The 135,669-nt window shown below is 45.7% G+C and overlaps 3 protein-coding genes across 8 annotated transcripts; 1 reads left to right on the top strand and 2 right to left on the bottom strand.

Annotated features, from left to right (window-relative positions):
* Positions 1–19,699: 19,699 nt before the first annotated feature.
* FKBP10 (FKBP prolyl isomerase 10) lies at positions 19,700–47,970 on the top strand. 5 transcript variants are annotated; one of them, XM_056547967.1, is made up of 10 exons: positions 19,700–20,056; positions 31,045–31,190; positions 31,289–31,478; positions 32,425–32,570; positions 34,684–34,873; positions 36,665–36,810; positions 37,601–37,790; positions 41,108–41,250; positions 45,534–45,697; positions 47,530–47,970. In XM_056547967.1, the coding sequence occupies exons 1-10, from the start codon at positions 19,863–19,865 to the stop codon at positions 47,713–47,715; spliced, it is 1,695 nt and encodes a 564-aa protein (XP_056403942.1). In that variant the 5' UTR covers positions 19,700–19,862; the 3' UTR covers positions 47,716–47,970. The 5 variants fall into 5 exon arrangements, with proteins under 5 accessions (XP_056403942.1, XP_056403946.1, XP_056403943.1 ...); XM_056547971.1 differs by lacking the exon at positions 19,700–20,056 and adding an exon at positions 26,841–26,997; XM_056547968.1 differs by lacking the exon at positions 19,700–20,056 and adding an exon at positions 27,008–27,232.
* Positions 47,971–49,425: 1,455 nt separating this feature from the next.
* On the bottom strand, positions 49,426–66,808 carry NT5C3B (5'-nucleotidase, cytosolic IIIB). Of its 2 annotated transcripts, XR_008849269.1 has the most exons (10): positions 66,581–66,808; positions 65,415–65,513; positions 61,531–61,600; positions 61,403–61,449; positions 59,449–59,534; positions 57,466–57,555; positions 57,191–57,353; positions 52,313–52,513; positions 50,637–51,165; positions 49,426–50,549 (listed from the first exon to the last, which is right to left on the bottom strand). XR_008849269.1 is itself a non-coding variant. In XM_056548594.1 (9 exons), the coding sequence occupies exons 1-9, from the start codon at positions 66,584–66,586 to the stop codon at positions 51,055–51,057; spliced, it is 873 nt and encodes a 290-aa protein (XP_056404569.1). In that variant the 5' UTR covers positions 66,587–66,808; the 3' UTR covers positions 49,426–51,054. The 2 variants fall into 2 exon arrangements, 1 of the variants encoding a protein (XP_056404569.1); XM_056548594.1 differs by having other exon boundaries at positions 49,426–51,165.
* Positions 66,809–68,773: 1,965 nt separating this feature from the next.
* On the bottom strand, positions 68,774–78,711 carry ANKRD60 (ankyrin repeat domain 60). Its single transcript, XM_056548841.1, has 4 exons — positions 78,404–78,711; positions 77,055–77,185; positions 71,571–71,736; positions 68,774–69,444 (listed from the first exon to the last, which is right to left on the bottom strand). The coding sequence occupies exons 1-4, from the start codon at positions 78,609–78,611 to the stop codon at positions 69,020–69,022; spliced, it is 930 nt and encodes a 309-aa protein (XP_056404816.1). The 5' UTR covers positions 78,612–78,711; the 3' UTR covers positions 68,774–69,019.
* Between the last annotated feature and the right edge of the window lie 56,958 nt (positions 78,712–135,669).

Raw genomic sequence — 135,669 nt, 5'->3', positions numbered from 1 at the left:
ATGTTTTATTTGTGCTTAAAAAAGCTCAAGAGCACATTTTCCCCCATCTCATACACAGAAGCAAAACACAGGAAGTGCAACCTGGAGTGCTGAGGGGAGGGGGGGGGGGGGGTCCAGCCAACAGCATATGGCAGTTAAGCGTGAGAGGAGCTATGATTGGATGAGGCTGGACACCCCCCCCCCCCTCAGCACTCCAGGCTGCACTTTCTGTGTTTGGACTTCGGTCCAAAGTCTGTGTATAAGATGGGGGAAAATGTGCTCTTGAGCTTTTTTAAGCCCAAATAAAACATAGAAAACTTCATTTTTTTTAAACAAAGTATAATAGAAATATGTTTTATTTACCATAAGGAGTGCAATAGCAAAAATTTGTTTTAATGAGAGTTACCCTTTAAAAAGCTCTGTATCATACCTTTCCCCTTGCTCACACTGTGTGAGCTCCCGGCAGGAGAAAGTGGGCGTTCCCCAGGAGGTGTGACGTCACTGGAGCCTGCTAGAGCTGTGCCTCACCATGCCCTACACGCACTTCCTGAGTTTGGACTTCTGCAAGTCCATGAGGAGACCAAACTAACTCTTTGCTTGTGGCAGGGAACAGATCAGAGCCACCTAGTGGCCATTTTTCCAATCACATAAAAAACATATAAAGGTTGAGAATTTTAACAGCAAGTAAACAGCAAAGTGTTTTTATAATAACATAAGGAACAATATATTAAAAGTTTAGTTTTGTGACAAATACTCTTTAAGTGAAAAAACACTGCTCATACAGCTTTTCCTGATATATATATATATATATATATATATATATATATATATATATAGCAAATCACAAAATGTTGCTGTATCTTGTATTCACTGGACTAATACGGCTACTCAAATTTAATATATACCGTATATATACATTTTTTTTTTTAGCAGAGCTTTAGGCAACAAACTGGAGGTTCCCCCTATATCAGCCAATCAGATGGCAGCGTTAGTTTTCCTGGTGCAATATTCTATTGGTCGTTGTAGCTGTGAGTCTGCACTCGCCATCAAACACTGTTTTATTCGGTCATCTGTAAGTGCAGGCGAGTACAGCGGAGGAGGCAGGGGCAAACTGTTCCGGGGTATTCCATGAAAAAACTTTTTTTTTTTACATAGTAATTGGCTCCAGAAAGTTAAACAGATTTGTAAATTACTTCTGTTAAAAAAAAATCTTAATCCTACCAGTACTTATCAGCTGCTGAAGTTGAGATGTTCTTTTCTGTCTGACAACAGTGCTCTCTGCTGACACCTCTGTCTGTCTCAGGAGCTGTCCAGAGTAACAGCAAATCCCCATAGCAAGCTTCTCCTGCTCTGGACAGTTCCTGACATGGACAGAGGTGTCGGCAGAGAGCGCTGTGGCCAGACAGAAAAGAACAATTTAACTTCAGCAGATGATAAGTACTGGTAGGATTAAGATTTTTTTATAGAAGTAATTTACAAATCTGTTGAACTTTCTGGAGCCAGTTGATATGGACATTTTTTTTTCTAAGGAATACCCCTTTAAGCCTTATTGTGGACGTTGCACCTCCGGTACCAACTATATTTCAGGAGACCCCAGTCCTTCCCTCCTATTATATTCTGTATACCCTAGTCTTGCTAGTGCCGGGCCACTGTTTTCTTCACTTCATATTCTATTGGTAGTGATGGCCATCTCATTGAGTTTTTATCATCTCTAGTTTTTAGAAATTAAAAATTCCCCAAATTTCAACAAACTTAATCACCAGTAGATGTATATCACTGAATATCTTTTGCCAAATTGTCCGAAATGCTGTTGAGCTACTCTTTGATGACTTGTTGCCTTGCCCGGGTGCCCCTAATTCTAGAATGGAAAATCTGCCTAGGTTGATCTAGATTTCCCTTTATTCAGCTAGCTGCCCTATTCCTGGGACCATATTTACACATCATGCTACCCTAAGCACTTGGACTGAATACAACCCATTAGGGTGATTCCACATGTGCCGGAATTTTGCAGCAGCAACCAATGCATTATGAGCATTTTTGGCAGATTTATTGTCATTCTTACCCCTAGACACCATGAAATCAATCACAAATCTACAATATATAGAACGGTTGCAGACTTTGCAGCAGTTCTGTCCCATGTGGATTTACTGAAAGGGTAAGGTCACACGTAGCGACTACGCATCATATTTGACGCTGTGAGAAATCTGCCGGGAAGCGGGAAATACACGGTGTATGCGCTACAAGCAGACACACAGGGCTTTCCCAGTCACCAGCTTAACACAGGACCCGCAGCTTGACCTATGGGATTTTGGCTCAGCCTCCCCTTTATAAGGGGGCGGCCATTACAATTCTCTGTCTCTTCCTACTGGGGTACAGTCAAGACCAGATGTCTCAGTGAAAGTGTCCAGCTACCTGGAAGGCCTCAAATCTACCGTCATTTCCAGTAAGTCAAGTCTATCTCTGCTGTTGCTACCTACAGTCCAGTCAAGCCTAAAGTCAATTATCTAAAGCAGGGGCGGACACAGACAGCAGAGGGCCCCTGTGCAAAGAATATGCCTGGGGCCCCCCCCAGGTAATATGTTTGCTAGGTAAGCGGGTAGTACGTTTGCAAGTAGTACATTTGCTAGTTAGGTAGGTAGAACATTTTCTAAGTAGGTAGACAAGTAGTAAATTTGCAAGATATTTAGGCAGTTAGTAAGTTCAGTTGGTAGGAAGGCAGGTAAAATGTTTGGTGCTAGGTAGGTAGGCAGGTATAAGTTTGGTTGGTAGCTGGGTAGCCATGTAACATTTGGTAGGTAGGCCCTTTGTCCAGTGTTTTCCAAACAGGCTTTGACTGCTTGGGCATGCTGGGAGTTGTAGTTTTGCAACAGCTGGAGGAACCCAGGTTGGGAAACAATGGACTAAGGACCTACCTACCAAACCTGAGAGCCTCCAGCTGTTGCAGAACTAAAACTCCCAGCATGCCTGGACAGCTAAAGACTGTCTGGGGGAATGCTAGGAGTTGTAGTTTTGCAACAGCTGGAGGAGCCCAGGTTGGAAAATACTGACTAAGGAGGTGTTTTCAAAACAGTGTCTATCCAGGTGGTCCAAAACTACAACTCCCAGCATTCCCGGACAGTCTAGTGAATAGTGAGTACAGCTCTGGAGTATAATACAGGATATAACTCAGTACATAAGTAATGTAAAGTGACCCTATACAACGTGACATCTTATACAACGGGTGGCACCCATTGTGCAAAATCTAACTATTGCGATAAATGAAGGGTCACGTTACATTACTTATGGTGGAAGCAGCAGGTCACTCACCTCGTCTCCTAAGGAAACTTTTAGATTTGACTGTTGTGAGGCTCCTCAGATTCTGTTATATGAATGGCGGCTCTGGAGTATAATACAGGATATAACTCAGGATCAGTACAGGAAAAGTAATGTAATGTATGTACACAGTGACCTCACCAGCAGAATAGTGAGTACAGCTCTGGAGTATAATACAGGATATAACTCAGGATCAGTACAGGATAAGTAATGTAATGTATGTACACAGTGACCTCACCAGCAGAATAGTGAGTTCAGCTCTGGGGTATAATACAGGATATAACTCAGGATCAGTACAGGATAAGTAATGTAATGTATGTACACAGTGACCTCACCAGCAGAATAGCGAGTACAGTTCTGGAGTATAATACAGGATATAACTCAGGATCAGTACAGGAAAAGTAATGTAATGTATGTACACAGTGACCTCACCAGCAGAATAGTGAGTACAGCTCTGGAGTATAATACAGGATATAACTCAGGATCAGTACAGGATAAGTAATGTAATGTATGTACACAGTGACCTCACCAGCAGAATAGTGAGTACAGCTCTGGGGTATAATACAGGATATAACTCAGGATCAGTACAGGATAAGTAATGTAATGTATGTACACAGTGACCTCACCAGCAGAATAGTGAGTACAGCTCTGGGGTATAATACAGGATATAACTCAGGATCAGTACAGGATAAGTAATGTAATGTATGTACACAGTGACCTCACCAGCAGAATAGCGAGTACAGCTCTGGAGTATAATACAGGATATAACTCAGGATCAGTACAGGATAAGTAATGTAATGTATGTACACAGTGACCTCACCAGCAGAATAGTGAGTACAGCTCTGGAGTATAATACAGGATATAACTCAGGATCAGTACAGGAAAAGTAATGCAATGTATTGTATGTACACAGTGACCTCACCAGCAGAATAGTGAGTACAGCTCTGGAGTATAATACAGGATATAACTCAGGATCAGTACAGGAAAAGTAATGTAATGTATGTACACAGTGACCTCACCAGCAGAATAGTGAGTACAGCTCTGGAGTATAATACAGGATATAACTCAGGATCAGTACAGGATAAGTAATGTAATGTATGTACACAGTGACCTCACCAGCAGAATAGTGAGTACAGTTCTGGAGTATAATACAGGATATAACTCAGGATCAGTACAGGAAAAGTAATGTAATGTATGTACACAGTGACCTCACCAGCAGAATAGTGAGTACAGCTCTGGAGTATAATACAGGATATAACTCAGGATCAGTACAGGATAAGTAATGTAATGTATGTACACAGTGACCTCACCAGCAGAATAGTGAGTACAGCTCTGGAGTATAATACAGGATATAACTCAGGATCAGTACAGGATAAGTAATGTAATGTATATACACAGTGACACCACCAGCAGAATAGTGAGTACAGCTCTGAAGTATAATACAGGATATAACTTAGGATCAGTACAGGATAAGTAATGTAATGTATGTACACAGTGACCTCACCAGCAGAATAGTGAGTACAGCTCTGGAGTATAATACAGGAGCTCAGGATCAGTATAGGATAAGTAATGTAATGTAAGTACACAGTGACCTCACCAGCAGAATAGTGAGTACAGCTCTGGAATATAATACAGGATATATAACTATTATAATTACTAGGTTCACACTGAAAAATCTTCAGACAGCAATGCATTTCTGAGCGGATCTGCAAAAAGATCTGCACGGTCCTAGCGCCGCCCAAAGGGATCGCTTCTGGAGATTCATCAATGTGAACCAAGCCTTATACATGTGAGAAGGGGATTACACATGTGAGAAGGGGATTATTATAATCCTCCACTCACATATATGTAACATCTCCCCCTCACATGTATAATCTAATAATCTCCTCCTCACATTTATAATCGCAAAATCAGATTATACATGTGAGGAGGGGATTATACACATTAGAGGATTATTATAATCCTCCCCTCACATATATTTATCATATCTCCCGCACATGTATAATCTGATAATCCCCTCATCACATTGATAATACCCTCACATATGTAATATCATAATCAGAGTATATGTGAGGGGATTATACAGGTGAGGAGGGGATTATTATAATCCTCCCCTCACATATATGTATTATCTCCCCTCCTCACATTTATAGTCCCCTCACAAGTATAATCTCCTAATAAGATTATATGTGAGGGGGTTATTAGACTATACAGGGGGAGATGATACATACACGTGAGGGGAGGGTTATAATAATCATTATTATCCTGCAATCACATGCATAATTTCTCCCCCCCCCCCCCCACACACACACACAATCGCAACCCTGCACCCCCCCCCCCTCCAATCCTCACCCCACCCCCCTGCCAAACAACCCCTACCCCTCAACTCTCTTGTAATCCGGATGATATACCGCTCCATCTGGCGGTGAGTGACGCTGCAGCCTGGAGGCCGTGTGTGGGGGCTGTAAATCACTGATAGAGAGGAGCGGAGGACTCCTCTCTGTTCCGCTCCTCTCATCTCTATGATGCCCGCGGCCCGCCGTGACGTCGCACGTCACGTCAGCGGGCGTGACTATTTCCCAGGCAGCCACAGCGGTCCTGGGATAGTGGCTGCCTGTGGAACATTGACGGCGGAGGCGGTGGCAATGAATTAGAAAAAGGCCCCCTCCCAAAAAAGGTAGCGGGCGGCGGCGGTTGTGGACCCCCTCCCTCCCTCAGTCTAAAATTTTGACGCCTGGCCCGCCTGTTTCCCAGCCTGGGATGTCATGACCAGGGCCCCGCGTGGGGGGAAAAGGGGCTAGCTGCTTTTGGGCCCCCAGGAATGAGAGGGCCCGAGGCAGCTGCCCCTTTTGCCCCACGTTAAAGACGGGCCTGGCCCCAGTGGTCAGTGAGTGACTGTCACTCACTGACTCGCTAACAGTTTCAGTTGCGGCTGGGCCTCCCTGGGCTCCTGGGCCCCTGTGCAGCTGAACAGGCTGCACATATGGTATGTCCGCCCCTGATCTAAAGACTATTACAAGTATAATTGGTCCCAGCAAGCTGCGAGGTCCTACTGTGTTCCTGGCCACCTCTCTGGGATTCTGGCCGAGCTGTAGAGACTATAACAACTGTCTGACCTCAGTGAAGCCTCCATTAAACCATAACCTGGTCGGGGACTCTCATTTCACTGCCTAGCCATTGGGATAGCGGAGATACCGTTTGTGTGGTTCCCAATACCCAAAAACCACTCTGGCGTCACGAACACTAGAGGTTAATAACTTCTTGCCCCTGGGGTTAATACCATTTGCCCCATCCACCTACAAAGCTACACCCCGTGGTCCCGCCATTCACCGTGGATCACCACACATCAATACGCTGCGTATGCACTGTGTGTGACCCTACCCAGGCCTACCCTTAAAGGGGTACCTCACTGGAATGTTTTTTTTTATTTATTTATTTATTTTTTTAAATCAACTGATGCCAGAAAGTTAAACAGAATTGTAAATTACTTCTATTTAAAAATCTTAATCCTTCCAGTACTTATCAGCTGTTATAAACTACAGGAGGAAGATCTTTTCTTTTTGAATTTCCTTTCTGTCTGACCACAGTGCTCTCTGCTGACACCTCTGTCCATGTCAGGAACTGTCCAGAGCAGGAGCAAATTCCCATAGCAAACCTCTCCTGCTCTGGACAGTTCCTGACATGGACAGAGGTGTCAGCAGAGAGCACTGTGGTCAGACTGAAAGGAAATTCAAAAAGAAAAGAACTGTGGAGCATACAGCAGCTGATAAGTACTGGAAGGATTAAGATTTTTAAATGGAAGTTATGGTGTCCCGGTACAGGACCTGGTCCTGTCCCTGTCTAAAGTCCCCTCAGCCAGAGTCCCTCCATTTCCATAGGGCTCTCCTGCAGAGCTCACCCCTGGTCGCCTCATATAAAACTTATGTTGATATCTTATTTAAATGTATAGGAAATATAAATGTAAGGACCTTTTCCCTGGTCATGTGAAGTACAGTTGTGATGTATAATTGTTTAAAGGACCTTACTGGGTCATGTGATGTACCCAGAGTTCACTGGGTTCAGGACTTACAGGTTTGCTGACCAATGAGCTTAGTCCAGCCCCCTTAATATGTAAAGGGCTGTAGCCACTAAATTCACTCTCTTAGTTCAAGCAAGCACAATCAGCATAACCTCATTCAATTCATCTAGGCCAAAGCCTGAAAGAACCAGCAGCCACTAAAACCGTGAGTTATCAAACTCAACCTATCAAATCCTGTGTGACTACTACCAGCTAAAATCGTATAATTAGTAGCACAGTGGCCTGCTTAAAGCTCATTATTTCAAGTCCCAGCGAAACCTGTGAGGAACCTGTATCCCGGTTCTCTCCGAAAGACTGCATAATTGTAAAGACTGTTGCATACCAGTTAAAGTAAAAAGTTTTCCGGCTACTTCATAAAATCTGCTGTGGACATTCCGTTTATTATCCCTGCCGTTTGTGGGCCGGTTGGCGGATGGAACATTACTATTAAGCCAACCGCACCCTGGCGTCACGACAACTAAGGGTTAATACCACAAGACCCTTCATTCACCATTGCAACACCCCAGACACCACAACTCTTTTGGTGTCTTACGAACAGGATACGGGTGTGTGCCTTTAATAACTTTGCTACCCTGACCACCCGCAACAAAAAACGGGTGTATACCATTATTGCAAGAGCCATAGTCCTCCCCCTATTCAGAACTGTGCAGACAAAACTGTCCTGGATTATTACAAGTTGTGCACGAAATTGCGCCCAGAAGTGTACAGGACTTTATTGCTGAAATTGTGCTTAACCAGGGCGCAAGAAAAAGTAAGGGGGGAGGTGAAGAATTCTGTGTGTTTGCTGTCAGACCTGAAGGGGTTAAAGGGGTATTCTAGGCCAAAACTTTTTTTTATATATATCAACTGGCTCCGGAAAGTTAAACAGATTTGTAAATTACTTCTATTAAAAAAATCTTAATCCTTCCAATAGTTATTATCTTCTGAAGTTGAGTTGTTGTTTTCTGTCTAACTGCTTTCTGATGACTCACGTCCCGGGAGCTGTGCAGTTCCTATGGGGAAATTTTCCCATCATGCACAGCTCCCGGGACGTGACATCATCATAGAGCAGTTAGTCAGAAAACTTCAGAAGCTAATAACTATTTTTTAATAGAAGTAATTTACAAATCTGTTTAACTTTCTGGAGCCAGTTGAGATATATATATATAAAAAAGTTTTTGCCTGGAATACCCCTTTAAAGCTAGTGCCGCTGCAGCTCCTCCCCGCTGATCCTCCGCAGTCACGCCTCCAGGGCGTCCGAAAGGAATGAAAAAGTTCCCCCTGTGTTGCCTAGGGGAAAGATTTCTCGTCCGAACCAAACCGGAAGTCCTCCAGGCGCAGCAAAATTCAAAAGCTCCTCAGGCCGGCGAGCTGCGCAACACCATCTGAAGATGCTGTAAGCCGAACAGAAATTCATCAACTGCCAAGGGGAGATCTGCCGAGTGAGGATTCAAGACATACGGTCTGTGATCCACCAACCACAGACAGAGACGATCATCTGGTGCTGTGCCCGACCAGTGGTGAAGAAACAGAATTATCAGGCCTTACTGGAACCAATACAGCAGGAAGATTACCCATTGGTTCGTGCAGCGAGGAGCCTAGTTACTGTGTCTAATGGAAGGGTCCCGGCCCTAGTAGTCAACTTGTCGGATGTCGCCACCAGACTCCCGAAGTATACTCCTGTCGCTCAGCTATACCATCTTGGGCCCAAGGATGTAAAGACTAAGCTGCAAGTAGCTCGACAACAGACCGCACAGACTACTCATGGAGCCGATAACAGCTATCCAGAACCATGGTGGACCCAGCTGCAGATAGGGGATGAGAATACCCCCAGAGATAAGGTTGGCGGAGTCATCCAAGTGGCCAAACAATATCAGGAGGCCTTCAGCAAGCACCCCACTGATTTTGGCCGGACCACAATGATCCAACATCGGATCCTAACGATAATAGTCCTCCAATCAAGGAACGGCATTGTCCAGTGATCCAGCATCGGATCCTAACGGGTGATAGTCCTCCAATCAAGGAACGGCATCATCAACGACATGGCCCATGGTATGTACCAAACGGTGATAAAAATGTTAACCGAGATGAAGGAGGCTGACGTCATGCGGGAGAGCCAAAGCCCTTGGGCCGCTCCCTTGGTCCTCGTCAAGAAAAAAGTTGGGACCATCTGCTTCTGCGTGGATTACCGGAAGCTGAATGACGTCACCCACAAAGATGCCTACCCTCTACCACGGATTGAAGAATCCCTGACTGCCCTGGGATCAGCTGCCTATTTCTCTACACTATACTTGACCAGTGGATACTGGCAAGTGCCGATGGCAGAAGATCGTGAGAAGACGGCATTCGTGACCGGGCTTTTAGAATTGAAAAGTATGCCCTTTGGGTTATGCAACGCCCCTGCCACCTTTCAATGCTTAATGGAGAGGTGCCTAGGACATCTCATCAAAGTGTGTTACTATACCTGGATGATGTCATTGTCTATTCCAAGACTTATCAAGAGCATCTGGACCACTTGAAGGAGGTGTTTCAAGTCCTGATGCCACATGGACTGAAGATCAAACCCTCCAAGGGTCCTCTACTGAAGCCACGGGTCCATTATCTCGGCCATGTGGTCATCGCAGAAGGCGTTCAGCCTGACCCAGAAAAAGTGAGTGTCGTCAAGAATTGGCCTACTCCATGCACGGTGAAGGATATCAGAAGCTTCCTGGGATTCGTTGGCTACTACCGGCGCTTCATCCCTCACTTCGCCCAAATTGCTGGACCCCGTACAGCTCTTCTCCGGGGTACTGTGAAGGAGAATTATAACAGAAGACTCCCGATCCAGTGGGGTGAAGAACAGGAAACGGCGTTCCGTCTTTGAAGTACCTGCTCACTGAGCCGGCTATCCTGGCGTCATGACAACTAAGGGTTAATACCATCAGACCCTTCATTCACCATTGCAACACCCCAGACACCACAACTCAATTTACAAATCTGTTTAACTCTCTGGTATCAGTTGATAAAAAAAAAAAAAAATAGTAATAATATTAATAATGTTTTCCAGCGGAGTACCCCTTTAAGGTGCTTAGTGTCAAAAATGGTCCTGCCCATCCCCCTGGCACCAATGCTGTATATTTTATATAAAGCCAAACATGTGGCTCCAATAAACCAATGCTAGTATTATAATGTAGTGGGGGACATTTTGACCTTTGGTATAGGCCCCCTCTATGCAGGCCACTAGTATACCATGGCAGCCTGCCCTCTGTAGCTATGCCTCGTACATATATATATATATATATATATATATATATATATATATATATATGCAGCTGTGTGGGGGATGTATCACTGCTTTACTAGGAGGATTTGACGTTCTGGTGTCCCATTGTGTAAAGAGCAAATAGGTGTGTGTTTGTGTGTCTATGCGCAGCTGCCATTTGTTTGTCCTTTTATAACACCTATTCTCCAAATTACGCACAGCGTCCTCTGCGCACATAACATGTGTCTTCATTGACATAGTATAATGGAAGAACTTCAGTTTTGTGGGGAGTATATATATGTGCATTGATTAGAATAACCCAAATGTGCCAAAATAGTCCATATCAGTAGTGCTACACTACACAATAGTGGTCGAGGAGAGACAGCTAACCCTAACCAGTTTTTATGGTCCTCCTTGGATATGCAATCTTTCACATGGTCCTATTTTTCAGATTCATCCAACCTCTATCCAAGTCTTACAGTCTGCACATAGTCTAAGGCTGGGTTCACACCACGTTTTCTGAAATACGGTTCCCGTATACGGTTTGGAGGAGGGGGCGGGGCTTAATCGCGGCGCCCGCACTCAGCCGTATTCGGGAACCGTATTTAATGCAAGTCTATGAGCCGACCGGAGTGAACCGCAGCCTCCGGTCGGCTTCGTTTTCGGCCGTATGCGGTTTCCCGACCGCAGGCAAAAACGTGGTCGACCACGTTTTTGCCTGCGGTCGGGAAACCGCATACGGCCGAAAACGAAGCCAACCGGAGGCTGCGGTTCACTCTGGTAGGCTCATAGACTTGCATTAAATACGGTTCCCGAATACGGCTGAGTGCGGGCAATGTGATTAAGCCCCGCCCCCTCCTCCAAACCGTATACGGGAGCCATATTTAAGAAAACGTGGTGTGAACCCAGCCTTACTCCATATGGACATTCACTACAACAGATTTTATTTTCTGGTTGGGGTCCCTGACAAGTGTTTTATAACATTTAGGGTGCGTTCCCACCTGGCGTATACGCAGCATATTTCACACTGGGCAAAATTTACAGCAGCAGCGGGAAATACGCTGCGTATTCCTTGCTCACTATACACAGGGCTTTCCAGTGGCAGGCCTATGTGTGCAGTGAGTTTTGGAGGCGGAGCCGCGTGTCACAGTCACGCCAGCGCACGGTGCCGCCTCCAAAACTCACTACACACATAGGGATTCCGCCGTGTGTATAGTGAGCAAAGTATACGCAGCGTATTTCCCGCTGCTGCTGTAAATGTTGCCCAGTGTGAAATATGCTGCGTATACGCCAGGTGGGAACGCACCCTTAAAGCGCAACTGTCATGGACTTGGGGCTATATAACCTACACACAGCCTTTGTACTGTGTGCAGATTGTGTCTACAGTGGTGTTTTTACCTTAGTTCTCTCTGCTTTTATCACCCCCAAAAAGTTTTTGATAGCAGCTGCACACAGTCGGATAGGCATGGCGCAAGGTTCGCTATGCCCCGCCGCCGACATGCCTATCCCTTGTACGTCAGCACTGGGAGCGCTGTGTGATTGACACACAGGTCCCAGCGCATGCGCATCTTAGCTTATCCCCCGTGCACGCTGCAGCGTGTTATCCTGGCAAGCGCTCGCTCCTGCCTCCTCAGTGCGCCTGCTTGCTCCTGCCACCTGCCTCTTCAGTGCACCTGCCTTCTCAGTGCGCCTGCTTGCTCCCGCCGCCTGCCTCCTCAGTGTGCCTGCCTCCTCAGTGCGCCTGCTTGCTCCCGCCGCCTGCCTCCTCAGTGTGCCTGCCTCCTCAGTGCGCCTGCTCGCTACCGTCGCCTGCCTCCTCAGTGTGCCTGCCTCCTCAGTGTGCCTGCTCGCTACCGTCGCCTGCCTCCTCAGTGTGCCTGCCTTCTCAGTGCGCCTGCTTGCTCCCGCCGCCTGCCTCCTCAGTGTGCCTGCCTTCTCAGTGTGCCTGCTCGCTCCCGCCGCCTGCCTCCTCAGTGTGCCTGCCTTCTCAGTGCGCCTGCTTGCTCCCGCCGCCTGCCTCCTCAGTGTGCCTGCTCGCTCCCGCCGCCTGCCTCCTCAGTGTGCCTGCCTTCTCAGTGCGCCTGCTTGCTCCCGCCGCCTGCCTCCTCAGTGTGCCTGCCTCCTCAGTGTGCCTGCCTCCTCAGTGTGCCTGCCTTCTCAGTGCGCCTGCTTGCTCCCGCCGCCTGCCTACTCAGTGCGCCTGCTCGCTCCTGCCGCCTGCCTCCTCAGTGTGCCTGTGCAGTGCTAGAGGCAGGGAACCTTTTGCTCTCTAGCTATTGCAATACTACAACTCCCAATATGTCTTGGCTAACTAACGAAGTCAGAGCATGCTGTGAGTTGTACTTTTGAAACAGCTGGAAAGCCACAGGTTGGAGACCAAGTGGTACTCTGTTGAAAAACATTTTTCTTTTTTTTAAATCAACTGGTGCCAGAAAGTTAAACAGATTTGTAAATTATTAAAAAACTTAATCCTTCCAGTACTTATCAGCTGCTGCATGCTCCACAGAATGTTTTTTTCTTTTTGAATTTCCTTTCTGTCTGTCCACAGTGCTCTCTGCTGATACCTCTGTCCATGTCAGGAACTGTCCAGAGCAGGAGAGGTTTGCTATGGGGGCTTGCTCCTACTCTGGACAAATCCTAAAATGGACATCAGAGAGCATTGTGGTCAGAAAAAAAGGAAATTCAAAAAGTAAAGAACTTCCTGTAAAGCATACAGTAGCTGCTAAGTACCGGAAGGATTAAGATTTTTTGATAGAAGTAATTTAAAAATCTGTCCCCTTAACGACGAAGGACGTATATGTACGTCCTCCGCCGGCTCCCGCGATATGCCGCGGGGTCATGCGGTGTCCCCGCGTCATATTGGGTCAGTCCCGGCGGCTATCAACAGCCGGGACCCGCGGATAATACAGGACATCAACGATCACAGTGATGCCCTGTATTAACCCTTCAGACACAGCGATCAAAGCTGACTACCGCGTCTGAAGTGAAAGTAACCCGGCTGCTCAGTGGGGCTGTTTGGGACCGCCGCGGTGAAATCGTGGCATCCCGAACAGCTTACAGGACAGCGGGAGGGCCCTTACCTGCCTCCTCGGTGTCCGATCGACGAATGACTGCTCCGTGCCTGAGATCCAGGCAGGAGCATTCAAGCGCCGATAACACTGATCACAGGCGTGTTAATACACACCAGTGATCAGCATGAGAGATCAGTGTGTGCAGTGTTATAGGTCCCTATGGGATAACAATGATCAGTGTGTGCAGTGTTATAGGTCCCTATGGGATAACAATGATCAGTGTGTGCAGTGTTATAGGTCCCTATGTGATAACAATGATCAGTGTGTGCAGTGTTATAGGTCCCTATGGGATAACAATGATCAGTGTGTGCAGTGTTATAGGTCCCTATGGGATAACAATGATCAGTGTGTGCAGTGTTATAGGTCCCTATGGGACCTATAACACTGCAAAAAAAAGTGAAAAAAAAAGTGTTAATAAAGGTCATTTAACCCCTTTCCTAATAAAAGTTTGAATCACCCCCCTTTTCCCATAAAAAAAAATAAAACAGTGTGAATAAAAATAAATATGTGGTATCGCCGCGTGCGTAAATGTCCGAACTATAAAAATATATCATTAATTAAACCGCATGGTCAATGGCGAACACGTAAAAAAATTCCAAAGTCCAAAAAAGCGTATTTTTGGTCACTATTTATACCATTAAAAAAATGAATAAAAAGTGATCAAAAAATCCGGTCAAAACAAAAATCATACCGATAAAAACATCAGATCACGGCGAAAAAAAATTAGTCCTCATACCGCCCTGTACATGGAAAAATAACAAAGTTATAGGGGTCAGAAGATGACATTTTTAAACGTATAAATTTTCCTGCATATAGTTATGATTTTTTTTCAGAAGTGTGACAAAATCAAACCTATATAAGTAGGGGATCATTTTAAACGTATGGACCTACAGAAAAATAATGGAGTAATTTTTACCGGAATATGCACTGCGTAGAAACGGAAGCCCCAAAAAGTTACAAAATGGCGTTTTTTCTTGGATTTTGTCGCACAATGATTTTTTTTTCTGTTTCGCCGTGAATTTTTGGGTAAAATTACTAATGTCACTGCAAAGTAGAATTGGTGACGCAAAAAATAAGCCATAATATGGATTTTTAGGTGGAAAATTGAAAGGGTTAGGATTTTTAAAAGGTAAGGAGGAAAAAACGAAAGTGCAAAAACTGAAAAACCCTGCGTCCTTAAAGGGAACCAATCATCAGATTTTACCCTATAGAACGCATGGTAAAGCATTATATAGGGTAAAATCTTTATTTTCACCATTCCCGGGGGACGCAGCTGCCGCCGCCGCCGCCGTAAGTAGTCACCTGGGCGGGGAGCTCTTCTCGTCTACTCCCGTTCTTCGGCCAGCAGCAACGCCCCCTCCGCTTGATTGACGGGCCACGTCATCGCTCTGCTCCGTCTGTTTAGTGAGCGGAACGATGACGCGGCCCATCAATCAAGCGGAGGGGGCGTCGCTGCCGGCCGAAGAACGGGACTAGACGAGAAGAGCTCCCCGCCCAGGTGACTACTTACGGCGGCGGCGGTGACTAGTTTATAACTTCATATCTTCACCATCCCTGGAGGCAGCAGCGTCCCCCGGGAATGGCGAAAATAAAGATTTTACCCTATATAACGCTTTGCCAAGCGTTATATAGGGTAAAATCTGATTGGTTCCCTTTAAGGGGTTAAGTTTCTGGCACCAGTTGGTTAAAAATTTTTTTTTTCCAGCAGAGTACCTCTTTAAAGGGGTTGTCCAGCGTAAATGATCTACCCTTATCCACACCACTTGGACCCCCTGTGATCTCCAGAACAGGACTCCGGCTCTAAGAGAGAGTGCGCACTGTATACCGCACGCGCTCCATTCATTTGTATGAAGTTCCGGAGATACTTTCACTCGGACGCAGGAGACAGGTAAGCACTCACCGCTTTGGACGTCTAAATATACGGGACATCGGATTCACGGGGAGTAGAGATGAGCGAACTTACAGTAAATTCGATTCGTCATGAACTTCTCGGCTCGGCAGTTGATGACTTTTCCTGCATAAACTAGTTCAGCTTTCCGGTGCTCCGGTGGGCTGGAAAAGGTGGATACAGTCCTAGGAGACTCTTTTCCAGCCCACCGGAGCACCTGAAAGCTGAACTAATTTATGCAGGAAAAGTCATCAACTGCCGAGCCGAGAAGTTCGTGACGAATCGAATTTACTGTAAATTCGCTCATCTCTAACGGGGAGGCATAGCAAGACGGTGTAAGCACTAGTAAGCACTCACCGCTTTGGACTTCTAAATATACGGGACATCAAATTCACGGGGTGGCATAGCAAGACGGTGTGGAGCGCTCAGAGGCGACTGCCGCGGCAGTCGCCTCTGAGCGCTCCACACCGTCTTGCTATGCCACCCCGTGAATTTGATGTCCCGTATATTTAGAAGTACAAAGCGGTGAGTGCTTACTAGTGATGAGCAACATAGGCCATATTCGAATTTGTGATATTTCGTGAATATTTGGACGAATATTCGTCCTATATTCGCGAATTTTGCATAATCGCTATGTTCGTTCTTTTTTTTTTTTTTTCCAATGCGAAAATTCGTAATGAAATTCGCATAGTACGCATGCGCAATTATATATTTCACCTAAAAGAAGGGAGGGATCAGTGTCCAATCTGGAAGTGCCGATATTCGCATAAATATTCACATAAATTTGCATTAAAAAAAGACGAATATTCGTCATTCCGAATATATATCACTATATTCTAAATATTTGTGAAATCGCAAAGTGCCGCTATTCGCGGTAAAAAAAAAATCGCATTTCCAATATTCACATTCAACACTAGTGCTTACCTGTCTCCTTTACCATTGTGCATTGATATTGGACTTTCTTTTCAGTACAGTTTAGCACCCCGCCAGCGTCATAGTCCCGCCGGAGTGTACTGTGTGAACTGTGGCTGGTGATTAGGACACTTCGGGGGAGATTCATCAAAACCTGTCCAGGGGAAAAGTTGCTGAGTTGCCCATAGCAACCAATCAGATCGCTTCTTTCATTTTTCACAGGTCTTTTCAAAAATGAAAGAAGCGATCTGATTGGTTGCTATGGGCAACTCAGCAACTTTTCCTCAGGACAGGTTTTCGATAAATCTCCTCCTTATTGCTCATCCCCCTTCACTTTGCTTCTCTCCTTATTTGGGTAGCAGGGAGAAGCCACCGGGGAAGCCATGAGAAGCCAACTCGTGGTTCAGGCAGCATGAAATTGATAACACGTTCCCTTTAAGGGTATGTTCACACTGATTAATATGTGTGAGGAATTCTCGCTGAAAAAATCCGCTCAGAAATTACCGTTTTTTTCCCACGTGGAATTGCGCACAGAAATCAGAAATTCCGCAGGAATTCTGCGGGAATTCCACGGAAATTCTGTGCGAACGTGTGGCGGACTGAAAAAAAATTTACATTGAGTTCTATGGGGTTAGGACGCGAATTCCGCATGAAGAAAGAACATGTTCATTCTTCATGCGTAACGGAATTCAGTGACAGAATTCCGCAAGTGGAAATTCCTCAATGTGAACTGAGGAACAGAAATGTAATTACATACTATGGGGTTTTTCACTGCTGAATGAATTGGAGAGGAATAAGCGAGCAGAATAAGGCTAAGTTCAGACTACGGAATCTCCGGGCAGAAAATTTCCGCCCGGAGATTCCGAGTGCGACCAGCGCTGACTGTATCAGCCGGCGCTAGGACCGCGCGGACACTGCAGTCTACAATAGACTGCAATGTGTTCCGCGCGGATTTCCGCCTGAAGAAAGAGCAACCCCTTTCTTCAGGCGGAAATTTCCAAGCGGATTTTCCGTTCACAAATTCCGAAGTGTGAATTTGTGAACGGAAACCCATTCAATACACTATACATTTTAGCAAGTGGAATTTCCCCCTGCAATTTCAAATAGGAATTGCAGTCGGAAATTCCGTAGTCTGAACCTAACCTAAGGCTAGGTTCACACTGTGGAATTTCTGGGCAGAATTTCTGATGGAGATCTAGCCGGCAGCACTAGGACCGTGCGGACTACATTGTCGTTCCCATAGATGGCAATGCATTTCTGAGCAGATCTCCCAAAAGATCCACCCAGAAATCCATTGTAGTCTATGGGGGGGCAACAATGCAGCCTGCTCGGTCCTAGTGCCGCCGGCTCGCTCTCCGGCAGAAATTCTGCCCAGAAAGTCTGCAGTGTGAACCTAGCCTAACTCGCGGAAATTCCTCTCCAAACCTTCAGTGTGAACATACCCTAAGGCAGTGGTCTCCAACCTGTGGTTCTCCAGCTGTGTGTGTGTGTATGTAGTGCTATGACTTTAAATTGCTCATCCAACAGTGTATATATATATATATATATATGTATATATATATATATATATATATATATATATATATAGTGGTCCCTCAAGTTACAATATTAATCAGTTCCAGGACGACCATTGTTTGTTGAAACCAGAACTCTATGGAAACCTGGTAATTGGTTCTGAAGCCCCAAAATGTCATCCAAAAAATAGGAAAAAGTGAGAATTAAAGAAAAATAAGTAGATAACTAATATAGATAAAGCAAAGTCCTTACATATAAAAGTAATAAAGATCTGCTGGGAGCTGTGATCACTGTCTATGTCAGTGTTTCCCAAGCATGGAGCCTCCAGCTGTTGCAAAACTACAACTCCCAGCATGCCCGGACAGCCAGAGGCTGTCCGGGCATGCTGGGAGTTGTAGTTTTGCAACAGCTGGGGGCACCCTGCTTGGGAAACACTGGTCTATGTAGAGGACAGGAGCTTCTTCGGGGTCCTGTACAGTACACGCAATGTCCTAAAAAAGTAACATGTCCAGAGGAGCACAGGTAAAGTGTACAGAACATGTAATACCTCCCTGTACTGTGGGGGGCGCTACCAGACACCAGTCAGTGCATGCACTTCAGTAATACAGGTAAAGAGTACAGAACATGTAATACCTCCCTGTACTGTAGGGGGAGCTACCATACACCAGTCAGTGCATACGCTTCAGTAATACAGGTAAAGAGTACAGAACATGTAATACCTCCCTGTACTGTAAGGGGCGCTACCAGACACCAGTCAGTGCATACGCTTCAGTAATACAGGGGTTTTACCAGTGAATGTCCATTCTGATTGGTCAGTTCTTCCGGCCATTGACACATTTCACAGATCTGGACTGTCCGTAGTATTGTATGTGGAGTCTGGTTTCAACTTACAATGGTCCAGAAAAGACCATTGTATGTTGAAACTATTGTATGTTGAGGCCATTGTAAGTTGAGGGATCACTGTATAAATAAAGAAAATTGTAGGATGGCGCTCCAAGGCAGGGATAGTGAAGACAACAACAAAAAGGTTTTATTCACCCATCCAGTACAAAAGTGATGCAACGTTTCAACTTCACAATTAAATCTTTTTTAAAGCACCTGAAAGTGCTTGAAAATGACTTAATTGTGAAGTTGAAACGTTGCATCACTTTTTTGTACTGGATGGGTGAATAAACTTTTTTTTTTTTGGAGGGCCGTCTTCCAATTTTTCTTTTTGACCTTGGTCTGGTCTTGAGGACTGAGCACCCCTGGACTTTTCAAAGTCTATCACTGTGCACCATTCATCATTGAATTTGTTATATATATATATATATATATATATATATATATATATATACACCAGCGACCTGTACCCTGTCGTGAAACTACATCTTCCAGCATGCAACTACGACTCCCAGCATAGCAACGCTGGGAGTTGTAGTTTCCCTATCCACTGCGGATGAGTGCAGTTATTTGATAGAAGCGGCACTAGGACCGAGAAGCTTCTATACTTCCTCCATCCCAGATTTGGACTCGTTCCACCTTTTCCTTATCCCTTTATTTTTTAGCCTTTATTATCCTCTATTTTCTTACGTGCAATAAAACTTTTTTTTTTTTTTGTTATGTTACGTAATGTAACTTTATTTTACTTAAACTTTTTGCGTTGTAAGTTTTTTTAGAAGGGGGGGGGGGGGGGGGGCACAGAAGAGGAATCTGTTTCCTTTGGGGGAAGCTCAGTCTCCTCCCCCAGCTCAAATATCCCCAGCCAACTAAACATCCAGCCTGAAGCCCCGCTTTCCACGTTAACAAAAATTCCTTTATAACCAGAGACTTGGCAGTCAATGAAGGAACAGTAGAGGGGAAGCAGAGGCAGCAGTGACAGTCTTCAGGGCCAGACGGTTTGCAAAGATGATCTTCAATAGTCTTGTAGTATGGCTGCAGTTCTTAATCTTATGCGTCTCTTCCGAATCCGGACCCTTAGAAGATGTCGTCATCGATCGCTACGACGTCCCCAAGATATGTCCCAGGGAAGTTCAGATGGGGGACTTTGTAAGATACCATTACAACGGGACTCTTAAAGATGGACAGAAGTTTGATGCCAGGTACTCAACCCTCTTATCTAGGTGGTGGTGGGGCACCTGGATGTCAGTGGTGGGGGGCACCTGGATGTCAGTGGGGGTGGGGGGCACCTGGATGTCAGTGGTGTGGGGTTACCTGGTGGGGGGGCATCTGGATCTCTCAACCCTCTTCAGTTTTCATTTGAGGTTTCCCCTGTATCTTCTTCAGGGGTGTTGTCGACCAATGACGAATAAAGCTCTTTCAATACCTCTAATCTAGGCTGATAGTCGCAGGAGGTCAGTGTTGGGGGGGGGGGGGGCACTTAGATCTCTCAACCCTCTTCAGTTTTCATTTGAGGTTTCCTCTGTATCTTCTTCAGGGGTAATGTCGACCAATGAGGCCAGAGGCGTAGCCTGCAGCTTCTGGGCCCCGATGCAAAATCTGCAGGGTCCCATATGCCAATTATATTGGGGCAGATGTGCTTTGGGGACCCTCTTAGGCACCAGGGCCCTGGTGCGACTGCTACCTCTCCCACCTCTATAGCTACGCCCCCTAAATGAGGTGGAATATGTTGGTCGAACTCGATGGACGCGTGTCTTTTTTTTGTATGTAACAATGTTAGGGTAGAAAAAATATACATATATATATATATATATATATATATATATATATATATATATATATACACACCAGCGACCTGTACCCTGCCGTGAAACGACAACTTCCAGCATGCAACTAGCATCTCTTAGAACACGCTGGGAATTGTAGTTTCCATATCCTCTATAGCTACACCCCTGAATGAGGCGGAATATGTTGGTTGAACTCGATGGACGCGTGTCTTTTTGTCAACCGTACTAACTATGTAACAATGTTAGAGTAGACAAAAATATATATATTTTTTTGTACGTTATCATAAATACCTATCGTACGTTTTATATCGGGGGGGGGGGGATTGTTTTTTGGATGGGTGCTGGATGTGTTTTTCTCGATAGCTTTATCAATCTTTAGAATTATTCCTTATCTCGGTGTGGGATTCTACAATGTGAACATTCGGGAACTGTATAGGGTATTGTATTCCGATTTCACCTTGGTAGGACCAACAGGAGCTCAACCAGCCCCTAATTGTAGAAATAAGTAGACTCGTCCAAATGGACAGAACATACTCCGTACAGCCCTATCAGTAGGGAGTATAGAGGGGATATTGTGATATTGGATTGTCCTTATGGTGGGTTGGTTTTGGTCAATGTCCATTGTTTAGATTGCCAGCTCATATGGGTAGACCAGTGTTTCCTAAGCAGTGTGCCTCCAACTGTGGCAAAACTACAACTCCCAACATGCCCGAACAGCCGTTGGCTGTCCGGGCATGTTGGGAGTCGTAGTTTTGCCACAGTTGAAGGCACACTGCTTGGGAAACACTGGGGGGGGTAGACATTTTATTTGCAGCATATAGGTTGGTTAGTTGCAGGGTCTTGAAAGAGCTTTATTATCCTAAACACCGTTGGGGGTCTCCAGTGGGTTGGGAGGTCTCCAGTGAGTTGGGGGGAGGATGGAATACTGGTGTATACATGCTATATTGTCTTTTGTTCCAGATGTTGCACCCTTTAGCCCAGCTCTACCTCACAGTGAAGTGTTAATAGGTGGTTGGGCCTAGCAGGAGTTGCCACTGTGTAAAGGGATGTAAGGGGAGGCGCGCATGTGTGGTGGGTGGGATTCAGGCTTCTATTTGTAGACGTGGCTAAGCCAAATGTTGCCTGCAGCACTGGCTGCCTGTAGCCGTCCCGTTACAAGGGCTCTAGTGATCCGTACCATGCTCCACGTATCTGGTTACCATACCAACCCCCTAAGGCCTCATTCACACAGGCGTATTACAGATTTGCACAAATGGTGCATAGGCGTAATGCAGCATCTACCGAAGTGCATAGGGCTCTTGTGTTCCTCTAGGCCGTAAATTTCATTCAACTGCACTATGTTCATTCAATGCCATACTTTTAAATATTCCGCCTGTGGTTCAAATATATACAGCCCCAAATAGACCCCCATACTAGCAGAACAAAATCTCCCTTGGGGCCCATTCACACTATAGATATTCCGTCTATATAAGTATCAGTCGGCACTAGGACCGCTCAAAGATGCGCCGTCTGCATTGGCGGCCACGCATTTCCAAGCGGAATAATAATATATGTTGATTTTTTTTGGGCGTAGTCCGGAATAAAAATTTCTGCAGCGGGAAACAATGGGAGGCTGCTGCACCAGAATTTCTGCACTGGGAAATTCCATAGTGTAAATGGGCCCTTATTGCAGTGAAATCAAGTATACCTGTCCTTCAGAATGCTAGAAAAGCTGAGTGACCGCTCATTTAGGCCACTCGCATCCATGCAGCTGCTATAGAGCTCCCCTATGGAGAGAGCGCTGTAGTGCCCAAGTAGAGCTCAATGTATTGCTTTGGACAGTAGCATTATCTTGTATTACTATGAAAAGTTGTGGTGTATTCCCAGCCCTATCCTTAAAAAAATAAAATAAAAAAAGGCAGCTTTCTTCCAAAAACAGCGCCACCCTGCCCTCAGGTTGTGTGTGTGATATTACAACTCAATTCATTACCTTCAATGCAACTGAGCTGCAATACCACACACAAACTGAGAAGAAGAGTGGCGCTGTTTCTGGAAGAAAGCAGCTAAGTTTTTTGCAATCCTAGATATCCACTGGGATAGTGGCAAATCCCATCTAAGGGTACGTTCACACGTGCGGATTTTTTAGCGGGTTTTCCGCTGCGTATTTGAAAGTGGGCGGGCTCTTCTCGGCTGTCCGCAGCAGATTTTCCGCGGCGGAATGTACACTGCGGAAAATCCGCCACAAGCCCCATTGAAGTCAGTAGGGACTGTGGCGGATTTTCCGCAGCGTAAATTCCGCCGCGGAAAATCTGCTGCGGACAGCCGAGAAGAGCCCGCCCACTTTCAAATACGCAGCGGAAAACCCGCAAAAAAAATCCGCACGTGTGAACGTACCCTAAGGGTGGGTTCAAACTACATTTTGAAGATACGGTCACCGGATCCAGGTTTGGGACCGGACCTAAAACCGTCGAATGCCGCGGTTTTAGGTCCGGTCACAAATCCGGATACGGTGCAAAAATGACTCCGGACGGCCCATTAAAAAGAAGGAGATCAGGATTGGGTACAGGAGCGCCCGGTTTTCACTCCCCCACCCCCACCAGCAGGATCCGGTGACCGTATCTTCAAAACGTAGTGTGAGCCCACCCTAAGTCAGGTAAATGTAAGTCAATATTTGTGATTTGGCTGTAAAAAAAAATTAATAAAGTGAAATAAAATAAAAATAGTGCCAAATTGCAACAGAAGTCATAAGCACATCGCAACCGCCTGAGGTCATTGGTGAAAAAGTTGCATTTGATCTAAGAACAAAGTTAAACAGATTTGTAAATTACTTCTATAAAAAAAATCTTAATCCTTCCAGTACTTATTGGCTGCTGAATACTACAGAGGAAATTCTTTTCTTTTTGGAACACACTGCTCTCTGCTGACATCTCTGTTTATTTTAGGAACTGTCCAGAGCAGCATATGTTTGCTATGGGGATTTTCTCCTACTCTGGACAGTTCCAGAAATGGACAGAGATGTCAGCAGAGAGCTCTGTGTTCCAAAAAGAAAATAATTTCCTCTGTAGTATTCAGCAGCTAATAAGTACTGGAAGGATTACGATTTTTTAATAGAAGTAATTTACAAATCTGTTTAACTTTCTGGCACCAGTTGATTTAAAAATAAAAAAAGTTTTCCACCGGAGTACCCCTTTAAAGGTACAATATATAATATACATAACCTATTTACGTGGGGGAAACAACTGAAGGGGGGCTCTTTGGACACTGAGGGACACTGCCTGACAGGGCAGGGAAGGTACAGGGAAACCACCATCCTCTACTGGGCCACCACAGTTGCATGTTCCAATGCAAAACTATTCACTAACCTTACATGCGACATTGTGAACCAAAGGCGCAGTGTAGCCCTAGCTTTAGGCTAAGAATCATAAAATAGAGATGGAGGAGGGGTTTCTGATATCCGATACCCCCCATACACATGCATTCCTGATGAAACACGTGTTTTCAATGTAAGAGGTAAAGGGGTGGGGTAAGCCACTGCCAGATATCAGTGAAGGCGTACCTACCTGAGAACAAAAGGATCGAGCACAGGAAATCCAACATGCTTGATCAAACCTCCTTTCCCGCATCGGCCATCAGGGAAGAGTCAGGAGGGCACAGTAGATAGTCGCCTGGTCCTGCCAAGATCAGTGTGCCCCGCCAACACTATCTAATGTGTATTGCCAACTCAAGGGTATGTTCACATGGTGGAATGTCTGTGTGGAACTCTGCCGGAACATTCCAATGCAGCAGAGTCCTATTGATTTCAATGGGATTCTGCTGCACTGTGCACCTATGGTTTCCACCTGGCCGGTATTTTGGCCACTCTGTTGATATTTTTATATTAAAAATACCGGCAATGCTATACCATTGTTTCTCAACCAGTGGTGCCTCCAGCTGTTGCAAAACTACAATTCTTAGCATGTCCAGCCACCATATACTATACCAGTGTTTCTCAACCAGTGGTGCCTCCAGCTGTTGCAAAACTACAATTCTTAGCATGTCCAGCCACCATATACTATACCAGTGTTTCTCAACCAGGGGTGCCTCCAGCTGTGGGAAAACTACAACTCCTAGCATACCCAGCCACCATATACTATACCAGTGTTTCTCAACCAGGGGTGCCTCCAGCTGTTGCAAAACTACAACTCCTAGCATACCCAGCCACCATATACTATACCAGTGTTTCTCAACCAGGGGTGCCTCCAGCTGTGGCAAAACTACAACTCCTAGCATACCCAGCCACCATATACTATACCAGTGTTTCTCAACCAGGGGTGCCTCCAGCTGTGGCAAAACTACAACTCCTAGCATACCCAGCCACCATATACTATACCAGTGTTTCTCAACCAGGGGTGCCTCCAGCTGTGGCAAAACTACAACTCCCAGCATACCCAGCCACCATATACTATACCAGTGTTTCTCAACCAGGGGTGCCTCCAGCTGTTGCAAAACTACAACTCCCAGCATGCCTGGACAGCCAACGGCTGTCCGGGCATGCTGGGAGTTGTAGTTTTGCAACAGCTGGAGGCACCCCTGGTTGGGATACACTGACCTATACTATATACTACTATATAGTCCAACATGCTGGGAGTTGTAGTTTCTGTTTGGGGCAGCTGCTGAGCCACAGGCTGTATCAGGGCATGCTGGGAGTTGTAGTTAGTTACTAACTGCAACTCCCGAATTTAATAAAAAATAAAAAGCTATCAAAAAGCCACATCAAAACAAAAATGGTCCTGTTAAAAACTACAGATTGGGCCACAAAAAATGAGCCCTCATACAGGCTTGTATAAGCTTCCAGTACTTATCAGTTGCTGTATGATCCACAGGAAGTTCTTTTCTTTTTGAATTTCCCTTCTGTCAGACCACAGTGCTCTCTGCTGACACCTTATTGTGTTAAGCCTGTTGCAGGGCCTAAGGGGACGGAGCATGACAGTTCCTATTCTTTGAATGTCTTCGTTATGCTCCGCCCCCTCAGGCCCTGCATTTAAAGGGGTACTCCGGGGGAAAACCGGATCAACTAAGTCAACTGGTGCCAGAAAGTTTAAATAGATTTGTAAATTACTACTTTAAAAAAGATAAATCTTAATCCTTCCAGTACTTATTAGCGGCTGTATACTTCAGAGGAAATTCTTTTCTTTTTAAATTTCTTTTCTGTCTGACCACAGTGCTCTCTGCTGACACCTCTGTCCAGGTCAGGAACTGTTCAGAGCAGGAGAAAATCCCCATAGCAAACCTCTCCTGCCATGGACAGTTCCTGACATGGACAGAGGTGTCCGCAGAGAGCACTGTGGTCAGACAGAAAAGAAATTAAAAAAGAAAAGAATTTCCTCTGAAGTATACAGCCGCTAATAAGTACTGGAAGGATTAAGATTTATCTTTTTTAAAGTAGTAATTTACAAATCTATTTAAACTTTCTGGCACCAGTTGACTTAGTTGATGCGGTTTTCCACCGGAGTACCCCTTTAAATGCAGGGCCTGAGGGGGCGGAGCATAACAAAGATATTCAAAGAATAAGAACTTTCATGCTCCGCCCCATATCGGCTTTGCCTCGAGTGTTCCTTTAAGTTTATAAAGTGGTCCCGACTTGGCCATGTCAGGTGTCAAAAGTTGTTCAGACCACCCCCTGGAAATTATAGACAAATAGGCGGCAAAAGACATGATAAATAAATCTTTGCAAGGATATGTTTAAAGGGGTACTCCGCTGCTCTGTTCCGAACACTGGAGCCGGCGCCGGGAGCCTGTGATGTCACACCCCGCCCCCCCCTCATAATGTCACACCCCGCTCCCTCAATGCATGTCTATGGGAGGGGGCGTGACAGCCGTCACGCCCCCTCCCATAGACTTGCATTGAGGAAGCGGGGTGTGGCGTCACGAGCACCCGGCACCGGCTCCAGCGCTTGGAACTGTTTTTTCCAAACCCTGAGCGGCGGAGTACCCTTTTTTAAATAAAAAGTATATAATGATCCTCATTGGCGTATAGTTTTAGGCCACACCCTCGGCCTACCCCGGAACACTCCTAAGAGAGAACCACACAATGGGGGAGATTTATCAAAACCTGTGCAGAGGAATATCTATCCAGTTGCCCATAGCAACCAATCAGCTCACTACTTTCATTTTGCAGAGGCCTTGTTAAAAATGAAAGCAGCGATCTGATTGGTTGCTATAGGCAACTGGGCAGATTTTCCTCTGCACGGGTTTTGATAAATCTCCTCCAATGTTTCCCAAAAAAAACCCCTACTTCTAACTCAGTCCCCCCAATAGGTCAACCATATTTGCTTTGTGTTGACATTCCACTAGGACCTATGCTTGGAATGAATACCAGAGCGAGGAGTGGTGAACGTGTAAGAACCTGAGGATTTTCTGCACAGTCACATCCTCTGAGCATGTCCAGACTCTGCAGCCTCCACCACATGAGTTCATTTACATTAGAGAACTTCAGCCCGAGGGGGAATACAGCCCGATGACCTTCTCTCTGACCTCCTGCTTCATTTATCCAAAAGAGACAATTATTTACAAACCTGAAACTGTGGTGACTGGGGACATGGTGGGTTCACTGGAAAAGATGGGTATATGCAGGTATCTACAAGAGGGTTCATGCGGTGACTGCTAGAGATGAGCGAACTTACAGTAAATTCGATTCGTCACAAACTTCTCGGCTCGGCAGTTGATGACTTATCCTGCATAAATTAGTTCAGCTTTCCGGTGCTCTGGTGGGCTGGGAAAGGTGGATACAGTCCTAGGAGAGAGTCTCCTAGGACTGTATCCATCTTTTCCAGCCCACCGGAGCACCTGAAAGCTGAACTAATTTATGCAGGATAAGTCATCAACTGCCGAGCCGAGAAGTTCATGACGAATCGAATTTACAGTATGTTTGCTCATCTCTAGTGACTGCCATAGCCTGTATAAGAGGGAATAAAGTTGCTGACTATAGTTAACACAATAAACTGTAACCTGCATGACTGTTGTTCCCCAAGGAACCATAAAGTTGCAAGGCTCTAATAATATATCTGGCCTGGGAGCCATCCCTTAAAGGGGTACTCCGGTGGAAAACTTTTTCTTTAAATGAACTGGTGCCAGAAAGTTAAACACATTTGTAAATGATTTCTATAAAAAAAAAATCTTAATTCTTTTAGTACTTTTTAGCAGCTGTATGCTACAGAGGAAATTCTATACTTTTTGAATTTCTTTTTTGTCTTGTCCACAGTGCTCTCTGCTGACACCTCTGTCCGTGTCAGGAACTGTCCAGAGCAGCATAGGTTTGCTATGGGGATTTTCTTCTGCTCTGGACAGTTCCTGATATGGACATCAGGTGTCAGCAGAGAGCACTGTGGACAAGACAAAAAAGACGTTAAAAAAAAAGATTTTCCTCTGTAGCATACAACTGCTAAAAAGTACTGAAAGGATTACGATTTTTTTTTATAGAAGTCATTTACAAATCTGTTTAAATTTCTGGCACTAGTTCGTTTAAAAAAAAAAAAAAAAGTTTTCCACCGGAGTACCCCTTTTAAAGGTGTATACTATTCCATGGAGAGAATTTTTTGTTCATATCAACTGGCTCCAGAAAGTTCAACAGATTTGTAAATTACTTCTATTAAAAAAAATATTAATCCTACCAGTACTTCTCAGCTGCTGAAGTTGCGATGTTCTTTTCTGTCTGACCACAGTGCTCTCTGCTGACACCTCGGTCTGTCCAGAGTAGCAGCAAATCCCCCATAGCAAACCTCTTCTACTTTGGACAGTTCCTGAGACAGACAGAGGTGTCAGCAAAGAGCACTGTGGTCAGACAGAAGAGAACATCGCAACTTCAGCAGCTGAGAAGTACTGGTAGGATTAATATTTTTTTAATAGAAGTAATTTACAAATCTGTTCAACATTCTGGAGCCAGTTGATGAAAAAACATTTTTTATTTCATGGAAGACCACTTTAAGTTATAAATAGGCCAAACATCCTGTTGAGTTGCAACCACAAATGATGTTTAGGAGACAATACAAATTAGAGCTTCTCTCCACTGGGCTGGTGCAAGGATTTTTGCCACCATAGGTGAAAGCTAATTTTGCTGCCCCTTGACCCTTCCCATTGGCCCCACCCTTTGACAAGCCCCACCTTACTCTTGTAGTGATACACTGTAACAAACCCCCTCCTCATGTAATCTCTTTACTACTGGGGTGACACACTGTAACAAACCTCCTCCTTATGTAATCTCCTTACTACTGGGGTGACACACTGTAACAAACCTCCTTCTCATGTAATTTCCCTACTACTGGGGTGACACACTGTAACAAACCCCCTCCTCATGTAATCTCCTTACTACTGGGGTGACACACTGTAACAAACCTCCTCCTCATGTAATCTCTTTACTACTGGGGTGACACACTGTAACAAACCTCCTTCTCATGTAATTTCCCTACTACTGGGGTGACACACTGTAACAAACCTCCTCCTCATGTAATCTCCTTACTACTGGGGTGACACACTGTAACAAACCTCCTCCTTATGTAATCTCCTTACTACTGGGGTGACACACTGTAACAAACACCCTCCTCACATGACGGTGGTTCTGGCTGAGCGGTTACTTCAGATGCTGGCTGGTTACTAACTTTCTTGCAGAGCGGCGCCCCATCAAGAGGGTGGTCTAGGCGGCTGCCTATTTTGCCTATAGGTAGAACCGGCCTTGTCTCTAGAAGAGACACACCAGGGACACCTTTTTCTCCGTAGGTGGTCCCAGCAAGGCTCTTCCAAAGGTGCATTGATCAAAACCTGGTCCACAGGGATAACTTCTACTTGACTGGATTTCCTGATCTATCTATCTTTCTATTTATAGCTAAGTGTGTAGTCTGGACCGCCCCTCTAATACCTTGTAACAGCTGTAAAGGGGCGGTCCAGACTACACAACCAATGGATTGCTTTCCCAAAGTGTCCTCTCCTGGAAAACTAACTAATGCATATTTTTTACTTACGCCATGGCAACCCATTTACTTAAAGGGGTACACCGGTGGGAAACTTTTTTTTTTTTAATCAACCGGTGCCAGAAAGTTAACCAGATTTGTAAATTACTTCTATCAAAAAATCTTAATCCTTCCAGTACTTATCAGCTGCTTAATACTACAGAGGAAATTCTTTTCTTTTTTGGAACACAGAGCTCTCTGCTAACATCACGAGCCAAGTTATTCATTTGAGATTTTTTCAGGGGCAATGAGGGTAAGCAGTGGTTGGTGTTAAAGGGGCACTCCATTTCTGATGACAGAAAGTTAAACAGATTTGTAAATGACTTCTATTAAAAAATCTTAATCCTTCCAGTACTTATAAGCTTCTGTATACTACAGAGGAAGTTATTTTCTTTGTCTGACCACAGTGCTCTCTGTTGACATCTCTGTCCATTTTAGGAACTGTCCAGATCAGCATATGTTTACTAGGGGGATTTTCTCCTTCACTGGACAGTTCTTAAAATAGACAATGTCAGCAGAGAGCACTGTGGTCGTGATGTCAGCAGAGAGCTCTGTGTTCCAAAAATGAAAATAATTTCCTCTGTAGTATTCAGCAGCTAATAAGTACTGGAAGGATTAAGATTTTTAAATAGAAGTAATTTACAAATCTGGTTAACTTTCTGGCACCAGTTGATTTAAAAAATAAATAAATAAAAGAAAATAAAAATTCCACCAGAGTACCCCTTTAAATGGGTACTTCAGTGGAAAAAATGCCAGAAAGTTAGACAGATTTGTAAATTACTTCTATTAAAAAATCTTAACTCTTCCAGCACTTATCAGCTGCTGTATATTCCAGATAAACTAAAGAGAAATTTGTGAAGTTCTTTCCAGTCTGACCACAGTGCTCTCTGCTGACACCTCTGTCCGTGTCAGGAACTGTCCGGAGCAGGAGAGGTTTTCTATGGGGATTTTGCTTCTACTCAGAAGAGAGCACTGTGATCAGACTGGAAAGAACTACACAACTTCCTCTCGAGCATACAGCAGCTGATAAGTACTGGAAGGATTAAGATTTTTTTTTTTTTAAATAAAAGTAATTTACAAATCTGTGTTTAACCTTTTTGGCACCAGTGGATTTGAAAACCTTTTGTTTCCCACTTTTTCTTTACCGGAGTACCCCTTTAATTATGGCAGCCCATTTTGAAAATTGAACCTGCCCTTTAAAGGAGTACTCCGCTGCTCAGCGTTTTGAACAAACTGTTTCGGCGCCTGCGCTTGTGATGTCATAGCCCCGCCCCCTGAATGCAAGACTTGCATTCAGGGGGCTGGGCGTGATGTCACGAGGGGGCGTGGCTATGTCGTCACGTGCTGCCGGCTCCAGCGTTCTGAACAGTTTGTTCCAAACGCTGAGCAGCGGAGTACCCCTTTAAATGTTAATTCTCCATTGATTCTCTGTTCTCCTTGCAGTTATGACAGAGGGATTCCTGTAGCTGGATTTGTAGGAATAGGACGTCTCATCACTGGCTTGGACAGAGGGATTCTGGGGATGTGCGTGAACGAGAGACGGAAACTCATTGTACCGCCACACCTGGGGTACGGCAGCATAGGCGTCCGTAAGTATCATTCATAGTCCATGTCGTCGTGTTGTGGTGCTGCCCCCTAGCAGATAATTTTTGAGAGTCTCCTAACATATTCTTTGTTCTTTTCTCAGCTGGAATGATCCCTGCAGATGCTACTCTCTACTTTGACATCATCTTGGTGGATTTGTGGAACAAGAAAGATGAGATTCAGATCACAACCCTAGAAAAGCCCAGCCAATGTAACCGAACCGTCGTAGACTCTGACTTTGTGCGGTACCATTATAACGGAACGCTCTTGGATGGGACCTACTTTGACTCCAGGTAACAATCCGCTGTAAAGCATTTATATATGTTCAGCATTAGTCCATCGATGATGGGCTTATTATGACTGCCAAAGAGTTTTTCCCTACATTTTATGGCAGCGGTGTAATGCTTCCATTCTCCTGTGGTGGTGCTGCAGGGAATTTAAAGGGGTACTCAGTTGGAAAACATTTTGTTTTTTTTAAATCAACCGGCGCCAGAAAAGTTAGTTCTATTTAAAGGGTACCTTTCATCAAAAAAAAAGTTTATATATATATATATATATATATATAATTAATGTATATGCTTCTTTCTATTTAATTTTCCACTTTGAGAACAATGAGCACTAGGGGTCTCCCTACCAGTCCTGGCCAAAAGCCCTTTTTTGATAATGTCAGACTCATGCTGGAGTACTAAATCTCAGACTGCAGTCGGGACACAGACAAGCTCAGCACTGCTCCCTGCCTGTGAATCAGACAGGCAGGAGCCAGCACTGTGGGGCATACTCCTGACTCTGCCTTACTGCATGCCCTCATTCATTTTACTATCTGAGATCCGATCTTTCTTCTCTCTGCACATGAAGTTGTAAACAGAGAGGAGAAGATTCAGGGCTGCCAGCTGAGCTTGTCTGTGTCCCGGCTGCAGTCTGAGATTTAGGACTCCAGCATGAGTCTGAAATCTATAAAAAGGGGTTGCGGCCAGGACTGCTAGGGATAGAACTTGGTAGCAAAAAATAGAAAGAATTTCTCCAAAACCAGGCGCTTCTCCCAATAAAAGGTTTTCTTTATTCCATCATGGTAGATATAAATGATTAAAAAGCACTTTCAACGCGTTTCTAGCTCAGACCGAGCTCTTTATCAAGACGTGCATGTCTTGATAAAGAGCTTTTTTCAGTGGAGTACCCCTTTAACCATATGAACAATTGTACCCCTTTAAGCAACTCTTTTTACCCCTAATTTCCCTACAGCTACAGCCGCTCTAGCACATACAATACCTACGTGGGGTCAGGATGGCTAATAAAAGGCATGGATCAAGGTCTAGTGGGCATGTGCGCTGGAGAGTGGAGGAAGATCATTGTGCCACCATTTTTGGCCTATGGAGAAAAGGGATATGGTAAGTCTTGCAAACTCATTTTCTTCAATATACATAAGGTATAGGCTTGTAGTACGGGTGACTCTGCTGACAATGGTACCTACCATTTTCTGATGCATGCCGGAATTCTGATATTCACGTTTTTCTTATTATGCAAATCAAGTGGCTTAGTACACGCAGGGCATTCTTTAGCCCCGAGTGCACCGTAAATGCCCTCCTTATGCACGCTGATCCTCCTTCCTTTCTTCATATTACCTGTCAGTAGGAGTTGTAGTTTTGCAACAGCTGGAGGCACCCCTGATTGGGAAACACTGACCTATACTATATATTACTATATAGTCCAGCATGCTGGGAGTTGTAGTTTTGCAACAGCTGGAGGCACCCCTGGTTGGGAAACACTGACCTATACTATATACTACTATATAATCCAGCATGCTGGGAGTTGTAGTTTTGCAACAGCTGGAGGCACCCCTGATTGGGAAACACTGACCTATACTATATACTACTACATAATCCAACATGCTGGAAGTTGTAGTTTTGCAACAGCTGGAGGCACCCCTGGTTGGGAAACATTGACCTATACTATATAGTCCAACATGCTGGGAGTTGTAGTTTTGCAACAGCTGGAGGCACCCCTGGTTGGGAAACATTGACCTATACTATATACTACTATATAGTCCAACATGTTGGGAGTTGTAGTTTTGTAACAGCTGGAGGCACCCCTGGTTGGGAAACATTGACTCATTTTTTTATTTTTTTTTACACATATCCAGGTTCAAATTACTATGATGAATAATTTCTTAGTATATCATAGGAGTCAAAGCTTTGTTTTTCTGATCCGGTGCTTTAAAGGGGTACTCCGATGGAAATATATATTTTTTTCAATCTACCTGTGCCAGAAAGTTAAACAGATTTGTAAATGACTTCTATTTAAAAATCTTAATCCTTCCAGTACACAGAAACACAGAATGTGTCACCAGATAAGAACCATTTGGCCCATCTAGTCTGCCCAATATAAAAGTACTTATCAGCTGCTGCATGCTCCAGAGGAAGTTCTTTTCTTTTTTTATTTATTTTCCGTCTGACCACAGTGCTCTCTGCTGACACCTCTGTCCATGTCAGGAACTGTCCAGACCAGGAGAAAATCCCCATAGTAAACCTCTCCTGCTCTGGGCAGTTCCTGTCATGGACAGAGGTGTCAGCAGAGAGCACTGTGGTCAGACCGAAAAGAAATTAAAAAAGAAAAGAACTTCCTCTGTATTATGCAGCAGCTGATACATACCACTGGAGTACCCCTTTAAATTCCCTGCATAGCTATAGAAGCTAAATCACTGGCTGCCTTCAGCTACCACTAGAGGGAGCTCAGTTGTTGACTGCATACTGTTTATACATTGAAGTTAATAAGACAGTATGCAGTAGGCTCTGCCTAGAGTTCGCTGCATGCAACCAGAATGCTGTTATATCTATAACTATATCTGGAGCTCTGTATGAAAAAAACTAAGCTCTCCCCGCTGTAAGGCTGAAATGAATCCTCACTCAAATTTTAACCTACAAACAATTCACTTCAAGTTTCCTTCACCTAAATATCCTATTCTAACTACAATAAAAATTACATTTGGTAATAATAGCTGGAAGTGCCTTAAAGGGGTACTCTGGTGTAACAAAAAAAAATAAAAAAAAAAAAAAAGAATTCAATTCAACTTGTGCCAGAAAATTAAACAGATTTGTAAATTACTTCTATTCAAAAAATCTTAAAATCCTTTCAGTACTTATCAGCTGCTGTTACTCCAGAGGAAGTTGTATAGTTCCTTTCTCTCTGACCACAGTGCTCACTGCTGCCCCCTCTGTCCATGTCAGGAACTGTCCAGAGCAGGACAGGTTTGCTATGGGGATTTTCTCCTACTCCTGACAGGGTGGCAGCAGAGAGCACTGTGGTCAGACAGAAAAGTACTACACAACTTCTGTAGTATACAGCAGCTGATAAGTACTGGAAGGATTAAGATATTTAAATAGAAGTAATTTACAAATCTGTTTAACTTTCTGGCACCAGTCGATTTGAAAACATTTGTTTTCCTTGGAGTACCCCTTTAATGAAATCATCTCTGGCGTAACTTTTGTTTGTCCTTCTCTCTAGGGACAATCATCCCTCCGCACGCTTCTCTGGTGTTCCATGTTCTACTGATAGACTTCCACAACCCCAAAGATGGGATTACAGTGCAGAACCAGGTCCGTCCCGAAACTTGCAAGCGCAGGGCTGTTACAGGAGACTACGTCCGTTACCACTACAATGGCACCCTCATGGATGGAGTGTTGTTTGATTCCAGGTAAGTCAATTACTTATAGTGAACAGCAGGTATTGTAAAGCATGGCTTTACATAGACCAGTTCCATCTTCTTGAACTAAAATAGATGGATCACTTGAAATAGATTCTGGTTGTACCCAGTGAAGATCTGCCCCCTTCCTGATTAGATCAGAAAGGGCACCAGAAAGACCACCCAGACACCTGTTAGCCGAAATGATACTTTCTTTTATTACAGAGGAAGAGACTACAGTTTTTTTTTTATACGGTTATACAATGCTGTGTGCAGGAAATGAGGGGAATTGGGTGTGAAAAGCAGTTAATTGGTTAAAACTCCTTCTACGTATTTCTTATCTTTGCCACATTCCAATCCAGGATGCTGCATCTTCAATGCTCGATGGAGGGAAAAGGAACATACAGGTGGGGATGGGAGGGAGCAGTTCAGCACAGTGAGGATAAACAGTTTAGTAAAAAATAGACATTTTAGTATAAGTATTTACTGTATGTTAGTAGACACTAATCCACTTCACACTCATTATGGAACAAAGTACTAAAGCTAATTATTCTCCCCCGCCATCTGCCGTTGGGACGGGACACCCCCATAAACATTAGATGGGCCAATCTGTCCAACATTAATCTAATGTGAATGAATGGAAAAATAATACCGCACTCACCGATACTGTGGATCTTCTTTCTTTACTTAAGTACACAGTACTTACAAAAAGGGGCATAAGGATAAAAAACAACAACGGGGGTGTACACAAACGAAGGCATATGCTGTTTCGTGCCTCCCGGCTCGAAACAGCATTTGCCTTCGTTTATGTACACCACCCTGTTATTGTTTTATCCTTATGTTCCATTTTGCAAGCAAGTATAAATAAAGAAAGAAGATCCACAGCACCGGTGAGTGCTGTATTCCTTTCTCCATTTATAAGTTTGTTGGACTTTGTCTGTATTGAGCCAGCACCATGAGAGGACTTCGTTTAGAGCGCTGGGTGCAGAGCCAGAGGCTTGTGATGTCACGGCCACGCCCCCTCAATGCAAGTCTATGGGAGGGGGCGTGACGGACGTCACGCCCCCTCCCATAGACTTGCATTGAGGGGGCATGGCCGTGACGGTACAGGTGGGGTATGACTGTGACGTCACGAGCCTCCGCCCCGCATTGCCAGTCATCCGGCATGGAGTGAAGTTCGCTCCGTGCACCGGATGTCTGAGGTTCTGAGGTGCCACAGCCGAGATTTCAAGGGTCCCCAGTGGTGGGACCCCCGTGATCAGGCATCCTATCCTTTGGATAGGGGATAAGATGTCTGGGGGCAGAGTACCCCTTTAAGTCTGAATAGAAGCTGTACCAGTCCGCCCTTCAGTTGTATGTCCACCTAATATTATGAACCAATCACCTTGATAAAGCTTTGTAATATTCCTAACTTATTCTGCCTACCATACACTTGCTATCACCAGTATACGGATATCCGAGCTTGTAGGGTTACAGTAAATTCCTATTTCCCCCTCTATATTGAGCTTTAGTAAAAGAGAATTGGTGATGGAAAGACCTCCATTACAGTAGCACAGGCTCTTCCTTATAACCATCCAGCTTTAGAATGACTAGGGGGGGAGAGTAATCAAAATCTGTCTAGAGGAAAAGTTGCCCATAGCAACCAATCAGATTGCTGCTTTCATTTTGCAGAGGCCTTGTTAAAAATGCAAGAAGTGATCTGATTGGTTGCTATGGGCAACTGGACAACTTTTCCTCTAGACAGGTTTTGATCATTCTTCCCCTATTCTATGTCTAACCTTCATCTTCTGCTCTTCTCTACAGCTACTCCAGAAATAGCACATACAACACCTATATTGGAATGAGTTACATTATTCCCGGTATGGACGCTGGTCTTCAAGGTGTTTGTATAGGAGAATGGCGTAGAATCATCATCCCTCCACATCTTGGGTATGGAGAAAAGGGAGTCGGTAAGTAAACCCAACACTGGGTCAGTATCTGTCCCCCGACATTTATACAGTTCAGACAATAGATCTTTTGCTTAATGGGCAATACTGTCCCCTGCGCTCTTTTCCATTGAGCACCCGGGGGCGGAGCAGAGCATAGGGGGAGGGACATATTAGACGTGCCTGTGCGTGGCACACTACGAACCCCAATAACGCAGCCACTTTTCTTAAAGGAGCAGCAGCAGATCAGACAAAGGGGACACTACTGTACTAGTGGTGATTGGGGCCAGAGCGAGGCCTCCACCGAGGCCTTAGGCGGTGGCCTAAATGGCTTAAAGGGGTACTCCGGTGGAAAACATTTTTTTTATTTTGTTTTAAATCAACTGGCTCCAGAGAGTTAAACAGATTTGTAAATGACTTCTCCTTTCAGTACTTATGAGCTTCTGAAGTTGCGTTGTTCTTTTCTGTCTAAGTGCTCTCTGATGACCCGTGTCTCGGGAACTGTCCAGAGTAGAAGCAAATCCCCATAGCAAACCTCTTCTACTCTGTGCAGTTCCCGAGACAAGCAGAGATGTCAGCAGAGAGCACTGTTGCCAGACAGAAAACAACAACTCAACTTGGGCAGCTGATAATTATTGAAAGGACTAAGATTTTTTTAATAGAAGCAATTTACAAATCTGTTTAACTTTCTGGAGCCAGCTGATATTAACCCTTTTAATGGAAGAGCCGCCTCTGGTTGAGCTCTGTTTTCAAAAGACCATTTTGTTCCATAGCTATATACGTTCTCTAATTGTATGCGCTCTGTCACACTTAGGAGAAAATATTCCTGGATCTGCTGTCTTGATCTTCGACGTTCATGTGATTGACTTTCATAATCCCAAAGACACTGCGGACATAGAGGTGACCTATAAGCCAGAAGTGTGCAATGTAACATCTAACAAGGGCGACTTCATCATGTATCACTACAACTGTTCCCTAATGGATGGAACCGAGCTCTTCTCATCGTGAGTATCTGGATCCATATAGTTGTACGTAAAAATTTTTATTGTAGACTTGGTCAATCACACAGCTCTTGGGGAACTAGAGATGACAACTCTTTTATTGTAAGGAATGGGCCGGCCATGATGTGGATTGACGCCCAAGGGGCACAGTACTAAGCCGAGCACTTCAGCCCCTTCCTCCTTGACACTGGTAATAGCAGGTATTGGAAGAAAATGTGGACGAATTTTGTCGCTGGAACTCTGGATATTAAGAAAATCAGGAACAGATCCGCATTCCTTTCGGAGGCTTTATTGTGAATACATAAGCTACGCGTTTCTGGTCCGAACCGGACCCTTCGTCAGGCAAGGTATTTACCTTGCCTGACGAAGGGTCCGGTTCGGACCAGAAACGCGTAGCTTATGTATTCACAATAAAGCCTCTGAAAGGAATGCGGATGTGTTCCTGATTTTCTTAATATCCAGAGTTCCAGCGACAAAATTCGTCCACATTTTCTTCCACTACCTGCTATTACGTTACACTGGGACAGCGTGCCTGCTACCAGAGGACTGAGGCTGCGGACCTGGAAATTGTTACCATACCACGCTTTTTAGGTGTTGTGCCCTGAGCGCAACGCCCTCCGGTGAGTTTAACCTTGAATATGTGTAAACTAAATTTTTAAACATTCCTCACTAGGGGCGCAATTTCCCTCTTTTTTTCCCTCTCTCTTTATGTTCCTTGACACTGTTGGCGGTCTTGAGATGTCAAGACCCATTATAACCTGACATGTCTCTAAGGGCTGGTTCACACCACGTTTTCTCCCATACCGGAGCGCATACGGCAGGGGAGGGAGCTAAAACCTCGCGTTCCGTATGTCATTCATTTCAATGAGCCGGCCGGAGTGAAACGTTCGGTCGGCTCATTTTTGCGCCATATGCGTTTTTTTCCCCGGACCTAAAATTGTGGTCAACCACGGTTTTAGGTCCGGTTGTAAAAGCGCATACGGCGCAAAAATGAGCCGACCGAACCAAACGTTTCACTCCGGCCGGCTCATTGAAATGAATTACATACGGGAGCGCGAGGTTTTAGCTCCCCCCTGCCGTATGCGAGAAAACGTGATGTGAACCCAGCCTAAGACTTGTTTACATAAATAATGTGATACCCTTTAAAACTGGAAATAATGAAACCCGACTTAAACGGGTACTCCACCCCTAGACATCTTATCCCCTATCTAAAGGATAGGGGATAAGATGTCTGATCGCAGGTCTTGGCTGCGGCACACCAGACATCCGGTGCATGGAGAGAACTTCACTCCATGGAGGAGGCTCGTGATGTCACGGCCACGCCCCCTCAATGCAAGTCTATGGGAGGGGGCGTGGCGTACATCATGCCCCCTCCCATAGACTTGCATTGAGGGGGCGTGGCCGTGACGTCCCGAACAGGGCGCTGCCGTGACATCACGAGCCGCCGGCGTTGCACCCAACGCTCTAAATGAACGCCGGGTGCTGCAGGAGAGATCGCGGGGGTCCCCAGCTGCGACTCCTGTGATCAGACATCTTATCTCCTATTCTTTGGATAGGGGATGAGATGTCTAGGGGTGGAGTACCCCTTTAAAGGTTCTCTTAAGGGTACGTTCACACACGCAGATTTTTTTGCGGGTTTTCCGCTGCGTATTTGAAAGTGGGCGGGCTCTTCTCGGCTGTCCGCAGCAGATTTTCCGCGGCGGAATTTACGCTGCGGAAGATCCACCGCAAGCCCCATTGAAGTCAGTAGGGACTGTGGCGGATTTTCCGCAGTGTACATTCCGCCGCGGAAAATCTGCTGCGGACAGCCGAGAAGAGCCCGCCCACTTTCAAATAGGCAGCGGAAAACCCGCTAAAAAATCTGCGCGTGTGAACATACCCTTAAGAGAACCTTTAAAGGGGTACTCCACCCCTAGACATCTCATCCCCTATCCTAAGAATAGGAGATAAGATGTCTGATCACAGGAGTCGCAGCTGGGGACCCCCGCGATCTTTCCTGTAGCACCCGGCGTTCATTTAGAGCCTTGGGTGCAGCGCCGAAGGCTCGTGATGGCACGGCAGCACCCCGCTTGTAACATCACGGCCACTTCCCCTCAATGCAAGTCTATAAGAGGGGGCGTGGTTTACATCACGCCCCCTCCCATAGACTTGCATTGAGGGGGCTCTGTGAAGTTTACTCTGTGCACCAGACCCCGCCCACTTTCAAATATGCAGCGGAAAACACGCTAAAAAATCTGCGCGTGTAAACGTACCCTAAGAATCTCCAGATCTGTGTGTTAGGACCATATTGCAGCACCTTATTAAAGAGGGTAACAAGGAATAAAAATAAAAAAAGCTAATTTCTTCCAAAAAAAGAACACCACACCTGTTCTCAGGTTGTGTGTGGTATTATAACTTGGCTACATTCACTTTTAAAGGGGCACTCCCGTGGAAAACATTATTTTTTTTTTTTTTTTTTATAAACTGGTGCCAGAAAGTTAAACAGATTTGTAAATTACTTCTATTAAAACCTCTTAATCCTTCCAGTACATATTAGTGGCTGTATACTACAGAGGAAATGCTTTTCTTTTTGGATTTCTCTTCTGTCATGACCACAGTGCTCTCTGCTGACCTCTGCTGTCCATTTTAGGAACTGTTCAGAGCAGGAGAAAATCCCCATAGCAAACATCTGCTGCTCTGGACAGTTCCTAAAATGGACAGCAGAGGTCAGCAGAGAGCACTGTGGTCGTGAGAGAAGAGAAATCCAAAAAGAAAAGCATTTCCTCTGTAGTATACAGTCCCTTAAAAGTACTGGAAGGATTAAAAAAATTTAATAGAAATCATTTACAAATCTGTTTAACTTTCTGGCACCAGTTGATTTAAAAAAAATAAAAATAAAAGTTTTCCACGGGAGTACCCCTTTAATAGAACTCAGTTAGAATACCATACATAACCTGAGGACAGGTGTGGTGCTGTTTTTGGAAGAAATGCAGGTAGAGATGAGCGAACTTACAGTAAATTCGATTCGTCATGAACTTCTCGGCTCGGCAGTTGATGACTTTTCCTGCATAAATTAGTTCAGCTTTCCGGTGCTCCGGTGGGCTGGAAAAGGTGGATACAGTCCTAGGAGACTCTTTCCTAGGACTGTATCCACCTTTTCCAGCCCACCGGAGCACCTGAAGGCTGAACTAATTTACGCAGGATAAGTCATCAACTGCCGAGCTGAGAAGTTTGTGACGAATCGAATTTACTGCAAGTTCGCTCATCTCTAAATGCAGCTCTACTTTTCTAATTCTTTATAAACTATTGGCAAACTTAAACCTTATCCATTGATATTTCAGACATAAATATGAAAATCCACAGCAGATTACCTTGGGCCTGAACAAAGTTATTGATGGTCTTGATATCGGACTGACGGGAATGTGTGTAGGAGAGAGGAGGACCGTCATTGTACCCCCCCACCTGGGACATGGAGAAAGTGGAGGTGAGACTCATTTGGAGTCAACTATTTAATACATTTCGACAAACAGTGAAGAGCTGGGAAATACATGGGTGTTCCATTATCTTCCTCATGCCAAGGGCCACACATTTCCATAGATCTATAAGGGTCGGGGGTTAGAAAATGTCTTATCTGGTCATTTAGCATGATTATCACCAAAGCAGCAGCTTAAAGGGGAAGTCCAGTGGTGAAAAACTTATCCTCTATCCTAAGGATAGGGGATAAGTTTGAGATCGCGGGGGGTCCGACCGCTGGGGCCCCCTGCGATCTCTCTGTACAGGGCCCCGGTTCTCCGGCCAGATAGCGGGTGTCGACCTCCGCACGAAGCGGCGGCCGACACCCCCCCTCAATACATCTCAATGGCAGAGCCGGAGATTTCAGAAGGTGGCGCTTCTGCTCTGCCATAGAGTTGTATTGAGGGGGCGTGTCGGCCGCCGCTTCGTGCGGAGGTCGACACGCCCCCTTCCTGCGGGCTGTCGGGGCTCCGTACAGGAGATCGCAGGGGGCCCCAGCGGTCGGACCCCCCCGCGATCTGCAACTTATCCCCTATCCTTAGGATAGGGGATAAGTGGTTCACCACTGGGTCACCACTGGACTACTCCTTTAAAGGGGTACTCCGCTGGAAAACAAATTTTTGGTGCCAGAAAATTTAAACAGATTACTAGCTGACTTCAATTAAAAAAAATCTTAATCCTTCCAGTACTCATCAGCTGCTGTATGCTCCAGAGGAGGTTCTTTTCTTTTTTTTTTTTTTTTTTATTTCTTTTCTGTCTGACCACAGTGCTCTCTGCCGACACCTCTGTCCGTGTCAGGAATTGTCCACAGCAGGGATTTGCTCCTACTCTAGACAGTTCCCGACATGGACAGAGGTGTCAGCAGAGAGCACTGTGGTCTGACAGAAAGGAAATTAAAAAAAGAAAAGAACTTCCTGTGGAACATACAGCAGCTAAGTACTGAAAGGATTAAGATTTGTTTTTATTTTTTATAGAAGTAATTTACAAATCTGTTTTTAACTTTCTGGCACCAGTTCATTAAAAAAAAACAAAAACAAAAAAAAAACACGTTTCCAGCGGAGTTCCCCCTTTAATGACTAGGTGGTCCTTATGTGAGAATATGGTCTAGAACAGCGGTCTTCAACCTGCGGACCTCCAGATGTTGCAAAACTACAACTCCCAGCATGCCCGGACAGCCGTTGGCTGTCCGGGCATGCTGGGAGTTGTAGTTTTGCAACATCAGGAGGTCCGCAGGTTGGAGACTACTGGTCTAGAAGAAACATGGGTTTGCCCATCTAGTTCTTGGTTCCTTGACACCTTCAGCAATGAAGGAGACCATATCCATGCGCATCCTGAGACTTTTCTCTGCTGACCTCTCATCATTACCTACTAAAGTTAGTGTTAAAGGGGTTCTCCACTGCCCCAGCGTTCGGAACATTTAGTTCCGAACGCTGGGTGCTGGCTGCGGGGGTCGTGACGTCAAGGCCACACCCCTTGTGTAACGCCCCCTCCCATAGGCTTGCATTGAGGGGGTGTGGCATGACATCACGAGGGGCGTGGCCGTGATGTCACGACCGCCGCAGCCTTCACCCAGCGTTCAAAACACAATGTTCCGAACGCTGGGGCAGTGGAGTACCCCTTTTATATATGTAGTTTCTATATTTGGGACCTATACACCGTTGGCCATCCTTGTTTTATGACATCTAAAAGAAACTGACTACGACAGTGTTTCTCAAGCTCGGTCCTCAAGACCCCCAACAGGTCATGTTTTCAGGATTTCCTTAGTCTTTCCCAGGTGATCTAACTGTGGTGATCCCCATCGGGGATGAGCGGCAGGGGCCATATTGGAATTTGTGATATTTCTCGAATATATTGATGTTTATTCGTCCTATGTTTGCAAAATTTGCATATTCGCTATGTTCACTTTTTTTTTGCATGTGAAAATTTGCATGTAAAAAAAAAAAACACACAAAAGAATATTCGTCATTACGAATATATAGCACTATATTCTAAATATTAGCGAAATCACGAAGTGGCGATATTCGCGATAAAAATTTGCATTACGAATATTCGTGCTCAACACCTGTCAAAGACTAAGGAAATCCAAAAAACATGACCTGTTGGGGGGGGGGGGGGGGGGGGACTTGAGGATCGCACTTGACAAACATTGGACTATGGTGTTCGATAGAGATGAGCGAACTTACAGTAAATTCGATTCGTCACGAACTTCTCGGCTCGGCAGTTGATGACTTTCCCTGCATAAATTAGTTCAGCTTTCCGGTGCTCCCGTGGGCTGGAAAAGGTGGATACAGTCCTAGGAGACTCTCTCCTAGGACTGTATCCACCTTTTCCAGCCCACCGGAGCACCGGAAAGCTGAACTAATTTATGCAGGAAAAGTCATCAACTGCCGAGCCGAGAAGTTCGTGACGAATCGAATTTACTGTAAGTTCGCTCATCTCTAGTGTCCGAGAAGGAGAATGAACTGTCCTACTGGTAGAGTTGCCACATTTCTTGAAAAAATAAAAACACCGGCCATGCTAATTTGCATAATTTATATATGCGTGACATCACAGGATACACGTATGCGGGAGAAATTTAGTCCTATTCTGACCCCTATAACTTTTTTATTTCTCCTTATACGGCCTGTATGAGGGGCATTTTTTTGCACCCGATCTGTAGTTTTTAACGGTTCCATTTTTGTTTTGATGTGATTTTTTTTTTATCACTTTTTTTTGTTTAATTCGAGAGTTGCAGTTAGTTACTACAACTACAACTCCCAGCATGCCCTGATACAATCTGTGGCTCAGCAGCTGCCCCGAACGAAAACTACAACTCCCAGCATGTTGGACTATAGAGTAGTATATAGTATAGGTCAGGGTTTCCCAACCACGGGTGCCTCCAGCTGTTGCAAAACTACAACTCCCAGCATGTTGGACTATATAATAGTATATGGTATAGGTGTTTCCCTACAACTCCCAGCATGCCGTTGGCTGTCCAGCCATGCTGGGAGTTGTAGTTTTGCAACAGCTGGAGGCATCCCTGGTTGGGAAACACTGGTATAGTATATGGTGCCACATTCCGGGAGTTGGAGGATTGGTTGGATAAATAGCGGCCATTGCATTGCCGGTATTTTTAATATAAAAATACCGGTAGGGAGGTCAAAATACCGTCCGACAACCCTACCTACAGGCAAATGCTGGGCAGTACTTTTGATCACATGAGCTCATTCTCTTTCCTGGCTCATTGCTCAAAATCTTAAAAGCAGATGTTTCCACCTCCTGAGTGTATTTAGTGTTTTACCAGGGACTGTGGAAAAAGCCTTGTTACAGGATACTGTGAGTTTTGGTTTAGTACATAATGAGAGAGATGGATATTATGATGTTCTGATGGCCAAAGTGTACTTAAAGGGGTATTCCAGGAACTTTTTTTTTTTTTTTATATATATCAACTGGCTCCAGAAAATTAAGCAGATTTGTATATTACTTCTATTAAAAAAAATCTTAATCCTTCCAATAATTATCAGCTGCTGAAGTTGAGTTGTTCTTTTCTGTCTGGCAACAGTGCTCTCTGCTGACATCTCTGCTCGTCTCAGGAACTGCACAGAGTAGAAGAGGTTTGCTATGGGGATTTGTTCCTGCTCTGGACAGTTCCTGACATGGACAGAGGTGTCAGCAGAGAACACTGCGGTCAAACAGAAAGGAAATTCAAAAAGAAAAGAACTTCCTGTGGAGTATACAGCAGCTGATAAGTACTGGAAGGATTAAGATTTTGTTTTAATAGAAGTCATTTACAAATCTGTTTAGCTTTCTGGCACTAGTTTATTTAAAAAAAATATATAGTTTTCCACCGGAGTACCCCTTTAGCGTATGTTCACACGGGTGGATTACATGCGGAATTTCCGCAGCGTATTTACTGCAGAAAATCCGTAGTGGATTTTGCTACCATTGACTTCAATGGGTTAGCAGAAAATCAGCAATATAGAGGCAGATTTTCCTTCAGACCCATTGAAGTCAATGGCAGCAAAATCCGCTGCGGATTTTCCGCAGCAAATACGCTGCGGAAATTCCGCAGGTAATCCGCCAGTGTGAACGTACCCTTAAGCCTTTGGCTGGCCGGGCATGCTGGGAGATGTAGTTTTGCAACAGCTGGAGACACACCATATGGAAAACCCTGATATAGATCTCCCCTTAAAAGGCAGCTATATACACAGGGTTGCTATGTTCCCCGGTGCATCACATGACACTGACCGCTCGAATACCGTTTTATTACCGTAGCCCGTGGAGTACCTGCCAGCGCCGTGATAAAGTTTGACATAGAACTGGTGCACAGAGAAGAAGGCGTCCCGGACGGGTACTTGTTTATTTGGCTCGCCGATACTCCCGACAATCTATTCGAAGAAATGGACATGGATAAAAACGGAGAGGTTCCCCTGGAAGAGGTAATTTTTATAGCTCGTCCTAAAACAAGTTCAGCATATTTCTAATGTAAACTGCAGTTACCTATTCAAATTATTTCATTCCTTTTCGGCTACGTTCACACCTCGGAATTTTCGAGCAGAATTCCGCACTGGAACAACGAAATTCCGCTAAAGTTGAACCTGTTAAATCTTTCTGGGGACTCCGCACAGAATGTATTCTGAGGTGTGAACATAGCCTTAAAGGGGTACTCCGCTGCTGGACATTATATCCCCTATCCAAAAGGATAGGGGATAAGATGTCTGATCACGGGGGGGGCCCACTGCTGGGGCTCCCTAAACAAATGGAGGGTTCATGCGGCAGTGGTCGTGGTCCCTTGTGGCGTCACACCACACCCCCTCCATTCATGTCTATGGGAGGGGGGCGTGGCGTAAAATCAAGATCACGGCCTCTGGGTCAGAGCGTTCAGAACACTTGAGCACTGGAGTGCCCCTTTAAATGTCACTTCTGTTTGCTCTTAAAGGAATACTCCACTGAAATTTTTATTTTTTATTTTTTTTAAATCAACTGGTGCCAGAAAGTTTAAAACAGATTTGTAAATGACTTCTATTTAAAAATCTTAATCCTTCCAGTACTAATCTGCTGCTAAATGCTCCACAGGAAGTTATTTTACTGATTGAAATTCCTTTCCGTCTGACCATAGTGCTCTCTGCTGACACCTCTGTCCAATTTTAGGAACAGCAAAGGAATAGAGAGGGCGCAACCTAGCGCATTACCACTTAAAAATACAAAAGTGAACAGAGGTAAATACAATGCTCACCCAGGATGTTACACTCGCCAAGTGTAAGAATGGAAAAAGGCTTGTGTGAAAGTATGGTCGGCAGCCGGTCCACCTCAGGACAGATAGACAAAGAGCCAAGGAGCCTCCAGGGGAGCGGCGGAAATCAACAGGCACTGGACACACTCGTGGGGTAGAATACACTTTAATCACCCATCATGAACCGCGTTTCACAGATTATTTGCTTCATCAGGCATCATGCCTGATGAAGCAGATAATCTGTGAAACGCGTTGTATGATGGGCGATTAAAGTGTATTCTACCCCACGAGTGTGTCCAGCGCCTGTTTATGTCCGCCGCTCCCCTGGAGGCTCTTTGTCAATTTTAGGAACGGTCTAGAGCAGGAGAGGTTTGCTACGGGGATTCGCTCCTACTTTGGACAGTACCTGACATGGACAGAGGTGTCAGCAGAGAGCACTGTGGTCAGACAGAAAGGAAACTCAAAAAGAACTTCCTGTGGAGCATTTGGCAGCAGATAAGTACTGGAAGGATTAAGATTTTTTTTAAATAGAAGTAATTTACAAATCTGTTTAAACTTTCTGGCACCAGTTGATTTAAAAAAAAAAAAAAAATTTCAGTGGAGTATCCCTTTAAGAGCAAACAGAAGTGACATTTAAAGGGGTACTCCGGTGCTCAAGTGTTCTGAACATTTTGTACGCTCGGACCCGGAGGCTGTGATCGTGACATCATGCCACGACACCTCCATTCATGTCTATGGGAGGGGGCGTGTCGAAGACACGCCCCCTCACATAGACATGAATGGAGGGGTGTGGTGTGACATTGAGGGATCCTGGCCGCAACGTCATGACCACTGCCGCGTGGACCCTCCATTTTTTTTTTTTTTTTTTTAGGGAGCCCAAGCAGCGGGCCCCCCGCGATCCCCTTTAATACAATTTTTACTTATTTGGATAACTTTTTTTTTTTGTAGGCGACCTATTGATAAATCCGTACGGCAAAATATCGACCCCTGGAATATACATTTTAATCTAATTATAATTTTTTTTTTTTATATTTGCAGTTTTCCACCTTTCTGAAGACCCAAGTAGAGCAAGGGAAAGGCCGATTCAATCCTGCAGTAGACCGCGAACAGTCCATCGGCGACATGTTCATAAATCAAGACCGAAACAAGGATAAGAAAATCACCGCCGAAGAACTGAAACTGAAAACGGAAGAGGAGGCAGAGAACGTTCATGAAGAACTATAGGAGGCTGGGCGCTCGAAATATATCAGGGCAGATGCCAGTCTCACCATCCCTGACTGGGTACTTTGTGCACTGCGAGTCTAGACTGCGATCTTTTTGTTTGTTTTTGGAGCCCTACGACGGCCAGCGGCGGCTGTGACCTGTTGTAGATCACGGGGTTACAGGCATCATCTGGCAGCTCTGCACAATACAATGATGATCCTGATCTCAAGGAAGGATCCGACGGACACCACGTGGGGGAAAAAATAAAAAAAATAAGAGACTCCGAGTAATTGCTAATGCAATGGACTATACGAATAGAATGTTTATTTTGTCAAAAAAAGTATTGCAACCTTCTATAATAGTCCAAAGAAATCCCGTATTTCCATCGTAGCGGTTCAGACCCCCCTCCTCCGACCAAATCAACGACACCACAACAAGACGCAAAATGGTATTTTTTTCTATCTGATTTTCCGCTATTAAAAAGAAGTGGTGAAATGTAACTGTGAATATGACCCTTCTATTCTTCATTACATCCAACTAGAGATGAGGGAACTTACAGTAAATTCGATTCGTCACGAACTTCTCGGCTCGGAAGTTGATGGCTTATCCTGCGTAAATTAGTTCAGCTTTCAGGTGCTCCGGTGGGCTGGAAAAGGTGGATACAGTCCTAGGAAAGAGTCTCCTAGGACTGTATCCACCTTTTACAGCCCACCGGAGCACCGGAAAGCTCAACTAATTTACGCAGGAAAAGTAATCAACTGCCGAGCCGAGAAGTTCGCGACGAATCGAATTTACTGTAAGTTCGCTCATCTCTACGTCCAACGCTAGACCTCGCAAAAGGCAAAGGCGGCGAAAAAGATTTTAAGCAGGGTTTTATTAAAACAAAGGCATTTTGCAAAAAACATGGTGGGGGTTACAGTACCTGTATATACAGAGATGTTAGGATGTGTCACGTGGTAAGTTATATGCATAGTTGATAGACCAGCGTTTCCCAGCCAGTGTGCCTCCAGCTGTTGCAAAACTACAATTCCCAGCATGCCCGAAGGGCATGCTGGGAATTGTTGTTTTGCAACAGCTGGAGGCACACTGGCTTGGAAAGACTGGGATAGACAAAAAAAAAAAAAAAAAAAATTCTGCTTTGGGTTTTCATTCCTCAACCAAGGTGAACATGGGGGTCTCAGTATAAGGCTCATGTGGTATGACAGACATCCATAATTCAGTGTTTAAAAAAAAACAAAAAAAAAAAAACAACTGGTCAAAACTGGTCGCCTATCGGCATTGAAAACTTTACTAAAAAGACCGGGTTTTAAAGGGTTACTCTGGTGGAAAACTTTATATTTTTTTTTATCTACTGGTGCCAGAAAGTGAAACAGATTTGTAAATGACTCCTATTAAAAAAAAATCTTAATCCCTCCAGTACTTATTAGTTGCTGAATACTACAGAGGAAATTATTTTCTTTTTGGAACACAGAGCTCTCTGCTGACATCTCTGTCCATTTTAAGAACTGTCCAGAGGAGGAGAAAATCTGTTTAACTTTCTGGCACCAGTTGATTTAAAAAAAAAAAAAAAAAAAAAAAGTACTGGAGTACCCCTTTAAATGGGCTCTCTCATTAAAACTAATTTTTGCTATTGCACTCCTTATGGTAAATAAAAAATATTTCTAATACTGTTTGTTTTCTATGTTTTATTTGTGTTTAAAAAAAGCTCAAGAGCACATTTCCCCCCCCCCCCCCCCCCCCCATCTCAGACACAGACTTAGGACCGGAGCCCAAACACAGAAAGTGCAGCCTGGAGTGCTGAAGGGGTGTGTCCAACCAACAGCATATTGCAGTTCAGTGTGAGAGGAGCTATGATTGGATGAGGCTGGACCCCCCCCCTCAGCACTCCAGGCTGCACTTCCTGTGTTTGGACTCCAGTCCTAAGTCTGTGTATAAGATGGGGGAAATGTGCTCTTGAGCTTTTTTAAGCACAAATAAAACATAGAAAACTTCATTTTTTTTTAAACAAAAGTATATTAGAAATATTTACCATAATGAGGGCAATAGAAAAAGTTAATTTTAATGAGAGTGACCACTTAAAATAAAAAGGGAGTAGGACATTTTGGTAAAAGGGGTTTTCCTTTTTTCTTCTAATGGGATCTATTTCTGATATCAGCAAGAAATAAATGGACATAACGCCAACCACGATTACATTGGAAAGATTAAGGCCGGGTTCACATTAGGGCGGCTGGCACTGACTGAATCAGTCGGCACTAGGACCACGCAAGTTGGGGACAGGCGCACACACAGACTCAAAAGGGGGCTTGAGCCCCTGCCCTATAATGCCCTCACTGATTGGGACCTCCATGGGGTGAGGCAGGTCCTATTCAGCCGACATGACATCCGGAGGTCCCTTACCTCAGGAATTGTGTTCACATATGTAAGGTTTTTACAAACTTTTTTATTTAGAAGTGCCCGTTTTTTTTTTATTAATTATTATTATTTTTTTTTACTTGAGCATCTGCCCTCCAAAATGTCTGTGCACGTCCCTGCTGCCAGTCCCCATAGATGGCAATGTAGTTTGTTTCCTTTTGGCAGCAGCTTAACTCCGATAACAATAGGACTGGTCCATTGAACAGGACACACTCAGTCCTTCCCTCCTTAAAAGGGTACTCCATCCCTAGACATCTTATCCCCTATCCAAAGGATAGGGGGATAAGTTGTCTGATTGCGGGGGGGGGTCCTGATCTCGGCAGCAGCACCCCACACATCCGGTGCACTGAGCGAACTTCGCTCCTTGCCGGATAACTGGCGATGCGGGGGTGGAGACTTGTGACGTCACGGCCACGCCCTGTTTGACTTCACGGCCACGCCCCCTCAATGCAAGTCTATGGGAGGGGGCGTGACGGCAGCCACGCCCCCTCCCATAGAATTGCATTGAAGGGGCGTGGCTGTGACGTCACGGGCATCCGGCGCTGAACCCGACGCTCTAAACGCACGCCGGGTGCAGCAGGTGTATTGCCGCGATCAGACATCTTATCCCTTATCCTTTGGATAGAGGATAAGATGTCTAGGGGCGGAGTACCCCTTTAAATGTGTCCCCTCCCTGTAATACTCCTGAAGGTGTTCATCGGAACACTGGTGCAGGGTCCGCCTTCTCCGAGCACTAGGTACAATGTACGAAACAAGCAAACATTTTGTACTGCGATATTCCCAGTAGAGACGCGCGCCCCCCCCATCCCCCGCTTAGTACTGAATATTTTAGAAGAGTTTTGGGAACATGACTGAATAAAATCAATGGCCTCCTTGGACAGAAACGGGAGGGAACCCGTACCGGCTTGAGGATTTATAATACTGAGAACAGTTCTTGTGTTGAGGTGATCAGTTCTTGGAAGTTATGAAGTTGAGAATACCGTTCACTACATCCAGGGTCTCGTCTCTGACCAGGACGATGTCGTAGGCTTGTAAAAACTGATCCGTCAGCTCCTCAACCTGCCGGGACACAAGAAAAATAGTAGATTACATACAGTTCTGTTCTCATCATTAGAGATGAGCGAATTTAAAGTAAATTCGATTCGTCACGAACTTCTCGGCTCGGCAGTTGATGACTTATCCTGCATAAATTAGTTCTGTTTTCCGGTGGGCTGGAAAAGGTGGATCCATTCCTAGGACTGTATCCACCTTTTCCAGCCCACCGGAGCACCTGAAAGCTGAACTAATTTATGCAGGATAAGTCATCAACTGCCGAGCCGAGAAGTTTGTGACGAATCAAATTTACTGTAAATTCGCTCATCTCTACTCATCATGTGTACCCATTATTTGTTTGTGCCTTTGCAGCAGCTTCCTGGCATCGATACTGAAGTTAAAGAGGTACTCTGCTGGAAAACATTTATTTTTTAAATCAACTGGTGCCAGAAAGTTACAGATTAAAAAAATGACTTCTATTTAAAAATCTTAATCCTTCCAGTACTTATCAGCTGAAAAATTCTCCACAGGAAGTGCTCTTCTTTTTGAATTTCCTTTCTATAGAATAGGAGGGAGCAGATGATGCACGTCAACCTATGTGTAATTTTGAAATGCAATAGGAATAACACTAGGATCATAAAAACATAATTTATTGATTAGTTTTTTATTAATTACTTCTATTTAAAAAAATCTTAATCCTTCCAGTACTTATCAGCTGCTGTACACTACAGAGGAAGTTCTTTTTTTCCCTTTCTGTCTGACCACAGTGCTCTCTGCTGACACCTCTGTCCATGTCAGGAACTGTCCAGAGTAGGAGCAAATCCCCCATAGCAAACCTCTCCTGCTCTGGACAGTTCCCGACATGGACAGAGGTGTCCGCAGAGAGCACTGTGGTCAGACAGGAAGGAAATTCAAAAGAGAAAAGAACTTCCTCTGTAGTGTACAGCAGCTGATAAGTACTGGAAGGATTAAGTTTTTTTTTTTAAATAAAAGTAATTTACAAATCTGTTTAACTTTCTGGCACCAATTGATTTAAAAAAAATAAAAATAAAAATAAAATAAATAAAAGTTTTCCAGTGGAGTACCCCTTTAATTTTTTCATCTGCTATTACACCCTTAAATGGAGTTTACCACAACGTCCGGTTACGATGGTATTTATATGGCGGGGCCTCACCTTGTCATTGAGGAAGCCGATCCGAAGAATGTTCTCCACAGTGGCGACTCCTTCAGACATTGTGAGGTCGCCCAAAGTATCTCCGAGGAGGATGATGTTACTGCGGTGGCTGATCTGCTGGAAGTACTCCGTGTCTCTCAGGACAGTGTTATTCTTGTTGTACGTGTGAATTATTTCCCCCTTAAATCCTGTTATGATACCCTGGGAAGAACAGGATTGAATGTACAGAATTATACATATCAAAACTAGAGATGAGCGAACTTACAGTAAATTCGATTCGTCACGAACTTCTCGACTCGTCAGTTGATGACTTTTCCTGCATAAAATTAGTTCAGCTTTCAGGTGCTCCGATGGGCTGGAAAAGGTGGATACAGTCCTAGGAAAGAGTCTCCTAGGACTGTATCCACCTTTTCCAGCCCACCGGAGCACCTGAAGGCTGAACTAATTTACGCAGGATAAGTCATCAACTGACGAGCCGAGAAGTTCGTGACGAATCGAATTTACTGTAAGTTCGCTCATCTCTACTCAAAACCTGTCCAGAGAAAAAAAAAATTGCCCAGTCGCCCATAGCAACCAATCAGATCGCTTCTTTCATTTTTAACAAGGCCTCTGCAAAATGAAAGAAGCGATCTGATTGGTTGCTATGGGCAACTCAGCAACTTTTCCTATGCACAGATTTTGATAAATCTCCCCCTATGGGGGAGATTTATCAAAATCTGTGCATAGGAAAAGTTGCTGAGTTGCCCATAGCAACCAATCAAATCGCTTCATAGGGGAGGGATTTATCAAAACTAGTGCAGAGGAAAAGTTACCCAGTTGCCCATAGCAACCAATCAGATCGCTACTTTCATTTTGCAGAGGCCTTGTTAAAAGTGAAAGCAGCGATCCGATTGGTTGCTATGGGCAACTCAGCAACTTTTTCTCTGGACGGGTTTTGGTAAATCTCCCCCATAGTGTACACAGTATACCTCCCCCAGAATACACATTCTTTTCACCTGTATACAAAAACTATACAGGTTACTCCTCATGTCCTATAGACGTCAGTACATTTCCCTTTGTATATAGAGATGGGAAGATGTGCTGTTCACCAAGAAATCTACTTAAAGGGGTACTCCGCCCCTAGACATCTTATCCCCCTATCCAAAAAGGATAGAGGACAAGATGTCTGATCGCGGGGGTCCCGCCACTGGGGATCTCCCTGTTCGTTTAGAGCGTCGGGTGCAGCGCTGGAGGCTCGTGATGTCACTTGCATTGAGGGGGCGTGGCCGTAACGTCACAAGCCTCCGCCCCGCATCGCAAGTCATCCGTCATGTAGCAAACTTCGCTCCAATCACTGGATGTCTGGGTGCCGCAGCAGAGATAAGAGGTCCGCAGTGGTAAAACCCCTGCGATCGGACATCTTATCCCCTTTCCTTTGGATAGGGGGATAAGATGTCTAGGGGTGGAGTACCCCTTTAACTTGATTTCAAAAAATATATTCTCCAGCGGAGTAACCCTTTAAGGACGGTGATCAGAATATTGTTTCAGCAGGCATCCGATGACAATGCCTTGAGGGAACCCCGGAACCCCCCCCCCCCCCCCCCATCATGGCAATCGCTCGTTAATTCTGACTGGTGAATCAGAGCTTTTCCGGGCCAAATGGGATCTCCGGTGGCACGGAAAAATACGGTGATTTTCCTACACTTACGTGTGGGAGTGAGGTGGAAATGGTGCCACCTCCTCCGACAGCTACGTTTGATCGATTGGGACTAACTGACAAATCGCAGCATGGGGCGGGGGTTTTCAAGTTCAGTTACCCCGCTCCGCTAGTCCAGGCAGAGCGGGGGAACATGTGCAGTGGCATCGGAATCAGCGGCGGAGGTCCCTGCGGTGGTGAGTAACTTACAACTCTCAGCATGCCCAGACAGTCCAGGCATGCTGGGAGTTGTAGTTCTGCAACATCTGGTCCTTCAAGAACTCCCAGCATTGTCGGTCAGCCCTTGACTGTCCAGGCATGCTGTCAGTTGTGCAACAGCTGGAGGCAGCCTGTTTTTTTTTTTTTTTTTTTTGGTATCTGAGGCAAGCGCTATGCTTGAATCCGGGTCTGCCCCTATGCAAATCCCTAATTTAAGCCTCAAATGCGCATGGCGCTCTCTCACTTCGGAGCCCTGTCGTATTTCAAGGCAACAGTTTAGGGCCACATATGGGGAATTTCTGTACTCGGGAGAAATTGTGTTACACATTTTGTGGTCTTTTTCTCCTTTTACCCCTTATGAAAAGGAAAAGTTGGGGGCAACACCAGCCTGTAAGTGTAAAAAGGTTTTTGTTTTTTTAAACACACTTACATGCTGGTGTTGCCCCAAGTTTTGTCTTTCAAGAACTAAAAGGAGAAAAAGAAAATGTGTAACAAAATGGGGGAGATTTATCAAAGTAGTCTATTTCCCGCATTAATATAGACCAAACTACAGAGGGTTAGGCCGGTCTCTTGAGCGCCTAATTTATCAAAAGTCACACGGCTGTTGATAAATTCTGCGCACGGACTTCGGGATCTATGCTTTAGACTGTATTTAAACCTGCTCCAGTATGGTCTGACATTTCGGTGTACTTTCAGCCGATGCAACTTGTCGCCGAAAAGTCGTTATTGATAAATTCAGCACCAATGCTTTTATCAGTCTAAAATAGACTAAAATGCATCATGTTCTAAAAATCCTCTAAAGAAAAAGTCGCACATATTTAGACCGACTTTCTGTGCGACAATTTTAGACAGGAAAACCCATGTAAATCCTTTGATAAATCTCCCCCAATGTCTCCCAAAAACGGAAATACCTCATAGGTAAAGGTAAAGTGCTCTGCAGGTGCACAACATGGCTCAGGAGTGAGAGCGCAACATGTACATTTGAGACCTAAATTGGTGATTTGCATTGGAATGGCTGATAGTTACAGCGGTTCTGACATAAACACGGAATGTAATAAGGGGTACAGTGAGCATTCACACCCCACTGGTGTCTGACAGATTTTTTTGAACAGTACGCTGTGCAAATGAAAAATGTAATTAAATCTGTCAAACACCAGTGGGGTGTAAATGCTCACTGCACCCCTTATTACACTCCGTGTAGGGGGTAGTTTCCAAAATGGGGTCACATGTGGGAGGGTCCACTCTTCTGGCACCATGAGGGCTTTGTAAGCGCACATGGCCCCTGACTTCCATTAGAGTCAAATTTTCTCTCAAAAAGCCCAATGACGCTCCTTCTCTTCTGAGCCCTGTAGTGCGCCCGCAGAGCACTTTACATCCACAAATGGGGTATTTCCATACTCAGGAGAAAATTTGCAATGCCATTTCTTCTATTACCCTTGCTTGCAGAAACCCTGTGTAGCTCTGCTGCCCGCAACCTACCTGCCAAACAACTGCCCGACCTAGGCAGAAAGAGGCGGTGCGCTTAGAGCAGAGTGGCCCCCGGGCTCCCCCTCCCCAACTGTCAGTCTGACTCCCGAGGGGATTATATAGCTTGATTGTGTAAGTATAAACTAGCCTTAGGTGCCACTAAAGGTATGCCTAGAATATGCTTATGAAGCCCTAGTGCACAGTTTGTGCAGCGTCACAAGCATATTCTTGGTGTCAGTTTGGCTTTAAGGGGTTAATTTATAGTGAAAAGTTTTTGGCATGTCAGAGACACAAAGTTTTGATCGGTCAGGGTCTCTGTGCTGAAAGCCCCACTGATCAGGAAAATGAGTGGGGAGAAGCAGGCAGCAGCACGCTTCACTCCCAGTCTTTTATCAATCTCTGTCCCTCAGCTTCATCATACGTCTATGGGGCAGTTCACAGATCAATGGGAGTGAAAAGTGCTACTGCCTGCCTATTCAATGGGAGTGAAAAGTGCCATATCTTTCCCCACCGCTGCACTTCTATTTGAAAACCCCGCCGGGAGCCCTGAATGACTCCTCAGTACCGGCCATTCAGGACTCCCGGCAGGGAATTTAAAAATGAAAGTAAAAGTACACAGTACATCGCTGGGGAGGAGCAATGCCGCCCGCTCCCCTGCTTAATAATTTCTCATCGGATCAGGTCTCAGAAGTGAGACCTGGTGTGATCAATCTCTCAGCCCCTGTACTACTGCCCCCAACATGGAACAGACCCGGTTTTGAGTAATTTCCCGACAGCTCAGAGCTGTCGTGTTTTGGTGAAGCGAAATTCAAACATTTTCTGGAAACACGACCCTTTTCGGCTAACCACACCCATTTTGAATGGTATATATAAAAAATAAATAAAAAACACTGAGTGATGGTTTTTTGTGTCGGGAAATTGTGTCGCACAGAAGTGTCGCATGGGCTATGCGACACAAATTTGGTCACACAACCCGAGGAAGACAGTTGGGTTGACATTAGTAAATGAGGGCCATTGTGTTAGCACTCTTGTCAATAGGACGTGTCCCAGAGCAGGCCGACACTGAGTGCAACTTGGATATTGTATAAGAGAGTAGGAAACATCTTATTAACAAAGTAAGCCTCATTGCTCTATGTCAAGGTTTTCCAACAGCTGGACTCCAGCCACCACCTCTTCGCTGTCTGGGCATGCTAGGAGTAGTAGTTTTACAACAGCTGGAGTCACCCTGGTTGGGAAACACTTCTCTACGTACTGATCCACTTTCAGGAGGAATATAACAGCCTAAAGGAAAGATGCCCCATAATTGTTATATTTGGGGTAATGCATGAGAACCAACTGATCCTGCTTATTAAAAAAAATTAAACTCTTAAAAAGGGGTACTCCGCTGCTCAGCACTGGGAACAAAATGTTCGGAACGCTTGGAGCCGGCGGATTGTGACATCACGGCGGGGCCGTGATGTCATGTTGTTTTGAATGCTGAGCAGTGGAGTACCCCTTTAACTCCATAGGGTACTTACATTATCATCAAAATCCATGTAGTTGGAGACCACCTTAATATTGGAGTGATACACCCCAGCCTGGCGAATAATCTCCTCCAGAACATCCCCAATCCCAGCAGAGAAGATAAAGAGAGGGATCTCACTTTGGTGCAAGGCGTTGAAAAAATTTTCAAACCCATCCCTGGAAAACACAAGAATGATGCCTGGAAAACGTGGGACATAAGGAAGAAAAGAGGCGTGTAGAATGGAGGGGGATGGAAAAGGATGTCATCTATATAGCGGAGCATCATTACCTTAGTCTAGCCTGTGACTCTTTCACGACTTGTGACAACATCTGCTTCTCAATTCTCTGTCCGCAGAGCAGAGTGTGAGCTTTACTCCACCTGGAAGACACAAACAAGTCAGGACACAGGCAAAGGTATGAATGAGTGTCTTCTTAACCCCTTAACGACGCAGGACGTATATTTACGTCCTGCGCCGGCTCCCGCGATATGAAGCGGGATCGCGCCGCGATCCCGCATCCTATCGCGTGGGTCCCGGCGCTAATCAACGGCCGGGACCCGCGGCTAATACCACACATCGCCGATCGCGGCGATGTGCGGTATTAACCCTTTAGAAGCGGCGGTCAAAGCTGACCGCCGCTTCTAAAGTGAAACTGAAAGTATCCCGGCTGCTCAGTCGGGCTGTTCGGGACCGCCGCGGTGAAATCGCGGCGTCCCGAACAGCTGATCGGACACCGGGAGGGCTCTTACCTGCCTCCCTGGTGTCCGATCGACGAATGACTGCTCCGTGCCTGAGATCCAGGCAGGAGCAGTCAAGCGCCGATAATGCTGATCACAGGCGTGTTAATACACGCCTGTGATCAGGATGAAAGATCAGTGTGTGCAGTGTTATAGGTCCCTATGGGAGAGATCAGTGTGTGCAGTGTTATAGGTCCCTATGGGACCTATAACACTGCAAAAAAAAAGTAAAAAAAAAGTGTTAATAAAGGTCATTTAACCCCTTCCCTAATAAAAGTTTGAATCACCCCCCTTTTCCCATAAGAAAAATAAAACAGTGTAAAAAAAAAAAAAATAAATAAACATGTGGTATCGCCGCGTGCGTAAATGTCCGAACTATAAAAATATATCATTAATTAAGCCGTACGGTCAATGGCGTACGCGCAAAAAAATTCCAAAGTCCAAAAAAGCGTATTTTGGTAACTTTTTATAACATTAAAAAATGAATAAAAAGTGATCAAAAAGTCAGATCAAAACAAAAATCATACTGATAAAAACTTCAGATCACGGCGCAAAAAATGAGTCCTCATACCGCCCCGTACGTGGAAAAATAAAAAAGTTATAGGGGTCAGAAGATGACATTTTTAAACGTATAAATTTTCCTGCATGTAGTTATGATTTTTTCCAGAAGTGCGACAAAATCCAACCTTTATAAGTAGGGTATCATTTTAACCGTATGGACCTACAGAATAATGATAAGGTGTAATTTTTACCGTAATATGCACTGCGTAGAAACGGAAGCCCCCAAAAGTTACAAAATGGCGTGTTTTTTTCGATTTTGTCGCACAATGATTTTTTTTTCCGTTTCGCCGTGCATTTTTGGGTAAAATGACTAATGTCACTGCAAAGTAGAATTGGCGACGCAAAAAATAAGCCATAATATGGATTTTTAGGTGGAAAATTGAAAGGGTTATGATTTTTTAAAGGTAAGGAGGAAAAAACGAAAGTGCAAAAACGGAAAAACCCTGAGTCCTTAAGGGGTTAAAGGGGTTGTGCGCTGCCCTGCAGTTCGGAGCTCCGCTCACAGCGTCCAGAAGTTCATTACTCCGAACGCTGTGAGCGGGCTTCCGTGTTCGCAGCCGCCGGGCGTGACGTCACGCCTGGCCCCTTCGTGACGTCACGCCCGGCGGCTGCGAACACGGAAGCCCGCTCACAGCGTTCGGAGTAATGAACTTCTGGACGCTGTGAGCGGAGCTCCGAACTGCAGGGCAGCGCACAACCCCTTTAAAAGGTGTACTCCGCCCCTAGACAAAAGGATAGGGGGATAAGGTGTCTGATTGCGGGGGTCCCAGACATCTTATCCCCTATACTTTGGATAGATAAGATGTCTAGGGGCGGAGTACCCCATTTAAGGGTCTTAGATACCCCCTATCTTAATCCTAGTTGTGGTATTTGTCTTTCTCTGCACCAGCAAGAGTTTTGCGCAAAAGTTGTACAACTTTGCGATTCTGGTGCAGAAAATAACTCCCCCCCCCCATAGTGTACTCTCCACCTTACCATTCCACCATGAGAGGGTACTTTTCTTGACTGGTCCGATTTGGGTCGATTTCAAGAGGATAGTAGATGTTAAAGAGATCTTTCAACTGCAGGAGGAGTAAGACATAGAATTAAGAAATCTACATTTACATGGTTCTAACATTACACATTCTATCCATAGCCCCTCGAATACATAGATGTCACTGAGATGTCCTGCACTCCGGGACCCACTTTTACTAGTTAGTGGAGAGCTGCTGAAAACACAGGCTCCCATTCCAAAAAGTTCTATGCGGCCATGCACGATATGGCTGCCTGCTCATCTGAATATTTTGTAAACTACTGCTGTTTGGTGGATATGTTCAGACAGCTGCTTAGTAACTGCAGATGTGGCCTGTGAAGGACATTAGATCGGCACGCTTCTCATGGGACCCATTGTTGGTCATCCAGAGGGTTTAAGGGGTATTTCGGCTTTATACATCTTATCCCCACGATCTCTGTGCAGCCCTTGGCATTCTGTGCCTGGTGCTGACTCCGAGATGGGGATGTGACGTCATGGTGACGCCCCCTCCATTCATGTCTATGGGCAGGGGAGTGACGGCCGTCACGCCCCCTCCCATAGACATGAATGGAGGTGGCGTGATGTCACTAGAGGGCGTGGCTGTGACGTCAAAGTCTCGAAGGCAACGCCCAACACAATGCCAAGGGTTGCACAGAGATCGTGGGGGTCCCCAGCGGCAGGACCCCTGCGATCATACATCTTATCCCCTTATCCTTTGGATAGGGGATAAGATGCATAAAGCCGGAATACCCCTTTAAAAATAAGCCCCTGTCACGATCACACCCTATCGGTCCAGCCAAGACATTAGAGAGAGTGTGATGGTGAAAGGGTTAAAGCCGCCAGACCTCTGGGTATCCACTACTAGTCCCAGCAAGTCACCAAATTAACCCTTTGATAAACGTGTTTCACCAGAGCTTCCTTCAGAAAGGTGAGCTCCTATATTTAGAGATCATTAATTAGAGCTGATTAAATTAAACATTTAATCTGATAAAAGGTATCACAGTGCTATATATATATATATATATGTATATATAAAAATACAGAAACAAATGACATACAGGTACAAAAATATGAAAGAGTTTAGCAAGGCAAGTTCAGAAAACAAAAGATGAAGTTCTTACAGCATGATGGTATAGCAGTCCTTGTCAGTGAGATCCCAGCTCTTGTCAGCTTTTGGTACACCCTTGAACAACAGTTGAGTCCAGCAATTTAAATCTTATCTGCTTCTTTGGAGGGAAACTCCATTCCCCCCCTCCCCTCTGATCCCACCAGGTGGGGCATCTCTCTTCCTGGCCCCCTTATCTGTTTTGATTATATGATGGGACCAGAGTGCACGACTTCAAAGGAGATACCAAACAGCCAGATCCCCAATAAAATGCAATACACAAACACACAGTCTGAATGACCCTCACTAGAGATGAGCGAACTTACAGTAAATTTGATTCGTCACAAACTTATCGGCTCGGCAGTTGATATTTTTTCCTGCATAAATTAGTTCAGCTTTCCGATGCTCCCGTGGGCTGGAAAAGGTGCATACAGTCCTAGGAGACTCATTCTTAGGACTGTATCCACCTTTTCCAGCCCACCGGAGCACCTGAAAGCTGAACTAATTTACGCAGGATAAGTCATCAACTGCCGAGCCGAGAAGTTTGTGACGAATCGAATTTATTGTAAGTTCGCTCATCTCTAACCCTCACCCCCAGGTCTTAGTTTATACACAGATACAATTATAAAACACATGTATGTTTCCATAATCAGGCCTTAGGCCTGACAGCCCCATTCAGCTGCTTCTAAATGCCCCATACAAACAGATCTGCATTGGGTGTGGCGGCCATGTTTGTTTGTGTTCCCCATTATCGGGTATATAGGAATTACAGGGAGAAATGCCCAAATGACCCACGTGAGCCCCCGGCCTACCTTCTTCCTGCAGTCCTCACTTATCATCTTGCTGTTGTCGATAATATCTGTGTAGGAAAGATGGCCACAGGCTTATTAACCACACAATGTTACAAGAGGCCAGTAGGGGGCGACAGGTCTATACTCACTATAGCAAGTTGGACTCCTCTCTCCATTATACCGGAAGCGGCTTAGTGTCATGTCAAAATCAGAGATCACCTGTAGAATGAAATAAGACCGGAGAGACTTAGCTGCGAGTCCCTGTAATACTGTGTGAGCAGCTCCACTTTGTGTATCACAGGATATATCCTATTGAGGCTAATCCATAAGCAGAGGTTTGTTTCTTTAAAGGGGTACTCCACTGGAAAACATTTTTTTTTATTTTTTTATTTTTTATTTTTTTATTAACTGGAGCCAGAAAGTTAAACTTCGATTTAAAAATCTTAATCCTTCCAGTACTTAGCTGCTGTAAGCTCCAGAGGAAGTTCTTTTCTTTTTAAATTTCCTTTCTGTCTGACCACAGTGCTCTCTGCTGACACCTCTATCCATGTCAGGAACAAATCCTCATAGCAAACCTCTCCTGCTCTGGACAGTTCCTGACACTGATAGAGGTGGCAGCAGAGAGCACTGTGGTCAGACAGAAAAGAACTATACAACTTCCACTGGAGCATACAGGAGCTGATAAGTACTGGAAGGATTAAGATTTTTAAATAGAAGTAATTTACAAGTCTGTTTAACTTTCTGGCACTAGTTGATTTAAAAAAAACAAAAAACAAAAAAAAAAAAAGTTTTCAACTGGAGTACCCCTTTAAGTAATTTATAGAGGAACCTTATGAATAATTAAGTGCTTTTAGCCATGACTAAAACAATGTTCAAGGAGAGATCCCTAATTTCAAGCGGAATGAGGCACAATACTGAATATAAGCTAAGTGCTGACCATCCAATGGAGGAAATTTATATGAGAAAAGGATTCCCCCCCCCCCCCAAAAAAAAAAAAAAGTAATACCGAAATATTAGGCTCAAATTTACAAAGTTCAAGAAAGCCTCCAGCTCTAAACAGTGAACCATGAGAGATCAATTAATTTTGACACGTCTGAGCGGCCTTGATTTTAATGAAAATGTTATGGCTGGTAAGTGTATACTAGGGGTCCTCAAACTTTTTAAACGGGGGGCCAATTCACGGTCCCTCAGACCATTGGAGGGCCGTACTATAGATAACAAAACATGAATAAATTCCTATGAACACATATATCTTATTAGTGGACTACCACTTTAAGTACACAGCACAGTTCCCCCCACATTAGGTTGGCAGTATAGATCCCCCACATTAGGCTGTAGTTCCCCCACATTAGGGTTGGCAGTACAGTGCCCCCACATTAGGGTTGGCAGTACAATTCCCCCACATTAGGTTGTAGTTCCCCCCACATTAGGTGCAGCATACTTCACCCACATTAGGTTGTAGTCCGTCCCCCCCCCCCCTCACATTAGGTGCAATATAGTCCCCCACATTAGGCTGGCAGTATAGTCCCCCACATTAGGTGAAATATAGTCCCCCACATTAGGCTGGCAGTATAATTCCCCCACATTAGGTACAATATAGTCCCCCACATTAGGCACAATATAGTCCCCCACATTAGGCTTGCAGTATATTTCCCCACATTAGGTACAATATAGTCCCCCACATTAGGCTTGCAGTATAGTTCCCCCACATTAGGTACAATATAGTCCCCCACATTAGGCTTGCAGTATGTTCCCCCACATTAGGCTTGCAGTATAGTCCCCCACATTAGGCTTGCAGTATGTTCCCCCACATTAGGTGCAGTATAGTCCCCCACATTAGGTGCACTATAGTCCCCCACATTAGGTGCACTATAGTCCCCCACATTAGGTACAATATAGTCCCCCACATTAGGCTTGCAGTATGTTCCCCCACATTAGGTGCAATATAGTCCCCCACATTAGGTGCAATATAGTCCCCCACATTAGGCTGGCAATATAGTTCCCCCACATTAGGCTGGCAATATAGTTCCCCCACATTAGGTGCAATATAGTCCCCCACATTAGGTGCAATATAGTCCCCCACATTAGGTGCAATATAGTCCCCCACATTAGGCTTGCAGTATGTTCCCCCACATTAGGTGCAATATAGTCCCCCACATTAGGTGCAATATAGTCCCCCACATTAGGCTGGCAGTATGTTCCCCCACATTAGGCTGGCAGTATAGTCCCCCAAATTACGTTGGCAGTATGTTCCCCCACAGGCATACAGCCTCCAGCCATAAAGTATGGCTGGAGGCTGTTTGCCTGTGTACTGCCCCATTTCAGTGTTCCGACCACCGCTCAGGCCATAGCAGGACCGGAGGATGGGACGTCAGTGACGTCGCTGCGTGCACCTGCTCCCGGCGGTCCACGCGTTTTAAAAGTAAACGCGGGCCGCAGGGACTTCAGAGGCATCCTTGTGTTCCGAAAGCATCTTTCGGAACACAGGGATGTCCTAAGGCAAAAACACCCGGCGGGCCGGGTAAATGCGCTCCGCGGGCCGCATGTGGCCCTCGGGCCGTAGTTTGAGGACCCCTGGTGTATACAGTAATGGCCGTAAATGTTGGCACCCCTGAAATTTTTCTGGAAAATGAAGTATTTCTCACAGAAAAGGATTGCAGTAACACATGTTTTGCTACACACGTTTATTCCATTTGTGTGTGTTGGAACTAAACCAAAAAAGGGAGAAAAAAAGCAAATTGGACATAATGGCACCAAACTCCAAAAATGGTCTGGACAAAATGATTGGCTCCCTTTCAAAATTGTGGAAAAATAAGATTGCTTCAAGCATGTGATGCTCCTTTAAACTCACCTGGGGCAAGTAACAGGTGTGGGCAATATAGAAATCACACCTGAAAGCAGATAAAAAGGAGAGAAGTTCACTTAGTGTTTGCATTGTGTGTCTGTGTGTGCCAAACTAAGCATGGACAATAGAAAGAAGAGCAGAGAACTGTCTGGGCGTGGACGGAAGAGAAAAATTTATGAAAGGTGTCAATGCAGGATAGTCCGGATGGTGGATAAGCAGCCCCAAACAAGTTCCAAAGATATTCAAGCTGTCCTGCAGGCTCAGGGAGCATCAGTGTCAGCGCAAACTATCCGTTGACATTTAAAAGGGGTTGTGCACTGCCCTGCCTTTTGGAGCTCCGCATGCAGCGTCCGGAAGTTCATTACTCCGAACACTGTGTGCGGGCTTCTGTGTTCGCGGCTGCCGGGCGTGACGTCACGCCCGGCCCCCTCGTGACGTCACGCCCGCCCCCTCAACGAAAGTCTATGGGAAGGGGGCGCGACCGCTGTCACGCCCCCTTCCCATAGACTTTGGTAGAGGGGGCGGGCGTGACGTCACGAGGGGGCCGGGCGTGACGTCACGCCCGGCGGCCGCGAACATCGTTCGGAATAATGAACTTCCGGAAGCTGCGTGCGGAGCTCCGAAAGGCAGGGCAGCACACAACCCCTTTAAATTAAATGAAACACTATGGAGGAGACCCAGGAGGACCCCACTATGGAGGAGACCCAGGAGGACCCCATTGCTGACACACAAAAAAGCAAGACTACATTTTGCCAAAATGAACTTGAGTAACCAAAACCCTTCTGGGAAAACGTCTTGTGGACAGATGAGACCAAGATAGAGCTTTTTGGTAAAGCATATCATTCTACTGTTTACCAAAAACAGAATGAGGCCTACAAAGAAAAGAACACAGTACCTACAGTGACATATGGTGGAGGTCAGTGATGTTTTGATGCCTATAATAATTTTGTCCAGCCCATTTTTGGAGTTTGGTGACATTATGTCAAATTTGCTTTTTTTCCTCCCTTTTTTGGTTTAGTTCCAATACACACAAAGGAAATAAACATGTGTATAGCAAAACCTGTGTTACTGCAATCCTTTCCTGTGAGAAATACTTCATTTTCTAGAAAAATTTCAGGGGTGCCAACATTTTACGCCCATGACTGTGTGTGCCATCCTATCCTACCCTGGATTTATATAACAACTTACCTGTAATTTCTTATCGCCTCCATTTTGTAAAGCCAGGATCACCTCTCGGACTTTTTCTGGGTCCCTCATGCGGACTGTGTCTTTGCTCAGCTCTGGAATCTAAGGATGTAATGTAGACATTAATAAAAGGGCTCCTCTGGTAAAGTCCCTACTAGTGTTTGTCCCTACATTTCATCCAATTTCTGAAAATCATGTGAATTTTCTGGGAAGAAACCCCTACACTTTAAAGCATGTATAAGGGTGCTTTCACACGTGCGGATTTTTGCTACTGCAGATTTTGCTGCCCATTGATTTCAATGGGCAGAAAAATCTACTGAAGCAGATCTGCAGCAAAAATACGCACGTGTGAACGTACCCTGAAGTTTCCGAAAGCGGAGTAAATGAGTAAATACCATGGGGGGGGGGGGAAAGAACAGCAAAAAAAAAAAATCAACAAAATCTACACTCCACTCTTAGTAAATCCATTGTTTGTCAAGCACAGCGACATACATTGTATAGTGGTAGAGGTTGGTACTGCAACTCACGCAGCTCAGTCCAAACAGAACCAACTTTGTGATGCGCAGTACCAGGCGCAGCCACTACAGAATGAACGGCGCTATGCTTGCTGATGAAAAGGCTGCATCTGACCCTTTAGTCCTGTGTTTCCCAACCAGGGGCGCCTCCAGCTGTTGCAAAACTACAACTCCCAGCATGTTGGACTATATAGTATAGGTCAATGTTTCCCAACCAGGGGCACCTCCAGCTGTTGCAAAACTACAACTCCCAGCATGTTGGACTATATAGTATAGGTCAATGTTTCCCAACCAGGGGCACCTCCAGCTGTTGCAAAACTACAACTCCCAGCATGTTGGACTATATAGTATAGGTCAGTGTTTCCCAGAGGTGCCTCCAGCTGTTGCAAAACTACAACTCCCAGCATGCCCGGACAGCCAACGGCTGTCCGGGCATGCTGGGAGTTGTAGTTTTGCAACAGCTGGAGGAACTCTGGTTGGAAACACTGCTTTAGTCAGCTGACAGGGGGTGACAGGAGACAGACCCAAACAATGACACCAATAAGAAAAACAATCCCTTTAAACAGGATCTGCCCTATAGCCAGGGGCTGTAAAACTACAACCCCCAGTATGCCCTGACAGCCTTCACCCCTCCCTATGCACTCAATTACTCACAAGCATGCTTCTCCTGGGATACACTGCAGTCCCCGGCACCAGCTGCTGTGAATGGACGCGCCTGCTCACACCCCGGATGACCGCAGGGAATAGGACTCTATGTAGAGTATACAGCGCTCAGCACAGCGCCCCCTGATGGAGCCGGTATGACAATCACTACTGTCCAGCTACACACGCGCCGCATACGTGTAACGCACGCGCAGAGCCTATAGCAGAGGGCCAAGAGGTACTTCCGGGCTTCGTACAGTACTTCCGGGTGACGTAAATGTCGCTATTGTCGCTACACCGGGCCGTCGGCCATTTTGTTGGTAGGTAAACACTAATTACCTAGTACAGAGCAGTTATCTAATCTCTCTTATCTCATTGTTTCCCAACCAGTGTGCCTACCAGCGTGTAGTAGAGGTTGCAGATGTATTAGATTCTCCTGTTTGCCAATGTTGTTAGCTATACATATGGAGCAAGCAGATTTGGATGGTATCAAAGGCTAGACGCGTTTCGAGATCCGCTTGATCACTTTTTCAGTAGCAGATTCTGCCCCAAATAAGCGCTGTTTCCGGGAGTGGCTGACTCTGAAAGGAGATTCCTTTCTGAATTTCTCTAGTGTGTATATAGGCCCTTAGTGTCAGTGTCCATATAAAGCCAGACAGTCCCCATGGTGCCACATTTTACCAAACTGAAGTAAATTGTTTCCAGGGAGCGTAATTTAATAAAAATGTTATTCTATAAATGATATACCTCTTATTAAAACACTGATTAATAAAAAAAAAAAAAAAATGGATCTACGGAATATCCTTTTAAAGGGGTACTCCGCTGCTCAGTGTTTGGAACAAACTGTTCTGAACGCTAGAGCCGGGAGCTTGTGACATCATAGCCCAGCCCCCTCATGACGTCACACCCCACCCCCTCGATGCAAGTCTATGGGAGGGGGCGTGACAGCCGCCACGCCCCCTCCCATAGACTTGCAGTGAGGGGGCACGGGCTATGACGTCACGAGCTCCCGGCGCCAGCTCCAGTGTTCGGAACAGTTTGTTCTAAATGCTGAGAAGTGGAATACCCCTTTAAGGTTTCTTCAGAGGCATCTATGTCTACTAAGGCTGCATTCACACCACGCTTTTGCAATACAGTTCCCGTATCAGGTTGTTGATGAAAAACGGATTCCTCAAAACCGGACTAAACTGTATCAAAATGTGTGTACAAATTTTAACCCGTAAACGGTTAAAAACCGTATACGGTTTAGAAAATGATGTCAGGTTGCATCCGTTTTTTATGAAAAAAACGTATACGTTTTTAACTTTTCACTACATTATGAATAAAGTTTCACTTGTTTGATTGAAATTTCCGGAAAAAAAACCTGTGCAAAGTCAAAAACCGTATGGTGAAAACCGTATGGAACCGTACGCACATGCGGTTCTGTACGGTTCCCATTGACTCCCATGTTTAAAAAAAAAAACGTATACGGTTTAAAACAGTTTTTCACCTGGACCAAAAAACGTGGTAGGCTATGGTTTTGGGTACGGGAAAAAACCTGACAAAACTGTACCAGACGCAAAACGGACACAATCTGATGCATCTTTTGGCATACGGTTTTCAATGGAGAGTCAATACATACGGTTTTCAATACGGTTCCGTAACGGTTTTCACATTGAAAACGTATATGTGAACTGTATTGCAAAAACGTGGTGTGAATGCAGCCTAAGCAAGATTTCTCCTACATCCACACCACAGAACAAAATGTTTTAAGCATTTTTATTAATTGTGTTTAGTAGCATTAAATTGGCATCAATAAGAAAAGAAAGTCATTGAGTAGGTAGACTGGTGAGAAGTCATTGAGTAGGTAGACTGGTGAGAAGTCATTGAGTAGGTAGACTGGTGAGAAGTCATTGAGTAGGTAGACTGGTGAGAAGTCATTGAGTAGGTATAACTGGTGAGAAGTCATTGAGTAGGTAGACTGGTGAGAAGTCATTGAGTAGGTAGACTGGTGAGAAGTCATTGAGTAGGTATAACTGGTGAGAAGTCATTGAGTAGGTATAACTGGTGAGAAGTCATTGAGTAGGTATAACTGGTGAGAAGTCATTGAGTAGGTATAACTGGTGAGAAGTCATTGAGTAGGTATAACTGGTGAGAAGTCATTGAGTATGTATAACTGGTGAGAAGTCATTGAGTAGGTATAACTGGTGAGAAGTCATTGAGTAGGTATAACTGGTGAGGAGTCATTGAGTAGGTAGACTGGTGAGGAGTCATTGAGTAGGTAGACTGGTGAGGAGTCATTGAGTAGGTAGACTGGTGAGAAGTCATTGAGTAGGTAGACTGGTGAGAAGTCATTGAGTAGGTAGACGGGTATAAAAAAAAAACTAAAGTACAGGCATGGTGAGGTCATCGACCTATATACACCTATAATCCTCTGGATGTTTGTCTCACGTTAGACCTATGGCTATGAACTTATGCATTTGCCTTCTTCTGTATCCTCTTGACTGGAGCCTTTTTTGGGGTTGCACCGAAGTGCGACCCATGAAAATCTGAAAACTGGGTTAGATTAGCCATGTAATGTGTGGCATAAGACCCTTTCCACCAAGTCTTCAGTTTTGAGTCATGTCTTTGATGAGCGAAAAGTTCAGATGGGTCAAGATGAGTCTTGACTTTCACATTGGCCGTTCTCTCTTCCCAAAAGAAAAGGAAAAGCCTCCGCGCCACCTTCTTTTGGCCCCACAATTGAGACACGTCCAGTGCAGTCTGCCCTTTCTCGTTGGTGTCTTGTGTCCGGGCTCCATTGGCTAAGAGTTCGTTCACGCAGTCAAAGTTACCCATGGCTGCTGCCACATGTAGACCAGAGTTTCCAAGACAGGTCTTCCACTGCACATTGCAACCTAAACAACAGAAAGAAAATACAATGTGAAGAGGTCATCAATGAAATTAGATCAAAGGTGCAGAGAAGGTAGCTTAAAGGGGTACTCCGCCCCTAGATATCTTATCCCCTATCCAAAGTAAAGGGTGATAAGATGTCTGATCACGGGAGTGTCACCACTGGGGACCTCCGTAATCTCGGCGGCGGCACCCCAGACATCCGGTGCATGGTGCTAACTTCGCTACGTGACGGATGATTGGCGATGTGGGGCGGAGGCTTGTGACGTCACGATCCGCTCGTGACGTCACAACCGCGCCCCCTCAATGCAAGTCTATGGGAGGGGGCGTGACAGTCGTCACGCCCCCTCCCATCGACTTGCATTGAGGGTGTGTGGCTGTGACGTCACGAGCGGGGCATGGCCGTGACATCACAAGCCTCCGGTACTGCACCCGACGTGCTAAACGAAAACTGTGTGCACCAGGGAAATTGAGGGGGTCTCCCCCGCGATCAGACATCTTATCCCCTTCGGATAGGGGCGAAGTACCCCTTTAAACTAGTTTATGGGTCCCATAGAAAGGGTCTATTCACCTCCACTGCCGAGCTGCAATACCATATGCAACCATTAGATAAGAGTGGTGCTGTTTCTAGTAATAAAAAAAAAAAAATAATAATAATAATAAATAATATATGTACATATATGCTAAATCATAGCAGTATCTTGTAATACCTTTTTTTATTAGACTAACTGCATTTTGTAAAGAGAAGCTTTCGGGAGTCCTCCTTTTATCAAGTCAAAAGCATTACTGACTTGATAAAGGGAGGACTCCCGAAAGCTTGTCTTTACAAAATACTGTTAGTCCAATAAAAAAGGTATTACAAGATTCTGCTATGATATTGCATCTGCCTCACTGGACTGATACGGCTACTCCAAACTACAGTGACCCCCTGACCTACGATGGCCCGACATACGATCATTTCAACATACGATGGCCTCTCAGAGGCAGCATCAACATACGATGCTTTTGTATGTCGGGGCGATCGCATAAACGGCTATCCGGCAGCGCAGACTGCTTCAGCTTCTGCCGGATAGCCGTTTACGGTGCCCCGTGTGCTCCGGTCACTTACCTGTCCTCGGGGGGTCCGGCGCGTCCTCTTTGGGATCCTCTGCATCGTCGGCGCTCTCCATCGTCGTCATCACGTCATCCAATAGGAGCGGCGTGCGTAGTGACGTGATGGCGGCGACGGAGAGCGAGGATGCCGGGGAAGCAGAGGCCTTACCGTAGCGTCGGGGACACCTTGGGGACGCGGCGACAGCGATGGAGGGCGACATCCAGGGCAGCGGTGACGGTCCGGAGCGGCGGGGACACGTGAGTACAACTTCCTCTACCAGTGGTCTTCAACCTGCGGACCTCAAGATGTTGCAAAACTACAACTCCCAGCATGCCCGGACAGCCAACGGCTGGGTGTTGGAGCTTTGCAACATCTGGAGGACCGCAGGTTGTAGACCACTGTCCTATACTTAACATTGCACGGATCCCTCAACATACGATGGTTTCAACAAACGATGGTCCATTTGGAACGGATTACCATCGTATGTTGAGGGACCACTGTAATACACACACACACACATATACATATATATACATATATATAAGATGCAGAAAATATAGCAGCACACCCAGTAGTAAAGTGCAAAAATTGGGATTTATTGACCCATATCAGATGCGACGTTTCGACGGCATCCCGCCATCTTTTTCAAGCAAGGATGCTTGAAAAAGATGGCGGGATGCCGTCGAAACGTCGCATCTGATATGGGTCAATAAATCCCAATTTTTGCACTTTACTACTGGGTGTGCTGCTATATTTTCTGCATCTTGGATTACCTGAGCTGTCTGCGATTGGGACTGCTATCCTTGCCTGCACCCCAAGACCTCTAGAATACGTGGTTGTGCTGCCTACCCTCTACATACACACATATATATATATATATATATATATATATATATATATATATATATTAGTCTAGCAAAAATGCTCCATCCAAACGCTCAGACAATTGACTGGCTGAGTATCAAAACCATCCCCAGCCATCTGAATGAGTAGCATGCAATTTATGGAGGACGGCAAACAGAGAATTGACTATCTTACCATTTCGTAAAAGGAATCGCATCACATGCAGGTGGCCACGGTGAGCTGCGACATACAAGGCTAGACCCGCTCGAGACGCCAACCACTCCTTCTTCTGTTCTGCATTGAAACGCAAGGAATTTGCAGTGTTGAATGAAGAATCTGGGGTGATCCCGACAGTTTTCAGCTAAGGAAAGACAATGTATTATGGGGGAGATTTATCAAAACCTGTGCAGAGAAAGAGTGGTAAAGCTTATGGCAACCAATCAGCTCGCTTCCTTCATTTTTAACCTCTTAACAATGCAGGACGTACCTGTACGCCCTGCACCAGGTCCCGGTATATAACGCGGGGACCCTGGGCTAATAGCGTACAGCACCGATCGTTGTGCCGCACGCTATTAACCCTTTAGACGCAACGTTCAAAGTTGTTGGCCGCGTCTAAAATGAAAGTAAACGCTTCCCGGCAGCTCAGTCAGGCTGATCGGGACCATGGCGGTGAAATCGCGATGTCCCGATCAGCTAGAACAACCGCGGAGGTCCCCGTATCCTGCCTCCGTCGCGTCCGAACGGCAAATGATTGCTCCAAGCCTGAAATCCAATGCACGGCAATGATCTGTGTATGAGATCGGTATGTGCAGTGCAATAGCCACTAGGGGGGGCTAACACTGCAAAAAACAAGTGTAAAAAAAAGTTAGAGATCATTTAACCCCTTCTCTAATAAAAGTAAGAATCACCCCCTTTTCCCATTTAAAAAAAAAAAAAAAACTGTGTAAATAAAAATAAACATATGTGGTTTCTCCGTGTTCAGACATGTCCGAATTATTAAAATATATTGTTAATTAAATGGTCCAAAGTCCAAAATAGCGTATTTTTTGTCACTTTTTATATCATGAAAAAAAATGAATAAAAAGTGATCAAAAAGTCAGATCAATATAAAAATGGTACCGATAAAAACTTCAGATGACGGCGCAAAAAATGAGCCGTCATACCGGTCCGTACGCAGAAAAGTAAAAAAGTTATAGGGGTCAGAAGATGACAATTTTAAACGTATACATTTTCCTGCATGTAGTTATGATTTTTTCCAGAAGTGCGACAAAATCCAACCTATATAAGTAGGGGATCATTTTAACCATATGGACCTACAGAATAAAAAGAAGGTGTCATTTTTACCGAAAAATGTACTGCATAGAAACAGAAGCCCCCAAAAGTTACAAAATGGCATATTTTCTTAAATTTTGTCGCACAATTTTTTTTCCGCTTCGTCGTGGATATTTTGGTAAAATGACTAATGTCACTTCAAAGTAGAATTGGTGGCGCAAAAAAAATAAGCCATAATATGGAATTTAAGGTGCAAAATTGAAAGCGTTATGATTTTTAGAAGGTGATGAGGAAAAAATGGAAATGCAAAAACGGAAAAACCCTGCATCCTTAAGAGGTTAAAGAGGCCTGTGAAAAATGAAAGAAGCGATCTGATTGGTTGCTATGGGCAACTGCACCACTCTTCCTCTGCACAGGTTTTGATAAATCTCCCCCTATGTAGTTGCCCTACGTGAACTTTAGTACTCAATAATGCTCAGGGGAACATGACTGGTGGGCCACACATGCTTAAAGGGGTACTCCACTGGCCAGCGTTCTGGGGGCGCCCCCTCCCATAGACTTGCATTGAGGTGGCGTGGTCGTGATGTCATGAGGGGCAAGGCTGACCCCAGCAGCGTGAAAACAGCATTCGAAACATTTACTTCCGAACGCTGGCCAGTGGAGTACCCCTTTAATGTTCTCCATTCATTAGAGGGTGTAAGTTTTCTGTGATCTTGTGATGGTGGGGATCTCAATGGTCTTCCCTCACTGATATGCTAGTTATGACCTATCCTGTGGATAGGGGATTACTTTATCAAATAAAAATTTCTGATCGATGGGAGTCTAACCCCTGGGAAAACCCCTTTAACGCCTTAGTGACCGCCCCTATATATTCTTATGGCGGTCACTAAGGGGCTTAGGAGCGTGGGGCCCAACATCTAGGCTGCTGCCATAGAATGTCGGCAGCCTAGATGCTCAGCTTCAGTTGTCTGTGCTGAGCCCCGCACTCACTGCCAGGAAGGGAGAAACCTCTGTTCCTTGCAGTTTAACCTGTTAAAAGGGTTATCCAGGAAAAAAAAAAAAAACATATATATATATCTCAACTGGCTCCAGAGATTTGTAAATTACTTCTATTAAAAAATCTTAATCCTTTCAGTACTTCTGAGCTGCTGAAGTTGAGTTGTTCTTTTCTGTCTAAGTGCTCTCTGATGACACGTGTCTCGGGAACTGCCCAGAGTAGAAGCAAATCCCCGTAGCAAACCTCTTCTACTCTGTGCAGTTCCCTAGACAAGCAGAGATGTCAGCAGAGAGCACTGTTGCCAGACAGAAAAGACTAACTACTTCAGCAGCTGATAATTATTGGAAGGATTAAGATTTTTTAATAGAAGCAATTTACAAATCTGTATGTATGTATATGTATATATATATATATATATATATATATATATATATCTCTATCTATCTATCTATCTATCTATATACACATACGAATACCCCTTTAAATGCTGTGGTCTAAATATGTCCATGGCATGTAACAAAATTGAGCGCTTCTCTTACCCCATTGGCAGCTCTGCATGTGATCACCGGATGTAGAGGGGTTCCCATGACAGACAGGGGTCTTATAAAGACCCCCAGGTCGGCAATGGATGTGCCAGTATAGAGTCATCAGTCATAAAATACACTGCAGTACAAAGCATGGTGTATTATATCAGTGATCAGAAGACCTCTGGTGAAGGTCCCCTAGTGGGACTAGTAAAAAAAATAAATAAAGTTCATTTTAATCATTTACAACGTTTCCCTCACCCCACCCCCACCAAAAATAAACAGGCATACATTTCCTATATAAAATACATTTTGGTATTAAACACAAAATAACAAGAAAACAAACAGATACAGTGGTCCCTCAACATACGATGGTAATCCGTTCCAAATGGACCATCGTTTGTTGAAACCATCGTATGTTGAGGGATCCGTGCAATGTAAAGTATAGGACAGTGGTCTACAACCTGCGGTCCTCCAGATGTTGCAAAACTACAATACCCAGCATGCCCGGACAGCCAACGGCTGTCCGGGCATGTTGGGAGTTGTAGTTTTGCAACATCTGGAGGTCCGCAGGTTGAAGACCACCGGTATTGGAGGTTATACTCACCTGTCCCGCCGCTCCAGACCGTCACTGCTCATCACCGCTGCCCTGGATTTCGCCTTCCATCGCTGTCGCCGCGTCCCCGAGGTGTCCCCGACGCTCCGGCAAGGACTCTGCTTCCCCGACATCCTCGCTCTCCGTTGCCGACATCACGCTCCTATTGGATGACGGGACGGTGTGCGCGCGACGTGACGATGATGGAGAGCGCCGACGATGCAGGGATCCCGAAGAGGACGCGCCGGAGCCCCGAGGACAGGTAAGTGATCATCAGGGGCACCGTAAACGGCTATCCGGTGGCAGCTGAAGCAGTCTGCGCTGCCGGATAGCCATTTATGCGATGGCCCCGACATACAAAAGCATCGTATGTTGATCCTGCCTCTGAGAGGCCATTGTATGTTGGAATGATCGTATGTCGGGGCCATCGTAGGTCGGGGGGGGGGGGGGGGTCACTGTACATCTTTGGCTTCGTCACATCTGTAATGACCCGAACTATATAAAAAAAGTTGCATGTACCTGAAGATGATACTAGTAAAAACGACAAAAACAAAAAGCCTCCCACCCAGCTCCATTAAAGGGGTACTCCGCCCACTATCCACGGATAGGAGATAAGATGCCTGATCGCGGGGGCCCCATTGGCGATCTCCATGCAGCACCCGGCATTCTACACAGCATGTTTAGAACCCTGGGTTAGGGTGGCCTGAGACGTGACGCCACACCACTCCCCCTCCATTTATTTCTATGGGAGGGGGCGTGACGGCCCCTGTCCTCAGGATGTGTGCGGTATTACAACTTGGCTCTATTCACTTCAATGGAACTGAACTGCAATACCCCACGCAGCCTGAGGAAGAAATCAGCTCTGTCTGTCTGATCGTGGTGGTCCGACCACTGGGGCCCCCTGAGATCTCCGGAACGGGGACAGACCACACTCACCAGTTCTCGGAGCAGAGCGGCCCCCAACCCTCGGAGACATCCGGTTGTGACGCCCCCCTTAGCCAATCACCGATTGAGACGCGATTTTAATCGGATCCATAGGTCAGCCCCGATTTTTCACCCGACCAAAAATACAATGGACATGTAATTGGCCAAAAACTGATGCCTAATTTAGACACAACTGTTTCTATAGAAGTCATAGGAAATGAATACCGTATATGTTTTTTTTTTTAAACATGGGAGTCAATGGGAACCGTACAGAACCGTACGTGTGCACGGTTCCATCCGGTTTGCACCATACGGTTTTTGACTTTGAAGTTTTTTTTCTTGGAATTTCAATCAAACAAGTGAAACTTTATTCATAATAGAATGAAAAGTTAAAGGGGTAGTCCAGTGCTGAAAAACTTATCCCCTATCCTAAGGATAGGGGATAAGTTTCAGATCGCGAAGGGGGGGGGGGGGGGTCTGACCGCTGGGGCCCCCCGCGATCTGAAACGTATCCCCTATCCTTAAGATAGGGGATACGTTTTCCACCACTGGATATCTCCTTTAAAAACTTATACGGTTATTTTCTTAAAAAACGGATGCAACCGGACACCATTTTTCAAACCATATACTTTTTTTTAACCGTATACAGTTTAGGGCTCGTTCACACAGTCGCCTGCTCCCATCAAAAAATGCGCGTTAATCAACCAGTTTGCTAATTTTGCAAAGGGGTTGTAAAGGGCTGTAAACGGATCCCATTGATCTCAATGGGATTTTTTTTACATTCCTTTATCACCCGTTTGCACCCGTTATGTTTCTAACCCGTTATTTTTGACGGCCAAAAGACGTTCCATGCACAATTTTTTTGCCCGTCAAAAATAACGGGTGAAAAAACGGGTCTTTTAAATTTAACATTGAAGTCTACGGGAAACGGGTTACAAACGGGTTACCCTTTAATGTACCCGTTTGACCCCGTTAATTTCAATCCATTTTTTACCTCTATTTTCTTCTGAGCATGCTCAGAAGAGGTGGCATGAACCAGGAATTAACGGATTAAAACGGGTGCAAACGGATATAATATAGGAGTTTTCAACCGTTAAAAAAAAACAGGTTACTAGACCAGTTTGCAATCCGTTTTTTTTCATGTTCCGTTATTTTACTTGAACGGGTGAATATCGGGACGGGAACCAACGGCTGTGAGAGCTTAGCCTTAGTCAGGTTTTGAGGAATCTGTTTTTCATCCAAAAACCTGACACGGGAACAGTATTGCAAAAACGTGGTGTGGTGTTTAAACCAGTTTAAAAAAAAAAAAAATAATAATAATTTTTGTGGGGGTTAATACCCTTTACATGGAGCGATCCCGCCGGTACCTTTAGTAAGTCTCCTGTCGCTGCAAACGTTATCAGATCGCTCATCCCTTCATATGGCCAGACGCGCAGAGATAGCTTTCCTCCAGGAATAATCCCATTGAACTCCAATGTGGATTTATCAGGCATGTCCCCTGCAAGAAAACACCAGATTAGTCACCGACTAAGACAGCTGCGTAGATTTTAGCTCAGTGAAGTCTCCAGCTGTTGCAACTACAACTCCCAGCATGCCCTGATAGGTGTATTTGAGGCCCCTTTCACACTACAGGTATCATCCTGCTTCTTTTTTTTTACTGCCGTTATTTTACAATAACGGATGAAAAAAAAAAAAAAAACTGGATGCAATAACTGATAACAATGGATGATAACTGACGACCATCATCCCTTATTTTTATTGGGATTTTTCTTAAAAAAAACCTGATGCTGCTCATCCGTTATCGTCCGTTATTACCAGTTACATCTATTTTAAACTATGTCTTTATCCCATTTTTTGTAAAGCTGTACTGAGCATGGTCAGTACAAAAAAACTGATGTTAAAAAACCTGACAATAACTGATGATAACGGATGTTTTTTTTTTTTTTTTGAACATCCGGTTCCCATAGATTTCGATGTTAAATTTTAACGTCCGGTTTTTCACCTTTTCTTTTTTTTTGCCGGACAAAAAAAATTAGTGCATGCACCGCCTTTTGCGCCGGCAAAAATAACTGACATTAGTAAAAACGGACATACCTGATGCAAAAGGATGTAAAAAAAAATCCCATAACCTATAGTGTGAAAGGGGCCTAAAACAGCTGTGCTTCTTTGCTGATTGGCAGGGAGCGATCACCTGACCAGATCCATGACCCCCTGAAGCTGATCAGGTGATTGCACCCAGTGTTTCCCAACCAGAGTGGCTCCAGCTGTTGTAAAACTACAACTCCCAGCATGCCCTGATAGGTGTATTTAAAACATCTTTGCTTCTCTGCTGATTGGCAGGGAGCGATCACGTGACCAGATCCATGACCCCCTGAAGATGATCAGGTGATTGCACACAGTGTTTCCAAACCAGTGGGCCTCCAGCTGTTGCAAAACTACAACTCCCAGCATGCCCGGACAGCCGTTGGCTGTCCGGGCATGCTGGGAGTTGTAGTTTTGCAACAGCTGGAGGCACACTGGTTGGCAAACACTGCTCCAGCCCCATAAGAAGCTCCTATTTAAATATATAGTATAGAATTAGATGTCTTCACCAGAAACAGCGCCGCTTATGTTTGGTGGCTGCATCCGGTACTGCAGCTCAGTCCATCTGTATGAACAGAACCCAAAGCACCTTCCCCTGAGGTGAATCGTGCAGCCAAACAGTGTTACTCCTCACCATCATCCAAGTAGGACAGTGACTGGAGCTTTTTAGGGATCCCGGCCACCAGCTCCAGCTTCTCCTTCAGTTTTCCGATCTCCGTACGCTGGCTGCACCCGGTTACCGAGAAGTTCTCCCCGGTCTCCAGCAGGCGGACCTTGACACTGAGGCGTCCGTCATTGGGGGTCCCGGGGTGCGAGGACTTCACCTTTCCCCGGGACGCCATCCGGAAAGTTTCTTTTTTTCTTTTAAAGTATCAATATCTCCATGGCAACGGGTAAACGTCCCGCCCACCAATCACAGTGCAGCTACCCGTAGCCCGGCAACGACTGTCCAATCACAATGAACGTTGCTAGTCAACCTCTAATCCCGCCCTCCTTCGTCCTCCAATCACAACGGCCTAAATGCCGTCACATTCCCGAGCTTAGCCTTCACTGTGACTTCTCTCTAGCGCCATCTTGTGTCACTCACTAGTTATAAATCTATTATCAGTAGAAATTTACAATTTTCGACCTTGCCATATAAAAGCAATAAGGCTAGGTTTCCACTTTTACCTAAAAATAAAAAAAATAAAAAAACCTTCAGGAATAAAAAAAAATACTTTCTTCTTAAAGGGGTACTCCGGTGGAAAACTTTATTTTATTTTTAAATCAACTGGTGCCAGAAAGTTAAACAGATTTGTAAATTACTTCTATTAAAAAAATCTTAATCCTTCCAGTACTTATTAGCTGCTGAATACTACAGAGGAAATTACTTGAGTTACTGTTTCCTTTCTGTCATCCTGTTTGTGTGGTGTCCCTGTACGGCTGTTCCACCTACCATCCTAAGCTGTCTTGCTGCTGAGAGTCTAAAGGTTAACTAAAGGTTTTGCAAATGTATTTCTGTGAATTTCACCTAATTTATGGTACACACTGAGGTCTTGCATAGCATAAAGGCTTAAAGAGTACCTGTAACCAAACTGAACTTTTAATATATTTTGCCTTATGTAACTATAAACACTTTCCTAGGCCAGTTAGTTTGGTCTCTTCCCAGCCTGGCAGGAGACCAAACTAGGGTGACCACATTTCCTAACTGCCATTCAGGGACACTTACTTTCACAAGTGCATTTCGTCAAACGTATACGTGAGACTGGCATTGGGCATTATATGTGGAGGCACAGGACCGCCCCCCCCCCCCCCCGACATATGTCCCTGACTTATAATGCCCCCTGTCCTCACATATAATGGCCCGTGTCCTGTGCCCCTCACATACAATGCCCCCTGAGGGGGCAGGACAGGGGGCATTATATGTGAGGGGCACAGGACATGGGGTATTATATATGAGAGGCACATGACAGAGGGGCATTATATGTGAGGGTTACATTTCTGGGGGCATTATATGTGAGGGGCACATGACAGGGGGGCATTATATGTGGGGGCACATGACAGGGGGCATTATATGTGGGGGCACATGACAGGGGGGCATTATATGTCGGAGGCACATGACAGGGGGGCATTATATGTGAGGGGCACATGTCAGGGGGCATTATATGTGAGGGGCACATGACAGGGGGGCATTATATGTCGGAGGCACATGACAGGGGGGCATTATATGTGGGGGCACATGACAGGGGGCATTATATGTCGGAGGCACATGACAGGGGGGCATTTTATGTGAGGGGCACATGACAGGGGGGCATTATATGTGAGGGGTAGAGATGAGCGAACTTACAGTAAATTCGATTCGTCACAAACTTCTCGGCTCGCCAGTTGATGTCTTATCCTGCATAAATTAGTTCAGCTTTCCGGTGCTCCGGGGGGCTGGAAAAGGTGGATACAGTCCTAGGAAAGAGTCTCCTATGACTGTATCCACCTTTTCCAGCCCATCGGAGCACCGTAAAGCTGAACTAATTTATGCAGGATAAGACATCAACTGGCGAGCCGAGAAGTTTGTGACGAATCGAATTTACTATAAGTTCGCTCATCTCTAGTGAGGGGCACAGGACAGGGGGCATTATAAGTGATGGGCACATGACTTTGGGTATTATAAATAAGCGGCAAGTGTCAGGGGGGCATTATTTGTGCATTATATGGGCACATGACAGGGGGGCCCCTGTCATGTGCCCCCACATATAATGCCCCCTGACATGTGCCCCCCCACATATAATGCCCCCCCTGTCATGTGCCCCCCACATATAATGCCCCCCTGTCATGTACCCCCACATATAATGCCCCATGGCCTGTGCCCCTCACGTATAATGCCCCCCTGACATGTGCCCCTCACATATAATGCCCCCTGTCATGTGCCCCCACATATAATGCCCCATGGCCTGTGCCCCTCACATATAATGCCCCCCTGACATGTGCCCCTCACATTTAATGCCCCCTGAGGGGTCAGGACAGGGGGCATTATATGTGAGGGGCACATGTCAGGGGGGCATTATTTGTGAGGGGCACAGGACATGGGGTTATATATGAGGGGCACATGACAGTGGGGGGTCCTGTCATGTGCACCTACATATAATGCCCCCCTGACATGTGCCCTTCTCACTTATAATTTGCTCCCCCCTCCCCTTTCTCACGCCCGTCACCTTTCTCACACGCTGTGGCTGCACCATTCCTGCAGTCAGTGAGAGCCGCGGGGAAGTGATCTACGGGCACCGGCGCGATGATGTGATGTCATCGCTCCAGCCTGCCGTGATTGGCTCTCACTGACTGCAGGAATGGAGCAGCCGCGGCTTGTGATAGAAAGGAGACGGGTGTGAGAAAGGGGTGGTGGAGCGGGACAGCCGACAGCTCCCGCTCCACCATGCTATAGTACAGGAGGAGGGGCAACAATCTCGGGGGGTGGGGGGCAATTGCCCCGTTGCCCCTCCCCCCTGGATCCGCCACTGGTCACAGCACAGCAGCGGTCGGCGGACGGCGGCTCACAGGCTCAGATCATTCCGGGACACTGCATTGTCCCGGAATGAGGGTGACCGGGACCCGGGACAGACTCTCCAAATGCGGGACTGTCCTGGGCGATCCGGGACACGTGGTCACCCTAGACCAAACTCAGGAAGTGCATGCGGGACATGGCGAGGCACAGCTCTCGCAGGCTTCAGTAACGCCACAACTGCTGGGGAACTTCCACTTTCTCCTGCTGGGAGCTCACACAATGTGAGCAAGGTGAAAGGTATGATACACAGCTTTTTAAAGCTCGGAAATTTTTTTTAAGGGCAGGAGGGGTGTTAGGAGTAGTTAAGGAATATAATCTGAGTTAGTTTAGAAAATATGGTTTGATGAAAGGTACACTTTAACATTTCTTGCATATACTGTACACTGTTGAATGGTGCTTTGGTCACATGCTAACCCTAGCCAATCACTCCAGGATAATTTTTCTCGTCTAACCTCTCTATCCCGAAGAAGGTGAGAACCTAAACCTGTTAGAACTAGGCTAGCTCTGTGCCAGTGCCACACTTGTATATCCTAGCTTTGCTATTGCTAGGCATACCTACGCCTTGGCACATGTCTCATACTCCACCGCCCCACCGTTCGGAACACTTTGTTCCGAACGCTGGGTGGGGGCTGCGGGGGTCAAGACGTCATGGCCACACCCCTCGTGACATCACACCACGCCCTCTCAAAGCAAGTCTATGGGAGGGGTGTGGCGGCCACCACGCCCCTCCCATGGACTTGAATTAAGGGGGTGTGTTGTGACACCACGAGGGGCGTGGCCATGATGTCACACCACATGAGGGCTCTGTACACTGAGGACAAGCGGGGCTCTGTACACTGAGGACAAGCAGGGCTCTGTACACTGAGGACAAGCAGGGCTCTGTACACTGAGGACAAGCAGGGCTCTGTACACTGAGGACAAGCAGGGCTCTGTACACTGAGGACAAGCAGGGCTCTGTGCACTGAGGACAAATAGGGCTCTGTGCACTGATTCTCTGTGACTTGCTACAGGCTCACACATCAGGATGATTGACAAGCCAGGAGCCTGCACAGAGCCCTTCTTGTCCTGCCCTCACTTCCTGTATTTGGACTCCTCATAGACACACACAGGCAATAGCTGCAGGGACAGCAGTTTTTCACCCATAAATATACAAATGTTTGAACCAATGTGTATTACAAATATACATGCAATGGTATTATCTACATTACATAAAAAGTTTTTGTTGGCGACAGGTGCACTTTAAATAATACAAATTTTTTTATTTAATGCTGTGGATTTTACCATCCCTTGGCACATTTATGTCACACCTTTATAAGCCATAAGAAATGAAAATGATATATTCGAACAGTATAATAACTGTATTTAAGAAATATGTCATGTACCAAGATTTACGACCTTCATGAAACACAAGAAACACACAAGGCTCATTGTTAACTACTTACATTGTTAAACCTAACACTCCGCATCTACATATGTAATTAGAAGAGTACTGGGATAATTATAGGGCTATAATGAATCGGCTCCCCAGGGTTTCCTCATCACTGAAACACAGTCCGATGGAACTGCAAGTGTCATGTCTGTCACATTATGGAAATCAGTAGGTAATAAAAATACTGCTAATAATAATAATAACCTTCACTGATAGAACACCCCTATATACCTTAATCTGATATCTGTAACCCCTTAGTAACTGAGCCATTTTGGGCCTTTTTGGAAATCTGGTACATGGAACATTATCAGAGTTTATTTCTATGAGGGGACATTCACGTATCTATATTCTGCTGCAGATTTTGCTACAGATTGACTTCAATGGGTAGCAGAATCCACTGTGGAAAATCAGCAAGAATCTGCAGCAAAATACACAGCAGAGTATACATGTGTGAACAAACACTAAGGCCGGTTCACACTATGGAATCTCTGCGGCTGAAATTCCATAGTGTGCACTGTGCAGCAGAATCCCATCGCCAGCAATGCGGTTCTGCTGCACCGAAATTCCTAAGCAGAATTCTGGTCGGAAATTCTGTAGTGTGAACCCGGCCCGAAGGCTTCATGCATCCTAATAATTATAAGAATGTTTTTTTCGTCACGTGTTGTACTTAATATAGTATTAAAAAGTCGACTGGTACTATTTGTGTATGTGATGGCCCAGTACGGGATGGTGTTTTCCCTTTCACTTCTCCTGCCCTGTCAGGCAGAGTCCCTTTATGATCCCAGGGCCCCCTGCAGTGTTATCCCCCTATGTACATATGTTATATGTTAAAAGTGTAATGTTTCTTTAATTACTGTGACCATGTGCTTGTTACCCAGGAGGCACTAGGGACCAGGTGACCAATCAAGTGACCTATGGGCTCCCTGCTAGACACCCCTATAAAACCAGGGGTGGAGCTACAATCTCCCTCTTCCGGCATTCTTGCTCCTGCTGAGGTCCAGTGCAGTCGTCTGAGAATGTGTCCGGAGCATTGGAGGCCTCAAGCCTAAAGTCTGCAGCCACAAAGTCACCTCAAGTAATCTCATAGTCATCTTCATGTCAATTGTCAAGTCTTCTATATAGTCACCGTGGCCTGCACTAAAGTGTCTCTACATACTGCAAGTCCCAGCAAGCCTGCGAGGACCCCCTGTGTCACTGGCCACCTCCTTGGGATATTGGCTGTACTGCATAGACTGTATCCCCTGTCTACCCCAGTAAAGCTACCGATGTCCGTAACTTGGCGTTGTTGTCTTCATTGCCCCCGTGCCTAGCCCAGGAATCAGCGGTATTACCTTCAGGTCGTTAAGGCTAAACCATCCCCTGGCGTCACGACAAGAAGGGGATAATAACATCTGCCCCAGAGTTACAACATCTGCCCTATATTGTGCCCCCACGCGCCACATGTATATTTCTGAAAAAAATTTAAAATATGTGAAATTTTTTCTTTTTTCCTACTTTCTGAGACTAGCAAATCTGACATGTATACATGCAAAATGTTCCCCCTTCTCCTCAATGGGGGGGACATGATCGATCATGCGAAACCTCAATCGGTTAATGTTATGCCTCAAATTGTGAAAATGCTTTGCTACATGGAGATCTAATCTCCCAGTTCTAATAGAGGATTTATGTCCGTTCAAGCGGATTCTACACTCATTTATAGTTTCCCCTATATGACATAAGCCACATGGGCATTGAAGCAAGTAAATAACGTAAGAAGACCTACAAGTATATCTGCTCCTTACAGTGTATTTTTGGCCAGTGCGTGGGTGATGGAATGTGTTGCAATGGTTACAGTCGAGACATGGAAAATTCCCTTCTCTAGAACCCAGCCATGTTGTTTTCTGCTGCTGCATCTGGCTACCGATGTCTGATTTTACCAATCGATCTTTGTAGCTGGAGCCTTTGCGGTATGCCATTACCTTAGTGTTAATGGTCCTACCGCCAACCATCCCAGAAACGGCAGGGAAAATAACGGAATGTCCACAGCAGACTTTATGAATAAACTGAAGAACTTTACTTGAAGATTTTATGCAACAGTCTCTATACTTAACAGTCTCTTAAAGGGGTACTCCGCCCCTGGCATCTTATCCCCTATCCAAAGGATAGGAGATAAGATGTTAGATCGCCGCGGTCCCGCTGCTGGGGACCCCGGGGATCGCCGCTGCGGCACCCCGCTATCATTACTGCACAGAGCGAGTTCGCTCTGTGCGTAATGACGGGCGATACAGGGGCCGGAGCAGCGTGACATCATGGCTCCGCCCCTCATGACAACACGGCCCGTCCCCTTAATGCAAGTCTATGGCAGGGGGCGTGATGACCGCCGCGCCCCCCTCCCATAGACTTGTATTCACGGGGGCGAGCCTTGACGTCACGAGGGGCGGAGCCGTGACGTAACGATGCTCCGGCCCCTGTATTGCCCGTCATTACGTGCAGAGCGATCTTGCTCTGTGCAATAATGATAGCGGGGTGCTGCAGCAGCGATCCCCGGGGTCCCCAGCAGCGGGACCCCGGTGATCTGACATCTTATCCCCTATCCTTTGGATAGGGGATAAGATGTCTAGGGGCGGAATACCCCTTTAAGAGGCAACCGGAATGCAGGTTCCTCACAGGTTTTGCTGGGACTTTGAAGCAATGAGCTTTTGATGCAGGCCACTGTGCTACTAATTATAATATTCTAGCTGGTAGTAGTCACACAGGATTTGATAGATTGAGCTTGGTAACTCAGGGATTAGTGGCCGCAGGTTCTTAGGCTTTGGCCTAGATGAATTGTGATTTCCGCTGCGATGTGCTTGGCTTTGTAGTGCAGGAACAAGAGAGAGAGCTTAGTGGCTACAGCCCTTTATATAATAGGGGGCTGGACTAAGCTCATTGGTCAGCAAACCTGTAAGTCCTGAACCCAGTGAACTCTGGGTACATCACATGACCCTGGAAGGTCCTTGAACAATAGTACAACCATAATTATAGTCACATGACCCGCTAAGGTCCTATATATTTATAATACCTATGTATATACATTAAATAATACACAATTTATTTGAGGCGACCAGGGGTAAGCCCTGCAGGAGAGCCCTATGGGAATGAAGGGACTCTGGCTGAGGGGACTTTAGACAGGGACAGGACCAGGTCCTGTACCGGGACACCACAGAATCCTATATGTTTTCTCTCTTTTCACTTGATGTAATAAAATCTCACGTGATCTCTCTTGTGTGTTTCTGTGGCTATCGAGTAAATGTCATGGGTACCCCCTTCTGTTGAAATGTACTCCTAATTTCATCAAGTCTGATCTCCACATTTTCGGAGGGCAAGACAATGCGCTTGATTCTAAGCATTTGACTCCAAGGCACTGATTTTATCATGGGTTTAGGGTGAAAACTAGTGTATGTTAACACGTTATTTCTGTCGGTTGGTTTTACAAAAAGATCGGTCACTAATCTGTTTTCTCATCTGTAAACTGTGGAATCTAAAAACTGCAATGAAACATCTGATGTCACCATAGGAAATCCCAATTCTGGGTAAATATTATTCAATTCTGAAAAGAAAAAATCAAACTGTTCGTAAGTCCCTGTCCAGATGACAAACGTGTCATCGATGTATCAATACCACGTGTGTACATACTGGAAGGAGGGAAAAGTGTAGACATATGAGGTCTCTACGACAGCCATGTAAATATTCGCGTAGGTTGGGGCTATGTTTGACCCCATGGCCGTTCCCCTGTTCTGGACATAGAAATCATCCCTAAACAGAAAATAATTCTGCCTGAGGATGATCTCCAGTAGGTCCAGAACAAGGGAACGGGCGGCATCTGGTAAGTCTGAGTGTTGTGAACATTTAGAAGCGGATTGAATACCCCTCTGATGATCAATCTATGTATATAGATTTACAATATCAAAGGAGACTAAGATACATTCTCTTGGACACTCTATGGATTCTAGTTTATTGATGAAGTCTGTAGTATCGCGAATATATGAAATTGCACTTGTAGCATGTGTACGCAAAATTCTTTCCAAATATACTGATATAGGAGAGAATACAGAGTCCTGCCCGGAGACAATCGGCCTCCGGGGGGACTCTGCAGTGTCTTGTGTGGTGTCCCGGTACCGTATTGCATACCGTACCTTGTATGCTGGTCCCCAAAGTCAGAGTCACTAAGCTCAGGTAGGGTCCCCCAGGTGGGACAGCCACTAGTCGCCTCTTCTACTCTAATTCTATAATGTTTATATGTACATATTTAATAATAATGTATATTTAATATAATGTATAGTATGCTTACCTTGTTAACGTCGCAGGACCTTTGGTCATGTGACTGTGTTAATTCCTCTATGGTATGTTAGAGGACCTTTGGAGGTCCTTGGGTCACATGTTACCCATAATTCTGTGTAAAGGTGATTGACAGAAGTATTGGACCAATTAGCTCTAGTCCAGCCCCTGCCCATATAAGGGAGCTGTAGCCAATTATCGCTCTCTTGGGTTGCTGCTCTCGTGGATGCCGGACTAGCAGGATGGATCTGCGCGACTTTCAAAGACACGCTAGGCCTCAAAACCTACCGGCCTCAGCCTAAACTAAACCTTGAGTTCCAAACTACTCCCCGCTAAAGCTAGCGTGACTACTGGACCGCAACTAAATCTCCTAAATCCAGTGGAACAGCGCATATCAGTCTACGGACTCTAAAACGCTTAAGGTCCCAACCTTTGTCAATCTCCAAGAGACTTTGCATGTATAGAGACTGTTCCAGTTATGAAGCTTGCATAAAATCTTCAGTAAAGTTCCAACTGTTTTCAGCAAACTCTCCGGTTGTGGACATTCAACTATTCTATACCTCCCTATGGCTCTTGGGAAGGGTGGCGGTAGGACAAGCATTACAGAGGAGCCCTCACCCTGGCGTAACTAATAGAATGGGTTAACCAGACACCCTTTAGTCACCGCACAGCTACACCCCATATACCCTACTCCCCTAGGCCATCACACTTGGGTATCTTCGGTAATATGTAAAGCACTGCAGTGCGTGGATGTTTTTTGGATAAGAAAATTGTACAGATCATCCTCAATAACCAAACACTGTTTGGCCTGTGTCAAAACGTGTGAAATCATCTCCTGTACTTTTCTCAAGGGGTCAGTATGTAATTTCTAATACACATTAGTGTCAGCCAGTTGTCTTTCTATCTCAGCCAGATGAAGGGGGGTATCCATCACAACGATGGCCCCTTCTTTATCGGCCGACTTTATAGTAATCTCTTTACACTCTAGATTTTTAAAGGAGTACTCTGGTGCAGACTATTCCTTCTCCGTCCTGCCCGGGCTGCAAAATCAATGAAAATAAACCATCACTCACCTCCCTGGGTTCCCACGGTGCGCCACTACTGCTGATCGGTCCTCCGGTCCATCCTCTTCATACTTCCGTGTTAACGAAGCGTCACATGGCGCTCAGCCTATCGCCGGCCGCCGCGATGTTCTGCCTCGGCCCATAATAGGCTGAGCGCCATGTGACACGGAAGTATGAAGAAGACAGACCGGAGGACCGATCAGCTGTAGTGGCGCTCCGTGGGAACCCAGGAGTGATGGTTTATTTTCATTTATTTTGCAGCCCGGGCAGGACAGAGCAGGAATGCTCTGCACCAGAGTACTCCTTTAATGGCCGCTAATTCGGCTTTAGATACATTGACCACTGGTTGTCTTTAGTTTATCTATTTCTTTCGTGACAACATCAATGTAGGCCTCAATGCCGCTATGTTCTCTGGGGGGGCTGATAATCACTTTTGTTGAACAGTCCCACCTCTCTTAGTGTCAGAGCAGTGCCCTTGGGTCTATCAGATGACATTACATTCAAACCATCAAAATGACATTTAAGGCGTAACCTGCGAAAGAAAGCTTCTAAATCAAACCGATCAGCGAACCAATCAGTCTCAAACGTCAGACAAAAAGAGACAAAAAGAGAGCCCCTTCTCTAAAGCCTGTTGTTCAATATCAGAAAGTGTAATAGAACTGATACAGTGATCCCTCAACTTACAATGGCCTCAACAATAGTCTCAACATACGATGGTCTTTTCTGGACCATTGTTACTTGAAACCAGACTCAACATAAAATGCTACGGACAGTCCAGATCTGTGAAACTGTCAATGGCTGGAAGAACTGGCCAATCGTAAAACCCCTGTATTCCTAAAGTGCATTCACTGACTGATGTCTGATAGCGCCCCCTACAGTACAGGGAGGTATTACATGTTCTGTACTCCTTACTTGTATTACTGAAGTTCATGCACTGACTGGTGTCTGGTAGCGCCCCCTACAGTACAGGGAGGTATTACATGTTCTGTACTCTTTACCTGTATTACTGAAGTGTATGCACTGACTGGTGTCTGGTAGCGCCCCCTACAGTACAGGGAGGTACTAAATGTTCTGTACTCTTTACCTGTGCCAGGGTTAGCTGCTCCTTTGGACATCAGGTGAGGGCGGCTCCATTTAACTTTTTTTTAGGACATTGCATGTTCTGTACAGGACCCTGAAGAAGCTCTTGTCCTCTACATAGTCCTCTACAAAGAGGGTGCCTCCAGCTGTTGCAAAACTACAACTCCCAGCATGCCCAGACAGCCAAAGGCTGTCCGGGCATGCTGGGAGTTGTAGTTTTGCAACAGCTGGAGGTACCCTGGTTGGGAAACACTAAAACAGACAGTGATTTACAGCTCCCAGCAGATCTTTATTACTTTTATATGTAAGGATTTGCTTTATCTATATTAGTTATCTACTTATTTTTGTTTAATCCTCACTTTTTCCTATATTTGGATGACATTTTGGGGGCTTCAGAACCAATTACCAGGTTTCCATAGAGTTATGGTCTCAACATACAATGGTTTCAACTTACAATGGTCGTCCTGGAACCAATTAATATTGTAATTTGAGGGACCTCTGTATGTACTTATTGTTTCTATTGCTGTTGCTCCGTCCCCGTGGTGGTTTGTGATGAATCTCCTGCCGGGTGCGTACGCCTCTTTCTGTGTTTTCTGCCACCATGTCTTTGTGGACGTGGGGCTCCCTGGATAAAAAAGATGGATGTGTGGATACATCTGATGAATCACTGTCCAATGCTGTAGAGACAATTCAAGTGTAAGGCTAGGTTCAGACTACGGAATTTCCGACAGAAATTCAGTCTTAAAATTTCCGTCCGAAATTTTGCTTGCTAAAATGTATAGTGTAGTGAATGGGTTTCCGTTCACAAATTCACACTTCGGAATTTGTGAAGCGGAAAATCCGCTTAGAAAATCCGCTTAGAAATTTCCGCCTGAAGAAAGGCGGTGCTCTTTCTTCAGGCGGAAATCCACGCGGATCACATTGCAGTCTATTGGAGACTGCAGTGTCCGCGAGGTCCTAGCGCCGACTGATTCAGCTGGCGCTGGCCGCACTCGGAATCTCCGGGCGGAAATTTTCTGCCTGGAGATTCCGTAGTCTGAACCTAGCCTAAAAGTTGAGCTCTCCTGGGCGCTAGTTTTTTTCCCCCCTCAATGTCAATGTCCCATTTTTTTTTCAGTAACTCAACTGAGAGGACACTGAGAAATGTAGCTCCACCATGCATAGTATTTAAAATCCTAGAGGCATCCTGTTCAACATTAACCCCTTAAAGGAGAACTCCAGAATATAAAAATTGTCCCCCATACTGCCGGCAGTAAAAAAGTAAAGATGTACATACCTTCCTCCGCTCCCCCGGTGCCTCTGGTAACCGGCTCCGGTCTCCGCCGCGATCCACTTCCTGGTTGCCGGTGGTCAGAGAATCATACTGCACTCAGCCAATCACCGGCCGCAGCGAAGTCCGACTCGGCCGGGGATAGGCTGAGCGGCAGTGTGAGAATGCTTATAGACACAAAATTCTTCACTACACCAGCACCTGCTGCCGGGGCCGAAAACGTCACACTGCCGCTCAGCCTATCACCGGCCGAGTCGGACTTCGCTGCGGCCGGTGATTGGCTGAGTGCAGTAAGACTCTCCGACCACCGGCAACCAGGAAGAGGATCACGGCGAAGAATGGAGCCGGTTACCAGAGGCACCGGGGGAGCGGAGGAAGGTATGTACATCTTTATTTTTTTTTACTGCCGGCAGTATGGGGGACAATTTTTATATTCTGGAGTTCTCCTTTAATGTTAGCGATTTTTAGTTTTTTGCGTTCCCCCCCCCCCCCCCCTCTCAATGTCAATATCTCATTTTCTTTTCAGTAACTCAACTGACGGGACACTGAGAAATGTACCATGGATAGTATTTAAAATCCTAGAGGCATCCTGTTCAACATTAACCCTTAATGACACAGCAAATGTTTTTTTTGTGTTTTTTTCCTCCTCGCCTTTTAAAATCCATAACTCTTCCAATTTTTTATCGATTTTCCATCTATAGGGCTTGTTGTTTGTGGGACATATTGTACTTTGTAATGACTTTACTCATTTTACCACAAAATGTATGATGAAGCAAAAAAATAAATAAATATATATATATATATATATATATATTTCTGGGGCAAAATAAAAAAAAACACCATTAAGCAACTTACTGGGGGTTTCGTTTCTACGCAGTGCACTTTTCGGAAAAAATGACACATTATCTTAAACTCTTAAGGACCCGGGCTTTTTCAGTTTTTGCATTTTCGTTTTTTCCTCCTTACTTTTAAAAAATCCTAACTCTTTCAATCTTTCACCTAAAATTCCATATGATGGCTTATTTTTCGCGCCACCAATTCTACTTTGTAATAACATCAGTCATTTTACCCAAAAATCTACGGCGAAACGGAAAATAAAATCAATGTGAGACAAAATTGTAAAAAAAATGCCATTTTGTAACTTTTGGGGGCTTCTGTTTCTGCATTTTTGGGTAAAAATGAAACCTTCTCTTTATTCTGTAGGTCCATACGATTAAAATGATCCCCTACTTATATAGGTTGGATTTTGTCGTACTTCTGGAAAAAATCATAACTACATGCAGGAAAATTTATATGTTTAAAATTGTCATATTCTGACCCCTATAACTTTTTTATTTTTCCGCGTATGGGGCGGTATGAGGACTCATTTTTTGCGCCGTGATCTGAAGTTTTTAGCGGTACCAGTGGCGTTGCTAGAGTTGGTGTCACCCGGTGCGGTAGAAAATGGTGTCACCCCCATACCTACCCCCTCCCCCCAGTAAGTTTTTAGCCTGTTGTGACAGACACCACTGGTGTAGCGCATTGTGAGAAATTCCAGTATAATAATCAGATATACCAGTTACCACAGAATAGGAAAGTGTTAAAGTTCTCACCATTGAAATATACAGCTCACAGAATTACTTAAAGGGGTACTCCACTGGAAAACATTTACTTTTATATCAACTGGTGCCAGAAAGTTAAACAGATTTTTAAATTACTTCTATTTAAAATCTTAATACTTACAGTACTTATAAGCTGGTGTATGCTCCACAGGAAGTTGTGTAGTTCTTTCCAGTTTGACCACAGTGCTATTTGCTGACACCTCTGTCCATGTCAGGAACTGTCCATGTCAGGAACTGTCCAGAGGTGTCAGCACAGAGCACTGTGGTCAGACAGAAAAGAAATTAAAAAAGAAAATAACTTCCTGTGAATCGCTTATACAGCAGCTAATAAGTACTGGAAGGATTAAGATTTTTAAATAGAAGTAATTTACAAATCTGTTTAACTTTGTAGCACCAGCTGATTAAATTCTTTTTTTTCCAGTAGAGTACCCCTTTGAGCAGTGGTGAGGTTATGCTGGGAGTTGCAGTTTCACTGACCTAACTGTAGAACTGACAAGTGACTCCAGCTCTGATAGGACACAGAGAGGAGAATACACAATGATATCAGTGACTACAGGTGACGTCTTCTCTATAGTGAGGAGAATACACAATGATATCAGTGACTACAGGTGACGTCTTCTCTATAGTGAGGAGAATACACAATGATATCAGTGACTACAGGTGACGTCTTCTCTATAGTGAGGAGAATACACAATGATATCAGTGACTACAGGTGACGTCTTCTCTATAGAGAGGAGAATACACAAAGATATCAGTGACTACAGGTGACGTCTTCTCTATAGTGAGGAGAATACACAATGATATCAGTGACTACAGGTGACATCTTCTCTATAGTGAGGAGAATACAAAATGATATCAGTGACTACAGGTGACGTCTTCTCTATAGTGAGGAGAATACACAATGATATCAGTGACTACAGGTGACGTCTTCTCTATAGTGAGGAGAATACACAATGATATCAGTGACTACAGGTGACGTCTTCTCTATAGTCTTTCCTTATCTAATTCAGATGGTACATACCGCCAGGATTTGTTCCAGCTAAAACTTCTCTCTGCAGAATGTGACACCCAGACGTCTCCTCACTATGTCAGCGGATTCTCATCCTCTATATGAAAACAATTATTATTATAAACCTGACAGACACTGTATCCTCTAAATATAATACTACTATACACTATACTCTCTGATTATAAACCTTCCATACACCATACCCACTGAATATAATACTACCACACACTGTACATTCTGAATATAATACCAACACATACTGTATACTCTGAATATAAATCTGCCACATACTGTACCCCTGAATATAATACCACCACACACTGTACCCACTGAATATAATACTACCACACACTGTACATTCTGAATATAATACCAACACATACTGTACCCTCTGAATATAAATCTGCCACATACTGTACCCCTGAATATAATACCGCCACACACTGTACCCTCTGAATATAATACTACCACAAACTGCGCCCTCTGAATATAAATCTGCCACATACTGTACCCTCTGAATATAAATCTGCCACATACTGTACCCTCTGAATATAAATCTGCCACATACTGTACCCCTGAATATAAATCTGCCACATACTGTACCCCTGAATATAAATCTGCCACATACTGTACCCCTGAATATAAATCTGCTACATACTGTACACCTGAATGTAATACCGCCACATACTGTACCCTCTGAATATAATACTACCACCCACTGCGCCCTCTGAATATAATACTTAGAGATGAGCAAACTACAGTAAAACTCGTCACAAACTTCTCTGTTCGGCAGTTGATAACTTTTCCTGCATAAATTAGTTCAGCTTTCAGGTGCTCCGGAAAAGGTGGATACGGTCCTAGGAAAGAGTCTCCTAGGACTGTATCCCCCTTTTCCAACCCACCGGAGCACCTGAAGGCTGAACTAATTTACGCAGGATAAGCCATCAACTGCCGAGCCGAGAAGTTCGTGACAAATCGAATTTACTGTAAGTTCGCTCATCTCTAATAATACTACCACAAACTGCGCCCTCTGAATATAATACTACCACAAACTGCGCCCTCTGAATATAATACTACCACAAACTGCGCCCTCTAAATATAACGTTGCCATACAGTGCACCCTCTGAATATAATACCACAACCAAAGTAACACCCCTCAACATCCGCTAGCTGATGCTATTACCACGGGAGGGGGGTATTGGTGGTGTTGCTAGTGGATGATGGGGGTGCTACTACTGGGGGGGTGTTGCTGGAGGATGATGAGGGTGCTATTGGCCATCCCCCCTGGCAGTATCACCCCCATCATCCATCGGCAGGATCATCCTCCTGGCAGGAGCACCGCCATCATCCACCATCAGGATATGTTGATGGAGGTGCTGCTGGGGGGGGGGGGGGGGGTGTTGCTGGTGGATGATGAGGGTGCTACTGCCAGGGGGGGAGCATTAGGTAGGCAGCAGTGCCCCCACATTAGGTAGGTCGCAGTTTCCCCACATTAGGTAGCATCTATACCCCACATTAGGCAGCATAGATTCCCCACATTTGGTACCAGTTTCCCCACATTAGGTAGGTACCAGTTACCCCACATTAGGTAGCACAGATTCCCCACATTAGGTAGCACAGATTCCCCACATTAGGTAGCACAGATTCCCCACATTAGGTAGCACAGATTCTCCACATTAGGTAGCACAGATTCCCCACATTAGGTAGCATAGACTCCCCACATAAGGTAGCATAGACTCCCCACATTTGGTAGCACAGATTCCCCACATTAGGTAGCATAGACTCCGCACATTTGGTAGTAGTTTCCCCACATTAGGCCACAGGTTCCCTTGCAGGTTCCCCACAATGGGTCAAAGTCTCCCCACAATAGATCGCTGGTTATACCCCCCCCCCACACTCACACACACACACACACACAAAAAAAAAAAATAAACACATACAACACAGAGAGACAAACACACACACACACACACACACACACAGTCAGAGAGACACACACTCACAGACAGACAGACACACACACACACACACACACACACAGTCACACACACACAGAGTCACACACACACTCAGAGAGTCACACAAACACACACACAGTCACATACAAGCATAGATAGAGACAGACAGACAGAGAGACAGACATACACACTCACCCATCCAGCACAGCGCTCCTTCTCACCGGGCGCCGTGCGAGTGACGTAACTCACGTCCTCCTGCGCGGCCATGCGGTGTGACGTCAGGCCGGCGCAGATGTGGGAGCGGAGGACGGGCACAGTGCTGGTGAAGGTGAGGGTGGGGGGTGTGATGACGGTCGGGCGCACAGTGAAGGTGAAAGAGGGGGTTTGCTGACGGACGGGCGCACCGCACACACAGCGCAGGGGGGGGGGGGGGGAGTTGCTGACGGATGGGAGGCCGGTCGGGCACAGATGGGGGGGTGCTGCGGAGTGTCTTGGTGTCACCCCATTAGGTTGGTGTCACCCGGTGCGGGCCGCACCCCCCGCACCCGGGTCGCAACGCCACTGAGCGGTACCATTTTTGCATTGATAGGACTTATTGATCAAATGGAATTGTTTTGAGCGTACGCCATTGACCGTGCAGTTTAAATAATGATATATTTTTATAGTTCAGACATTTCCGCACGCGGCGATACCCCATATGTTTATTTTTATTTATACTGTGTTTTTTTTAATGGCAAAAAGGGGGGGGGGGGTGATTCAAACTTTTAATAGTGTAGGGGTTAAATGATCTTTATTCACTTTTTTTTTCACTTTTTTTGCAGTGTTATAGCTCCCATAGGGACCTATAACACTGCACACACAGATCTTTTTCATTGATCAATGGTTTCTCATAGGAAACCATAGATCAATGATTCTGCCGCTTTACTGCTCATGCCTGGATCTCAGGCACTGAGCAGTCATTCGGCGATCGGACAGCGAGGAGGCAGATCCTCCTGCTGTCCTGTAAGGTGTTCGGGATGCCGCGATCTCACTGCGGCTATCCCGAACAGCTCCCCGAGCTAACCGGCATGCTTTCACTTTCATTTTAGACACGGCGTTCAACTTTGAATGCCGCGTCTAAAGGGTTAATAGCACGCTAGAGCGCGATCAATGCCGCACGCCGTGGCCCCACATTATAGATCGGGAGCGGACTCAGGGCATACAGGTACGCCCTGGGTCCTTAAGAGGTTAATTCTTTAGGTACATGTGATTACACCGATACCCCATTTATAAATGTTTTGTTTTATTAGGCTAGTGAAGAAAAATATACAACTTTTTGTAAGAAAATTAGTAGGCTTAAAATTATTTTTAATAATAATTTTGACTCCTATAACTTCTGTATATGGGGCTGTATGAGGACTCATTTTTTGCACCCTGATCTGTAGCTTTTAACTACTTTTTTGTTTTAATGGACTTTTTGATCACTTTTTATGATTTTTTTTTCTGCGCAAGTGAGCAAAAATTTGCAATGCTGGACTTTTTTTTCCCCGTTTACACCATTGACAGTGCGGTTTAATTAACATGATATTTTAATAATTCAGACATTTACGCACACGGCGATACTACATATGTTCATTTATTTATTTTATTTTTACATTTATAAAATGAGAAAAGGGTGGTGATTCAAACTTTTATAGGGTGGAGGGGTTGTACACATATATTACTTTTTCATTTTACTATTTTTTACATTTTTTTTTTGTCCCCAAAGGGAACTATTACATGGAATTTTTTCGATTCCTAACACTGATCCATGCTGTGTTATTACGTAGCAATGATCAGTGTTATCTGCGGTCTGTTGCTATAGCCTGCCAAAGGATGGAAAAACGGCATGGAGGAGAATAAGGACTCTCCAGCTGTCATTTAAGGTGATTGGGACTGCACCATTGCCCTGCGGTGGTCCCCATCATGCATAGCAACCAGCCGGCAACATTGAGTTGCCGACGTTATGTCCTGCGATCTAAAGGATTAATAGCCTTGCAGCGGCAATCGCTGCTGCAGGCTATTAGCTGCGGCCCCTGTCTGTTGATTCCAGCCGGAGGCCACGTGGTATGGAGTGGGATGATGTCACAATCCCGCTCCGTAGCTGCTCCCCTGTACCCATATGCCCTGTGGAGGCAAGGGGTTAAAGGGGTTCTACCCTGGTAAACCTTTTTTTTTTTTTTAAATCAACTGGTGCCAGAAAGTTAAACAGATTTGTGAATTACTTCTATTAAAAAAATCTTAACCCTTCTAGTACTTATAAGCTTATGTATGCTCCTCAGGAAGTTCTTTTCTTTTTTAATTTCCTTTCTGTCTGACCACAGTGCTCTCTGCTGACACCTCTGTCCATGTCAGGAACTGTCCAGAGTAGGAGCAAATCCCCATAGCAAACCTATCCTGCTCTGGACAGTTCCTCAAATGGACAGAGGTGTCAGCAGAGACGAAATTCAAAAAGAAAAGAACTTCCTGTGGAGCATACAGGAGCTTATAAGTACTAGAAGGATTAAGATTTTTAAATAGGAGTAATTTACAAATCTGTTTAACTTTCTGGCACCAGTTGATTTAGAAAAAAAAAAAAATGTTTTCCAGTGGAGTTACCCTTTAATCCCTAGAGGACGCAGGGGGTAAATACATTCCCTGGCCACCTGGTACTTAGTGCACCAGGGTGTTTATGGGAAAGCACGAGCTGGGAGTTCACCGCTAATCAGGGGCGTAGCTATAGAGGTAGCAGTCGCACCGGGGCCCTGGCACTTAAGGGGACCCCAAAATATATCTGCCCCATAAGAAACCAGTATTTGTTTTTTTATAACTGTTTATTTAGAAGATTTTTCCAATTTTAACATAGAAAAATAAAAGAACATGTACAATGGACAAATGTAGAGAGAGACCAGTATTTTTATTGGCAGATTTTCCATCGGGGCCCAGAAGCTACAAGCTCCGCCTCTGCCGCTAATAGAGGATTTATCGCCTCCTCGCAGTGCGTTTGCAGTGAACAGTGAAATCCTTTTGGTACAGTGACCCCCCCCCCCGACCTACGATGGCCCCGACATAAGATCATTTCAACATGCGATGACCTCTCAGAGGCAGCATCAACATACAATGCTTTTGTATGTCGGGGCCATCGCATAAACGGCTATCCGGCAGCGCAGACTGCTTCAGCTGCCACCGGATAGCCGTTTACGGTGCCCCGTGTGGTCCGCTGACGATCACTTACCTGTCCTCGGGGCTCCGGCGCGTCCTCTTCGGGATCCCCTGCATCGTCGGCGCATCATCACGTCGCTGCGCACGCCGTCCCGTCATCCAATAGGAGCGGCGTGCGTAGCGACGTGATGGCGGCGACGGAGAGCGAGGATTCCGGGGAAGCAGAGACCTTGCCGGAGCCTTGGGGACACCCCAGGGACGCGGCGACAGAGATGGACGGCGACATCCAGGGCAGCGGTGACAAGCGTTGACGGTCCGGAGCGGCGGGGACAGGTGAGTATACCCTCCAATACCAGTGGTCTTCAACCTGCGGACCTCCAGATGTTGCAAAACTACAACTCCCAGCATGCCCGAACAGCCGTTGGCTGTCCGGGCATGCTGGGTGTTGTAGTTTTGCAACATCTGGACGTCCACAGGTTGTAGACCACTGTCCTATACTCTACATTGCACGGATCCCTCAACATACGATGGTTTCAACAAACGATGGTCCATTTGGAACGGATTACCATCGTATGTTGAGGGACCACTGTATTTCTTTTTACAAATTTATAGATATTTTTTAAATAAAAATAAACATATTTGGTGTGGCCAATCGTGAAAATGTCTGAACTATTAAAATATAATGTTAATGATCCCGTACGGTGAGCGACGTAAACGTACAAAAAGAATATAGCAAAGTAAAAAATTACAGATTTTTGGCCGCTTAATATACCAGAAAAACGTTAATAAACAGTGCTCAAAAAGACGCATATACGTAATACTCAGCCCAGCGCCATCAATTGGTGCGAACAGTTTTAATGCTGTACCACTAGATGGCACAATTGTGTAAATATTACAGAACGTTGCAATAGTTTAGAATTTTTAACCTCAAGATGTTGCAATACTACAACCCCCAGCATGCTCGGACAGCCGTTGGCTGTCCGTGCATGCTGGGAGTTGTAGTTTTGCAACAGCTGGTGGTCCACAGTTTGGAGAACACTTCCCTAGAAGAAGACGTGCAGTGTCTCGTCTGTTCGTGTCAGAAATTGTCCAGACCCCAAGAGCAAATCTGTCTTGTTCTTTACAGTTCCTCTAATGGACAGAGGTGTCAGCAGAGAGCACTGTGGTCAGACTGGAAATATCTACACAACTTCCTCTATAGTATACAGCAGCTGATAAGTACTGGAAGGATGAAGATTTTTAAATAAAGGACATTTACAAATCTGTTTAACTTTCTGGCAGCAGTTGATTTGAAAATATTTTTATACCATGTTAACCCCTTATGGACGCGTGCATTTTTTTTGTTCAACTGTTTTTTTTTTATTAAAGAATTTTTCTTTAACCCCTTAACGACGAAGGATGTATATTTATGTCCTGCGCTGGCTCCCGGGATATCACTGCGTGACCCCGCGTCATATCGGGTCGGTCCCAGCGGCTGACAATAGCAGGGACCCACGCTTCATACCGGACATCACAGATCGCGGTGATGCCCGGTATTAACCCTTCAGATGCGGCGATCAAAGTTGATTGCTGCATCTGAAGTAAAAAAAAAAAAAAAAAAGCATTCCCTGCAGATAAGTCGAGCTGATCGGGACCACTGCGGTGAAGCCGCGTTGTCCCGATCAGCTGTACGGACACGAGGAGGGTCCCTACCTGCTTCCTCATTGTCCGATCGCCAAATGACTGCTCTGTGCCTGAGATCAGGGCAGGAGCAGTTGAGCACCGAAAACACTGATCAATGTAATGCTAAATCCCATAGATTTGCCTAACGGGGCGGTGGGGGGGGGTTGACGTCACACGGGGCCCGAGTTGTGACTTCACGATACTCCGGCCCCGTGGTCGCCACCCGGCTATTTGTGAACTGGCACCGTGCAGCTCAAACAGGTGGGTGGCGAATACAAGATTGTGGGGGTCCCCAGTGGCGGAACCCCTGCAGTGAGGCTTCTTATCCCCTATCCTTTGGATAGGGGATAAGATGTCTCAAGGCCGAAATAGCCCTTTAAAGGGGTAGTCCAGTGGTGAAAAGCTTATCCCCTATCCTAAGGATAGGGGATAAGTTTGAGATCGCGGGGGTCCGACAGCTGGGGCCCCCCACGATCTCCTGTACGGGGGCCAGGCTCTCCGGCCAGATAGCGGGTGTCGACCTCTGCACAAAGCGGCGGCCGACACGCCCCCTCAATACATCTCTATGGCAGAGCCGGAGATTGCCGAAGCCCCCTTCCCGCGGGCTGTCGGGGCTCCGTACAGGAGATCGCAGGGGGCCCCAGTGGTAGGACCCCCCGCGATCTCAAACTTATCCCCTATCCTTAGGATAGAGGATAAGTTGTTCACCACTGGACTACTCCTTTATTGGAGTCTGCTAAAAAAAAAATAATAATAATTGCCAACTGAGAATAAAAAATTTTGAAAAACTTTACTTTCCGCCATATTATAAACACCATAGTACTAGTAAAAGTTACCTTTCCTCTAGTTTTAAGTGCGACCATGATAGCAGCAAAGTGCTGGAAATGACTGTAGGAGTGAGTGGAGGGAAGCTTTGATGTGTAACGCACCAAACCGATAGCCCTTCCTTCCTTTGATCCAGTTTCATTCAGTGCTTTTCATTTCCACAGATTAGTTCTCTATATAGAGGGATGGAGGAGAGCCCACTGCACGGACACTACAATAATGGAGGATAAGGGGCTGTTTCATGGATATCAAGTGACCGTGATGGATATAGATTTCTTTCTAACATGTAGCACAAATAAATAGGTATTCTCCTCTCTGTAGGTCTTAAATATCCACTGCCATTAAAACAACTTCCGACAATCTATTAAAAGTATGTGTGGTGCCGGGTGGGGCAATGGTGTTACAGGATCTGGTGGTATTAACCCTTGATTTGTCGTGACGCCAGGATGCGGTTGTTTTGTATGGAAGGACCTGCGGCACCCCAGACATCCGATGCATGGAGTGAACTTCGCTCCGTGCCGGATGACTGGCGATGCGGAGGCTCGTGACGTCACGGTCACGCCCTCCTCGTGACGTCACTGCCATGCCCCCTCAATACAAGTCTATGGCCGTCAAGGCCGTCAAGGCCGTCAAGTCCCCTTCCATAGACTCGCATTGAGGGGGCGAGGCAGTGACGTCACGAGCCTCCGGCGCTGCACCCGGCGCTCTATACAAACACCGGGTGCAGCAGGGAGATCGTGGGACTTCCCAACGGCGGGACCCTCGCGATCAAACATCTTATTCCCTATCCTTTCTATAGGGAATAATGTCTAGGGGCGGAGTACCCCTTTATGATGAAAATGTCCTTTAATTTGTGCCTTTCATTTCAGGAAACTTTTGACCTGTCTAATTGGTGGGGGCCTGGGTCCTGAGACCCCCACCATTCGCTGGAGCTGGTAGAAGCGTGAAAGTCTATGCATCCTATCTTCAGTAAGTGCGTGACAGTGGAAGAAACAGTGCTCAGTTCTTCCTGCTGGTTTTAACGATTGGTGGGGGTCTCAACACTAAGACCCCACTGATAAAAACTTTTGCCTCAATTATGGTTCCCTCAAGAATAGGTGGAGTAAAGCATTTATTAATATTTTCCCTGTAATTTCCCTGTTATTTCACAGTTTACAATTTTCAACTATTATGCCAAAAGGTGGACATGGTTTTCAATTTATTTTCACAATACCAGTGATTTATGAAATCGTTCGCCCTGTAAACTGATAAAGTTTTACCACATGTTTGAACACATCCATGAGTATGAAGGAAAAGTGACTAAAAGATTACTATGAAAAGGGAAAATTAAAAGAGCAAACATAGAACATTAGGCCCAGAGGAGGAAATTTATGAAAACCTGTGCAAAGGAAAAGTTGACCAGTTGCCCATAGCAACCAATCAGATTGCTTCTTTCATTTTTCAGAGGCCCTTTTTTAAATGAAAGAAGCGATCTGATTGGTTGTCACGCCCACTCCCATAGACATGAATGGAGGGGGCGTGGCGTGATGTTGTGAAGGGGCGTGGCGTGACGTCACATCTCGGAAACCCAGCGTTTCCAAGACTATAGCAGCACCCGGCACAGAATGCTGGGTGCTGCACGGAGATCGCAGGAGGTCCCAGTGGCAGGACCCCCCGTGATCAGCCATCTTATCCCCCATCCTAAGGGTGGATTACCCCTTCAATAACTTCTGAATCGAAAAGCGATTTAGAGGAACTGTTTCTCCTTGCACGATATAACTCACCAACCGACACCGCCTGAATGGTGTGGCGAGGATGGCAGGATTTAGCTCTCCAGGTATTACCTGCATTAGGTTTTCTGTGTGTGGACATCTGAATGCGCTCCTGAAAAATGTGTAAATTGATATTCAGAAAGGACACCTTACTTTTACCTCGCCTCTAGACTAGAGAAGTCGCGAATTGTTCGCCGGCGAACAGTTCCCGGTGAACTTAGCATGTCCGCGTTCGCATCGCCGGGCGAACATATGTGAAGTTCGATTCACCCCCTATATTTTAACATTGCGGTAAACTTTGACCCTGTGAGTCAGAGTCAGAAGACACATTACAGCCAATCAGCAGCAGTCCCTCCCTTTCAGACCCTCCTACCTCCTGCACGGACGCCATTTTACCTTCATTCGGCATGCTGCAGGCTTAGAAAGTGGAGGGACACAGAAGCTGCTCCTGCTGTAATATTGAAAGCGATAGCTAGGTTGCTGCTAGGTGGTGTATTCAGGGTCCAGTTTACTCCTAAAGCACTAGTCTAACATCCGCTTTAAGGACAGCACCCAAAAAAGCCCTTTTAGGGCTCAAATATCAGTCCGTGTGTCTTGCAACAGCTGGAGGCACCCTGGTTGGGATGGAACCACTGGTTAAAAGGGGTACTCCAGTGTAAAACTAAAGTTCCTTCAAGCAACTAACTACAGTATTAAAAGGGCTATAAGTTCAGTCCGTGTGTCTTGCAACTGCTGGAGGCACCCTGGTTGGGGACCTCTGCTTAAAAGGGGAACTCCGCTGGCAACCTTTTTTGCTCATTGTCACCCTAGTGCAAATCACATTTGGTGTGACAGTTGTTAAAAAAAATTAATAATAATAATACATTTTTTGGCTGTGAAATAAAACCAGTGCTGCCTAAAGGGGGGCTCTAACTATGTGCTGCCTAATATGGGGGAATCTATGTGCTGCCTAAAGGGGGATCTAAATATGTGCTGCCTATAGGGGGCTCTATGTGCTGCCTAAAGGGGGTTCTATGTGCTGCCTAAAGGGAGGCTCTAACTATGTGCTGCCTAATATGGGGGAATCTATGTGCTGCCTAAACGGGGGCTCTAACTATGTGCTGCCTAACATGGGGGAATATATGTGCTGCATAAAGGGGGGATCTAACTATGTGATGCCTAAAGGGGGGATCTAACTATGTGCTGCCTAAAGGGGGTCTCTATGTGCTGCCTAAAGGGGGGCTCTAACTATGTGCTGCCTAATATGGGGGAATGTATGTGCTGCTGTAAGGGGGGATCTAACTATGTGATGCCTAAAGGGGGGCTCTATGTGCTGCCTAAAGGGGGCTAAAGCACGTTATTCCAAAGAATTTAGGAATAATAGGTGATTTATGCCCTTTATAGATTAAAACCAGACTCTGCATCAACTATGTAATTTTCCATGGGAGTTTTGCCATGGATCCCCCTCCAGCACGCCACAGTCCAGGTAATAGTCCCCTTGAAACAACTTTTAAATCACTATTGTGGCCAGAAAGAGTCCCTGTGGGTTTTAAAATTTGCATGCCCATTGAAGTCAATGGCGGTTCGCCCGGATCGCCGGTTCGCGGACATTTGCGGAAGTTTGCGTTCGCCGTCCGCGAACCGAAAATTTTATGTTCAAGACATCACTACTCTACATCTTATCCCCTATCCAGCGGCGGGACCCTGCAATCTCCCTGCCGCACCCGGCGTTTGTTTAGAGTGTCGGGTGCAGCGCCGGAGATTTGTGACGTCACGGCCACGCCACGCTCATGACGTCACGGCCCCGCCCCTTCAATGCAAGTCTATGGGAGGGGGCATGACGGCCGTTATGCCCCCTCCCATAGACTTGCATTGAGGGGGCATGGCCATGACGTCACGAGCAGGGCCTAACCGTGACATCACCAGCTTCCACCCCGCACCGCCAGTCATCCTGCGAAGTTCGCTCTGTGCACTGGATGTCTAGGGTCATCAGATATCTTATTCCCTATCCTTTGGATAGGGGAGAAGATGTCTAGGGACGGAGTACCCCTTTAATGTTCTGGACAAAGTCCATTGCCTGTTGTTCATCAGACGACCAAACTATAACAACTTACAATACTCCAAACACAGACTTAAAAAGGCATTTTAAAAAGGATTTCTCAGCCACACGACAACTTTATACTTTTGTGGTGTCCCGGTACCGTATTGCATACCGTACCTAGTGTAGAGGTCCCCAAAGTCAGAGTAACTACACTCAGGTAGGGTCCCTCAGGTGGGACAACCCCTAGTCGCCTCTCCTCAATTCAAATTCTCTAATGTTAATACATGTATATATTTAATAGAAATGTATATCTAATATAACGTATAGTACTTACCTTGTTTGGCGTCGCAGGACCTTCGGTCATGTGACCATGTTAATATCCTCTATGGTATGTTGCAGGACCTTTGGAGATCCTTGGGTCACGTGTTACCATCAAAGCTTTGTAATGGTGATTGACAGCAGTATGGACCAATCAGCACTAGTCCAGCCCCTGCCCATATAAGGGAGCTGTAGCCAGTTATCGCTCTCTTGGGTTGCTGCTCTCGTGGATGCCGGACTAGCAGGATGGATCAGCGCAACTTGCAAAGACACGCTAGGCCTGAAAACCTACCGGCCTCGGCTGAACTTAAACAGTGAGTTCTAAACTACACCCGCTAAAGCTAGCGTAACTACTGGACCGCAACTAAATCCCCTAAATCCAGTGGAGCAGCGCATATTACTGTCACGGTTAGACTAGCTGGTTGTGGATCATCTGTGTCGGCGAGGGATTGGCGGGGACCGTGCCGGTGGACCGGTTCTAAGATGCTACTGGTATTCACCAGAGCCCGGCGCAAAGCGGGATGGTCTTGCTGCAGCGGTAGCAACCAGGTCGTATCCACTGGCAACGGCTCAACCTCACTGACTGCTGAGAAGACGTGGGACAGAAGGACTAGGCAGAGACAAGGTCAGACGTAGCAGAAGGTCGGGGCAGGCGGCAAGGTTCGTAGTCAATATGGATAGCAGGAGATCTGGAACACAGGCTTTGGACAATACTAAACGCTTTCACTGGAACAAGGCAACAAGATCTGGCAAGGAAGTGCAGGGGAAGTGAGGTCATATAGCCAGGGAGCAGGTGGAAGCTAATTAGGCTAATTGGGCCAGGCACCAATCATTGGTGCACTGGCCCTTTAAATCTTAGAGAGCTGGCGCGCGCGTGCCCTAAGGAGCGGAGCCGCGCGCTCCAGGACATGACAGCCGGGGGCCGGGACAGGTAAGTGACTTGGGATGCGATTCGCGAGCGGGCGCATCCCGCTATGCGAATCGCATCCCCGCCGGCAATGTCAGTGCAGCGCTCCCGGTCAGCGGGTCTGACCGGAGCACTGCAGAGAGGGACCCGGAGCGCTCGGCGTAACAGTACCCCCCCCCTTAGGTCTCCCCCTTTTTTTGTCCGGCAACTGCTTCACATGGGACGAGGACACTGGGAGTGATTGTAGGGTTTTGTGCGGTAACGCACGGTGCAATCCAATTTAACTCCGTTGACCGAAGAAATGTAGAGCGGCTTGACGAGACGGGTCACCGGGATGCAGAATTTATTCACCAAAGAGTCCAGAATAAAATTTCCAGAGGCACCAGAGTCCAAGCAGGCCACGGCTGAGAGGGAGGAGTTGGCTGAAGGAGAAATCCGCACGGGCACCGTGAGACGTGGAGAAGCAGACTTAGAACCAAGAGACGCCACACCCACGTGAGCTGGGTGCGTGCGTGCGTTTCCCAGACGTGGAGGACGAATAGGGCAATCCACCAAGAAATGCTCGGTACTGGCACAGTACAGACAAAGATTTTCTTCCCTATGGCGATTCCTCTCTTCCTGGGTCAGGCGAGACCGATCCACTTGCATGGCCTCCTCAGCGGGAGGCCCAGGCGTAGATTGCAACGGAGACTGTGGGAGAGGTGCCCAGAGATCTAAGTCTTTTTCCAGGCGGAGCTCTTGATGTCTCTCAGAAAAACGCATGTCAATGCGGGTGGCCAAATGGATGAGTTCTTGCAGGTTGGCAGGAATCTCTCGTGCGGCCAGCACATCCTTGATGCGACTGGATAGGCCTTTTTTAAAGGTCGCGCAGAGAGCCTCGTTATTCCATGATAATTCGGAAGCAAGAGTACGAAATTGGATGGCGTACTCGCCCACTGAAGAATTACCCTGGACCAGGTTCAGCAGGGCAGTCTCGGCAGAAGAAGCTCGGGCTGGCTCCTCGAAGACACTACGGACCTCAGCGAAGAAGGCCTGGACTGTGGCTGTGGCAGGATCATTGCGGTCCCAGAGCGGTGTGGCCCAAGACAAGGCCTTTCCTGAAAGAAGGCTTACTACAAACGCCACCTTAGACCGTTCTGTAGGAAACAAGTCCGACAACATCTCCATATGCAGGGAACACTGAGACAGAAATTCACGGCAGAGTCTAGAGTCCCCATCAAATTTGTCCGGCAGGGACAAGCGGAGGCTAGGAGCGGTCACTCGCTGCGGAGGAGGTGCAGGAGCTGGCGGAGGAGATGGTTGCTGCTGTAGCAGAGGCAGAAGTTGCTGTAACGTGGCGGTCAACTGCGACAGCTGCTGTCCTTGTTGGGCAATCTGCTGCGATTGCTGAGCGACCACCGTGGGAAGGTCAGCGAGACTTGGCAGCGGCACCTCAGCGGGATCCATGGCCGGATCTACTGTCACGATTCGGCTTCCAGGTAGTGGATCCGCTGTGTCAGCGAGGGAATGGCGTGGACCGTGCTAGTGGACCGGTTCTAAGAGGCTACTGGTGTTCACCAGAGCCCGCCGCAAAGCGGGATGGTCTTGCTGCGGCAGTAGCAACCAGGTCGTATCCACTAGCAACGGCTCAACCTCTCTGACTGCTGAGAAGGCGTGGGACAGAAGGACTAGGCAGAGGCAAGGTCAGACGTAGCAGAAGGTCGGGGCAGGCGGCAAGGTTCGTAGTCAAGATGGATAGCAGGAGTTCAGGTAACACAGGCTTTGGACAACACTAAACGCTTTCACTGGCACAAGGCAACAAGATCCGGCAAGGGAGTGCAGGGGAAGTGAGTAGATATAGCCAGGGAGCAGGTGGGAGCCAATTAAGCTAATTGGGCCAGGCACCAATCATTGGTGCACTGGCCCTTTAAGTCTCAGAGAGCTGGCGCGCGCGCGCCCTAGAGAGCGGAGCCGCGCGCGCCAGCACATGACAGCAGGGGACCGGGACGGGTAAGTGACCTGGGATGCGATTCGCGATCGGGCGCGTCCCGCTGTGCGAATCGCATCCCCGACGGCCATGACAGTGCAGCGCTCCCGGTCAGCTGGACCGACCGGGGCGCTGCAGGGAGAGAGACGCCGTGAGCGCTCCGGGGAGGAGCAGGGACCCGGAGCGCTCGGCGTAACAGGATACTTATTATAATTACTTTTATTTCATCAGTGCTATATTCATTTATTTATTTTACCTAACACTATTTGTATTAATATATACCTTTCGCCTCTGCAAGGGCCCTGCAAGGTGATCGGCCATTCATTAATATATTTTAATTAATAAATATACTTTTACTGGATCCTAAACCTCTTTTCTCCTTTTGTTATTTTTGTATCCTTTTAATCCTATACCCCTAGTGCTCTTGAGGACTGTTTTTTTTTGTATATATATTTTATATATACATCCCTCTCTTCCATATATTTCTTAGGTTTATCGGGTAAAGGTGTCACCTTTAACCTCGAGCACCCTACCCCCCTCCTTCCCCATATCCTAAGTGAGCTACACATTTTTGATAGATTTGTAAATTACTTCTATTAAAAAAATCTTAATCCTTCCAGTACTTATTAGCTGCTGAATACTACAGAGGAAATTATTTTCTTTTTGGAACACAGTGCTCTCTGCTGACATCATGACCACAGTGCTCTCTGCTGAAAATCCCCATAGCACACACATGCTGTTCTGGACAGTTCCTAAAAATAGACAGAGGTGTCAGCAGAGAGCTCTGTGTTCCAAAAAGAAAAGAATTTCCTCTAGTATTCAGCAGCTAATAAGTACTGGAAGGATTAAGATTTTTTAATAGAAGTAATTTACTAATCTGGCACCAGTTGATTTAAAAAAAAAATAATAAACTAAAAAAATTTCCACTGGAATACCCCTTTAAGGCTTCTGGGGAGATTTATTAAAACCTGTGCAGAGGAAAAGTTGACCAGTTGACCCCTTAGCAACCAATCAGCTCACTTCTTTAGTTTTTTTTTTTTTTAAAGGGCTATGATTGGTTGCTATCGGCAACTCACTCCTCACTTAAAGATAGACACATCCCAACTGAACTGACTTCGGCTGGGTTCACACCACGTTTTGTTAAATATGGTTCCTGGGAGGAGGAGGGCGGGGCTTAATCGCGGCGCCCGCACTCAGCCGTATTCGGGAACCGTATTTAATGTATGTCTATGAGCCGACCGGAGTGAACCGCAGCCTCCGGTCGGCTTCGTTTTCGTCCGTATGCGGTTTCCCGACCGTAGGCAAAAATGTGGTCGACCGCGTTTTTGCCTACGGTCGGGAAACCGCATACGGCCGAAAACGAAGCCGACCGGAGGCTGCGGTTCACTCCGGTTGGTTCATAGACATACATTAAATACGTATTCCCGAATACGGCTGAGTGCGGGCTCCTCGATTAAGCCCCGCCCCCCCCTCCTCCCAGCCGTATACGGGAACCGTATTTAACAAAACATGGTGTGAACCCAGCCTTCCGTTTTGGGTGAGAGAGGCTGGCCTAGAGCGGGGATTGGGGGTGGGAAGGGTGAATATATGATCATGCGGAGTCTGACTGCCGGGACCCTCTGCAATCTCTAAAACAGAGACCTAGACAGAATGGAGCGGAGACAGGTGCATGTATGTTGCATTTCTATTCTTTCTCTGTTGGAGCCGCCAAGATAGCTAAACATTGTACTTGGCTATCTCCATCAGCTTTCATAGAGAAGAAATGGAGTCGCCACGTGTACGCACATCCCACTGCTCCATTCTGATGGGGGTATTTTTTCCCATAGGGGAGAACTTCTAAAAGTGTATGGGCCTATGTGCACTGCATGGAGCTTCCTTATCTTCACAGCCAAGTACAGAGTACAGCGGTCCCTCAACATACGATGGGAATCCGTTCCAAATTGACCATCGTTTGTTGAAACCATCGTATGTTGAGGGATCCGTGCAATGTAAAGTATAGGACAGTGGTCTACAACCTGCAGACCTCCAGATGTTGCAAAACTACAACACCCAGCATGCCCGGACAGCCAACGGCTGTCCGGGCATGCTGGGAGTTGCAGTTTTGCAACATCTGGAGGTCTGCAGGTTGAAGACCACTGGTATTGGAGGTTATACTCACCTGTCCCCGCCGCTCCGGACCGTCACCGCTCGTCACCGCTGCCCTGGATGTCGCCTTCCATCGCTGACGCCGCGTCCCCGGGGTGTCCCCGACGCTCCGGCAAGGCCTCTGCTTCCCCGGCATCCTCGCTCTCCGTCGCCGCCATCACGTCACTACGCACGCCGCTCCTATTGGATGACGGGACGGCTATCCCTGTACTGTAAAATGAAGATTGTGCACTTTTCCGGTGCACAGGTGATAGGGATATTACAGCGCTGTCCACAACCAAGGTGAGTAGTTTAGAAGTTTTTTATTTTACATGTAACGCGTTTCAAGGACGCTCCGTCCTCTTCCTCAGACATGTCTGAGGAAGAGGACGGAGCGTCCTTGAAACGCGTTACATGTAAAATAAAAGACTTCTAAACTACTCACCTTGGTTGTGGACAGCGCTGTAATATCCCTATCACCTGTGCACCGGAAAAGTGCACAATCTTCATTTTACGTTCCCTATGCCTTGCCGAGGGCGGGATAAGCTGCAGTCCTAGGTGGATGTCCAGGCGGGATCTCCATTACAACCCTTCGAAAGGATTACATGCCTACAAGAGTGTTGTGCCTCTCCCAGAGCACAACACTATCTGGTGAGTTACTCTATTGATAGGGGCTCACCTCCTTTATATATTGTCCTTCACAGTGGAGCGCTTTTCCATTCTTTTTATTTTAGTTTTCATCCCTGTACTGTGACATCACTGTGTGTATTATCCCTGTACTGTGACATCACTGTGTGTATTATCCCTGTACTGTGACATCACTGTATGTATTATCCCTGTACTGTGACATCACTGCATGTATTATCCCTGTACTGTGACATCACTGTGTATATTATCCCTGTACTGTGACATCACTGTGTATTATCCCTGTACTGTGACATCACTGTGTATGTTATCCCTGTACTGTGACATCATTGTGTGTATTATCCCTGTACTGTGACATCACTGTGTATTATCCCTGTACTGTGGCATCACTGTGTATTATCCCTGTACTGTGACATCACTGTGTATTATCCCTGTACTGTGACATCACTGTATATATTATCCCTGTACTGTGACATCACTGTGTGTATTATCCCTGTACTGTGACATCACTGTGTATTATCCCTGTACTGTGACATCACTGTGTATTATCCCTGTACTTTGGCATCACTGTGTATTATCTCTGTACTGTGACATCACTGTGTATATTATCCCTGTACTGTGACATCACTGTGTGTATTATCCCTGTACTGTGACATCACTGTGTATATTATCCCTGTACTGTGACATCACTGTGTGTATTATCCCTGTACTGTGACATCACTGTGTATTATCCCTGTACTGTGACATCTATGTGTATTATCTCTGTACTGTGACATCACTGTGTATTATCTCTGTACTGTGACATCACTGTGTGTATTATCCCTGTACTGTGACATCACTGTGTATTATCCCTGTACTGTGACATCTCTGTGTATTATCTCTGTACTGTGACATCACTGTGTATTATCCCTGTACTGTGACATCTCTGTGTATTATCTCTGTACTGTGACATCACTGTGTATTATCCCTGTACTGTGACATCTCTGTGTATTATCTCTGTACTGTGACATCACTGTGTATTATCTCTGTACTGTGACATCACTGTGTGTATTATCCCTGTACTGTGACATCACTGTGTATTATCTCTGTACTGTGACATCACTGTGTATATTATCTCTGTACTGTGACATTACTGTGTATTATACCTGTACTGTGGCATCTCTGTGTATTATCTCTGTACTGTGACATCACTGTGTGTATTATCCCTGTACTGTGACATCACTGTGTGTATTATCCCTGTACTGTGACATCTCTGTGTATTATCCCTGTACTGTGACATCACTGTGTATATTATCCCTGTACTGTGACATCACTGTGTGTATTATCCCTGTACTGTGACATCACTGTATGTATTATCCCTGTACTGTGACATCACTGTGTATTATCCCTGTACTGTGACATCACTGTGTATTATCCCTGTACTGTGACATCACTGTGTATATTATCCCTGTACTGTGACATCACTGTGTGTATTATCCCTGTACTGTGACATCAATGTGTATTATCCCTGTACTGTGACATCACTGTGTATTATCCCTGTACTGTGACATCACTGTGTATTATCCCTGTACTGTGACATAACTGTGTGTATTATCCCTGTACTGTGACATCACTGTGTGTATTATCCCTGTACTGTGACATCACTGTGTATTATCCCTGTACTGTGACATCACTGTGTATATTATAACTGTACTGTGACATCACCGTGTGTATTATCCCTGTACTGTGACATCACTGTGTATTATCCCTGTATTGCGACATCACTGTGTGTATTATCCCTGTACTGTGACATCACTGTGTATTATCCCTGTACTGTGACATCACTGTGTGTATTATCCCTGTACTGTGACATCACTGTGTATTATTCCTGTACTGTGACATCACTGTATGTATTATCCCTGTACTGTGACATCACTGTGTATTATCCCTGTACTGTGACATCACTGTGTATTATCCCTGTACTGTGACATCACTGTGTATATTATCCCTGTACTGTGACATCACTGTGTGTATTATCCCTGTACTGTGACATCACTGTGTATTATCCCTGTACTGTGACATCACTGTGTATTATCCCTGTACTGTGACATCACTGTGTATTATCCCTGTACTGTGACATCACTGTGTGTATTATCCCTGTACTGTGACATCACTGTGTGTATTATCCCTGTACTGTGACATCACTGTGTGTATTATCCCTGTACTGTGACATCACTGTGTGTATTATCCCTGTATTGCGACATCACTGTGTGTATTATCCCTGTACTGTGACATCACTGTGTGTATTATCCCTGTACTGTGACATCACTGTGTATTATCCCTGTATTGCGACATCACTGTGTGTATGATCCCTGTACTGTGACATCACTGTGTATTATCCCTGTACTGTGAAATCACTGTGTGTATTATCCCTGTACTGTGACATCACTGTGTATTATCCCTGTACTGTGAAATCACTGTGTGTATTATCCCTGTACTGTGACATCACTGTGTATTATCCTTGTATTGTGACATCACTGTGTGTATTATCCCTGTACTGTGACATCACTGTGTATTATCCTTGTACTGTGACATCACCGTGTGTATTATCCCTGTACTGTGACATCACTGTGTATTATCCCTGTATTGCGACATCACTGTGTGTATTATCCCTGTACTGTGACATCACTGTGTATTATCCCTGTACTGTGACATCACTGTGTGTATTATCCCTGTACTGTGACATCACTGTGTATTATTCCTGTACTGTGACATCACTGTATGTATTATCCCTGTACTGTGACATCACTGTGTATTATCCCTGTACTGTGACATCACTGTGTATTATCCCTGTACTGTGACATCACTGTGTATATTATCCCTGTACTGTGACATCACTGTGTGTATTATCCCTGTACTGTGACATCACTGTGTATTATCCCTGTACTGTGACATCACTGTGTATTATCCCTGTACTGTGACATCACTGTGTATTATCCCTGTACTGTGACATCACTGTGTGTATTATCCCTGTACTGTGACATCACTGTGTGTATTATCCCTGTACTGTGACATCACTGTGTGTATTATCCCTGTACTGTGACATCACTGTGTGTATTATCCCTGTATTGCGACATCACTGTGTGTATTATCCCTGTACTGTGACATCACTGTGTGTATTATCCCTGTACTGTGACATCACTGTGTATTATCCCTGTATTGCGACATCACTGTGTGTATGATCCCTGTACTGTGACATCACTGTGTATTATCCCTGTACTGTGAAATCACTGTGTGTATTATCCCTGTACTGTGACATCACTGTGTATTATCCCTGTACTGTGAAATCACTGTGTGTATTATCCCTGTACTGTGACATCACTGTGTATTATCCTTGTATTGTGACATCACTGTGTGTATTATCCCTGTACTGTGACATCACTGTGTATTATCCTTGTACTGTGACATCACTGTGTGTATTATCCCTGTACTGTGACATCACTGTGTATTATCCTTGTATTGTGACATCACTGTGTGTATTATCCCTGTACTGTGACATCACTGTGTGTATTATCCCTGTACTGTGACATCGCTGTGAGTATTATCCCTGTACTGTGACATCGCTGTGTGTATTCTATGTACTGTGACATCGCTGTGTGTATTATCCCTGTACTGTGACATCAATGTGTATTATCCCTGTACTGTGACATCACTGTGTATTATCCCTGTACTGTGACATCACTGTGTATTATCCCTGTACTGTGACATAACTGTGTGTATTATCCCTGTACTGTGACATCACTGTGTGTATTATCCCTGTACTGTGACATCACTGTGTATTATCCCTGTACTGTGACATCACTGTGTATATTATAACTGTACTGTGACATCACCGTGTGTATTATCCCTGTACTGTGACATCACTGTGTATTATCCCTGTATTGCGACATCACTGTGTGTATTATCCCTGTACTGTGACATCACTGTGTATTATCCCTGTACTGTGACATCACTGTGTGTATTATCCCTGTACTGTGACATCACTGTGTATTATTCCTGTACTGTGACATCACTGTATGTATTATCCCTGTACTGTGACATCACTGTGTATTATCCCTGTACTGTGACATCACTGTGTATTATCCCTGTACTGTGACATCACTGTGTATATTATCCCTGTACTGTGACATCACTGTGTGTATTATCCCTGTACTGTGACATCACTGTGTATTATCCCTGTACTGTGACATCACTGTGTATTATCCCTGTACTGTGACATCACTGTGTATTATCCCTGAACTGTGACATCACTGTGTGTATTATCCCTGTACTGTGACATCACTGTGTGTATTATCCCTGTACTGTGACATCACTGTGTGTATTATCCCTGTACTGTGACATCACTGTGTGTATTATCCCTGTATTGCGACATCACTGTGTGTATTATCCCTGTACTGTGACATCACTGTGTGTATTATCCCTGTACTGTGACATCACTGTGTATTATCCCTGTATTGCGACATCACTGTGTGTATGATCCCTGTACTGTGACATCACTGTGTATTATCCCTGTACTGTGACATCACTGTGTGTATTATCCCTGTACTGTGACATCACTGTGTATTATCCCTGTACTGTGAAATCACTGTGTGTATTATCCCTGTACTGTGACATCACTGTGTATTATCCTTGTATTGTGACATCACTGTGTGTATTATCCCTGTACTGTGACATCACTGTGTATTATCCTTGTACTGTGACATCACTGTGTGTATTATCCCTGTACTGTGACATCACTGTATGTATTACCCCTGTACTGTGACATCACTGTATGTATTACCCCTGTACTGTGAAATCACTGTGTATATTATCCCTGTACTGTGTCATCACTGTGTATTATCCCTGTACTGTGACATCACTGTGTGTATTATCCCTGTACTGTGACATCACTGTGTATTATCCCTGCACTGTGACATCACTGTGTGTATTATCCCAGTACTGTGACATTACTGTGTATTATCCTTGTACTGTGACATCACTGTGTGTATTATCCCTGTACTGTGACATCACTGTGTATTATCCTTGTATTGTGACATCACTGTGTGTATTATCCCTGTACTGTGACATCACTGTGTGTATTATCCCTGTACTGTGACATCGCTGTGAGTATTATCCCTGTACTGTGACATCGCTGTGTGTATTCTATGTACTGTGACATCGCTGTGTGTATTATCCCTGTACTGTGACATCACTGTGTGTATTATCCCTGTATTGTGACATCATTGTGTATTATCCTTGTATTGTGACATCACTGTGTGTATTATCCCTGTACTGTGACATCACTGTGTGTATTATCCCTGTACTGTGACATCACTGTGTGTATTATCCCTGTACTGTGACATCACTGTGTGTATTATCCCTGTACTGTGACATCACTGTGTATTTTCTCTGTACTGTGACATCACTGTGTGTATTATCCCTGTACTGTGACATCATTGTGTATTATCCTTGTACTGTGACATCACTGTGTGTATTATCCCTGTACTGTGACATCACTGTGTGTATTATCCCTGAACTATGACATCACTGTGTATATTATCCCTGTACTGTGACATCGCTGTGAGTATTATCCCTGTACTGTGACATCACTGTGTGTATTATCTCTGTACTGTGACATCGCTGTGTGTATTATCCCTGTACTGTGACATCACTGTGTGTATTATCCCTGTACTGTGACATCATTGTGTATTATCCTTGTACTGTGACATCACTGTGTGTATTATCCCTGTACTGTGACATCACTGTGTATATTATCCCTGTACTGTGACATCACTGTGTGTATTATCCCTGTACTGTGACATCACTGTGTATTATCTCTGTACTGTGACATCACTGTGTGTATTATCCCTGTACTGTGACATCACTGTGTATTATCTCTGTACTGTGACATCACTGTGTATTATCCCTGTACTGTGACATCTCTGTGTATTATCTCTGTACTGTGATGTCACTGTGTATTATCCCTGTACTGTGACATCTATGTGTATTATCTCTGTACTGTGACATCACTGTGTATTATCTCTGTACTGTGACATCACTGTGTGTATTATCCCTGTACTGTGACATCACTGTGTATTATCTCTGTACTGTGACATCACTGTGTATTATCCCTGTACTGTGACGACATCTCTGTGTATTATCTCTGTACTGTGACATCACTGTGTATTATCCCTGTACTGTGACATCTCTGTGTATTATCCCTGTACTGTGACATCACTGTATGTATTATCCCTGTACTGTGACATCACTGTGTATTATCTCTGTACTGTGACATCACTGTGTATATTATCTCTGTACTGTGACATTACTGTGTATTATACCTGTACTGTGACATTTCTGTGTATTATCTCTTTACTGTGACATCACTGTGTGTATTATCGCTGTACTGTGACATCTCTGTGTATTATCTCTGTACTGTGACATCACTGTGTGTATTATCTCTGTACTGTGACATCACTGTGTGCATTATCCCTGTACTGTGATGTCACTGTGTGTATTATACTTGTACTGTGATGTCACTGTGTGTATTATCCTTGTACTGTGACATCGCTGTGAGTATTATCCCTGTACTGTGACATCACTGTGTGTATTCTATGTACTGTGACATCGCTGTGTGTATTATCCCTGTACTGTGACATCTCTGTGTATTATCTCTGTACTGTGACATCACTGTGTGTATTATCTCTGTACTGTGACATCACTGTGTGTATTATCCCTGTACTGTGATGTCACTGTGTGTATTATCCTTGTACTGTGATGTCACTATGCATATGTGGTGGCCTTGGATGTTGCGGTAATGGTGTAGGGTCTGGTGGTGTTAACCCTTATTATCTCTGTACTGTGACATCACTGTGTATTATACCTGTACTGTGACATCTCTGTGTATTATCTCTGTACTGTGACATCACTGTGTATTATCTCTGTACTGTGACATCACTGTGTGTATTATCCCTGTACTGTGACATCACTGTGTATTATCTCTGTACTGTGACATCACTGTGTATATTATCTCTGTACTGTGACATTACTGTGTATTATACCTGTACTGTGACATCTCTGTGTATTATCTCTGTACTGTGACATCACTGTGTGTATTATCCCTGTACTGTGACATCTCTGTGTATTATCCCTGTACTGTGACATCACTGTGTATATTATCCCTCTACTGTGACATCACTGTGTGTATTATCCCTGTACTGTGACATCACTGTATGTATTATCCCTGTACTGTGACATCACTGTGTATTATCTCTGTACTGTGACATCACTGTGTATATTATCCCTGTACTGTGACATCACTGTGTGTATTATCCCTGTACTGTGACATCACTGTGTATTATCCCTGTACTGTGACATCACTGTGTATTATCCCTGTACTGTGACATCACTGTGTATTATCCCTGTACTGTGACATCACTGTGTGTATTATTCCTGTACTGTGACATCACTGTGTGTATTATCCCTGTACTGTGACATCACTGTGTGTATTATTCCTGTACTGTGACATCACTGTGTATTATCCCTGTACTGTGACATCACTGTGTGTATTATCCCTGTACTGTGACATCACTGTGTATTATCCCTGTATTGCGACATCACTGTGTGTATTATCCCTGTACTGTGACATCACTGTGTGTATTATCCCTGTACTGTGACATCACTGTGTATTATCCCTGTATTGCGACATCACTGTGTGTATGATCCCTGTACTGTGACATCACTGTGTATTATCCCTGTACTGTGACATCACTGTGTGTATTATCCCTGTACTGTGACATCACTGTGTATTATCCCTGTACTGTGAAATCACTGTGTGTATTATCCCTGTACTGTGACATCACTGTGTATTATCCTTGTATTGTGACATCACTGTGTGTGTTATCCCTGTACTGTGACATCACTGTGTATTATCCCTGTACTGTGACATCACTGTGTATTATCCTTGTACTGTGACATCACTGTGTGTATTATCCCTGTACTGTGACATCACTGTATGTATTACCCCTGTACTGTGACATCACTGTGTATATTATCCCTGTACTGTGTCATCACTGTGTATTATCCCTGTACTGTGACATCACTGTGTGTATTATCCCTGTACTGTGACATCACTGTGTGTATTATCCCTGTACTGTGACATCACTGTGTGTATTTTCCCTGTACTGTGACATTACTGTGTATTATCCTTGTACTGTGACATCACTGTGTGTATTATCCCTGTACTGTGACATCACTGTGTGTATTATCCCTGTACTGTGACCGCTGTGAGTATTATCCCTGTACTGTGACATCACTGTGTGTATTCTATGTACTGTGACATCGCTGTGTGTATTATCCCTGTACTGTGACATCACTGTGTGTATTATCCCTGTATTGTGACATCATTGTGTATTATCCTTGTATTGTGACATCACTGTGTGTATTATCCCTGTACTGTGACATCACTGTGTATTATCCCTGTACTGTGACATCACTGTGTGTATTATCCCTGTACTGTGACATCACTGTGTATATTATCCCTGTACTGTGACATCACTGTGTGTATTATCCCTGTACTGTGACATCGCTGTGTATTTTCTCTGTACTGTGACATCACTGTGTGTATTATCCCTGTACTGTGACATCATTGTGTATTATCCTTGTACTGTGACATCACTGTGTGTATTATCCCTGTACTGTGACATCACTGTGTGTATTATCCCTGAACTATGACATCACTGTGTATATTATCCCTGTACTGTGACATCGCTGTGAGTATTATCCCTGTACTGTGACATCACTGTGTGTATTATCTCTGTACTGTGACATCGCTGTGTGTATTATCCCTGTACTGTGACATCATTGTGTATTATCTCTGTACTGTGACATCACTGTGTGTATTATCCCTGTACTGTGACATCACTGTGTATATTATCCCTGTACTGTGACATCACTGTGTGTATTATCCCTGTACTGTGACATCACTGTGTATTATCTCTGTACTGTGACATCACTGTGTGTATTATCCCTGTACTGTGACATCACTGTGTATTATCTCTGTACTGTGACATCACTGTGTATTATCCCTGTACTGTGACATCTCTGTGTATTATCTCTGTACTGTGATGTCACTGTGTATTATCCCTGTACTGTGACATCTATGTGTATTATCCCTGTACTGTGACATCACTGTGTATTATCTCTGTACTGTGACATCACTGTGTATATTATCCCTGTACTGTGACATCACTGTGTGTATTATCCCTGTACTGTGACATCACTGTGTATTATCCCTGTACTGTGACATCACTGTGTATTATCCCTGTACTGTGACATCACTGTGTATTATCCCTGTACTGTGACATCACTGTGTGTATTATTCCTGTACTGTGACATCACTGTGTGTATTATCCCTGTACTGTGACATCACTGTGTGTATTATTCCTGTACTGTGACATCACTGTGTATTATCCCTGTACTGTGACATCACTGTGTGTATTATCCCTGTACTGTGACATCACTGTGTATTATCCCTGTATTGCGACATCACTGTGTGTATTATCCCTGTACTGTGACATCACTGTGTGTATTATTCCTGTACTGTGACATCACTGTGTATTATCCCTGTATTGCGACATCACTGTGTGTATGATCCCTGTACTGTGACATCACTGTGTATTATCCCTGTACTGTGACATCACTGTGTGTATTATCCCTGTACTGTGACATCACTGTGTATTATCCCTGTACTGTGAAATCACTGTGTGTATAATCCCTGTACTGTGACATCACTGTGTATTATCCTTGTATTGTGACATCACTGTGTGTATTATCCCTGTACTGTGACATCACTGTGTATTATCCCTGTACTGTGACATCACTGTGTATTATCCTTGTACTGTGACATCACTGTGTGTATTATCCCTGTACTGTGACATCACTGTATGTATTACCCCTGTACTGTGACATCACTGTGTATATTATCCCTGTACTGTGTCATCACTGTGTATTATCCCTGTACTGTGACATCACTGTGTGTATTATCCCTGTACTGTGACATCACTGTGTGTATTAGCCCTGTACTGTGACATCACTGTGTGTATTTTCCCTGTACTGTGACATTACTGTGTATTATCCTTGTACTGTGACATCACTGTGTGTATTATCCCTGTACTGTGACATCACTGTGTGTATTATCCCTGTACTGTGACCGCTGTGAGTATTATCCCTGTACTGTGACATCACTGTGTGTATTCTATGTACTGTGACATCGCTGTGTGTATTATCCCTGTACTGTGACATCACTGTGTGTATTATCCCTGTATTGTGACATCATTGTGTATTATCCTTGTATTGTGACATCACTGTGTGTATTATCCCTGTACTGTGACATCACTGTGTATTATCCCTGTACTGTGACATCACTGTGTATATTATCCCTGTACTGTGACATCACTGTTTGTATTATCCCTGTACTGTGACATCGCTGTGTATTTTCTCTGTACTGTGACATCACTGTGTATTATCCCTGTACTGTGACATCATTGTGTATTATCCTTGTACTGTGACATCACTGTGTGTATTATCCCTGTACTGTGACATCACTGTGTGTATTATCCCTGAACTATGACATCACTGTGTATATTATCCCTGTACTGTGACATCGCTGTGAGTATTATCCCTGTACTGTGACATCACTGTGTGTATTATCTCTGTACTGTGACATCGCTGTGTGTATTATCCCTGTACTGTGACATCATTGTGTATTATCTCTGTACTGTGACATCACTGTGTGTATTATCCCTGTACTGTGACATCACTGTGTATATTATCCCTGTACTGTGACATCACTGTGTGTATTATCCCTGTACTGTGACATCACTGTGTATTATCTCTGTACTGTGACATCACTGTGTGTATTATCCCTGTACTGTGACATCACTGTGTATTATCTCTGTACTGTGACATCACTGTGTATTATCCCTGTACTGTGACATCTCTGTGTATTATCTCTGTACTGTGATGAAGGAAAAGTGACTAAAAGATTACTATGAAAAGGGAAAATTAAAAGAGCAAACATAGAACATTAGGCCCAGAGGAGGAAATTTATGAAAACCTGTGCAAAGGAAAAGTTGACCAGTTGCCCATAGCAACCAATCAGATTGCTTCTTTCATTTTTCAGAGGCCCTTTTTTAAATGAAAGAAGCGATCTGATTGGTTGTCACGCCCACTCCCATAGACATGAATGGAGGGGGCGTGGCGTGATGTTGTGAAGGGGCGTGGCGTGACGTCACATCTCGGAAACCCAGCGTTTCCAAGACTATAGCAGCACCCGGCACAGAATGCTGGGTGCTGCACGGAGATCGCAGGAGGTCCCAGTGGCAGGACCCCCCGTGATCAGCCATCTTATCCCCCATCCTAAGGGTGGATTACCCCTTCAATAACTTCTGAATCGAAAAGCGATTTAGAGGAACTGTTTCTCCTTGCACGATATAACTCACCAACCGACACCGCCTGAATGGTGTGGCGAGGATGGCAGGATTTAGCTCTCCAGGTATTACCTGCATTAGGTTTTCTGTGTGTGGACATCTGAATGCGCTCCTGAAAAATGTGTAAATTGATATTCAGAAAGGACACCTTACTTTTACCTCGCCTCTAGACTAGAGAAGTCGCGAATTGTTCGCCGGCGAACAGTTCCCGGTGAACTTAGCATGTCCGCGTTCGCATCGCCGGGCGAACATATGTGAAGTTCGATTCACCCCCTATATTTTAACATTGCGGTAAACTTTGACCCTGTGAGTCAGAGTCAGAAGACACATTACAGCCAATCAGCAGCAGTCCCTCCCTTTCAGACCCTCCTACCTCCTGCACGGACGCCATTTTACCTTCATTCGGCATGCTGCAGGCTTAGGAAGTGGAGGGACACAGAAGCTGCTCCTGCTGTAATATTGAAAGCGATAGCTAGGTTGCTGCTAGGTGGTGTATTCAGGGTCCAGTTTACTCCTAAAGCACTAGTCTAACATCCGCTTTAAGGACAGCACCCAAAAAAGCCCTTTTAGGGCTCAAATATCAGTCCGTGTGTCTTGCAACAGCTGGAGGCACCCTGGTTGGGATGGAACCACTGGTTAAAAGGGGTACTCCAGTGTAAAACTAAAGTTCCTTCAAGCAACTAACTACAGTATTAAAAGGGCTATAAGTTCAGTCCGTGTGTCTTGCAACTGCTGGAGGCACCCTGGTTGGGGACCTCTGCTTAAAAGGGGAACTCCGCTGGCAACCTTTTTTGCTCATTGTCACCCTAGTGCAAATCACATTTGGTGTGACAGTTGTTAAAAAAAATTAATAATAATAATACATTTTTTGGCTGTGAAATAAAACCAGTGCTGCCTAAAGGGGGGCTCTAACTATGTGCTGCCTAATATGGGGGAATCTATGTGCTGCCTAAAGGGGGATCTAAATATGTGCTGCCTATAGGGGGCTCTATGTGCTGCCTAAAGGGGGTTCTATGTGCTGCCTAAAGGGAGGCTCTAACTATGTGCTGCCTAATATGGGGGAATCTATGTGCTGCCTAAACGGGGGCTCTAACTATGTGCTGCCTAACATGGGGGAATATATGTGCTGCATAAAGGGGGGATCTAACTATGTGATGCCTAAAGGGGGGATCTAACTATGTGCTGCCTAAAGGGGGTCTCTATGTGCTGCCTAAAGGGGGGCTCTAACTATGTGCTGCCTAATATGGGGGAATGTATGTGCTGCTGTAAGGGGGGATCTAACTATGTGATGCCTAAAGGGGGGCTCTATGTGCTGCCTAAAGGGGGCTAAAGCACGTTATTCCAAAGAATTTAGGAATAATAGGTGATTTATGCCCTTTATAGATTAAAACCAGACTCTGCATCAACTATGTAATTTTCCATGGGAGTTTTGCCATGGATCCCCCTCCAGCACGCCACAGTCCAGGTAATAGTCCCCTTGAAACAACTTTTAAATCACTATTGTGGCCAGAAAGAGTCCCTGTGGGTTTTAAAATTTGCATGCCCATTGAAGTCAATGGCGGTTCGCCCGGATCGCCGGTTCGCGGACATTTGCGGAAGTTTGCGTTCGCCGTCCGCGAACCGAAAATTTTATGTTCAAGACATCACTACTCTACATCTTATCCCCTATCCAGCGGCGGGACCCTGCAATCTCCCTGCCGCACCCGGCGTTTGTTTAGAGTGTCGGGTGCAGCGCCGGAGATTTGTGACGTCACGGCCACGCCACGCTCATGACGTCACGGCCCCGCCCCTTCAATGCAAGTCTATGGGAGGGGGCATGACGGCCGTTATGCCCCCTCCCATAGACTTGCATTGAGGGGGCATGGCCATGACGTCACGAGCAGGGCCTAACCGTGACATCACCAGCTTCCACCCCGCACCGCCAGTCATCCTGCGAAGTTCGCTCTGTGCACTGGATGTCTAGGGTCATCAGATATCTTATTCCCTATCCTTTGGATAGGGGAGAAGATGTCTAGGGACGGAGTACCCCTTTAATGTTCTGGACAAAGTCCATTGCCTGTTGTTCATCAGACGACCAAACTATAACAACTTACAATACTCCAAACACAGACTTAAAAAGGCATTTTAAAAAGGATTTCTCAGCCACACGACAACTTTATACTTTTGTGGTGTCCCGGTACCGTATTGCATACCGTACCTAGTGTAGAGGTCCCCAAAGTCAGAGTAACTACACTCAGGTAGGGTCCCTCAGGTGGGACAACCCCTAGTCGCCTCTCCTCAATTCAAATTCTCTAATGTTAATACATGTATATATTTAATAGAAATGTATATCTAATATAACGTATAGTACTTACCTTGTTTGGCGTCGCAGGACCTTCGGTCATGTGACCATGTTAATATCCTCTATGGTATGTTGCAGGACCTTTGGAGATCCTTGGGTCACGTGTTACCATCAAAGCTTTGTAATGGTGATTGACAGCAGTATGGACCAATCAGCACTAGTCCAGCCCCTGCCCATATAAGGGAGCTGTAGCCAGTTATCGCTCTCTTGGGTTGCTGCTCTCGTGGATGCCGGACTAGCAGGATGGATCAGCGCAACTTGCAAAGACACGCTAGGCCTGAAAACCTACCGGCCTCGGCTGAACTTAAACAGTGAGTTCTAAACTACACCCGCTAAAGCTAGCGTAACTACTGGACCGCAACTAAATCCCCTAAATCCAGTGGAGCAGCGCATATTACTGTCACGGTTAGACTAGCTGGTTGTGGATCATCTGTGTCGGCGAGGGATTGGCGGGGACCGTGCCGGTGGACCGGTTCTAAGATGCTACTGGTATTCACCAGAGCCCGGCGCAAAGCGGGATGGTCTTGCTGCAGCGGTAGCAACCAGGTCGTATCCACTGGCAACGGCTCAACCTCACTGACTGCTGAGAAGACGTGGGACAGAAGGACTAGGCAGAGACAAGGTCAGACGTAGCAGAAGGTCGGGGCAGGCGGCAAGGTTCGTAGTCAATATGGATAGCAGGAGATCTGGAACACAGGCTTTGGACAATACTAAACGCTTTCACTGGAACAAGGCAACAAGATCTGGCAAGGAAGTGCAGGGGAAGTGAGGTCATATAGCCAGGGAGCAGGTGGAAGCTAATTAGGCTAATTGGGCCAGGCACCAATCATTGGTGCACTGGCCCTTTAAATCTTAGAGAGCTGGCGCGCGCGTGCCCTAAGGAGCGGAGCCGCGCGCTCCAGGACATGACAGCCGGGGGCCGGGACAGGTAAGTGACTTGGGATGCGATTCGCGAGCGGGCGCATCCCGCTATGCGAATCGCATCCCCGCCGGCAATGTCAGTGCAGCGCTCCCGGTCAGCGGGTCTGACCGGAGCACTGCAGAGAGGGACCCGGAGCGCTCGGCGTAACAGTACCCCCCCCCTTAGGTCTCCCCCTTTTTTTGTCCGGCAACTGCTTCACATGGGACGAGGACACTGGGAGTGATTGTAGGGTTTTGTGCGGTAACGCACGGTGCAATCCAATTTAACTCCGTTGACCGAAGAAATGTAGAGCGGCTTGACGAGACGGGTCACCGGGATGCAGAATTTATTCACCAAAGAGTCCAGAATAAAATTTCCAGAGGCACCAGAGTCCAAGCAGGCCACGGCTGAGAGGGAGGAGTTGGCAGAAGGAGAAATCCGTACGGGCACCGTGAGAAGTGGAGAAGCAGACTTCGTACCAAGAGACGCCACACCCACGTGAGCTGGGTGCGTGCGTGCGTTTCCCAGACGTGGCGGACGAATAGGGCAATCCACCAAGAAATGTTCGGTACTGGCGCAGTACAGACAAAGATTTTCTTCCCTACGGCGAGTCCTCTCTTCCTGGGTCAGGCGAGACCGATCCACTTGCATAGCCTCCTCGGCGGGAGGCACAGGCGTAGATTGCAAAGGATACTGTGGTAGAGGTGCCCAGAGATCTAGGTCTTTTTCCTGGCGGAGCTCCTGGTGTCTCTCAGAAAAACGCATGTCAATGCGGGTGGCCAAATGGATAAGTTCTTGCAGGTTGGCAGGAATCTCTCGTGCGGCCAGCACATCCTTGATGTTACTGGATAGGCCTTTTTTAAAGGTTGCGCAGAGAGCCTCATTATTCCAAGATAATTTGGAAGCGAGAGTACGAAATTGGATGGCGTACTCGCCTACTGAAGAATTACCCTGGACCAGGTTCAGCAGGGCAGTCTCGGCAGAAGAAGCTCGGGCTGGTTCCTCGAAGACACTACGGACTTCAGCGAAGAAGGAGTGGACTGTGGCTGTGGCAGGATCATTGCGGTCCCAGAGCGGTGTGGCCCAAGACAAAGCCTTTCCAGATAGAAGACTCACTACGAACGCCACCTTAGACCGTTCTGAAGGAAATTGGTCCGACAACATCTCCATATGCAGGGAACATTGAGATAAGAATCCACGGCAGAGTCGGGAGTCCCCATCAAACTTGTCCGGCAGGGACAAGCGGAGGCTAGGAGCGGCCACTCGCTGCGGAGGAGGTGCAGGAGCTGGCGGAGGAGATGGTTGCTGCTGTAGCAGTGGCAGAAGTTGCTGTAACGTGGCGGTCAGCTGCGACAGCTGCTGTCCTTCTTGGGCAATCTTCTGCGATTGCTGGGCGACCACCATGGGAAGGTCGGCGAGACTTGGCAGCGGCACCTCAGCGGGATCCATGGCCAGATCTACTGTCACGGTTCGGCTAGCTGGTTGTGGATCCTCTGTGTCAGCGAGGAATTGGCGTGGACCGTGCCGGTGGACCGGTTCTAAGATGCTACTGGTATTCACCAGAGCCCGGCGCAAAGCGGGATGGTCTTGCTGCGGCGGTAGCAACCAGGTCGTATCCACTGGCAACGGCTCAACCTCACTGACTGCTGAGAAGGCGTGGGACAGAAGGACTAGGCAGAGACAAGGTCAGACGTAGCAGAAGGTCGGGGCAGGCGGCAAGGTTCGTAGTCAATATGGATAGCAGAAGATCTGGAAACACAGGCTTTGGACAACACTAAACGCTTTCACTGGCACAAGGCAACAAGATCCGGCAAGGAAGTGCAGGGGAAGTGAGGTCATATAGCCAGGGAGCAGGTGGAAGCTAATTAGGCTAATTGGGCCAGGCACCAATCATTGGTGCACTGGCCCTTTAAATCTTAGAGAGCTGGCGCGCGCGCGCCCTAAGGAGCGGAGCCGCGCACGCCAGGACATGACAGCCGGGGGAGGAACGCCGCGAGCGAGGAACGCCGCGAGCGCTCCGGGGAGGAGCAGGGACCTGGAGCGCTCGGCGTAACAATTACCTTAAAGACTCTAAATTGCTAAAGTCCCAACCTTTGTCAATCTCTAAAGAAAGCAGTTGTATGCATAGAGACGGTTCCGTTTATGAAGTTTGCAGAAAATCTTCAGTAAAAGTTACAATTGTTTCAGAAAACTCTCCGGTTGTGGACATTCTATTATTATCTACCTCCCTATCGCTCTTGGGAAGGGTGGTGGTAGGACAAGCATTACTGAGGAGCCCTCACCCTGGCGTCACGAAAAGCAAGGGTTAACAAGCACCCTTTCATCACCGCACAGCTACACCCCATAAACCCTACTCCCCCAGGCTATCACACTTTTGTAGCTGCAACCCGGGTACTAGGGCACCACACTATGGCATGTCAAACATTTTCTGAACTCTAAATCAGAACATGGTGGGTGATGACCCAACTAAGAGGCCCTTCAGAATCATAACCTTTAAGACGTACTGACCTTCATAGTAGGTTCCGTCAAACAGAAAACATGAAGCAGATAAGAGAGCTATCCATTTAACTGCGTTGTGTAAATCATATAGGTCAAGTCTGTCCATCTATAAACACCTAAGAAAACAAAAGTGCAGCCCAAATGTCACCAAGCCTCTTCATTCTGTAGAGTTCTCTTCAATTAAATGAGAAAAATTGCTCTCGGATATAAGTGGCCCCTCTCGGGGACTCAACAAGACTCTTCTTGTAATATCTGTTGTCTTCAATACAATCCAAGTAATTGTTTTGTAACAAGGGTGGTTTAATCTTCTGAAAACCAAAAAAAAAGAAAATCTAATGTGTAAATTGGTTTGTTCTGCTAAAATATTAAGAGAATTTGATTTAATGTCCTTATTTAACCCTAGAGAATCTCACTTTACCCCTTAAGGACCGAGTGTTTTTCAGGTTTTGCACTCTCATTTTTTCCTCCTTACATTTTTAAAATCATAACCCTTTCAATTTTGCACCTAAAAATCCATAAGATGGCTTTTTTTGTGTGCCACCAATTCTACTTTGTAATGAGATCAGTCATTTTACCCAAAAATCTACGTTGAAACGAAAAAAAAAAAAAAAGCATTGTGTGACAAAATTGAAGAAAAAATGCAATTTTTTTATTTTCCGGGGATTCTGTTTCTACACAGTACATTTTTTTTTGTAAAAATGACACCTTATCTTTATTCTGTAGGTCCTTATGATTAAAAGGATACCTACATATATAGGTTTGATTTTGTCGTACTTCTTGAAAAAAATCATAACTTCATGCACAAAAATGAATATGTTTAAAATGGTCATCTTCTGACCCCTATAACTTTTTTATTTTTCTATGTACGGGGTGGTATTAGGGCTCATTATTTTGCGCCGTGATCTGAAGTTTTTATCGGTACCATTTTTGTTTTGATCGAACTTTTTTAATGCTTTTTATTCATTTTTTTATAGTATAAAAATTGACCAAGGGGGGGCGTGGCTTGACGCGCTGGACGGAGGACGTGTTCCCTAGGAGCTCCTGCCGAGGCCTCCTGAATTTGGGCTAATTCACTGTGTTATAGGAGGAAACCAAAGACACAGAAAGCCTAAGAAGCCCTCTTAACCCTCCGTGACGGTGCCCCAACTGATCCCGGACTTTTTTAAGCCTCAGAAGCTGCAGACTGCCCGGGTGAAGTCTGCGCCGGTGCACGACTTCTCTGCTGGGCCCCAAACCGGAAGTGCGCCTCTGCCTGAAGTCTTCACTGCGCAGCTACAGGAGACCGCAGCCATGGAGGGACGCACACCGCCTGCTGACCGCCGGGACCCTCCAGCGCCAGACGGGAAGCCGAGGATGCAGCGGCCTGCCGTGGCCCACCAGGGACAGCAAGTATTGTTAGTCGCCTCCGGACACCCCCTCATCCCACTCACAAGCCCCAGCGCCGCAAGTGCGCGCGGCGAGTCCCCGGCACAGAGAGACAGCGGGACCCCCCCTCACTGGTCTCTCCCAGTCAAGGTGCCCCTGACATGAAGCTAGGACCCCCTGCACCACCCCATGCAGCAGGGAATCTGTGGGACCAGAGCGACTTCCCCGACCTCCCTGCCCCACATTCTAAGGTGGCTTCTGCTCAACCCACCTCTGGCTCTGCCCCAGCACTGCACGAGGCAGCTGATTCATCCATCCCGACTCAGACTCTTCTACCTGCTTCTGCTACACTCCCCAGGGCCTCAAAACAGTTTCCCTCCCTGTCTGCTGGGACTTCACCTGCTTTGTCCCCCCACCCTGCTACCCGGTCTCCTGCTGTGTCCCCTGCTGTCCACCCGGTCCCAGGACCCCCACCAAGGGATGTTCTGGACTGGGCTTCGGAAATGGAAGTTAATGACCCAAACTATGATAGAGACTCATGTGAGTCCTCAGACGATACTGACACCCCGGACTACTGGGGAGCAAGTCCCCCGGCAAAAAAGAAACTCTTTAAGACACCCTCAAAACTCTCTGCCGCCTGGTGACATGGATCTGACTATTCTTCTTCAGATGACTCCCGCCATGACGCGAGGATTACACCTAGATTAGACAACCTAGATCTCCCTCATATGATCATAGGGAAGACTCTGAGCTCCCATCTGCTCAGCATCCAACAACCCCCCCATTGCCGACGCCTGAAATGGCTGCTAACACTTTAAAGAGTCACCCTGAACTTCAGGCGCTATTAGCTCTACTACCAATGAAGGCGGATATGTTCTCCCTGGCAGCGGACCTTAAATCGGCTTGGCAACAAGACCTGCAACCCGTCAAAAAAGATATTTCCTCTCTACAGACTAGGGTTCAATCCCTTGAGGACTTTAAATCTTCTGTGACTGCGCAGGTGCAGTCCCTACGGGAATCTACTAAAGGTCTATCCCTGCAGCAAGCTGCGACCGTCGAACACCTGGATGATATAGATAACAGGAACAGGCGCAATAACATCCGCATCAAAGGCTTGCCTGAATCGGTGCTCCCACAGGAACTGTCACCTACTTTGCAGAGACTATTTAACGACATTCTTCAAAAGCCGCCTGAACATCCGATTGAATTAGATAGAGCTCATCGCGCGCTCAAAGCTAAAAGCCCCGATCCCAATAAACCAAGAGACGTCATCTGCCGTGTACACCACTTCGCCCAAAAGGATGAAATAATGCGCAAAGCACGGACTCTCAAGAATCTCGCCTATAATGGGGCGGCTCTCCAACTGTTCCCGGACTTATCAATCCGCACGTTGCGCCTGAGAGCGGCTCTGAAACCCCTCCTGACCCTTCTCCAGAATGCCAAAATACTATACAGGTGGGGGTTCCCATTCTCGCTGACTGCTAGACATGGTTCTACCACAGCGACCTTAAGTCGCCCGGAAGATATGCCTCATTTTCTATGCACTTTCAAGCTGCCACCGGTTCCATTGCTGAAGTGGGAAGGACTGTTCCAGTTTACCTCATCAGTCCCGCAGGCCGTACGTCAAGCACAGCCAATCGGACGGGGAACACCACCTCATGCCGGCCAACTGCCTCTGAGTCAGAAGAGAAAGACATGAACTTTCGCATCCAACCACCTGAGGTTTTCCTTATTCAAGTCCTGTGAGCCTTCCTGGGAGTCCTCAAATGCGGGACTCTGACACTGACCAATTTGCATCATTCTTCATACCCAGTTCTCTTTTGTTTTGAGCTGATAGTATATTGCTCTTAGACAGTTTTCCCTTGCTGTTTGGTGTTATGTTTAGCTGACCGGTCTCCAGCTACTAATGACTACCTAACCCCCTCCCCCCCCCTACTCCCCTTAGTATGTTACACGACATTCGTTGTTGCCTCCCTCCCATCTGATATCATAGGGTTGCTTACCCGTTTGTACCCATAGCCCTGACTTAATTTTGTCCTTGCTTTACTTAGGTTGCAAGGTTACCCATAGGTGTTCATTAGGCCCAGGCCTCCTGTGCGTCCTAGTTATAATGTATATATTGATGACATGTACCGAGATACATGTGGCCCCTGGCCATCGCCTCTTCGATGTTTCCCCCACTAGGTCCGAGCCCAGACTGGTTCTGGCTTGTGTTCTGGCCCTTATGGCCACCTTCTTTAGTCCCCATGCATATGTGTCTGTGCGTGTGCTCGATTTTTTCTTCTTGTTCCTCATGTTGTTTTCTCCTATCTCTTTCTTTTCTAGATCACCTACTTCAACATACCATTCTCTTCCCTGCGGAGCGGACGTCTGGAGACGCCTTGAGCACCTGAGTAAGTTCCCCAGCTATCCTATTACTGGTCATGGGCACTGACGTTAAGGTTGCTTCACTTAATGTGAAGGGCTTTAATATTCCAGAAAAAAGAGCGCAGATCTTATATGCTTCACATAGACAAAAAGTACACATTCTCACACCTCAAGAAACCCACTTCAAGGAAGGCCACTAGATACTACACTAAGTGGTACCACAGCACCAATCAGGAAGCCAGGACGAAGGGGGTCTCTATCGCCTTCCACAGATCTCTACCAGTTGAGGTTACCTCTACATTGCTTGATCCGCATGCTAGATACGCCTTTATCAATTTCACGTTATTGGGACACTGCTTTACAGTTGCCTCGATATATGCTCCCAACTGCTCTCAAGTACCTTTCCTGATTCAGACGATTGACGCCTTAGCAAACTTTGCCACGGGTAATCTCATACTGTGTGGGGACTTTAATGTCCCCCTTTTTCCTTCTTGTGACACCTCCACAGGCCACTCTACCATATCTCACAGCAAACTGCAAGCACTACGTCTCACACTCCACTCCCTCCAACTCAACGACACTTGGCGGACACAACACCCCCAAGATAGGGACTACACATTTTACTCCCACCCTAGAAACTCCTACAGTAGGATTGATTATATCTTCCTGCAACACCACCTACTGCCATCCGTCTCCTCCACCTCTATTGGAGTGGTCACCCATTCGGATCACGCACCTGTGTTCTGCTCTTTTTCCCTCCCCTCTTTTGCCAAACCCCATGCCTCTTGGAAGCTTAATGAATCTCTATTGCTGGATGCAATTTGCCTCCAGGAGCTCAAAGACTCTGCTGCACAATTTGAGGAACATCACGCTGAAGACCCTACTTCACCGGCGATGAAATGGGATGCATTGAAATGTGTCCTTAGAGGGGTTCTAATGAGGCACGGGGCACGGTTTAAGAGTGAGGCTGGATTGAAATTCAGGTCTTTGATGCAATCCCTTTGTGAACTAGAGACACAACACAAGCGTTCTCAACTAGACAGTGTCTACAGAGACTTGATCAGAGTTAGGCATGAACTGCTAGAAGTCTTGAACTCCAAACACCGATATTATAAACAACTCACAGGGAAAGTCTTCTACGAGTGGGGCAATAAGTCGGGTCCCCTTCTTGCCTCAGCTCTTAGAAAGAAGCGCACGTCCACATATATCCCAGCGATTAGAACGACCACAGACTCTGTATCCCATCTGACCCCGGACATATTGTCTGCCTTCCACAAATACTACACTGAGCTGTATAGTCTCCCTAAACCTCCTGCTCTGGTTGCACGATCCCTTTCTATCCCTTCCCTACAGCAATACTTAGACTCCACTGCGTTGCCTAGGCTCCCCCTTGATGTAGTCCAATCATTAGAAGCTCCCTTCTCTATTGAAGAACTTGAAGATGCGATCTCAGCATTACCGTCTGGTAAGAGTCCTGGACCTGACGGATACACCAGTAAATTCTACAAGGCCCTTAAACCAGAACTGCTAAAACCCCTCCTTGCCACGTTTAATGTGGTTTCGCAGGACTCCCCACTACCCCCCTCCTTTTTGAGAGCCTATGTTACGGTCATCCCGGAAGAGGGCAAGGACACCCTTCTCTGCCCCAGCTACAGGCCTATATCGCTTATCAATATTGACGCCAAACTGTTCGCGAAACTATTGGCGAACAGGCTGGCTGACCACTTGGGCTCACTCATCCACCTGGACCAGGTGGGCTTTGTCCACGGACGCGAGGCAAGGGACAATACCCTACGTGCTTTCTCTACCATACATTATGCGAGGAAGCATAACATCCCCTTATTGCTCTTGTCTCTGGACGCGGAGAAGGCCTTCGACCGGGTGGATTGGGACTTCTTAAAAATGACGCTCTCTCAGATTGGCATTGGTGATGCTATGATGGACCGTATAATGGCTCTATACTCTAACCCCCAGGCCCAGATACGAGTAAATGGCCAACTTTCCCCGCCCTTTCCCATTTGTAATGGCACGCGGCAGGGTTGCCCCCTGTCTCCGCTCTTATACGTGCTCTGCATGGAACACCTCCTTATTGATATCAGACGGAATCCTGACATAAAGGGGATATCGGTGCCGCCCTGCCACTACAAATGCTCGGCCTTTGCCGACGATTTGCTACTATTCCTCTCCTCCCCGCAAGTGTCCTTACCCTCTCTGCTTGCCACGATCCGAAGATTTGCTAGTTATAGCAATTACAAATTAAACACATCCAAATGTGAGGCATTAAACATATCCACCCCAACATATATTCTCCAAGCCCTGAAAACATTGTACCCATTTAAGTGGCAATCGCACTCCCTTAAATACCTAGGTGTCCAGGAACCTGCTGATCTGGCTGATACGTACAAACTTAACTTTCCCCCCCTTTTACAGATGCTGCGCTCGGACTTGACCAGGTGGGAACGTGGCGACCTCTCTTGGCTGGGGAGAGTGAATGCGTTTAAAATGAATATCCTCCCCCGCCTCCTATACTTATTTTCAGGAATCCCAGTGCTCTTGCCCCGTTCCTTTTTTAGAGAGGTTGCTGCTATCCAAACTGGTTTTGTGTGGGCGCACTATCACCCTCGTTTGGCTAAACACATACTAATTAGGCGTAAACGTGACGGCGGTCTGGCCCTCCCGGATTTCTCTGCGTACTATTTGGCGTCGAGCCTCACCAGAGTGTTAGACAGTTTTCACCATAGAGACGAGAAACGGTGGGTGACCTTTGAGCAAGATATGTCGGGGATTGATCTACGGGCGGTGTTGTAGCTCCCTGTTAAATCTTGGTCCAAACATGGGTCGTTGAATATCCCACCAGTGGCGGCCTCTGTAATTTGGGCCCATAAGATGTACTCCTCTCGGATGTCCATGTTTCCGACAACTAGTCCTCTATCCCCGCTCTTTGGTAACCCGCTGTTTCCTCCGGCTCTATCCTCATCGACCTTTCTGTCGCTATGCAGGACCTCCGCACCGACGATACATGACTTGCTATCCTTGATGGGTCTGAAACCTCTCACGGACATTATGGGTGATACTCCGGTCTCCGCATCTAACACTTTTCAATACCTACAACTCAAACACTTTTATGAGACTAATAAGACAAAATTAGCTCTGCATAGGGTCCTTACACCGTTTGAGCGTTTGTGCACCTCCACATCACCTCTGCGTGGTACTGTCAGCACCCTATATGTAATGCTACTGGATAGCCTAACTACAGAACCGATGCCCCATTGCTCCGCATGGGAGAGGGAACTTAACTGCTCCATCTCTGAGGAGGAATGGAAACAGGTGTTTGCGTAGTGTCACCGGTCCTCCATCTCGTCTAAAACGCATGAGACAAACTATAAGATAATGACACGTTGGTACCGTGTTCCATCTCTTCTTGCCCGCATCTATCCGACTGTCCCTGACGCTTGCTGGCGGTGTGGACGGTGGGGAGGCACCATGTCACACGTCTGGCTAGATTGTCCAGCGCTGAGTTCCTTCTGGTCCCAGCTGTGGGACATTGTTGAAAAGGTGTTGAAGACTCACATCCCTAAGACACCCAAAATCCTCCTCTTGTCGATTCTCCCATCCACCATACCGAGGGCCTCGGTCTGCTTGCTCCATTTCTTACTCTTGGCTGCTAGGACTGTGATCCCCCACCTGTGGAAATCGTCCACCCCCCCCCCTCCATTTCGTTCTGGCTTCGAGAGGTTTCATACATACATAGGATGGAGGAGTTAGTCGCAGACTCACGTGGTCAATTGGATAGATTCACTTCCACATGGTGGCCTTGGACTGAATTTATGTCCTCGGACGAGTTCACGACCATCCATGGGCCTGACACTTAAAACGCGCTCCTGACACTAATGCTTATTGTCGGTGTCCATGCTCCGGTGCTCGAGATCTCCGGACGTCGTATCGTGCCGCAGGATAAGTACTCTTTGAATGTTGATCTAGTCTTTCCCTTTCTCCCTCCTTCTTCCATCTCCTTCTATTCCCCCCTCTCCTCTCTTGTCTCGCACTCAAGAATGCACGGTTGACCCAAGGTAGACCATTGACTGACGCGTCCTGTCATGACTGACATCTGCCACTGACTCTAGTTTCCCCTTTGGTACTGCTAATAAAGAAGACACTCACTGTTGACGCGACTGGTCACCTCTGTATTGTAGACGTTAAATGAGAGTGTGTGAGTTACCACGTTATCAATCGTTTTCCATTGCTATGCTCTTGCTCTCTATGTCCCATGACGCTTAGTCCTTGTTTTATGCTGTTTATATGAC

This window comes from Hyla sarda, chromosome 12 (assembly GCF_029499605.1).
Source record: "Hyla sarda isolate aHylSar1 chromosome 12, aHylSar1.hap1, whole genome shotgun sequence".
Lineage (NCBI taxonomy): Eukaryota > Metazoa > Chordata > Amphibia > Anura > Hylidae > Hyla > Hyla sarda.
This window is presented reverse-complemented; position numbering and strand designations above follow the sequence as displayed.

What these genes read in the sequence shown, in the direction of transcription:
- FKBP10 (XM_056547967.1), top strand. Translation starts at nt 19,863, where the DNA reads ATGATCTTCAATAGTCTTGTAGTATGGCTGCAGTTCTTAATCTTATGC. An exon ending in GTACGGCAGCATAGGCGTCC is followed by an intron (nt 31,191 to 31,288) that starts GTAAGTATCATT and finishes TTCTTTTCTCAG; the next exon opens with CTGGAATGATCCCTGCAGAT. An exon ending in GGAGTGTTGTTTGATTCCAG is followed by an intron (nt 34,874 to 36,664) that starts GTAAGTCAATTA and finishes TCTTCTCTACAG; the next exon opens with CTACTCCAGAAATAGCACAT.
- NT5C3B (XM_056548594.1), bottom strand. An exon ending in GAGGAGTCCAACTTGCTATA is followed by an intron (nt 61,450 to 61,530) that starts GTGAGTATAGAC and finishes TTTCCTACACAG; the next exon opens with ATATTATCGACAACAGCAAG. An exon ending in TACCCTCTCATGGTGGAATG is followed by an intron (nt 57,556 to 59,448) that starts GTAAGGTGGAGA and finishes TGTGTCTTCCAG; the next exon opens with GTGGAGTAAAGCTCACACTC.
- ANKRD60 (XM_056548841.1), bottom strand. Translation starts at nt 78,611, where the DNA reads ATGGCGTCCCGGGGAAAGGTGAAGTCCTCGCACCCCGGGACCCCCAAT. An exon ending in CGACAGGAGACTTACTAAAG is followed by an intron (nt 71,737 to 77,054) that starts GTACCGGCGGGA and finishes GTCTTTCCTTAG; the next exon opens with CTGAAAACTGTCGGGATCAC. An exon ending in GCGATTCCTTTTACGAAATG is followed by an intron (nt 69,445 to 71,570) that starts GTAAGATAGTCA and finishes TCTGTTGTTTAG; the next exon opens with GTTGCAATGTGCAGTGGAAG.